The sequence below is a fragment of the Pseudonaja textilis genome, chromosome Z (assembly GCF_049901715.1).
Source record: "Pseudonaja textilis isolate UNSWEBS1 chromosome Z, rPseTex1.2, whole genome shotgun sequence".
Lineage (NCBI taxonomy): Eukaryota > Metazoa > Chordata > Lepidosauria > Squamata > Elapidae > Pseudonaja > Pseudonaja textilis.
Window position 1 is genome coordinate 3,145,455 of NC_142008.1, and position 123,666 is coordinate 3,269,120.

At 43.2% G+C, this 123,666-nt stretch overlaps 1 protein-coding gene across 8 annotated transcripts; it reads right to left on the minus strand.

Annotated features, from left to right (window-relative positions):
* Positions 1-27,962: 27,962 nt before the first annotated feature.
* On the minus strand, positions 27,963-115,921 carry ADCYAP1R1 (ADCYAP receptor type I). 8 transcript variants are annotated; one of them, XM_087917551.1, is made up of 18 exons: positions 115,772-115,921; positions 84,438-84,575; positions 70,361-70,466; positions 62,912-63,019; positions 57,994-58,029; positions 57,516-57,554; positions 56,984-57,108; positions 55,353-55,450; positions 54,047-54,179; positions 49,787-49,940; positions 48,989-49,049; positions 47,513-47,582; positions 45,288-45,379; positions 38,546-38,626; positions 36,411-36,540; positions 35,479-35,520; positions 33,004-33,209; positions 27,963-28,170 (listed from the first exon to the last, which is right to left on the minus strand). In XM_087917551.1, the coding sequence occupies exons 2-18, from the start codon at positions 84,486-84,488 to the stop codon at positions 28,164-28,166; spliced, it is 1,539 nt and encodes a 512-aa protein (XP_087773677.1). In that variant the 5' UTR covers positions 84,489-84,575; positions 115,772-115,921; the 3' UTR covers positions 27,963-28,163. The 8 variants fall into 8 exon arrangements, with proteins under 8 accessions (XP_087773677.1, XP_026576109.2, XP_087773676.1 ...); XM_026720324.2 differs by having other exon boundaries at positions 33,004-33,196; positions 38,546-38,629; XM_087917550.1 differs by having other exon boundaries at positions 38,546-38,629.
* Between the last annotated feature and the right edge of the window lie 7,745 nt (positions 115,922-123,666).

Below are 123,666 nucleotides of genomic sequence, written 5' to 3' on the forward strand. Positions count from 1 at the left end.
TCTCTTTCTTTCTTTCTTTCCTTTCTTCCTTCCTTTTTCCCTCCTTCCTATTTTCTTTCCTTTCTTTTCCTGCTCCCTCTCCTTCCCTCCCTTCCTCTCTTTTTCTTCCTCCTTCCCTCCTCCCTCCCTCCTTTCTTTCTTTCTTTCTTTCTTTCTTTCTTCCTGCTCCCTCTTTCCTTTTGTTTTCTTTCCTCCTCCTCCCCTTCTGCCTCCTCTTCCTCCCCTCCTTCCTTCCTTTCTTTCTTTCTTTCTTTCTTTCTTTCTTTCTTTCTTCCTCCCTCTTTCCTTTGTTTTCTTTTTCCTCCCTCCTTCCTTCTGCTTCTTCCCTCCCTTCCTTCCTTCCTTTCCTTTCTCCTTTCTTTCTTTCTTTCTTTCTTTCTTTTCCTTCCTTCCTTTTTCCCTCCTCCTATCCTTCTCCTTTCTCCCTCCTTTCCCTCCTTCCTTCCTCCCTTCCTCTTTCTTTCTTCCTCCCTTCCCTCCTCCCCTCCCTCCCTCCACTTTCTTTCTCCTCTTTCTTTCTTTCTTTCTTCCTCCCTCTTTCCTTTTATTTCTTTCCTCCTCCTCCTTCTGCCCTCCTTCCTCTCCCTCCTTCCTTCCTTTCTTTCTTTCTTTCTTTCTTTCTTTCTTTCTTTCTTTCTTTCTTTCTTCCTTCTTCCTTCCTTTTCCCTCCCTCCCTCCTATTTTCCTTTCTTTCTTTTCCTTCCTCCTCTCCTTCCTCCCTTCCTCCTATCCTTTCCTTCCTCCTTCCCTCCTCCCTCCTCTCCTTTCTTTCTTTCTTTCTTTCTTTCTTTTCTTTCTCCACTCCACCTCTTTCCTTTGTTTTCTTTCCTCCTCTCCTCCTTCTGCGTCCTCCCTTCCTCCCCTCCTTCCTCCTTCCTTTCTTCCTCCTCTCTTTCCTTTCTTGTTTTCTTTCCTCCTCCCTCCTTTCCTTTCCTTCTTCTCCTTCCTCCCTTCCTTCCTTTCTTGCCCTCAACTCTTCCTCCTTCTTCCTTTCTTTCTTTCTTTCTTTCTTTTCTTTCTTTCTTTCCTTCCTTCCTTCTTTTCCTCCCTCCTAGGTTTTCTTTCCACTTTCTTTTCCTTTCCCTCTCCTTCCCTCCCTTCCTCTCTTTTTCTTCCTCCTTCCTCCTCCTCCCTCCCTCCTTTCTCTTTACTTTCTTTCTTTCTTTCTTCCTCCCTCTTTCCTTTTGTTTTTCTTTCCTCCCTCCCTCCTTCTTTGCCCCTCTTCTTCCCCTCCTTCCTTCCTTCCTTTCTTTCTTTCTTTCTTTCTTTCTTTCTTTCTTTCTTTCTTTCTTTCTTTCACTCTTCTTTTCTTCCTTCCTTTTTTTCCCTCCCTCCCTATTTTCTTTCCTTTCTTTTCCTTTCCCTCTCCTTCCCCTCCCTTCCTCTCTTTTTCTTCCTCCTTCCCTCCTCCCTCCCTCCTTTCTTTCTTTCTTTCTTTCTTTCTTTCTTTCTTCCCTCCCTCCTTCCTTTTGTTTTCACTCCTCCTCTCCTCCTTCTGCCTTCTCCTTCCTCCCCTCCTTCCTTCCTTTCTTTCTTTCCACTTTCCTTTCTTTCTTTCTTTCTTTCTTCCTCCCTCTTTCCTTTTGTTTTTCTTTCCCTCCCTCCTCCCTTCTGCCCCTCCTCCTTCCTCCCTCCTTCCTTCCTTTCTTTCTTTCTTTCTTTCTTCTTCTTCTTTCTTCCTCTCTTTCTTCCTTCCTTTTTTCCCTCCCTCCCTATTTTCTTTCCTTTCTTTCCTTTCCCTCTCCCTTCCCTCCCTTCCTCTCTTTTTCTTCCTCCTTCCCTCTCCTCCCTCCCTTTCTTTCTTTCTTTCTTTCTTTCTTTCTTCCTCTCTTTCTCTTTCCTTCCTCTGTCTTTCTTTTCCTCCTCCCTCCCTTCTGGGCCCCTCCTTCCTCCCTCCTTCCTTCCTTTCTTTCTTTCTTCCTTTCTTTCTTTCTTTCTTTCTTTCTTTCTTTCTTTCTTTCTTTCTTTTCTTCCTTCCTTTTCCCCTCCCTCTCCCTATTTTCTTTCCTTTCTTTCCTTTCCCTCTCCTTCCCCTCCCTTCCTCTCTTTTTTCTTTCCTTCTCCTTCCCTCCTCCCTCCCTCCCTTTCTTTCTTTCTTTCTTTCTTTCTTTCTTTCTTCCTCCCTCTTTCCTTTTGTTTTCTTTCCTCCCTCCTCCTTCTTCTGCCCCTCCTTCCTCCCCTTCCTTCCTTCCTTTCTTCAACTTTCATTTCTTCCTCCTTTCTTTCCTTTCCTGTCCTCACCTCCACCACTCCTCTTATTTCTTTCTTCTCCTCCTGCCTTCCTGCCCCTCCTTCCTCCCTCCTTCCTTCCTTTCTTTCTTTCTTTCTTTCTTTCTTTCTTTCTTTCTTTCTTTCTTCTTCCTTTTTCCCTCCCTCCCTATTTTCTTTCCTTTCTTTTCTTTCCCCTCTCCTTTCCTTCCTCTCTTTCTCTTCCTCCTTCCCTCCTCCTCCCTCCTCTCCCTTTCTTTCTTTCTTTCTTTCTTTCTTTCTTCCTCCCTCTTTCCTTTTGTTTTCTTTCCTCCCTCCTCCCTTCTGCCCCTCCTTCCTCCTCCTCCTTCCTTCCCTTTCTTTCTCTTTCTTTCTTTCTTTCTTTCTTTCTTTCTTTTCTTTCTTTCTTTCTTTCTTTTCTTCCTTCCTTTTCCTCCCTCCCTATTTTCTTTTCCTTTCTTTTCCTTTCCTCTCCTCCTTCCCTCCCTTCCTCTCTTTTTCTTCCTCCTTCCCTCCTCCTCCCTCCTTTCTCCTTTCTTTCTTTCTTTCTTTCTTTCTTCCTCCCTCTTTCCTTTTGTTTTCTTTCCCCTCCTCCCTTCTGCCCCTCCTTCCTCCTCCTTCCTTCCTTTCTTTCTTTCTTTCTTTCTTTCTTTCTTTCTTTCTTCCTCCCTCCCTTTCCTTTGTTTTCTTTCCTCCCTCCTCCCTTCTGCCCCTCCTTCCTCCTCCTCCTTCCTTCCTTTCTTTCTTTCTTTCTTTCTTTCTTTCTTTCTTTTTCTTTCTTTTCTTCCTTCCTTCTTTTTCCCTCTCCTCCCTATTTTCTTTCCTTTCTTTTCCTTTCCCTCTCCTTCCCTCCCTTCCTCTCTTCTTTCTTCTTCCTCCCTTCCCTCCTCCCTCCCTCCCTCCCTTTCCTTCCTTTCTTTCTTTCTTTCTTTCTTCCTCCCTCTTTCCTTTTGTTTTCTTTCCTCCCTCCTCCCTTCTGCCCCTCCTTCCTCCTCCTCCTTCCTTCCTTTCTTTCTTTCTTTCTTTCTTTCTTTCTTTCTTTCTTTCTTTCTTTCTTTCTTTTCCTTTTCTTCCTTCCTTTTCCTCTCCTATTTTCTTTCCTTTCTTTTCCTTTTCCCTCCTCCTTCCCTTCCCTTTCCTCTCTTTTTCTTCCTCCTTCCCTCTCCCTCCCTCCCTTTCTTTTTCATATTTCTTTCCTTTCTTTCTCTTTTCTTCCCTCCCTCTCTTCCTTTTGTTTTCTTTCCTCCCTCTCCCTCCTTCTGCCCCTCCTTCCTCCCCTCCTCCTTACCTTTCTTTCTTTCTTTCTTTCTTTCTTTCTTTCTTCCTCCTCTTTCCTTTTGTTTTTCTTTCCTCCTCCTCCCTTCTGCCCCTCCTTCCTCCCCTCCTTCTTCCTTTCTTTCTTTCTTTCTTTCTTTCTTTCTTTCTTTTCTTTCTTTCTTTTTCTTTCTTTCTTTCTTTTCTTCCTTCCTTTTTTTCCCTCCCTCCCTATTTTCTTTCCTTTCTTTTCCTTTCCCTCTCCTTCCCTCCTTCCTCTCTTTTTTCTTCCTCCTTTCCCTCCTCCCTCCACTCCCTCCCTTTCTTTCTTTCTTTCTTTCTTTCTTTCTTCCTCCCTCTTTCCTTTTGTTTCTTTCCTCCCTCCTCCCTTCTGCCCCTCCCTTCCTCCCCTCCTTCCTTCCTTTCTTTCTTTCTTTCTTTTCTTTCTTTCTTTCTTTCTTTCTTTCTTTCTCTTTCTTTCTTTCTTTCTTTTCTTCCTTCCTTTTTCCCTCCCTCCTATTTTCTTTCCTTTCTTTTCCTTTCCCTCTCCTTCCCTCCCTTCCTCTCTTTTTCTTCCCTCTTCCCTCCTCCCTCCCTCCCTCCCTTTCTTTCTTTCTTTCTTTCTTTCTTTCTTCCTCCCTCTTTCCTTTGTTTTCTTTCCTCCCTCCCTCCCTTCTGCCCCTCCTTCCTTTCCCCTCCTTCCTTCCTTTCTTTCTTTTCTTTCTTTCTTTCTTTCTTTCTTTCTTCCTCCCTCTTTCCTTTTTGTTTTCTTTCCTCCCTCCTCCCTTCTGCCCCTCCTTCCTCCCCTCCTTCCTTCCTTTCTTTCTTTCTTTCTTTCTTTCTTTCTTTCTTTCTTTCTTTTTCTTCCTTCCTTCCTTTTTCCCTCCCTCCCTATTTTCTTTCCTTTCCTTCCTTTCCCTCTCCAACTCCTCCCTTCCTCTCTTTTTCTTCCTCCTTCCCTCCTCCCTCCTCCCTCCCTTCCTCTTTCTTTCTTTCTTTCTTTCTTTCTTCCTCCCTCTTTCCTTTTGTTTTTCTTTCCTCCCTCCTCCCTTCCTGCCCCTCCTTCCTCCCTCCCTTCCTTCCTTCCTTTCTTTCTTTCTTTCTTTCTTTCTTTCTTTCTTTCTTTCTTTCTTTCTTTCTTTCTTTTTCTTTTCTTCCTTCCTTTTTTTCCTCCCTCCCTATTTTCTTTCCTTTCTTTTCCTTTCCTCTCCTTCCCTCCCTTCCTCTCTTTCTTCCTCCTTCCCTCCCTCCCTCCCTTTCTTTCTTTCTTTCTTTCTTTCTTTCTTTCTTCCTCCCTCTTTCCTTTTTGTTTTCTTTTCCCTCCTCCCTTCTGCCCCTCCTTCCCTCCCCTCCTTCCTTCTTTCTTTCTTTCTTTCTTTCTTTCTTTCTTTCTTTCTTTTGTTTTCTTTCCTCCTCCTCCTTCTGCCCTCCTTCCTCTTCCTTCCTCTTCCTTCCTCCCTTCTGCCCCTCTTTCTCCTTCCTTCCTTTCTTTCTTTCTTTCTTTCTTTCTTTCTTTCTTTCTTTCTTTCTTTTCTTCCTTCCTTTTTTTTCCCTCCTTTCCCTCCCTATTTTCTTTCCTTTCTTTTCCTTTCCTCTCCTTCCCTCCCTTCCTCTCTTTTTCTTCCTCCTTCCCTCCTCCCTCCCTCCCTCCCTTTCTTTCTTTCTTTTCTTTCTTTCTTTCTTCTCCTCCTCTTTCCTTTTGTTTTCTTTCCTCCTCCTCCTTCCCTTCCTTCCCCCCTCCTTCCTCCCCTCCTTCCTTTCTTTCTTTCTTTCTTTCTTTTCTTTCTTTCTTTCTTTCTTTCTTTCTTTCTTTCCTTTTTCTTTTTCTTTCTTTTCTTCCTTCCTTTTTTCCCTCCTCCCCTATTTTCTTTCCTTCCTTCTTTCTTTCCCTTCCTTCCTTTCTTTCTTTCTTCCCTTCCTCTCTCTCTTTCTTCCTCCTTCCTCCTTCCTTTCCCTCCCTCCCTTTTCTTTCTTTCTTTCTTTCTTTCTTTCTTCCTCCCTCCTTTCCTTTGTTTTCTTTCCTCCTCCTCCCTTCTGCCCTCCTCCCTCCCTCCTTCCTTCCTTTCTTTGCTTTCTTTCTTTCTTTCTTTCTTTCTTTCTTTCTTCCTCCCTGTCTTTCTTTTCCTCCCTCTTTTCCCTTTCTTCTCCTTCCTCCTCCCTCCTCCCTCCTTCTTTCTTTCCTTCCTTCCCTTTCTTTTCTTTTTCCTTTCTTCTTCTTTCTTTTCTTTCTTTCTTTTCTTTTCTTTCTTCCTTTTCCTTTTTTCCCTCCCTCCCTATTTTTCCTTCTATTTTCTTTTTTCCTTTCCTTTCCCTCCCTCCTTCCTTCCTTCCCTCTTTTTCTTCCTCCTTCCCTCCTCCCTCCCTCTCCCTTTCTTTCTTTCTTTCTTTTCTTTTCTTCCTCCCTCTTTCCTTTGTTTTCTTTCCTCCCTCCTCCCTTCTGCCCCTCCTCTCCTCCTCCTTCCTTCCTTCCTTTCTTTCTTTCTTTCTTTCTTTCTTTCTTTCTTCCTCCCCTCTTTCTTTCTTTTCTTTTTCTCCCCTCCTTCTGCCCTCCCCTCCCTCCCTTCCTTTCCTCTTTCTTTCCTTCCTTCCCTTTCCTTCCTCCTTCCTCTCTTTCTTTTCTTCCTCCTCCCTCCTTTTCCCTCCCTCCCTTCTCTCCCTTTCCTTTCTTTCTTTCTTTCTTTCTTTCTTCCTCCTCCCTCCCTTTTCCTCCTCCTCTTTGCCCTCCTCTCCTCCTTCCTCCTTTCTTTCTCCCTCCCTTTCTTTCTTTCTTTCTTTCTTTCTTTCTTCCTCCCTCTTTCCTTTTCTTTCTTTCTTCCTTCCCTCCTCCCTCCTTCTGCCCCTCCTTCCTTTCCCCTCTTTTCTTCCTTCCTTTCTCCCTTCTTTCTTTCTTTCTTTCTTTCTTTCTTTCTTTCTTTCTTTCTTTCTTCCTTTCCTTTCTCCTTCCTCCTTCCCTCCCTCCTTTTTCTTTCCTTTCTTTTTCCTTTCCTTCTCCTTCCCTCCCTTCCTCCCTCTTTTTCTTCCTCCTTCCCTCCTCCCTCCCTCCTTTCTTTCTTTCTTTCTTTCTTTCTTTCTTTCTTTCTCCCTCTTTCCTTTTGTTTTCTTTCCTCCCTCCTCCCTTCTTTTTCCTTTCCCTCCTTCCTCCTCCTCCTTCCTTCCTTTCTTTCTTTCTTTCTTTTCTTTCTTTCTTTCTTTTCTTTCTTCCTCCCTCTTTCCTTTTGTTTTCTTTTCCTCCCTCCTCCCTTCTGCCCCTCCTTTCCTCCCTCCTTCCTTCCTTTCTTTCTTTCTTTCTTTCTTTCTTTCTTTCTTTTCTTTCTTTCTTTTCTTCCTTCCTTTTTTCCCTCCTCCCCTATTTTCTTTCCTTTCTTTTCCTTTCCCTCTCCTTCCCTCCCTTCCTCTCTTTTTCTTCCTCCTTCCCTCCTCCCTCCCTCCCTCCTTTCTTTCTTTCTTTCTTTCTTTCTTTCTTTCTTCCTCCCTCTTTCCTTTTGTTTTCTTTCCTCCCCCTCCTCCCTTCTGCCCCTCCTTCCTCCCCTCCTTCCTTCCTTTCTTTCTTTTCTTTCTTTCTTTCTTTCTTTCTTTCTTTCTTTCTTCCTCCCATCTTTTCCTTTTGTTTTCTTTCCTCCCTCTCCTCCTCCTTCTGCCCTCCTCCTTCCTCCCCTCCTTCCTTCCTTTTCTTTCTTTCTTTCTTTCTTTCTTTCTTTCTTTCTTTCTTTTTTTCTTCCTTCCTTTTTTCTCCCTCTCCCTATTTTCTTTCCTTTCTTTTTTCCTTTCCTTTCCTCCTTCCCTCCCTTCCTCTCTTTTTCTTCCTCCTTCCCTCCTCCCTCCCTCCCTTTCTTTCTTTCTTTCTTTCTTTCTTTCTTTCTTCCTCTCTACTTTCCTTTTGTTTCTTTCCTCCCTCCTCCCTTCTGCCCCTCCTTCCCTTCCTCCTCCCCTCCTTTCCTTCCTCCTTTCTTTCTTTCTTTCTTTCTTTCTTTCTTTCTTTCTTTCGTTTTCTTTCCTTTCTTTCTTCTTTCCCTCCTTCCTCCCTTCCTTCCTCCTTCCTTTCTTTCTTTCTTTTTTCTTCTTTCTTTCTTTCTTTCTTTTTCTTTTTCCCTCCCTCCCTGACATTTTCTTTCCTTTCTTTTTTCCTTTCCTCTTCCTTCCCTCCCTTCCTCTCTATTTTTTCTTCCTTCCTTCCCTCCCTCCCTCCCTCCCTCCCTCCCTTTCTTTCTTTCTTTCTTTCTTTCTTTCTTTCTTCCTCCCTCTTCCTTTTTCTTTCTTCTCCTCCTCCTCCCTTCTGCCTCCTTCCTCCTCAACCTTCCTCCCTCCTTCCTTTCTTTCTTTCTTTTCTTTCTTTCTTTCTTTCTTCCCTCCCTCTTTCCTTTCTTTCTTTCTTTCTTTCTTTTCTTTCTTTCTGCTTTCCTTCCTTTTTTTCCTCCCTTCCTATTTTCTTTCCTTTCTTTTCCTTTCCCTCTCCCTTCCTCTCCCTTCCTCTCTTTTTCTTTCTTCCTCCTTCCTCCTCCCTCCTTTCCTTTCTTTCTTTCTTTCTTTCTTTCTTTCTTTCTTTTCCTTTTATTTTCCTTTCCTCCCTCCTCCTTCCTGCCCTTTCCTTTCTTTCTTTCTCCTCTCCTTCCTCTTTACTCCTTTTCTTTCCTTCCCCTCCCTCCACCCTTTCTTCCTTTCTTTCTTTCTTTCTTTCTTTCTTTCTTTCTTTCCTTCCTTGTTTTTTTCCTCCCTCCTATTTTCTTTCCTTCTTTTCTTTCCCTTCCTTCCCTCTCCTTCCTCTCCCTTCTTCCTCCTTCCCTCTCCCTTTCTTTCTTTCTTTCTTTCTTTCTTTCTTCCTCCCTCTTTCCTTTTGTTTTCTTTCCTCCCTCCTCCCTTCTGCCCTCTCCTTCCTCCCCTCCTTCCCTTCCTTTCTTTCTTTCTTTCTTTCTTTCTTTTTCTTCCTCCTCCCTCTTCCTTTTGTTTTCTTTCCTCTTTCCTCCTCCCTTTCTCACACGCCTCCTTCCTCCCCCCTCCTTCCTTCCTTTCTTTCTTTCTTTCTTTCTTTCTTTCTTTCTTTCTTTCTTTCTTTCTTTCTTTCTTTCTTCCTTCCTTTTTCCTCCCTCCCTATTTTCTTTCCTTTCTTTTCCTTTCCTCTCCTTCCCTCCCTTCCTCTCTTTTTCTTCCTCCTTCCCTCCTCCCTCCCTCCCTCCCTTTCTTTCTTTCTTTCTTTCTTAACTTTCTTTCCTCCTTCACCCTTTTGTTTTCTTTCCTCCCTCCTCCCTTCTGCCCCTCTTCCTTCCCTCCTTTCACCTTCCTTTTCTTTCTTTCTTTTTCTTTCTTTCTTTTCTTTCTTTCTTCCTTCCACTGTTTTCTTCCTCCCCTCCTTCCTGCCCCTCCTCCCTCCTTCCTTTCTTTCCTTTTCTTTCTTTTTCTTTCTTTTTCTTTTCTTTTCTTTCTTTCTTTCTTTCTTTTTCTTCCTTCCTTTTTCCTCCCTCTATTTTCTTTCCTTTCTTTTCCTTTCCCTCTCCTTCCTCCCTTCCTCTCTTTTTCTTCCTCTCCTCCTCCCTCCTCCCTCCCTCCTTTCTGTTTTCTTTCTTTTCTGTTTCTTTTCTTTCTTTCTTTTTCTTGCTGCTCACCTCTTTTCCTTTTGTTTTCTTTCCTCCTCTCTTCTCCTTCCTTTTCCCTCCCTCCTTCCTCCTTCCCTTCCTTTCTTTCTTTCTTTCTTTCTTTCTTTCTTTCTTTCTTCCTCCCTCTTTCCTTTTGTTTTCTTTCCTCCCTCCTCCCTTCTGCCCCTCCTTCCTCCCTCTCCTTCCTTCCTTTCTTTTCTTTCTTTCTTTTTCTTTCTTTCTTTCTTTCTTTCTTTCTTTTTTCTTCCTTCCTTTTTTTCCTTCTCCTCTCCCTATTTTCTTTCCTTTCTTTTCCTTTCCCTCTCCTTCCCTCCCCCTTCCTCTCTTTTTCTTCCTCCTTCCCTCCTCCCTCCCTCCCTCCCTTTCTTTCTTTCTTTCTTTCTTTCTTTCTTCCTCCCTCTTTCCTTTTAGTTTTCCTCCCTCCTCTCCTTCTGCCCCTCCTTCCTCCCCTCCTTCCCTTCCTTTCTTTCTCTTTCTTTCTTTCTTTCTTTCTTTCTTTCTTTCTTTCTTTCTTTCTTTCTTTTTCTTCCTTCCTTTTTTCCCTCCCTCCCTATTTTCTTTCCTTTCTTTTTCCCTTTCCCTCATTCCTTCCCTCCCTTCCTCTCTTTTTCTTCCTCCTTCCTCTCCTCCTCTTCCTCCCTCCTTTTCTTTCTTTCTTTCTTTCTTTCTTTCTTTCTTTCTTCCTCCCTCTTTCCTTTTGTTTTCTTTTCCTCCCTCCTCCCTTCTGCCCCTCCTTCCTCCCCTCCTTCCTTCCTTTCTTTCTTTCTTTTCTTTCTTTCTTTCTTCCTCCCTCTTTCCTTTTGTTTTCTTTCCTCTCTCCTCCCTTCTGCCCCTCCTTCCTCCCCTCCTTCCTTCCTTTCTTTCTTTCTTTCTTTCTTTCTTTCTTTCTTTCTTTTCTTCCTTCCTTTTTCCCTCCCCTCCCTATTTTCTTTCCTTTCTTTTCCTTTCCCTCTCCTTCCCTCCCTTCCTCTCTTTTTCTTCCTCCTTCCCTCCTCCCTCCCTCCCTCCCTTTCTTTCTTTCTTTCTTTCTTTCTTTCTTCCTCCCCTCTTTCCTTTTGTTTTCTTTCCTCCTCCTCCCTTCTGCCCCTCCTTCCTCCCTCCTTCCTTCCTTTCTTTCTTTCTTTCTTTCTTTCTTTCTTTCTTTCTTTCTTTCTTTCTTTCTTTCTTTTTCTTTTCTTCCTTCCTTTTTTCCCTCCCTCCCTATTTTCTTTCCTTTCTTTTCCTTTCCCTCTCCTTCCCTCCCTTCCTCTCTTTTTCTTCCTCCTTCCCTCCTCCTCCCTCTCCTTTCTTTCTTTCTTTCTTTCTTTCTTTCTTTCTTTCTTCCTCCCTCTTTCCTTTTGTTTTTTTCTTTCCCTCCCTCCTCCCTTCTGCCCCTCCTTCCTCCCCTCCTTCCTTCCTTTCTTTCTTTCTTCTTTCTTTCTTTCTTTCTTTCTTTCTTTCTTTCTTTCTTTCTTTCTTTTCTTCCTTCCTTTTTCCCTCCCTCCCTATTTTTCCTTTCTTTTCCTTTCCCTCTCCTTCCCTCCCTTCCCTCTCTTTCTTCCCTCCTTCCCTCCTCCCTCCCTCCCTCCCTTTCTTTCTTTCTTTCTTTCTTTCTTCCTCCCTCTTTCCTTTTGTTTTCTTTCCTCCCTCCTCCCTTCTGCCCCTCCTTCCTCCCCTCCTTCCTTCCTTTCTTTCTTTCTTTCTTTCTTTCTTTCTTTCTTCCTCCCTCTTTCCTTTTGTTTTCTTTCCTCCCTCCTCCCTTCTGCCCCTCCTTCCTCCCTCCCTTCCTTTCTTTCTTTCTTTCTTTCTTTCTTTCTTTCTTTCTTTCTTTCTTTCTTTCTTTTCTTCCTTCCTTTTTTCCCTCCCTCCCTATTTTCTTTCCTTTCTTTTCCTTTCCCTCTCCTTCCTCCCTTCCTCTCTTTTTCTTCCTCCTTCCTCCTCCCTCCCTCCCTTTCTTTCTTTCTTTCTTTCTTTCTTTCTTTCTTCCTCCCTCTTTCCTTTTGTTTTCTTTCCTCCCTCCTCCCTTCTGCCCCTCCTTCCTCCCCTCCTTCCTTCCTTTCTTTCTTTCTTTCTTTCTTTCTTTCTTTCTTCCTCCCTCTTTCCTTTTGTTTTCTTTCCTCCCTCCTCCCTTCTGCCCCTCCTTCCTCCCCTCCTTCCTTCCTTCCTTTCTTTCTTTCTTTCTTTCTTTCTTTCTTTCTTTTCTTCCTTCCTTTTTTTCCTCCCTCCCTATTTTCTTTCCTTTCTTTTCCTTTCCCTCTCCTTCCCTCCTTCCTCTCTTTTTCTTCCTCCTTCCCTCCTCCCTCCCTCCCTCCCTTTCTTTCTTTCTTTCTTTCTTTCTTTCTTCCTCCCTCTTTTCCTTTTGTTTTCTTTCCTCCCTCCTCCCTTCTGCCCCTCCTTCCTCCCTCCTTCCTTCCTTTCTTTCTTTCTTTCTTTCTTTCTTTCTTTCTTTCTTTCTTTCTTTCTTTCTTTCTTTCTTTCTTTCTTTTCTTCCTTCCTTTTTCCCTCCCTCCCTATTTTCTTTCCTTTCTTTTCCTTTCCCTCTCCTTCCCTCCCTTCCTCTCTTTTTCTTCCTCCTTCCCTCCTCCCTCCCTCCCTTTCTTTCTTTCTTTCTTTCTTTCTTTCTTTCTTCCTCCCTCTTTCCTTTTGTTTTCTTTCCTCCCTCCTCCCTTCTGCCCCTCCTTCCTCCCCTCCTTCCTTCCTTTCTTTCTTTCTTTCTTTCTTTCTTTCTTTCTTTCTTTCTTTCTTTCTTTCTTTCTTTTCTTCCTTCCTTTTTCCCTCCCTCCCTATTTTCTTTCCTTTCTTTTCCTTTCCCTCTCCTTCCCTCCCTTCTCTCTTTTTCTTCCTCCTTCCCTCCTCCCTCCCTCCCTCCCTTTCTTTCTTTCTTTCTTTCTTTCTTTCTTTCTTTCTTTCTTCCTCCCTCTTTCCTTTTGTTTTCTTTCCTCCCTCCTCCCTTCCTCCCCTCCTTCTTCCTTCCTTCCTTCCTTCCTTCCTTCCTTCCTTCCTTCCTTTCTTTCTTTCTTTCTTTCTTTCTTTCTTTCTTTCTTTCTTTCTTTCTTTCTTTCTTTTCTTCCTTCCTTTTTCCCTCCCTCCTATTTTCTTTCCTTTCTTTTCCTTTCCCTCTCCTTCCCTCCCTTCCTCTCTCTTTCTTCCTCCCTCCCTCCCTCCAACCCGCCTCTTCTCCTTTCCTTTCTTTCCCTTCCCTTCCTCCCCTCCCCTCGCAGCAAAGGCATCCAGGAATCTGGTATTCAAACCAGTCCCTCTCTCCGTCTCACGGAGCAGCAGAGCAAACAAACAGCCTGCCCCCAGTGACGGGGCCATCAGTCTCGGTGATTAAAGGCAGCTCTGCCTGATGGGGGAAAACTAAAATGCTGCCACTAATTTTGTTGAGGCTTCACCTGCTTTCGGACAGCCTAAGGAGGGACTCCGGTGTCCAACCACGTGATGGGTTCTGGAGTCCTTCCTCCTCTGCCCCCAGATTAAGCAAATGGAAAACATCAGTACCCAAAACTATCTGGTTCAGACTAAACCATTGATCCCTCCTGCGGGAATTTCCCACGGCTTCCTGTTGCGTTACATTCAGCATAGGCAGTCCTCGGCTTACGACCACAACGGAGCCCAAAACTTCTCTCGCTGAGCGAGAGACAGCTGTTAAGTGAACGTTGCTTCGTTTTATGACCTTTCTTGCCACAGGTGTTAAACGAATCGCCGCAGTTGTTCAGCTAGTCACGTGGTCGTTAAGTGAATCTGGCTTCCCCGGTGACTTTGCTTGTCCGAAGGTCTGCAAAAGGGGATCACGTGACCCCTGCAAGCATCCTAAATACGAGTCAGTTTTGAAGCCTCTGAATTTAGATCATGTGACCACGGGGGACGAAAGTCGTAAGTATGAAAAATGGTCGTGTCTCTTTTTCCAGTGGCTTTGTAATTTTGAACGGTCAGTAAATGCGTGATCGTAAGTCAAGGACTGCCTGTACTTTTATTCTGGAGTAATTATAAAGTGGCAGCAGATTACAGGTAGTCCTCAACATGCAACGATTCATTTAGTGACGGTTTGAAGTTACAAATGCAGAGAAAAAAGTGATTTGTGACCCTTTTTCACAGGAAGAACCATTGCCTTTGGTCACGTGTTTCAAATTTTGGGCGCTTGGCAATGGACTCACACTTACGACCCTCGCAGTGTCCCAGGGTCACGTGATCCCCTTTTGCGACCGACTGACAAGAAAAAGGGAAGCCAGACTCACTTAACAACCGAGTTACTAACAGAACAACCACGGCGATTCGCTTAACAACAGTGGGGCAAGGAAGGTGGCATATTGCGACAAAATACAGGTCTCGCTTAGCAACAGAAGTGTCAGGCTCGACTGTGGTTGTAAGACGAGGACTATCTGCATGTTTTCAAGAAGCAGCGTGTTGTTTTTCAAGGAGAAAAGAAGAATTGTACGGAGGAGTGAAGGATGGAAGGAGGCAGAGAGCTGGCGATCTCTGGAGAACGCGCTGTTTCCCTCTGAGCCTGGCTGTCATTTGCCTAATGAGCTCGTTTTTCCCCTTTTTGTTAGAACTAATTAAAATACAGGTCTTCTGTCATGGAAGCTTCTTATTGGGGGAGGCAGAAATGATCCTTCCTCCCTCCCCTTTCCTTCCTTTTCCTTTCCTCCTCTCTCCCTCTCTCTCCTTCCTTCCTTCCCCTCTTTTATTTTCTTTCCTTTCCTTCTTCCACCTTTCCTTCCTTCCTTCCTTCCTTCCTTCCTTCCTTCCTTCCTTCCTTCCTTCCTCCCTCCCTCCCTCCCTCCCTCCTTCTCTCCCTTCCTCCCTTTCTCCTTCTCTTCCTCCCTCCTTTCTTTCCATCCACTCCTTTCCTTCTCTTTCCTCCTTGCACCTTTCCTTCCTTCCTGCCTTCTTTCCTTTCCGTCCTTCCTCCAATTCTACTTCCCATTCTTCGTACCTTCCCCTTTTCCTTCCCTCCCCCTTCTTGCTTCCTCCTCCCTCCTTCTTTCCCTTCCTTTCTCTCTTTCCTCCCCTCCCTATACTTTCTATTCTTCTTCCCCTTTCATTCCTCTTTCCCTTCCCCTTTTCCTCCCTCCCTTCTCCTTTTCCTCCTTCCCCCCTTCCCCCCTCCTCCCTTTCTCTTCTCTTCCCTCCCTTTCCCTTCTTCCCCTTCCTTCCTTCTCCCTTCCCTCCCTTTCTTTCTCCTTCCTTCACTTCTCCCTCCCTCCCTGCTGCCTTATAACCATTCATTCCCAAGAAAGATACCGAGATGAATGCATGTTCTGCGTTGCAACCTAAGAACACTCGTCATTTCCATGTTCTTTGCCATTTGCCCGCTGGTGTGTGGACATGATAATACACCGAACCTGATGCTGGACAATTCCTCCTTGTAAATAAGTTGCAGGCATTAGCAAGATCATGATAAAAACTCCTTTAAAAAGCGGGGAAAACGCAGTCCGTTTAATTGTTTTAAATTAAAATCGAAATCATGTTGCCCTCCCACCAAAAATAATTGCAAAAGAAAAATGGCCAAGCTCCATAAATTGGGAGTGAAGTAAAAAAAAAAAAAAGGATTCTTTTTCAAACACAACATTAATTCTTTCTTGATTCATGCAAAGGAATACATGCTGGGTAAGGCCCATTTGGTGTCAGTTGGAGGAAGCGGCTACAATCTCATGAAGGTGCGTGGGAATATGACTCGGCCTACCATGTGTTCAATTACGACCTGCCTCTGTCTGTTCTAGCAGGGTAGATGAATCTTACCAATAACCAAGATAATTCAAAAAAAGGGCCTGGCCCTTTTAAAAGAAACCCGAAAGGAGCCATGTTTCTCTGTATGATTGGTGGACTTCAATTCCCAGAATTCCCCAGCCAGCCAACACTTAGATAAGCAGGGTTTAACACCAGACAAAATAACCAAGAAGAAAACATCCCAGTCACAGAACTACCAAGGAGAAAACCAGGTCTCCACCAACACTGGCAATGGCAAGCTAGTAAATATAAACAGAAAGCAAAGTCCCCATTCCTTGGTGCTGATGATGTTACCTAGTAGGGTAATGAAATGTTTGCAAGCAAACAACCAAGCCCAGAGAACACCAAGAACCCTGCAGTCCTCCTCCTCTCTCCCTCCTTCTCCCCGCCTCCTACCTGCTAATCCCTCTTCCTTCTAGCACTGATGATGTTACCTAGTTGGGTCGTAAAATGTCTGCAAAACAATAATAAGGAAACTCAGAATCCTGGAAATTTTAAGAAGAAACCAGATAGCTACTTTTCATGAGTGGTCAAATTGCTTAAGATAGTGTGAAGAATGGTCATAAATCTTTTTTTTTCCAGTGCCGTTGTAAACTTTGAATGGTCATTAAACAAATGGTTGTTCCCTATTTTGGGGAACAATAAGATCGATTAACCCAATCTTGAGATAAGGAAGATTTCAGCTCCCGCTAGCCCAGAAATTCAGCCCTGTGAAAACTGAAACTCACATGAGGCCAAACAGCGTAGTAAACACCGGTACAAATTTATTTCTTTTAATGAAATTTGGGTGACCTGACCGAGAATTAACCAGGTCAAGAAGGGACAGCGCCATGCAGAAAAATAAATAAAAACAACGCAATTATTAGAAAGAAATATGTATTTTTCTTCTGTAATGAATGACTTTGGAACTAAATGAATGAAAACCCTGTTTAAATCGTAACTCTGTGCATAGCAGAAAAACAAACTCACCTACTCTCAAGGTAAAGAAGGCCATTAAAATAATTAATACAGGTAGTCCTTGACTTATGACCACAACCGAGTCTAAAATTTCTGTTGCTTAGCGAAACATTTGTTAAGTTATCTTTGCCCCATTTTACGACCTTTCTTGCCACTGTTGTTAAGTGAATCACTGCAGTTGTTAAGATAGTAACACGGCTGTTAAGTGAGTCTGTTTTTCCCCATGGACTTTGCTTGTCAGAAGGTCGCAAAAAGGAGATCACATGACCCCAGGGACCCTGCAACCGTCATAAATATGAGTCAGTCGCTAAGGGTCTGAATTTTGATCACGTGACCATGGGGATGGCTGCAACGGTCGTATGTGTGGAAAACGGTCCCTCTTTTCAGTGCCACTGTAACATAGAATAGAATAGAATAGAATAGGGAATAGAATAGAATAGAATAGAATAGAATAGAATAGAATAGAATAGAATAGGGAATAGAACAGAATAGAATAGAATACGGAATAGAATAGAATAGAGAATAGAATAGAATAGGGAATAGAATAGAATAGAATAGAATAGAATTCTTTATTGGCCAAGTGTGATTGGACACACAAGGATTGTCTTGGTGCAAATGCTCTCAGTGTACATAGAAAGAAAAGGTACATTTGTCAAGAGTCCAGAATCATTAAGTACAACACTTAATAATAGTCATAGGGTACAATGAGCAATCAAATCATACCAGGAAACAAGTCAATATAAATCATAAGGATACGAGCGACAAAGTTACAGTCATACAGTCATAAGTGAGAGGAGATGGGTGAAAGGAAGGATGGGAAGATTAAAAGTTAATGCAGACTTTGTAAATAGTTGGACAGTGTTGAGGGAATTATTTGTTTAGCAGAGTGATGGCTTTCGGGAAAAAACTGTCCTTGTGTCTAGTTGATCTGGTGTGCAGTGCTCTTCAAACGGTCACTGAATGAATTGTTGTAAGTCACGGATTGCCTGTTCAGCAGGTTCTGACCAGTTCTGGAGAACCAGTAGCAGAAATTTTGACTAGTTCGGAGAACGGGCCAATCCTACCCCTGACTGGATATTTTGCAGTATCCTTCCCTGCCACGCCCACCAAGCCACGCCCACAGGACCGGTAGTAAAAAAAAATTGAGTCCCACCACTGCTGTATGGTACTTGGTTGCAAAAGAAAATTCAATGAATTAAACATATTATCGGAGTTGGAAGAAGAAAAAACATTTTTTTTCTTTCCAAAAATGGCTGAGGGGAACCTGACAGTTTATACACCTATGGAGTTTGAGATATTTTCAGCTCTCCGCACCATAGAATTTTCTTCGTTTAAGACACTGTGATTATATCTTCCAATTTTATCAAAGTGTGATAAAAAAAACAACCTTCATGCTTTCGGTAATCCGCATCCCTGCCGAATAACAGCAACGCCACCCTGAATTCCTAATAACTTTTTATATGATAGAAAAATAAAAGAGAGGTAAATGCAGTCGCTAAAAATACAATCATCACAGCTTGGGGTGGATCTACAGGTAATCCTCGGTTTACAGCAGATCATTTAGCGACCGTTCCTAGTTACAACAGGATTGAATCCAATGACCCACTTTTGCAAGCCAAGTCAATGGGGGAAGCCAGATTCACTTAACAAACGTGTTATTAACTTGACAGCTGTAGTTGATTCACTTAATCCCTGTGGCAATAAAGGTCACAAAATTCACTTAACGGCTGTCTCACTTAGCAACAGAAATGTTGGGGTCAATCGTGGTCGTAAGTCGAGGACTATCTGTACTAGAGATTGTTTTCAAATTATTGTACCTTATGACTATTATTAAGAGTTTGTACCTTATGATTCTTGACGAATGTATCTTTTCTTTTATGGACACTGAGAGCATTTGCACCAAGACAAATTCCTTGTGTGTCCAATCACACTTGGCCAATAAAGAATTCTATTCTATTCTATTCTATTCTATTCTATTCTATTCTATTCTATTCTATTCTATCCCATTTCATTCCATTCCATTTTCTATTCTATTCTATTCTATTCTATTCTATTCTATTCTATTCTATTCTATTCTATTCTATTCCATTTCATTTCATTCCATTCCATTTTCTATTCCATTCCATTCCATTCCATTCCATTCCATTCCATTCCATTCCATTCTATTCTATTCTATTCTATTCTATTCTATTCTATTCTATTCTATTCCAAATACCTTACCAACTATCTTCCCACTCTTTAATAAGATACCAATCTGATTTTCAATTTTTTAAAATAATCTTCCGGCAGTTCCCAATAAGAAAGCTAGAGCCAGGCCTATTTTCAGGGGACTCTGCGTAATCCTTGGCTTACGGCTGTACATTTGGTGACCATTCAAAACTTCTGAAAAAGGTTATTTAAGAGCAGTCCTCTTACTTACAAACATTGCAGTAACCCCGTGATCAGAATTGGGAACGCTTGGCAACCGGCATGTACTTATGATGATTGTGGCGTCATATGATTGTCATTTCTGATTCTTCCCAAAGTCAATGTAGGAACTTGGATTCACTGTGTGAGGTGCCGCAAAATGTCGCAGAATTGCATTTCACGACCATAGCAATGCATGTTCCAGTCTCAGTGGTGATCATAAGTTGAGGACTTAACTGTACTGCCAATTTTTTAAGAAGGGACGACTTTCCCTAATGCTTGGATAGGGGGAAAAGAATGTTTCTAGGGTCCACCTGGATTTTGGGCTGTCCGAGACCATCCACAGACAGAAGATCAACACAGTCTACCTGTCAAAAGAGGAGAAAATGGGTTCAAAAAAGTCTATGGAGATTTTCAGTCATCCAAGCCATGGTTGTCCCAAAGGTACTTTTGGAAGAGGCAACTGGACTCCAGCTGGCTCTGGAAAAAGCACCTTTGGAGTTCAAAAAAAGATAAGACTATCTTGTTGTGGCCTGAGGAGCAAGGGTGGGATTCAAAAATTTTAACAACCGGTTCTGTGGGCGTGGCTTGGTGGTCATGTGACTAGGTGGGCATGGCTTGGTGGTCGTGTTATTGGCTGGGTGTGGCCAACTCAATATCACTCACATCGAGGCACGCATCTCCTCGCCTGGCCTCTCGGGACTGTGGGGATGCTGCAACAGTCGTAAGTATGAGAAAGGGTCATAAGTCACTTTTTTCAGTGCCATTGTAACTTTGAATGGTCCCTCCACACAAGCAAAGTACCAGCAAAGGAGGGGAAAAAACTCCAGAGAAGTTCCTGAGACAGGAAGTCTAGTCCTGCCAAGAATGTAATAAGGGTTAACGGAGAGGCAGTTTCTGTAAGCAACACCAGAATGTTTCCTTCCGGCCTTCCTTACAGGATTATGCCAGTAATGTCTTCTAACAACCGGTTCTCCGAACTGCTTAGAATGTTAACAACCGGTTCTAGCGAATAGGCGTGAACTGGTAGAATCCCATCCCTGAGGAGAGGTGTGGGAGTCAGAGCCAGCATCCAGGCAACCTGAGACTCTGAGGGGTGAGAGGGAATGGAGTTGGCAGAAAGAGAGACACAGAGGCCATCCATCAGCCCTCAGATGGAGAGTCAACAGCCTCAGGTCTGGAGGTGGCTGATGAGGAAGAGGAGGAACAGCTGGGTTGAGTGCCTAATGCACGGATGTGCAGAAGGCAGAAGAGAGGAGAGCAGTGGAAATCTATGAGCTGGTCCTCGGGACAGAAGAGCCACCGCTGGTAGCAAAGCCTCACCTGAGCTCTGGGGATAAAAGGAAGGGGACAGAGATGAATAGGTGTAGCAGGCAACATTTCAACTTTCAATTCACCTGAGCTCTGGGGATAAAAGGAAGGGGGCAGAGATGAATAGTTATAGCAGGCAACATTTCAACTTCGGGCTGGCCAGACTTGTTAGCTTGCACTGAGAGAGAAATTTTTTGCCAGGGTTGCCAGCCCTTCTAATAAAGGAATTGTTGACAGATTACGGTTTGTTGTATTTGGGGAGCGTATCCTATGGTGGGAAAATTCGATCCCTGAGCTGGCCCGCGTCTCGCCATCTATTGGGAGAAGTTGCTGATGTAGCACCTCAGTTTTCCCGACGTGTCTTAGGAACCTGACAGCCCTGCTTAGCTCTCACTCACCCAGTCAAGCATTCTTCCCACGAAACATCATTTGAGAAACTTGGCCGCCTTCCGAGGCCGATTCCGAGGTTGCTTTCTGAAGCTCATGTCACCATGTGTGAAATTTGAAATGTCTCCTGAATGACAATGACCTCATGCATAGAAATCAGCAGTTTGGGTCAGAAGAGATAGTTCAGTGCTTCTTTCAATCAGTCGCCAAGGAAACTGGAAGGGGTCCAAACCTTTTGGATAAATCATTTAGAGCACATCAGTGCTTAATTTAGCCTCTTGATAAACCCCTGCACTTCAAAAGACATGGCAACTGTAGTACTGGAGGGTCAACTTGAATTCACTTCTTTTGGCCACATCTTAAAGATGTTTCATGACCCAACTAGGTAACGTTGTCAGGGCTACCAGGGAGCAGCGTTTCTGAGAGGAGGAGGATGGGGGGGCAGGAGGAAGAGGAAGACGGAGATGGGAAAACCTAACAAATAAATAAATAATTTTAATTGGGGCTGGTTGGCATGTCACTCTCTGGACTACAAGGTCTCATCCAGCATGATTAAATTATGGTTTGTTCTATCCTATAAATCCAGGAAATTGGCTTAATTCAGCAAAGGACGATTCAGTTTTCAAGTTATGCCAATGCAGCAAATCTTCCTGTTAATCTTCCTGGGATTGGCGAAAACCGTCATATTTAAAAGCCAAGGTCGATATTGCCAGGGGGGAAAGAAAGAAGAAATTTTCCTCCCCAATGAGGTCATCTCTTAATTAGGCAAAGTGCCTGAGAAGTGAGGAAAGGATTTATTCTCTTTTTTAGTGATCCAGGGCGCCTCTCGCATTCGAGTCCATTAACTTCTCTGTCATCTACAAGAAAAGTCAGGCAGATCTTAGGGTGTCCTTTCAGCCCCTGTTTCCTTAGAGAATATTCCAGACCAAAAGAGAGCCTCTGTGAGAGTCAAAAAAGTCAAAATGGCAGCCACGCTTGTGCTTTTGAAGCCCCGCCCCTTTCTGCCAGTATGGTAAATGGGCATTAAAAAGGGGAAGAGCTTCAATGATGAGGTGCTAGGGGCCATTTTGACTTTTTGGACCGCCTCCCCAATATGCTGTTGGGCACAAAGGATCTTGGGAAAATGCCCTGCTAATATAGGCAGTCCTTGACTTACAACCATTTGTTTAGTGGCCAAAATTTCAGTGACACTGAAAAAAGTAACTTTTGACCGTTTTTTCATGCTTACGACCACTGTAGCATCTCCCTGGTCCCATTGATCAAAATTCAGACGCTTGGCAACTGAATCAGATTTATGACGGTTGCAGTGTCCTGGAGTCACATGATCTCTTTTTACGACCTTTCTAACAAGCAAAGTTAATGAGAAAAGGAGATTCACTTAACGACCGTGTTAAGTGCATCGATTGACTTAACAACTGTGGAAAGAAAACTTTGTTAAATGGAGCCAACCTGTCTTGCTTAGTGGTGGAAATTTTGGGCTCAGTTATGGTCGTAAGTTGAGGACTACCTATTCACCTCTGCCGTTGTTAAATGGGTAACACGGTTGTTAAGTGAATTTGGCTTCCCCTTTTATTTTGCTTGTCAGAAGGTCACAAAAGGGGATCATGTGACCCCGGACACTGCAACCGTCATAAATGTGAACAAAGTATAATTTTTTGACCGCACGAGATGCTGCAATGGTTGTAAGTATGAAAACGGTCAATTTTTTCACCACCTGTTGCAACTTTGCACAGTTGCTAAATGAACCGTTGTAAATTGAGGACTACATTGCAAAATACGCTGATGAGTGTACAAGAAGTCACAGTTCCACTCGGATTGCATGCTATAAACTGGTTCATTGGTTAAAAATAATAGTCAGTTTTTTTCAGGGCTGTTGTGAACGGTCACTAAACGGACTTACCTCTGCGGTGTTGTGTTCTTAGGATGGGTTCTTTTCGGGGGCTGACCCAAAAATGAAAAGATCATTTTCTTGAAGAACATGGTTGCATCTTAGCTTCTTGTTTTGTCTTTCACAAGGCGGCTTCTACCCCCTGCTGGAAACAAGCTATCATGGCAGTCAAGCTATGTTTAGTGGTGGTGCAGCACCCTCTAGTGGCAAACCTAGATAGACAGAGACCAGGATGTCTTTTGACGTGGCAGGAATTTATGGATGGACAGGTTTATTATAGTGTGAGATTTCTTGCGTCGAAACTCACAAAAGCCTGGAATCTTATCCTGCATATGTGTCAATGTCTACATTCAGGTACAGAAAAAAAAAATATAGCAAGAAGGTTAGAAAGACGTTCATGCGGAAACCCTACATACCATTTCAGACAAATCCTTCTCCAAACTCTTCTTAAAAACTTCCAGTGTTGGAGCGTTCACAACTTCCGGAGACAAACTGTCCCACTAGTTAATTTGCCATTGCTTGGCGGCATGCAAATTCTTGACAGCGACCGTGGATAAACTGTGTACAGGTAAGCCCTCGACTTATAACCATTCATTGAGTGACTGTTCAACGTTTCAACAGCACTGAATAAAGTGACGCAAACATTTTTCACACAACTATTGTTTTTATCCTCGTGGTCACATGATCAGAAATCGTTTGGCAGCTGACTCAATATTTATGACGGTTGACATATCCAGGGGTCACGTGATCCCCTTTTATGACCTTCTGACAAGCAAAGTCAATGGGGAAGCCAGATTCACTTAGCGACCATATGACTAACTTAACTGAAACACAGAAAGGTCGTAAAATGGAGTAAAACTCCTTAACCAATGTCTCGCTTAGCTTAGCAAAGAAAATTTTGGGGCTCAGCTGCGGTCTAAGTTAAGGATTACCTGTATTTACAACGGAAGTCTGTTTGTCACCAAAGGGCTCTGTGTTGCTATCCTGTTTCCCCGAAAATATGACCTACCCTGAAAGTAAATCGTAGCTTGATTTTTACACATGCGCCCAATATAAACCCTACCTCCAAAAATAAGTGCTAATTAAGATTCTGCCCACTCCAGGGTGCAAGGGTAAAAATTAAACTAAGGTGGGGATGGTGGATGGTGGAGCTGCCCTACTATGTATCTTTGGACAGTTGTAGTCAGGCCTCACACATCCCGACACCTGCATTGCCGGCCCATTTCTTCTGCAGCCGGCAAGGCCGGCAAGGCTTTCAGGAAGGCCTCCGGAGCTGATAACAGTTCGATCCGGAGCACTATTATTGGCTGCAGAGGCCTTCAGGAAACCTTGACGGTTGCAGAAGTATTAGTTCCTGACGGTCTCTGAGAGCAAAAAGGGAGCTGGGGTTAGTCGGTGGATGACATCCCCCAAAATAAGACCTGGTGCCTTTTTAATGCGGCAAAAAGAAAAAAAGAGACTGGGTCTTATTTTTGGGGGAAAGACGGTAGGAAGTCATAATTCAGAGTCCAAAATAAGTTGGAACATAAAGATGGACTTTCTTTTTTTGTCTCATTCTGACAATTCCACTTTCTTGCCCAAAGATATGAAATCAGCCACCATTCATTTGAATTTCCACTTTGCTTTTGATCACAGCTTCAAATATTCTGTTCCCTCGGAGGGATTTAAACATTTAATTTATCAAATAAAAGCAGAGAGAGTGTGATGGTTGAAAGTCCGTGATTTTTTTTTCCCCCCAAAGATGTCACATTTAGGAGGGAGGGGTAGGCGAAGAAAGGGAAGAGGAGAGGAAGGTGGGAAGGAAGGGAAGAGGAGAGGAAGGAAGAGGAAAGGGAGGAAGAGTGGAAAGAAAGACAGAAGAAAAAGAAAAGAAAAAAGAAAGAGAGAGGGGAGGAGAGGGGAAGGAAGGGGTAAGTAAGAGGAGAGGGGTTGAAAGAGGAAGGGAAGAAGGAAGGGAGGAAAAGAGAAAGAAAGAAGGAAAGAAAGAGAGGGAGGGAGGGAGGGAGGAGAAGAAAGGAAGGGAAAAGGGAGGAGATGGGGGAGGAAGGAAGAAAAGGAAAGAAGGAAGAAAAGGGAAGGAAGGAAGGAATTGTGCAACAGAGGAAAGAATTCAGATTATCAATGCATTGATGCTGACAGCCTTGCTAAGGATGGCTCAAATTTTTTTTCAAAGATTTCACATTTAGCTTGACACACCAAAGTGGCTGGAAATGTTTAGTGGTAGTCCTCAGCTTAAGACGACAATGGTCTTCAAAATCTCCTTTGCTAAGCAAGACCGCTGTTAAGTGAGCCTTGCTGCATTTAATGACCTTTCCGCCTTTCCATTGTTAAATGAATCCCCGCCATTGTTAAGGGAGGAACACGGATGTTAAATGAATCCGGCTTCCCCATTGACTTTGCTTCTTAGAAGGTCGCCAAAGGGGATCACGTGACCCGGGAGGGATCGTGACCGTCATAAATATGAGTCAGTTGCCAAGACGGTGAATTTTGGATGTGTGATGATGGGGAGGCTGCAGTGGCCGTTAAAAGTGTGGAAAATGGTCCTGTTACTTTTTCACTGCTCTTCGAATGGTCACTAAATGAATGGTCGTAAGCCGAGGACTAACTAACTACTATATATATATATATATATATATATATATATATACTAATTATTTTGTGGATTTTTTTTTTACTGTTTTAATGTATTTTAAATTGTTTTAAAATATGGCTTGCCTGTGGGTGTGTGTGTGTCCCTGGGAAGTGATTGGCCAGGTAGTCCAGAACCATGGCAACCTCTCAGCCAATCTGAAAAGCAGAAGAAATAGAAGCTTCTCTTTGTGTGTGTGTGTGTGTGTGTGTGTGTGTGTGTGTGTGTGTAAAATTTCTAGATCAGGTGACCTGAAACTGGCTTCTGATTGGTTCAGATGACTACATAAAGAGATAGTGTGATTTTTCTCCCTATCCTTCCTTTCTTCCTTCTCCCTCCCTCCCTCCATCTCCCTTCCTTTCCTTCCTTCTTTCCTTCCTTCCTTCCTTCCTTCCTATTGCTTCAGATGACTGTAAAGACTTACTTCCTTCCTCTCCTTTTTTTCCTCTTTCTTTCTTTTCTCTTTCTTTCTGTCTCTGTTTTCTTTCTCTCTTTTTCTTTATGCCTTCTGATTGGTTCAAATATTTGGAGGGTGTGTTACAGAGGTGTCCTTCCCCCCACCTTCTATTCTTTCCTTTCTTCCCTCACTTACTCCCTCCCTCCCTCGTTGCTTTATCCGAATATCTGAATTTTTTTAAAAAAACATCTCTTTCCTCAGTGCAGATGTATTTTAGTTCCCAGAATTCTCAGCAATTGTGCTTGGCTCTAGTCCACACACATCTGGAGGATATCAGTTACGGAAGAGTGCTAAATTTTTGACATGAGGATCATATAAAGTAGAATAACAGAACTGGAAGGGGATCTCGGAGAGATCTTTTAATCCTACCCGCTGCTCAAGCAGGCGACACTATACTGTTCCAGACAAGTGGCTGTCGAAGCTCTTCTTAAAAACCTCCAAGTGCATCCAGGATTTCTGGAGGCAAGTTGTTCCACTGATTGTTCTAAGTGTCAGGAAATTTCTCCTTAGTTCGAGGATGGTTCTCTCCTTTATTAGTTTCCGTCTGTGGCTTCTTGTCCTGCCTTCAGGTGTTTTGGAGAATAATGGAAGCTCCACCCTCTTCTTGGTGGCAGCCCTCAAATATTGGAAGATGCTATCATGTTCACCCTTAGTCCTTCTTTTTGCACTAGGTTAGAAACGCCCAATTCCAGCAACTGTTCTTTTTATAACAGAATAAAAGAGTTGGAAGAGACCTTGGAGGTCTTCTAGTCCAACCCTCTCCCCAAGCAGGGAGGCCTATACCATTTCAGCCACCAGCCCCCTAATCATATTTATTTATTTATTTAATTATCTATCTATCTATCTATCTATCTATCTATCTATCTATCTATCTATCTATCATCTATCTATCATCTATCTCTATCAATCTATTATCTCTATCTATCTATCATCTATCAATCTATTATCTATATCTATCTATCATCTATCAATCTATTATCTATATCTATCTCTATTATCTATCTATTATCTATCTATCCATCTGTCTGTCTGTCTATTTACCTATCGATCTATTATCTATCTATCTATCTATCTATCTATCTATCTATCTATCTATCTATCTATCTATCTATCTATCATCTATCTCTATCAATCTATTATCTATATCTATCTATCATCTATCAATCTATTATCTATATCTATCTCTATTATCTATCTATTATCTATCTATCCATCTGTCTGTCTGTCTATTTACCTATCGATCTATTATCTATCTATCTATCTATCTATCTATCTATCTATCTATCTATCTATCTATTTGATTTGTCAATCACTTACAAGCTAATAGATATAAGTATAAACATGAGTAAGAATACAGGAAATAGGTGCGAATCAATGGGGACAATAGGACAGGGACAGGAGGCACGATGGTGCACTTATGCACACCCCCTTACAGACCTCTTAGGAATGGGGTGAGGTCAATAGCGGTTAGTTTGAGGTTAAAGGAGTGGGGGGTTAGAGGATGTAACAACAGAGTCAGGTAGGGCATTCCAGAAATTGACCACTCTGTTGCTGAAGTACTCTCTGCAATCAAGTTTGGAGCGGTTTATATTGAGTTTGTATCTGTTGTGTGCTCTTGTATTGTTGCGGTTGAAGCTGAAGTAGTCATTGACTGGTAGGACATTGTGGCAGATAATTTTGTGTATTACGCTTAAGTCCAACCGTAGGCGACATAGTTCAAGGTTGTCCGAGCCCAAAATCTCAAGCCTGGTGGTGTAGGGTATTCTGTTGTGAGCAGAGGAATGAGTACTCTTCTCGTTAAATACTACTGGACTCGCTTGATTGTATTGATGTCTGATAGGCAGTGTAGATTCCAGACTGATTAGCTGTATTCAGGTATTGGTCTGGCAAAAGTTTTGTATACTCTAGTTAGCAATTCAGTATTTTCGGAGGAGAAACTTCGTAAGATTAGATTTACAACTCTTTTAACGCCTTTTTGGCAATGCTGTTACAGTGAGCTCTGGCGCTTAGGTCGTTTGATATGAGAATTCCAAGGTCCTTGACAGAGTGAGGGTCGTCAACGAGGTCATAACCACCGGGCTTGTATTTGGTGTCCTGATTTATTTATTTTTAATCAAGGTGTAGGACAGAGCATTTGTTGGTTGAGATTTGGAGTTGCCAACTGTTAGACCATTCAAACACATAATCAAGGTCGCTTTGAAGGATAGTAGCATTGTCAGTGGTGTTGAATCGTTTTACGGCATCCGCAAAGAGGATGCAGTTGCTTATAAGGTGATCGCAAAGGTCATTTATGTAGAATATAAAAGGTGTGGGTGCTAGAACGCTGCCTTGGGGGACACCGCTGTTAACACAGATAGTCCTTGATCTACAACTCGAATCCCCCAATTACGACTGGTCTGAAAAAGGGAACTTATGGCGTGAATCCGAAAATCTGAAATTCACACACACACCCACACACCCCGTGCAGACATGACCGCTCTTTATGGCTGTTTAGAACGTCCTAAGTGAGCGTGTTCGCAACGGGTTTTGCTGAAAAACTGTCAAGAAAATTCAAGATGTGAATTCTTTCTGCTGTAACAACATAACGTGAGATAATAACTCTAACGAACTCTGGGCGACAGGCCAGAAAAAGTATCCCCTTTCCCCTTTCTGAGTTCTTTTGTTTCTGAGCTAGGACGATTTGTGAAAGCTGTGTGCAAAAGTGTAAGAAGAGGGAGAAAAAGCTCTTTTGGCACGCGTGTTTTCCTGATTGAAGTCTTGCTTTGATCATAATAAAACTAATTATCCGTTGCCTCCTGTTCAGAGTTTCACTGGATTTATCAGATTCTGCGCTGCTCCAAAAATCAAAACAAATTCATGTAACAATCATGGCATTTCTTTTACGACTGACGTGTTCGTTTAATTACCGCCACAATTTTTTTTGTTTTGGGTAATTTTTCCGACTGTTGTAATTACATTACAACTTACCATTGTAATGGGCAAGCTTCATTACAGTCATAACTCAAGGACTACCTGAGTTAGGAAAGCCTACAAAGTCAAGAGAAGGTGAAGGCTGTTTTGTACAAGAAGAAGGGAGCATGTTTTTGAATTAAGTGGCTTAGAAATACAATCGACAGGTAGACAATATCTCTGTTTTGAGAATCGTTTAAAAAAAAAATGTCAAGACTGTGTCACAACAAATATTTTATTCTCAATATCTTTGTTATAATTACACTTGCTTTTTTTTTTTTAATAACATAGATCCTCAAACTCCAAAAGATAGTTCACAGTGAAAAAAGAAGAAGAAGAAGAAGAAACAGAGCACGGTTTCAACGCAAAAAGAGATATTTACATCAGCTTAAGAAGCAAATCTTGGCCATTAGGTTTCTACCGCCTGACAAATGATAAAAAGAAGAGATGCTTGACTCATTTATTTAGCAAATACATTCATTTTGTTGTACAATCAAGAGAAAACAAACGTAACAAAATAATTTTGTGCAGGAGAGCAACTGGGAACTTTTCCCACAACCACAAAATGTTGTAAAACTGGGATTCAAAAATATCAGTCCATAGGATCTCGAGTCAGTTACTCCAAAGTAAATCCACTTCCCCGGTGGGCTCACTCTTAAAGCAATTTGGCACAGGTTTGTTAATTACAGGTAGCACTCGACCTGCAACAGTTGATTTAGTGACCGTCCAAAATTACAACGGCACTGAAAAAAGTGACATGATCATTTTTTGCACTGACCGACCATTGAAGCACCACCATGGATCAAAAATTCGGATACTTGGCAACTAATTCATATTTATGATGGTTGCAGCTTCCCAGGGTGATCCACTTTTGCAACCTTCTGACAAGCAAAGCCAATGGGGAAGCCAGATTCACTTAATGACCATGTAACTCACTTAACAACTGAAGCAATTCAGTTGTTTGCAAGAAAAGTTTATAAAATAGGGCAAAAGTCACTTAACAAACATCTTGCTTAACTGAGTCCATAAAATTGTATAAAATTACAAACTTGGGTCATCTTTGCCTGATGGTCCAGCTCTGTTGGGCATTTGAATGACAGAATATCAGGGTTGGAAGTTGGTGGGCTTCTAATGCAATCCCCTGCTCAAGAGTCATAAATTTTGGGCTCAGTGGTAGTCGTAAGACGAGGAGTATGTAATCCCGTGACAATTGTCTACTGCTAGTAAGACTTTGGGAAGATAATGGAATTTACTTGTGAGCCTACACCGTTTACTCTCAAGCAAGAGATGTAGATTTAAATTTGCTCTAAATCAAGATTTCTCTTTTAAGAGATCTCAGGAAGAACTTTTAGGAAACAGATATGCGATATGTGAATCCTTCCATCCATTCACCTTTTATTTTCCAATACAGATATAGTCCTTGACTTACGATCGCAAGCGGAGCCCAATATTTCCAAAGATAAGTAAGACGGGTAATGGGAGAATTTTGCCCCATTTTACAATCTTTCTTTGCCATGATGGTTAAGTGAACCAGTGCAATTGTTAACTTAGTCACGGGGCGGTTAGCCGAATCCATTGGCTTGGCTTATGAGAAGGTCGCAAAGAGGATCACATGATCCCAGGACATGGCAACCGTCATCACATGACCATGCGGGGGGAGATTGTAGTGGTCACAAGCGTGAAACATGGTCCTAAGTCACTTTTTCAGTGCTGTTGTAACATTGAACAATCACTAAACAAATGGTTGTAAGTTGAGGACTGCCTGCATTCATTGGATTTGTCCGTTTTCCCTTAATTTGTAACAAGTGTTTTAAAAGTATGACGTCTGTATTTCTTGCTACAATTTTAGGCAATTTAACTGAGGATCGTACCACAAAATTAGAAAGGACTTGGTTTCAATCTTTCCCAGAAATGGTCCTCCGTTTTTTGCTGTCCCACCACAGAAATTAAAATTAATTATTATAATTTCAGGACCGTGGAGCCCTTGATGACCTCTGAAGGTTTTCTTTAAGACCTTTCGTTCCCCAACTAGGTAAGATCGTTAGCGCTCTTTGTTTAACTACAGAAGTGGCTTGCCCTCTCAGTGTTAGTGATTTTCTCCTTAACAATCCTTTGATTAAAGTATTGTTTTCTGCTTGATCGTTTGTCTAGTGTTAATCTGGCTTTCTCTTTCTGGGGGTCCTTGGTGCTCTCTAAAAGAAAGGAAGGGAGGGTGGAAAAATTAGGGGAAGGGAGGAAGGAGTGGAGGGGAAGGAAAGCAGGAAGGGGAGAAGGGAGGGAAGAGGAGAGGGAGGAAAGATGGAGAGAAAGACAGAACAGAAAGAAAAGAAAAAGAAAGAGGGAGGAGATGGAAAGGAAGGAATAAGGGAGAAGAGAGGAGAGGGGAGAAAGAGGAAGGAAGGAAGGAAGGAAAGAAGGAAAGAAAGAGAGGTAGAGAAAGAGAGAGGGAAGAGAAGAAAGGAAGGGAAAAGGGAGGAGATGAGAGAGGAAGGAAGCAAAAGAAGGAAGGAAGAAAAGGGAAGGAAGGAAGAGAAGGAGAAAGGGATGGATGGAGAAAGGAAGGAAGGAAGGAAGGAAGGAAGGAAGGAAGGAAGGAAGGAAGGAAGGAAGGAAGGAAGGAAGGAAGGAAGGAAGGAAGGAGAGAGATATACAATCGGGGAAGGAATGCAGATTATCAAGGCATTGGTACTGACAGTTTTGCCAAGGATAGCTCAGGACAATTTGGACCCAAACCTGTTCAGCATTCAAATCCTCTTTTACTACGGGTTCTACACCAAATATACAAGTGACTTTGAGTGCAAGCCAAACTAAAAACCTCAAATGTAGCTTATATAAGAAGAGATAAACTGCTTCCAAGATAAACCTTGACGTTTACCCTGGAGAACCAAAGAATTACATGACAATGGTTATATGCCATTTTATCCTGTCCTTCTTTACACAGGTAGTCCTTGACTCACAATAGTTCATTTACTGACTGTTCAAAGTCACAACAGGCCTGAAAAAAAATGACTTACGACCATTTTCCAAAGTTATGACCATTGCAGCATCCCCATGGTCACCTGACCAAAATTCAGACCCTTGGCAACTGTCTTGCATTTATGACGGCTGCAGCATCCCAGGGTCACGCAACCTTCTGACAAACAAAGTCAATGGGGAAGCCAGGTTCACTTAACAACCTGGTTACTAGCTTATCAGCTGCAGTGGCTCACTTAACAACTATGGCAAGAAAGGTCGTAAACTGGGGCAAAACTCACTTAAAATTTTTTTCACTTGGCCACAGAAATGTTGGGCTCCATTGTTGTCATAAGCCAAAGACTACTTGTAGTAGAAAGCACCCCAAAACTGCAGGGTGGAAGGAACAGGTGCAAAAACACTATTCAATGTATAAGAAGCATTTTAAACACCTTCCCTTTTCCCTTTCCCAAACCTTTTATTAAACAGAATTTCTTCAATTTCTCAGCTGCGGTGAGCGTTTTATTCCTTACCATTTTAACAAAATAGGATGTCTCCTCTTTAAGGTATGCACACACACACACACGCAAACACACACATATGGAGTCACACCGATTAAGAGGATCGTGAAACATGGAGGAGAGTCTCACACAGCCCACGAGAACACCACAAAAGTCCTCTGGAGATGTCGTGCATCGCGCAGAGTCTCGTGGGGGAAAAAAATAACAGACCTTGTTGGTAGAGTTTGGCTGAAGCAGCTGCGCCTCAGAAGGGGCTCTGAATCGAAAGTGAGGGTTAGAACAGCCCCTTCTTCCTCCCAAGCCTTAACAAAATTGAGCATTTTCCCTGCCCTCTTTTTTAAAAACTAGTAATAATAATGGCGAATCATAGAAAATACCCCAGCTCTGCAAAATAGGGGGAAGGAAGGGAGGGAGGGACAGAGGGAGGAAGGAAGGATGTGGGGGAGAGAAGGAAAAAGGGAGGGGAGGAAGGAAGAGGAAAAAGAAAGAAAAAAGAAGTGAAAAAAGAAAGGGAGGAAGGAAGGAAGGGGAGGAAGGAAGAGAAGGAGGGAAGGGGAGAGAGAGAAAGAAAGGAAAAGAGAAAAACAAAAGGGAAAGAGAAAAAGAAAAGAAAGAGAGAGAGAGGAAGGAAGGAAGAGAGGAAGGAAGGAAAAAGGAAGCAAAAAAGGAAGGAAGGAGGAAGAAAGGGGAGGAGGCGTTCTTAAGACCCCCCCCCAAATGAATCTCCTCCTCCGATTACATAACCCACCTGCCCTTTTGGGGTGAACCTTGCCTTGATAACACTCCCCCCACCACCACCTTTTAATAGTCAACCCAAATCCTCCCTTCGAAGTTCCTTCCCTCACCCTATTTTCTGTGAGTGGTTAGCCATGAAACGGGTCGCCTGGGAAGTTTGGAATAAAATATATCTCTGGAATTAATCAGCGCTTAATGTGGGGAAGCGCATATATCTATCTCCATATTAGTTCTATCTAAAAAAAAAAAAAAACCATGGAAAGAAAGAAAAAATAATCTGTCTCAAAAAATATAACTCTATGGTACCGAGATGGCGTTTTAGAAGATTCACAGCTTGACAAAACAACAAAACAAAAACGAAAGAAATTCAGATTATTTCCCGAAAGACGGAAAATCTGAGGCCCTCCACTTGTAGGGTTGGGATTTTTCCATTCGAGGAAGGAGGTGGTTAAGGAATGACACGGTCTCTCAACCAATTCTGGTAGAGTTCATCTCTGTGACTGCAACGGCCACCATCATTGGGGGAAAGCAGGGGGGTGTCACCCCTGGCTCAGTGTTTGCATGACGTTCTCGGTCCCCAAAGAGGATACCGATGGTCCAAGATGTTGGGATCAGAAGCATTTGGACATGAGACACGGGCAACCCAACGTCATGAGATGTTAACTCATATGGCCCTCATCTTGGAGACCCCGCAAAATGTATCAGTGGTACTAGGGAAACGAGGAACGAAACAATGGGAGGGTTTCAGTTTTGGGGACAACGGGAATATCGAGGTGCTTTTGGTATGGAGGGCCTCGTTCCCCTAGATGGAACATCTCTGTGGAGCTTCTCTTCCACCCATCAGGGATGACAAGCTTCAGAACCCCAGAAACTTCCCATCAAAGGGAGGGTGGATTTGTTTGTTTGTTTTAGAAAAAGGCAGACGGAAGTAACACCCCGAAAGCCATCATATTTAGGACTAAATATGGTCCTTTCGTGGTGTCCGAAGTAGGGTTCGTCATTCTTTCTCTCTTTGGGAGGGCGTGGTGGGACAAGGTGTGGGGTCTTACAGGCTCATGTGGCCAAATTCTCGGCATTGACGCTGGACATCCGAATCTGAGAGCTGCTCTTGCTCAAGATGGACAGTTGAGTCCCCCCGTTGACACCGCTGCTTGCCAGGGAGGGATGGCGGTGTTTGAAATCCACAGCAAAATAACGGTTGACTTTCCAGCTCCGCCATTTTCTCTTGATTTCGGATTGTACCTTGAGGGAGAAACTTTAAGAGGTCATTTTTTAAAATGTACTCGGACGTCAGGGGGGACAGGCTGCTCATACACACATTCAAAAGACAAGAAGAAAAAGAGGTCGGATTGTTGAGCTGGAGGTTTGCGCAAGGATCTAAGGGTAGAGGGGACAGCTCTGTCAGAGCTCCTCAGGCAGGCCAAATCCCCACCCTCAAACTGGAGTGAACTGGGAAAGTAAGGGTTGATCTGTTGAAGAGAATATTGACAGTTCAGGGTTTAGCTGTTGGATTCTTGGTGGTCCCTGGACTTGGGGGTTCCCTTGGAGACATTTCATGACCCCACTAAGCAATATCATCAGTGCTAGAAGGGACTGGGATTTGGGAGGAGGGAGAGGAGTTGGCCTGTTGTGGTCCCTGATGCTCCCTGAGCTTGGTTGTTTTCTTACAGACATTTCATGACCCAACTAGGTAACATCATCAGTGCTCCTGTAAAAGCTAGAACTCCCCTTCCTTCTATGACTCACCTAACACCGAACCGGGTCATGAATTGTCTGCGAGGAAACCACCCAGTTTGGAGAGCACCAAGGAACCAACAAGGAAGATTTGAAAATCTCCGTGACGCCCATGCAGCGGGATCTACAAGAGTGTGGGTCAACCTTTGGTAGATGGAGGGCACAATTAAAGCACCAGCACCTGCGACGTGGGTGCATCTGGATGGAGAATGGGGGTGCCAGTGGAGGACATTGAATGGCTTGCCCACTGCAGCACCCTTGACTCCATCGAGCTTGCCATCCCAGATCCTTTGCAAACCTGAATTGATCTCCAAACCGTCCCTTCACCTGATCCCCATGGCTCTGAAGTCTCTAGCAAGGATGAGGACCGAGTGGGGTTACAGGTAGTCCTCTACTTACAACATTGGTTTAGTGACCATTTGAACTTACAGTGACCGAGGACGGTTTTTCACACTTACCACCGTTGCAGCATCCCCATGGTCATGTGATCAACATTCAGACGCCAGGCAGTTGACTCGTATTTATAACGTTCGTGGTCATATGATCCCCTTTTACAACCTGATGCTCAAAGTCAATGGGGAAGCCAGGTTGTCCCGGTTGTTAAGTGAATCACTGCAGTGAGTGACATGGTTGTTAAGTGAACCTGGCTTCCCCATTGATTTTTCTTGTCAGAAGGTCACAAGAGGGGGTCACTTGATCCCGGGGACACTGCAACCATCATAAATAGGAGTCAGTTGCCAAGCGCCTGAATTTTGATCACATGATCATGGGGAAATTACAATGGTCGTAAATGTGAAAAAAGGTCATAAGTCACCTTTCTCAATGCCCTTGTAAATTTGAATGTCCACTAAATGAACTGCTGTGATTTGAGGACTAACCGTACTGACATTAGGAGAAATGTTAGCTTGAAATGGATTTTGTCTGTTATAGTTTTTTTAAAAAAAACCCTGGCCCTTTAAGAGGTGGTGGACTTCAACTCCCAGAATTCCCCAGCTACCATGCATCTCATTCCACACCCAGCTGGGGGAGGAGGGTGGGTTCTTGCACAGGGCATGAATTTCCCCCCCCACTCCTTTTTCCCTTGCGACAGGTAGTCCTCGACTTGCGACCACAATCAGGAGCAGAATTTCAAGGCAAAGATTCTGTTCAGCGAGTCACGACCAATTTTATGACCTTTTTTTGCTATGGTTCAGGGGATCTTTGCAGTTGTTAAGTCAATCATGTGGTCGTTAAGCGAATCCTGCTTCCCCATTGACTTTGTTTGTCGGAAGCCAGCTCGGAAAGTCGCAAATGGTGATCACGTGACACTGCAACTGTTGTAAGTACATGCCAGTTGCCAAGCATCCAAAGTTTGATCACAGGATTCTGGGGATGTCCTCAACGCATGACCGTAATTGGGACAAAAGCTCCTGTTGATAAGTAAGGTGGTCGTTAAATGAATCATACCTGAATTTACAACCTTTCTGCCACAGTTGTTAAGCAAATCACTGTACTATTAAGTGAATCATGTGATCACTAAGGGAATCCAGCTTCCCCCATTGGCAGTGCTTGTTGAAGAGTAGCAAACGGTGAGTAAATGGAATTATGAAAGTGTCCGAATTTTGATCTCATGACCGTGGGAAATGCTGCAATGGTCATAACTGTGAGGACTGGCCATAAGCCCCTCTTTTCAGCACCGTTGTCATTTCAAACAGTTGCTAAATGTAAGTCGAGGACTACCTGAAGTTGCAAAGCTAAAATTCCAAAGCACCAACAACATTTTTAAAATATATAATATATATATATCTTACCTCCCCATTCAAAAAGCAGTAGAGCACAGCAACCACGAAACCCTGAAATAGAAACGAAACAAATCGTTTTCGGGGATAGCGAAAACTGACAGCTATTTTCATTGACGTGAACTCTACACTGAACAGAGATGTGCGGCAGGAAATATTCCCAACTGCATTTCCAAGCAACCCTGACCTGTCTTCTGTTCCTGCAGACACCAGGATAAGAGAATAACAGGATAACGGAAGGGGCCTTGAAGGTGTTCTAGTCCAACCCCGTATTCAAACAGGAAGCTCTCCACCAGGGCGGTCAAACTCATGGCCCGTGGGGCGGATGCATCATGCACTGGCCACGCCTACCCATTTTAGCGAAGGTGGGGAAAAGTTGCAATATGTCGTGTGATGACAGGGTGTTGTTGCGAGTTTGACACCCCTTCTCTGGACCGCTTCAGACAAATGGTTGTCCAATTTCTTCAGCCAATGGTTTTTCTCACTTAAAGAAATTATATTGGTTGAGGAAGGGGCCTGGATGGGCTGGGGGGATATAGATTTATAATGTTGACATGCAAAGGGACCAAGTTTTTATTAAAAACTTGGAGGAATACATCAGTGAGCAACCAGGGGACTGTGAAATGTTTTCTAGGATATGGGTATTGAAAACTACCAGTCAGAATGGGAGAATCTACCGAGTAATTGAACATTCACTGCCTCTTGGACCAACGTTTCTTGACCTTGGCAGCTTTAAGAGGTTTGTAATTTGACTCCCAGAATTCCCCAGCCAGCATGTCAACTAGGGGACTCTGGGTATTGAAGTCCACACATCTTTAAGTTGCTGAGGTTGAAAAACACTGGTTTACACAATCATCTGAAACATTAATAACACCCCCATTCTTCCATGGGACGCTTGAAGGGAAAGAGAGAAAGAGAAATCTATTGAGAACTACATCACCCACCTGGAAGGAGCCGAGTCCCAGTTCAAAAACCAAGCGCTCCCTTTTGCTGACGTTCTCTGGATAAAAGGCAAACACTGTGTAGTGAATCCCAAAGAGGGGGATGAGTAGCAAAGTAGACCGGGCCAACCGCCTGTGGAGATAAACCAAACAACAAAAGTTACATGTCCTCATTTAGTCCAGGAGTACTTTTAATCTCCTATATATCACCAAGTGCTGGAAATAATTAGCTTGGTTTTCCCATTTGATCTCAAGCACCCTATAATAACTGTGGGCTCCTTGGTGGGGGTTTTTTTGCAAACATTTCATGACCGAACTAGGTAATGTCATCAGTGCTAAAAACTAGAACCCACATCCTTCCAGCACTGATGAAATAGCCTAGTTGGGTCATGAAACATCTGCAAGAAAACAGCCAAGCTCCAAGAGAACCAAGGACACCACTGTTCAACCCTGAGCTACAAGGATCCCATTCCATTAATATCCCATAATGATAATCAACTTTTGGCTCCATCGCTTGTCTTTGCCTAGGATAACTTTGATTTCACTTATTTTATTTTTATTTGACTTATTCAATTTATACGCTGCCCACCTTGCCATTCAATTGTGCCCAAAATTTCTGTTGTTAAGTGAGATATTTGTTAAGTGACTTTTGCCTCGTTTTTACAACCTTCCTTTTCACGGTTGTTCACTGAATCCCTGCAGCTGTTCAGCTAGCAACACAGTTGTTAAGTGAATCTGGCTTCCTCAATGACTTTGCTTGTCAGAAGGTCTCAAAAGGGGATCACGTGACCTTGGGATACGGCAACCGTCATGAATATGAACCAGTTACTATTTTGTTCACATGACTGTGAGGATTCTGCAATGGTCTTAACTTTGAAAAGGAGTCCTAATCACTTTTTTCACTGCCATTGTAACTCTGAAGAGTCACTAAATTATCTGAAACCTATAGTCCTCATCTTATGACCATACTGGAGCCCAGAATTACAGTCATGCTGGTCATTATACTGTACATGCACCACCAGCCAATTTTTTACGGTCGTTTTTGCAGCTCTTGTTAAGCAAAAACATGTTAAATGAACATGGTGTTCATTAAGTAAATCTGTTGCCCACAATGGGTGGTTTTTTTTTTTTTTTTTGCCAAAAAATGTTTCTTGGCAAAACAAAAAAAATGTAAATTCTGGTCAGGTGTCCATGGGACACTGTAAATGGTCATAAATGCAGAATTGTGCCCAAAACGTGACCACATGACCACAAGGGAGATGGCCACTGGAATTTTGAATCCCTAGCGGAAGGAATCCTGGGAAGTCCATCATAACTATGAATGGTCGCTAAGTGAATGGTCGCAGGTCAAGATTACCTGTATGTCCACATTCGGGAAAAGTAGAAATCAGACCTCACTTATTTTATGAGGAAAAATGAGCTTGGCTGTGTGGAAATGTGTAGATCTATCACTAAAAGATCACAACCAAAGGACCCTGTTGTGATACTGGTATTGGTACAGTGACTTCAGGATACTGCAGGTGTAGGTTGGGGAAAGAGAAAGACACAACTGAACAAAAAGAGCAGTAATCTCTAGTACAGGGAGTCCTCGACTTACGACCACAACGGTGCCCAAAATTTCCATGGCTAAGCTGTTAAAAGTGAAGTTTGCTTCATTTTACTAGCTTTCTTGCCACATTGGTCAAGGGGATCAATGCAGTTCTTATGTGAGTAATCTGGTTGTTAAGTGAATACGGCTTCCCCATTGACTTCGCTTGTCAGAAAGTCACAAAAGGGGATCACGTGACCCCGGGACGCTGCCAAGCACCCGAAGTTTGACCGCATGGGGATGCTGCAACGGTTGCAAGTGTGAAAAACAGCCCTAAATCCCTTTTTTTCAATGCCGTTGTAACTTGGAACGGTTGCTAAATGAATGGTTGTAAGTCGAGGACTATCCGTATTTTAATTCCATGGATTGATACATTTCGATGCAGGACGTTCGTCTCCGACACGGTCAGCGACAAAAAGCACACAACGAAACAAGACAGCATGCAGCGCCCCGATGTTACGTCAGCTGGCGCTCACAAAAACCGCACTCGACGTTTTAAGCGGCATGCGTCAAAAACACAGACATCGTTCACGGGATTCCGCACACTTACAGGGTGATGATGGATAGTTCAGCCATCCTGCAAGAATGCTGGTTAGTCCTCTCGGACTTACAGTAGCATTTCTGAACGCAGCTGCTGAGTGTGGGACGAAGTCAGCCAAAAAAAAAGGAAAAAAAACACAAAACAAAACACAAAATAAACAAAAAAAAACCTTGCTTTTTCCCCCTCCGCCCTCTCCAGGTTCATCAGATCAAGGACAAGAAATCCGTCGGATTTAAATATGGGATACCGAACCGTCACATCCTCCTCAAAAACCGATCGATTAATGAATCAATAAAGCTGATCAGCAGAATAGCCCGGAGGCGAAAGCGATGCAGAAAGTGTGAGGCAAGTAATGTTGTGTGGTGCTACAACACAGGCACAATGTCAAGCAGATGGAACAGACAAGGATGGGAGGTGATAAGAGTATCCAGATCTTAAACAACAGCGGTGCTGGTGGTGATGGGGAAATAGGAAGAAAAGTTATTCATTTATGGGATGCTGAAGTTTCAACTGTAACAGGTAGTCCTCGACTTACAACCGTTCCTTTAGTGACCGTTCAGAATAACAACGGCAGTGGGAAAAAGTGGCTTGTGATAACTTTTCACAGTTGCAACCTTAGCAGCATCGCCACGATCGTGTGATCGAAAATTCAGATGCTTGGCAACTGGTTCATACTTATGACGGTTGCTGTGTCCCGAGGACACCTGATCCTCTTTTGTAACCTTCTGGCAAGCAAAGTCAATGGGGAAGCCGGATTCACTAAACAACCAGGATACTAGCTTTTCGACTTGGGTGATTCGCTTAACAACCGTAGCAATAAATGTCGTAAAATGGGACAAAACTCACATAACAAATTCTCACTTAATAAAATGTCGGGCTCAGTTGTGGTCGTAAGTCAAGAACTACCTGTATTTATGACGGTTGCGGTTTTCCAGGGCCACATGATTGATCCCCCTTTTGCAACCTTCTGACAAGCAATGTCGACATGGAAGCGAGATTCACTTAACAACCATGCAATGATTCATTTTACAAACTGTGGCAAGAAAAGGAAAAAAATGGGGCAAAATTCACTTAGCCAATGCTTCTCTTAGCAACAGACATTTTTGGCTCAGTTGTGGTCATAAGTCGAGGACTACCTTCATTGCTGTTAAACACTGAAAGGAGGTCGTGGACGCAAATATAGGAATATTCCCAAATGTTCACGAAAACTCTGTGCGAGATTTAGGTTCAAGCAGCCCCAATGATGTCGGCCTTGCAATGTAGGCCAGACTGGAAGAACAATTAGATGAGGTAATTGTATTTTACAGCCAGTCCTCGACCTTTGACCATTCTTTTAGCAACCATTCATAGTTACAATGACCCTGACTTAAGACCATAGTTCACACTTACATCAAAATCAAAATTCAAATACTTGGCTTCTGGTTCATATTTAGAGTTATTTTGAAATTCCCCAGCTATGCTGGCTGGAAAATTCTGGGAGTAACTTGAAGCCCAGATGTCTTAAATTTGCCAAATTTAGAGACCCCTGCTTTGGTGGGTAGGATGATGGCACAAAGTGGGCACAAGATAACAAGAAAATAATATTTTATTTTTATTTCTTCTGCTCAGAGAAATTTCAGTGTTTTAGCCTTGTTTTGGAGATGCATTGGGCTTTTCTGAAGGTTAAAACAAGATTGGATGGGTTGTTTGGTTTTTTTTGCCAAAGAATACCCAAAGAATTCTATACTCTATATTCTGTAACTGTACTACAGAAATTTGATGAATTTGGCAACTGTAAAATGGCTCAGGGATATTTATTGCCCCTCCCCGTCTTAAATTTCCAGATGTGGGCCAAAACTGGGGATATCAATTTCAAATCAAAATTAACTTAACATTTAGGTGTGAGCCAGCAATGATCTGCAGCTGCCAAAAAAGCCAATGTAGTCCTAGGTTATATCAACAGAAGGACAGCATAAGATCTTGAGAACCGATAGTACCACTTTTATACTGGTAAGGCCGCACTTGGAATATTGCATCCAGTTTTGCTCACCATGATATAAAAAAGACGTTGAGACTCTGGAAAGGGTAGAGCAACAAAGGGGACTGGAGGCTAAAACATAATAAAGAAGAGTTGCAGGAACTGGGTCTGTCTAGCTCAGGGGTGGGCAAACTACGGCCCGGGGGCCACATCCGGCCCGTTGGTCTTTTTAATCCAGCCCGCCAAAGATTGGTACAGATGTGAATGATTGCATTCATTTGATTTTGACTTGTAATGACAGGCATTTCGACACCAGGTGGCGGCCCGTCTGTCAAATTTTAAAAGTCAACGAGGCCCCGGAGCCAAAAAGTTTGCCCACCCCTGGTCTAGCTTAATGAAAAGAAAGACTAGGGGTGACATTATAGCAATATTTGGGGGGGGCTGCCACAAAAAGAGGGGGCCAAGCTATTCTCCAAAGCACCAGAAGGCAGGACAAGAAGCAATGGGCGGAAACGGAACGAAGAGAGAAGAATGAAGAAGAAACTTCCTGACAATGAAAACAATTAATCAGTGAAACAGTTTGTCTCAGAACTTGTGGGTTCTCCAACACTGGAGGTTTTCAAGAAGAGACTGTACCCCCATTTTTCTGGAATGGTATTGGGCCTCCTGCATGAGCAGGGTGTTGGGTTCAGTGGTGAAACTGGTTCGGCCAATTTCGCCCAACTCAGCGGATTGGCATTGCAGAGCCTCGACTGGTGTTTGGAAAGCTCCACATGTGCGCGTTAGATGCGCATGCATGACGTGTGTGACCACTGAACCGGTAGGGAAACCGGTAGAATCCCACCACTGGTTGGATTAGAAAACCTCCAAGGTATTTTTTGTTATTCTGTTGTTATTCTGTTTTGGGTATTCCATCACTGCAGCTCTTCAAGAAGAGATTGGATGATCATTTGTAGTATTGGAGGGCGTTGGAGTAGAAGACCTCTAAGGTCCCTGACATTTCTGTTAGTCTGCAATTTTGTAAAACGTCTTTCATGGACCAGTTTCTCTAGCGACAAGCTCCTGCATTGCTCCAGATGATACCTTTCTACCTTCTTTGCTGCTATTGTTCATGCTTTTATTGCTGATGACAAACCATTAAATCTGACATTTAGAGGAAATAAGGCTCAGCGCTTGCAACTCGCCCTAATGGAAATCGTCCATCAAAATATCAGGGACAGGAAAAACAAAGGCCAGCCATGCTTATAAAATATTGAATTAGGACTATATACACCGAACGGGAAGAAAAGAGTCATCAAACAAGTACAGGGAATCCTCGATTTACAACAGTTCAGTTAATAACTGTTTGGAGTTACAAACCAGCACTGAAAAAAAGTGACCTAGGCCTCTTTTTCATGCTAACGACTGTTATAGCATCCCCAGGGTCAGGTGATCAAAATTCAGAGGCTTGGCAACTGACTCGTATTTATGACGGTTGCAATGTCATGTTGATTCCCTCTTTGGTGACCTTCTGATAAGCAAAGCCAGTGAGGAAGCCAGGTTCACTTAAAAACCTTGCAACTAATTTAACAACTGCAGGGATTCACTTAACGACTGTGAGGGAAAAATTAACTTACCAAAATTAACTTAGCAATAGAAATTTGGGGTTCAATTGTTAAGTCGAGGACCATCTGTACTGAAGTAACTGAAATGATACATTCTTATATTATGCCATGGTAGCCATTAATTCAGCATTCATAAAATCTCAAAACGCTCTTTTTTAAAGTGGCCTGTTGATCTGAGTTGATACTGTACCGCCTGGTTGGTTTTCACTTCTCTTCTGTTATTCTGAATAGTTCGAGTAATTGAAGGTTCATTTCTGGACCGGTTCTTTGACTTTCTTTTAATTAATTCCCGAGAATGAATTAACTGCAATAGAATAGCAATTGAGGAAATGGTTCAATCATTTAGGATAAAGTGTTTAGCTGATTGGTATGCATTTTATCCCTAGAATCTCTGAAGGAGGCAGCTAGCTGTCTTTACCGAAAAAAAAATCCTTCATCTTAAAAATGTCTCATTTTGGGGGTGGGTGGGGGTGTCCTCAAGGAAATAAATGATTTGCAACAAAAATGGCCAGCCTCAAATTATCATATTTTAATCACATTATATGAAAATCTATTTATCTGGAGAAGGCTCTGACGCTGGGATGGAAGTGAACAGAACATCAGAACAACAGAGTTGGAAGGAGCCTTGGAGGTCTTCTAGTCCAACCCGCTGCTCAGGTAGGAAATCCTATATCATTTCAGACAAATGGTTGCCCAATCTCTTCTTAAAAACTTCTAGTGATGGAACACCAACTTGACGTCCCAAAGGTGCTTCTTCAAGAGGCAACTGAACTTTGTTTTTCCTTGAAGATGTTCCACTTTTTACCCGATAAGCTTCTTCAGTTCCCTTCTCTGTAGACGTCTCTCTTTGATAAACTTCCACCATTACTCCTTATCCTGTCCTCAGCTACCGTGGAGAATAGAAGAAGAGAAGAAGAGGATGACCAGCAGAAAAGTGCATGAGCTTCCATGAGAAGACCTGAAGGACCAGGTTAGACACAGGTGGTCATGGAGAAAATCTATTGTGTGATGATTAAGAGTTGACGTCACCTTGGTGCTTCAACTCAACCAACCAGTGAATCACCGTGAAGATCCATCAGAAGTCCCTGATGTTTTGGAAGGGGGAAAGGAAGGAGAAGAGGTTGACCGGCATCAAATTGGATGGGGGGACCATTAGAAGACTTGAAGGATCAGGTTGGAGACAGGTGGTCATGCAGAAAACCCCAAGAGTCAACATCAATCTGATGCTTCAATTCAACCAACCAATGAATCAATGCAAAGATTCATCTCACTTGAGAAGTCCATGATGGTTAGAAGGGGAGAAGGAAAGAGAAGAAGAGAATGACCAGCAATAAGGTGGATGGACACAGCAGTGACCTCTGCACTCTTTTAAGACCTGAAGAACTGTGTTGTGAAGAGATGCTCCTGGAGAACAGCTACGAGGCTTCTGAGAGCCAATATTGACTTGATGGCTCACAAATCAATCAGATAAGAAACCAACTCTCAAAACTATTCTGAAACCAGATGTGCGAAGTCATTGATGGGGACTTTCCATCGACAGTTGTGGCCACCAGGATGGAAGAAGAAAAAGAAGCAAGGCCTCACTCTGATATTCGATAAACGACTGGAAAGCTCCTTTCAGATGCATCTGAAGATAGAGGAGCAGTCAAAAAAGTCAACATTATGACTTTGAAAATAGATACTTTGGGCTCTTAAATGAATCATGAATATTGTACAATCTCTTGGTCATCAAGCTCTACTTACATGACCTCCCCAACTAGCAAACACTGAAGATATCAAGTACAGGTAGTCCTCGACTTACGACCACAATTGAACCCAAATTTTCTGTGGCTATGGGAGGCAATTCTTGAGTTTTGCTCCTTGTTATTACCTTTCTTGCCACAGTTAAGTAAATTACTGAAGTCGTTAAGTTAGTAATATGGTGGTTAAGTGAATATCACTTCCCCCATTGGCTTTGCTTGTCAGAAGGTCACAAAAGAGGAACCATATGACCCCAGGATCCTGCAACCATCATGTTGCCAGGAGTCTGGATTTTAATCATGGGAACACAGGAATACTTTAGCGGTTGTAAGTGTAAAAAATGGCCGTGTCACTTTTTTCAGTGCCATTGTCACCTCGAACAGTCACTAAATGAATGGTTATAAGTCAAGGACTACAGGACTCACAAAGGCCACTGTCAACCAAAGAAGGAAAGGAAAACTTGGGGCCAGGGGTTTTAATTTTCCCTATTCCAGATGCTGCACTTTCAATAAAAGCTGCTTCCCTCACCCCTCAAATCCTGTCATTTGATGCAAATTAAAAAGGAGGAATTTTCCTTCCCATAAGCAAGACGTGTAACCAACAATGTCAGGCATGATTGATGCTTGAAATTACTGTTTATTTTATTCATGGACTAAACAAAAATCTGGGCCCTTGGTGCTCTTTCAACTTGATTGTTTTCTTGTAAAAAATTCATGACCCAACTAGGTAATATCATCAGTGCTATAAAGAAATGAGATTTGCCCTCTCCTCTCCCTTCTTAGTACTGATGATGTTATCTAGTTGGGTCATGAAACGTCTGCAATAAAATAATAAACCCCACAATTCTCCTCTTTCTCCTCCTCTTTTCTTCAGAAACCCCACTTCCTTCTAGCACAGATATTATTATCCAGTTGGGCACTGAAATGTCTGCAAGAAAACTACCAAACTCAAAGAGCACCAAGGACCACCTCCTCCTCCTCCTCCTCCTCCTCCTCCTCTTCCTCTTCCTCTTCCTCTCCCGCTCCCTCTTCTTCTTCTTCTTCTTCTTCTTCTTCTTCTTCTTCTTCTTCTTCTTCTTCTTCTTCTTCTTCTTCTTCTTCTTCTTCTTCTTCTTCTTCTTCCTCCTCCTCCTCCTCCTCCTCCTCCTCCTCCTCCTCCTCCTCCTCCTCCTCCTCCTCCTCCTCTTCCTCCTCCTCCTCCTCCTCCTCCTCTCTCCTCTCTCCTCTCTCCTCCCAAGCCCCATTCCCTTCTAGCATGGATGATATTCCCTAGTTTGGTTATGTAATGTCAACAAGAATATTACCAAGCTCAGACAGCACCAAAAACCCACCAGTTTAAACCCAAGCTGCAAATATTCTCTTCTAAAGAATACTTGAATCCCTTATTTTTCCTATGGGTATCTCTCACAGATCAAAATTGTGGTGTTTTGAACATTTCTCAGTATACTTACAAGTAGATGCTGGATTCATTGCCCCCAATGTCTGGAGACTGGAGTTTCTGAACCAAGATAATGATGATCCCCACGAAAAGCAAAAAATTGATCTTTGAAGTGGGGGGGGAAAAAAAAAAAGAAGAAACGGGTCAGTCAATGATGAAGTAATTGCTGCCTTCCAATTAAAACAGCAAATTATTCTCTGTCCAGCAAACTCAATTTTTCTGCAATCCACTCTTTGAAAGCTAATGAAATAAAATGTCAGAATATCTGCAACATCCTTAATGCACAACACAATTATTGTTTTCTACATACAGGTAGTCCTTGACTTACAACAGCCGTTTGTTTAGTGACCATTCAAAGTTACAACAGCAGTGAAAAAGGGACTTACAAACAGTCCCCACAGTTACGACTGCTGCAGCATCTCCATGGTCACAAAATCAAGATTCGGGTATCTGGCAACTGACTCCTATTTACGATGGTTGCAGTATCCCGAGGTCATGTGATCCTCTTTTGTGACCTTCTGACAAAGTCAACGGGGAAGCCAGATTCACTTAACAACCGTGTTGCTAATTTAAATGCAGCGATTTACTTAACAACCGTGACAACGAAGGTTATAAAATGGGGTAAATCTTATTTAACAACTTTCTCAGTAAGCAACAAAAATTTGGAGCCCAGTTGTGGTCATAAGTGGAGGACTACCTGTATTCCATGTCAGCATATTCAGTTTACTCCTGCCTAATAGTCAAGAATTAAAAAGAAAATATTGTTTCAAAGACAGTGCCCACTATCTATCTACAATTTTTTGCAAACACCTCTTAAGTTTTGCAATTAGTTGGGGCCCTACTAATCATAGAACTACATCCCCCAAAGTCATATTTAATTGATTATACTTCAATACACAAAAATTAAGCCTGGTATAGTTCTTCCAATCATTTGTGCTGGTTTTTTTTTCTGAGATTAAAAAGGGCCCATCTTGTCTCATGCATGGATGTGTCCAGTCTTATTTTCAGATACATCAAATTTAGAAGATGCATTTTCTAGCAGAATAACCAAATAACAAATCTGGAATGGGCCTTGGAGGTCTAGTCTAACCCACTGCTCAAGTAGGAAACTATGTCAGACAAACGGTTGTCCAATGTCTTCTTAAAAACCTCCAGTATTGGAGCATTCACAACAATACTGGAGGTATGTTTTTCTACTGATTCATTGCTCTCACTGTCAGGAAATTCCTCCTTAGTTCCTTCTCTCCTTGAGTAGTTTCTGTTGGGTATATGGATACTCCAACTGGTTTGGGTTGAATAAATATGTAAACCTAGGATTAAGTGCTATGTAGCTTTAAGCACAAGAAACTGCAATGTCATTGTGGGTGCGGTTGCAGGCAGCCATAAAGGTAGGAGGGGAAACTAATAGCCCCGGCTTCTGGATGCACCTGGTTACTGTTCCTGGTCTGCTGCCTACTGTGTGCTGGAACGTCTATCTGCTTACTTTGGAGGCTACTGTGCCAGATACCATTTCACCTGAACACAAGGACTGTTTGTTTGGTGAGCTGTGGATTCAGCGTTAGTATTTAATGAAAAGGTATCATAAGAAGAAGATATACAAGCAGATAAAGACATTGTATTTACTGTAAATGGATTTGATAACTGTATGGATAAACTGGATACTGATATATGGACTGAATGACTATTCTTAATCTCTGTATGAATTAAATATCTATTTACAACCACAAACAGTGTTTTTGTCTCAAGTGTGTGTATACTCTAGGGCCCAGCCTCATTCTCATTTGGCTTCCTGGCTTGACTGCTGCTGTGCACTCAGCTCAGGGGTTTATCCCCAAACACTAACAGTTTCCATCCATTATTTCTTGTCCGGCTTTTAGGTGCTTTGGAGAATAAACTGACCCGCTCTTCTCTACGAAAGCTCTTTAAATATGGGAAGAATGCTATCATGTCAGCCCTGCTCCTTCTCTTCCTTAAATTAAACATTCCCGGTTCCCACAATCATTCATTGTATGTTTCAGCCTCCAGACCTCTAATCATTTTCATTGTTCTTCTCTGCATACTTTCTAGGGTCTCAACATCTTTTTTGGATTGTGGTGACCAGAACTGGATGCAGTATTCCAAGTGTGATCTTACCAGTGTGGTATAAAGTCACACCGTAGTTTTTAACCTTACTTAAGTGTGGATTCATGCTGAGCTGTGGCCAATGGCTGGACCATCCTCACATCCTAATGGACTTACCATTATGGACGCCACAACTGGACCTTTGATTACCCACCATAAAGCAGTGTTGTCGTTCATGTCCCAACAGCTGATGGGAAAAGAAGAAAGGAAATTAAGAGGACCTAGGAATTAAAATTGCCCGCCCCAAAGAAATATAGATAGTCCTTGACTTACAACCATTCATTTCGTGATTGTTCAAAGTTACAATGGCCCTGAAAAAAAGTGATTTATGAGCAGTCCTTGCACTTATGATGGTTACAGCATCCCCAGGGTCAAGAGATCAAAATTTGCGTGCTTGGCAACTGCGTGTATTTGTGATTGTGATTTGTGTGTATTTGCGATTTGTGATGGAGCCTCGGTAGCGCAGTGGTTAGAGTGTAGTACTCCAAGCTATTCTACTCCCACTGCAATTTGGCAGATCGAATCCCACCAGGCTCCAGGTTGACTCAGCCTTCCCTCCTTCCGAGGTGGGTAAAATGAGGACACAGATTGTTGGGGGCAAGAGGCTGACTCCGAAAACCGTTTTGAGAGGGATATAAAGCACTATAAAGCAGTATATAAGTCTAAGTGCTATTGCTATTGTAATATGACTTAACAACAGCCTTGCTTAGCAATAGAAATTCTGGTGTTAGTTGTGGCTGTAAATTGAGGACTACCTGCATTTCTTAAAGGAAACCTAACCTTTATTCTTTGAAGGATCACCTGATTCTTGGATACAGTATGAACTAAATTCTAATGCTTTTAATATTAATTAAAACTCAGTTAATTCAAAATATAGATTTTATGGATTCCTTTCCTACTCATCTATTTTATGTATCTGCTTCCTGGCTTCACAAGTCACTTTGAAAAAGCAAAGTAATCACTCAGCGATGGTATCCAGAGTACACATTACAGATGGTCCTCAATTTACAACAGGTCGCTTAGCGACTATTCAAAGTTACGTCCTCCCTAAAGCTGCCTATTAGCTGGTTTCAAAGTTACAACACCCAGCCTCAATGGTCACAGGATCACATTTTGGATAGTTAGCAATCAGTCCACATTTATGGCTATTTGCAATCATGTGATCTCCATTTATGGCATATTTTTTTGCAGAAACCGGTGTTAATTTCAATTTCTAGGAAAATTTTTTTGGGTATAATGGATTCACTTAATGATCATGCCTTTCGCTTAATGATCATTCAAAAAATAGTGTGCTGCTTCATGACTGATGAGTGCCTCTACTTACAACCATAATTCCAAATTCAATTATGTTCATAATTCGAGGACTACCTGTATTCTTTCTCTCTTTCTTACACACAAACATACATACACACAGAGACACCATGTTGACTCCACAATGGAGAGATTAACGAAGATATCACAATCATTTGATTAACCAGAGTTGATGGGAATCGTACAACCCTGATGTCCCCAAAGCCTGAAGGACAGTGTGCGAAAACTCTGCCAGGGGTGACCCGCCACAATGCCAAGGAAGGGGTATGCCATGCCACCTACCCAATGTCATCGAAGTGAAGCCGAAGGACCGCCCAGACTGTGACACAAATGGTTGGAGTTCCTGCAGGAGGGAAGAAGAAAGTTTGATGGAGCCTGGGACAATTGGAAATTTCCCAATCAAAAATGGAATTTAGGTCGGCATTCACTGGCCTAATAACAATCATGGTTGTTATTATTATTTACACACAGTTGACCAGATAGATTTGACTGGATTTGCTTCTGTGGAGTAAAGGATCTACCATAGCTATATATAATGTAATGGCTAGCACAGGTAATAGATTTTTAATAACCGCCTTGCTTAGCTATGGAAATTCTGGTCCCAATTGTGGCCATACATTGAGGACTACCTGTACAGTAATGAAGGAATCTGCAATCCTCACTCAGCTCTAGCACTGATAATGTAACCTAGTTGGGTCATGAAATGTTTGCTCAGAACACCCTGAGGACCCCACAATCCTCCTCCTCCTCTTCTCTCCCTTCTAGCACTGATGATGTTACCTAGTTGGGTCATGAAATGTCTGTAAGAAAACCACCAAGCTCAGAAAGCACCAAGGATCCCTTAATCTTCCTCCTCCTCCTCCTCCTCCTCCTCCTCCTCCTCCTCCTCCTCCTCCTCCTCCTCCTCCTCCTCCTCCTCCTGCCCCTCCTCCCCTCCTCTCTGCAAATCTTCTTCCTTCTAGCACCAATGGCGTTCCCTAGTTGATTTATGAAACATCTGCAAGGGAACCACCAAGCTCAGAGAGCACCCAACAGCTGGACCCTGAGCTACATTTATCCTCTCCTCCTAGAAGCACTTACCCCAGCCAATGATAGTGTACCAGTAGAAATATCTCCTCTCTGGAAAGAAGGTTTCCACAAGTAACGTAAAGAGGTACAGCCCCTCAATGAAAAGCCAGAAATAGTTGGACATCACACAGTAGTGGAAGAAGACCATCACTGCCTTGCATTCCACCTGTGGAGGACAACCACCATTTTAGCTTTTCCCTCAGATGAATAACTGCCATCTCCATCCACTAGACCAGAGGTCTCCAAACTCGGGGGCTTTAAGACTTCCTCAGTTTGTGGACTTCAACTCCCAGGATTCCTCAGTCAGCATGACTGGTTGAGGAGTTCTGGGAGTTGAAGTCCACCCGTCTTAAAGTTGCCAAATTTGAAATCTCTGTGCTTGACTATCCCTCCTACCATTCCTGGGCATAAGCTGTGCAAGATACTCATGATGGAACTATCAACCAATCAAATTGCAATTGCTAGGTTGGGAAGTGGCTCTATTAAGGACATTTTCTTGAAGTTCTTTGAGATATCCATCACCATCTTTCTTCAGCCAAGGATTCCTGCACCTGACCAGCTCGTGATCTTCTACACTGGGTTACATCTTTCAAGGTTCCCAATTAGAAGCCATGCTACCCAGGTAGAGTAAGCTGTAGCCCTACCTATCTGGTTGGAGGAGGCAGCTCCACTGCGAGATATAATTGATGTTCTGCAACAATTATAAAATCATAGATTATTCAGAATCTACACTGTTCAGCATAGGGACGTGTATTATAAAACAGAACATAGTATGATAGGGTTGGAAGGGACCTTGTAAGTCTTTTAATCCAGCCACCTGCTCAAGCAGGAGATCTTATACTATTCTGGACAAATGGTTGTCCAACCTCTTCTTCAAAACCTCCAGTGATGGAGCACTTGCAACTTCTGGAGGCAAGCAGTTCCACTGGTTAATAGTTCTCCTTTGCTCCAGGTTGCTTTTCTCCTTGATTAGTTTACATCCATTGCTTTCTTGTTCTGCCTTAAGGTGCTCTGAAGAATAGATGGACACCCTCTTCTTTGTGGCAACCCCTCAAATATTGGAAGATTGTTATCACGTCACATTCTCTTGTTAAAATAGACATAACCAACTTCTGCAATTATTCTTCATATGTTTTAGTCTCCAGGCCCCTAATTATATTTGTTGCTCTTCTTTTCACTCTTTCCGGAGTCTCAATTTTTTTTTTTATATTGTGGCAACCAAAACTTCCAAGTGTGGTCTTACTAAGGCATATAAAGTGGTATTAACACTTTATATTCTTGAAACTGTCCTTCTTTTGATGCAGCCTAGGACTATGTTCGCTTTTTTGGTAGCTGCCATACACCGCTGGCTCATACTTAAAATGGTTGTCCACTAGGACAGGGGTCCACAACCACCGGGCCACGGACCCGGTACCGGTCCGTAGAACATTTCGTACCAGGCTGCCGGTTTGCTGGGCGCCGCCGTCTTGTTTGACGAGAAAGTGCTTCCGGGTGAGCTTTTCCGGTTGGAAAGCGGCGTTTGGGTCCTGAAGGAATCCTCGCGCCTTAGTTTCATTGAAGGGGGGGGGCTTTGAATGAAACTAAGGCGCAAGGATTCTTTCAGCACCCAAGGCAAGGTGAGCTGAGCGACCGTCCCGAAGCCGTCCCGAAGCGAAGCCCATCGACAAAGGTACAAAGGAGGAGTTGAAGGTGGCGGGGAGAAGCGGGGGACGGCTGGCTGGCCGGTCGCTCGGCTCGCCTTGCCTTGGTCGTGCGTGCTGATGCCGGTACCGGGCCGCGGATCATTTTGTGATGCCGGTACCGGGCCGTGGCACAAAAAAGGTTGGGGGCCACTGCACTAGGAGACCTAGATCCCTCTCACAATTGAACAACTGTGATTAAAAGATGTCATCTTTCTGCTTTCCTACAATGGCTGCCATTAATGGTTAGGACAATAGCATATACCATCCATCCATTATGAAGTATATAGTGAAAATGGCAACTGTCCTATTACTTATTTTCTTACTTTCTTATCTATAACTTGTATCTCATGATTTATGTTGATTGCTTTTATTTAATATCCTATTATGATTTATGTTGATTGCTATGACTATCACTGTTGGATTTACAATGATTGTATTTTTTGATTATGCTTATCACCTGTTGCTTATAAGTACACTGAGAGCTTCTGGAGACAAATACCTTGTGTGTATCCAATCACACTTGGCTAATAAAGAATTCTTTCTTTCATGTATTTATCTATCTGTCTGTCTTTCCAATCATATCTATCTATCTATTAGCTTAGCTTAGTTTAGTTTTAGTTTACTTTACTTTATTGCCATTGCACCTTGTAAAAAAAAATCAACACCATCTTCAGTGCACATCATGACCATGAAAATAAACACAAACACACATATCCTTCACACCCCACACATTGATTTGAAAACCCCTGACACCACATCAACACTGCACTATACAGTAGAATTCAATGGAGTTACTGCCCCGGGATAAAAGTTATTTTTCAATCTATTTGTCCTTGTTTTTATTATTCTGTAGCGTCTGCCAGATGGTAATAATTCAAAAAAAGGGTGCCCAGGATGAGATGGATCTTTGAGAATGTTTTGAACTTTCTTAAGGCAGCGGGAGCTATAAAGCTCTTCCAAAGAGGGGAGAGGGCAACCTATGATCCTGGGCAATGACATTAATCCTCTGGAGCGCTGTCCCACCTGCCCCGGTAGAATTGGCAAACCAGACACAGGTGCAGTAAGTTAAGATACTCTCTATGAGGCACCAGTAAAAGGTCACCAGGAATTTTTGTTCATTTCTATTATCTATATCTATCGATCTATTATCTATGTATCTGTATCTATCTATCTATCATCTATCCCTGTTGATCTATTATCTATATCTATCTATATCATCTATCCCTGTTGATCTATTATCTATATCTATCTATCATCTATCACTGTTGATCTATTATCTATATCTATCCATCTCTATTATCTATCATCCATCCATCCATCCATCTCTATCGATCTATTATCTATATCTATCTATCATCTATCGATCTACTATCTATCTATCCATCCATCCATCCATCCATTATCTATCTATTACCTATCTATCTATCTATCTATCTATCTATCTATCTATCTATCTATTATCTATCTATCATCTATCCCTATCAATCTATTATCTATATCTATCTATCATCTATCAATCTATTATCTATATCTATCTCTATTATCTATCTATCTATCTATCCATCCATCTGTCTGCCGTTCTGTCTATCTATCTATCTATCTATTATCTATCTATCTATCTATCATCTATCTATCTATCTATCTATCTATCTATCTATCTACTATCTACCTATTATCTATCTATCTATCATCCATCCATTATCAATCTATTATCTATCTATTATCTATCAGCCTATTATCTATCTATCTATCTATCTATCTATCTATCTATCTATCTATCTATCTATCTATCTATCTACTATCTACCTATTATCTATCTATCTACTATCTACCTATTATCTATCTATCTATCTATCTATCTATCTATCTATCTATCTATCATCCATCCATGCATCCATCCATTATCAATCTATTATCTATCTATTATCTATCAGTCTATTATCTATCTATCTATTATCTATCTATCATCTATCTATCTATCTGTCTGTCTGTCTATCTGCCTGCCTGCCTGCCTGCCTGCCTGCCTGCCTGCCTGCCTGCCTACCTACCTACCTACCTACCTACCTACCTACCTATCTATCTATCTATCTATCTATCTATCTATCTATCTATCTATCTATCTATCTATCTAGTAGCTGCAATAATCAAGTGCACAATGGACCAAAAACGCAGTTGCAGTTGATTGACTGGAGAGTGCTGGCTCCGGCATGAGGCAATCTATGCTATGATTGGCTGCTGTGAGTATAAAGGGGGCGTTTCCCTTCTCCCCGCCATTTTTCTTCTCTGTGTTCTGCATGTTGTTACCTCATGATGTCTCACTATGTACAGTATCTTGTCTGCTGAAAGCATAAATGTTAGATATATCTATTTATATAAAACAAAACAAGACTGTGGCAATGATTCTGACTTTGCTTGGACAGCTGCCACTCAATTCCTTGACACAAAACATAGCTCTGCCACAGGTTTCTGCAGAGAAGAGTCCAAAGTAGTCAACCTGGCCACCACAATCATATTTACTAGATCTTTCCAACAGAATCAGACATAACATTCTCTAAAATACCACCAGACTCGGCCTCTCGGCATGATTTACCGTCGAGATCAAGCAATGGTTGCTGTCTTGCTCGGCATACAGGACCCCGTCTTTAATGAAGACAGAAATGGCACGCAGAATGAATGAAACAAAAAGATTCATATGAATAAAGTTCCGGGTACAATGCAGTTTTCTAAGAAAGGAAAGAAAAACGAAATAGGATTTTAAGAAACGGGGAAGAAAGATCATGTCACGTTTGCAAAGCATTCTCTGTATTGTCTCCCTGTGTCTCTGGAGGGGCCGCAATTGGTCCCCAAATTTCCGTTGCTACAACGAGACACTGGCGAAGTGAGCTTGGCCCCAATTTATGATGTTTCTTGCCACAGTTGTTAAGTGAATCATTACAGTTGTTAAGTTAGTAGCATGGCTATTAAGTAAATCTTGACTTTGCTTGGCCATAGGTCACAACAAGGGATCACCTGGCCCCTGGACATTGCAACCATCATAACTTTGAGTCAATTGCCAAACATCTGGATTTAGGTCACATGACCATGAGGATGCTGTAGTGGTTGTAAGTGTGAAAAATGGTCATGTCATTTTTTTCAGTGCCGTTGTAACTCCGAATGGTCACTAAATGAAGGGTTGTAAGTTGAGGATTGTCTTTACTTCATTGGCCTAAATCCTGTCAGCTAACTGTTTTAAACATTGATCGTCCTTGATCATTTATTTATGACACGTAGTCATAAATATCTTACATGTGAACATATCAAACACACCATCTTCCTACTGTTTTTCCCACAACAACAACATTGTGAAGTTGGTTAGGGTCTGAAAGAGGGACAGGCCTAAAGCGGGACTAGAACTCCCTGTCTCCTGGTGATTGGCCCAAAGTCACCCAGCTGGCTTTCATGCCTAAGGCAGGATTAGAACTTGCCGTCTCCTGATGATACGCCCCAAGTACACCAGCTGGACTTCATACCTAAAGTAGAACTAGAACTCACAGTCTCCTGGTGATTGGCCCAAAGTTACCCAACTGGCTTTCATGCCTAAGGCAAATCTAGAACTCTATTTCCTGGTAATAGGCCCCAAATACCCCAGCTAGTTTTCATACCTAAGGTAGAACTAGAATTCCCTAGCTCCCGGCGAATGGCCCAAAGTCACCAGCTGTTTCATGACTAAGGTGGGAGTAGAACTCACTGCCTCCTGGGCAAAAGTCATCCAGCAGGCTTACACCGCTAAGGCATGACTAGAATTCACCATCTCCTGGTTTCTAGCCTGGTGCCTTAACCACTGGACCAAACTGGCTGTCACGACATGCCTGACCAGGGAACCTCATCCAGTCAAAACAATTTTTGTGACAACTCACCTGAAACGGCACAGAATCACCATGGCGGTAGTGAGCGAAACGAGGGATGTGCTGTAGCCAACTGTATACAAAGCCTTGACAGATAGATAGTAGTAAGCCTGTGAATCAAACAGCAAAGTTAGAGTTAACTTTGAGAAAAGAGTAAAAGTTTAAATGACTTGGTTTTCACTTTCTTTGTCCAAGAGTCCAAATTCATTCCTTTCACTATGCTATACAGATAGTCCTCAACTTATGACCATTCATTCAGCAGCCCAGGAGACCCCCGGAGATAACCTATGCTCTGCATAAGAATGCAATGGGGAGAGCCTGGATTGTATGGCTGCCTGGCTCAATGACAGCAATAACTTAAAGACCATAATTCTGGACTCAGTTTGTGGTCGTAAGTCAAGGACTGCCTGTAGACCTGATCTACAACCCCAAATGGACCAGCTTGTTCTGATGAGAGATTTCAGTCAAAGGATACAGGTAGTCTTCAAATTACGACCGCAATTGAGGCCAACATTGGCAAATGAGACAGTTGCTAGATCAGTTTTGCCTCATTTTACAACCTTTCTTGCCACATTTATGAACTGAATCAGTGTAGTTGTTAAGTTAGTCACAGGGTTGTTAAGTGAATCTGGCTTCCCCACTGACTTTACTTGTCAGAAAACAGGGTTCACATGACCCCAGGACACTGCACATGAGCAACAACCACACCTAGAGTACTGCATCCAGTTTGTTCACCACATCACAAAAAAGATGTTGAGGCTCTAAAAAAAGTACAGAGAAGAGCAACCAGGATGATTAGAGGACTGGAGGCTAAAACATATGAAGAACGGTTACAGGAACTGGGCTTGGATAGTCTAGTGAAGAGAAGGACCAGGGGAGACATGATAGCAGTGAATAATGGTTGGAAGAAATAATGGATGGAAACTGAACAAGGAGAGATTCAACCTGGAAATAAGGAGAAACTTTCTGACAATGAGAACTATCAACTCATGGAACATATCCTTGCCCTCAGAAATAGTGGGAGCGCCATCACTTTGAGACTTTCAAGAAGAGATTGGACTGCCATTTGTCAGAAATGGTGTAGGTCTCCCACTTGGGTGGAGGGGGGTTGGACTAGATGACCTACAAGGTCCCTTCCAATTCTGATCATCTGTTAACAGTTCATTTAGTGACCAATTGAAGTTACAAAGTCACGGAAAAAAGTGACTTATGAATGTCTTTCACACTCATGACCACTGCAGCATCCCTATGGCCACGGGATCAAAATTCGTTTGGCAACTGACCCGTTTTTATGACGGTTGCAGTGTCCTGAGGTTATACGGTCACCTTTTGACCAGCAGATAGTCAGATTCAGTTAACAACTGTATGTCTAATTTAACAGCTCCGGTGATTCATATAACAACTAAAGCAAGAAAGGTTGTAAAATGGAGGTAAACTGACTTAACCCCTGTCTCGCTTAACAAAATAACTTTTGGGCTCAATTGTACTAGTAAATGAAGGATTTCGTGCACTTAGGCATAAATAGATATTAATCTAGCTTTCGGATCCCCTTTCGACACAGAAGGGGCAATTTAAGAATTTGCTGTGATTTACAGCTGGCAATCAGGCCTCCAAAACAGACGTATCTTCATTTACCAGCTTACCTGGCCATTTCCTATCGAGGTGTCATTCTCGTCAAATCCGCAGGCATCATAATAATGTGGGAATGGCTCAGACCAGCCCTCCTGGGTGCAGTTCCTGCTGACCAACTTAAAATCCACCGATCCATCTGTTGGTTGGGGGCGGGGGGATTAAATAGAGCATTTTAGAAAAATTAGTAAAGTAGAGCAAGAAGCTTTAGGGCAGAGATCACCAAGCTTGGTGAATTTAAGACTGGTGGACTTCAACTCCCAGAATCCCCCAGCCAGCTGAGGGATTCTGGGAGTTGAAGTCCTCCAGGTTCAAAGTTGCCAAGTTTGAAGATCCTTGTTTTAGAGAAAGAGACAGAACGATTTCAAGAAAAATCTGCCTTTTTTTTGTTGTTGCTTGGCTTGACTTGGCTTGGCTCTGGTGCACTACATTGCAAAGTTGTTTGCAAAGTCCCCTAAATGGATTCGACATCAGTGGGATCACTTGGTCAGTGCAAGAAGTGCTGGGGTGAATGAATGGATGAAAAAAAAAGTCTCCATTTCTTACCTAGAAGTTGTTCTGGATTCTCAAACAGTTCAAACTCTCCTACACACACAAAAAAGAGAGAAGGTAGAAGTTGAAATCCACTTTAGAACCTATACAGGTAGTCCTTGACTTACAACAACCTTTAGTGACCAAAGTTACAACAACACTGAAAAAAAATATCACTCATGACCCCCTTTCACACTTACAAACCATTGCAGCATAATCATGTGATCAAAACTGGCAACTGACTCACATTTATGATGGTTGCAGTGTCCCAGGGTCACGTGACCTCCTTTTATGACCTTCTAACCATCAAACTCAATGGGGAAGCCAGATTCGCTTAACAACCGTGGCTAGAAAGGTTGCAAAATGGGGGGAAATTCACATAAAAGGTGGCTTGTTTAGCCATGTAAATTTTGGGCTCGGTTGCGGTCGTAAGTTGAGGACTACTTCCGTATATCTCTTTCTCAACCTATCTAAATGGAGAGTAGGTCCTTACCTGGCTGTGCATATGCCATGCTGTTCACATCCCAGCCTGGTGCATAGAAAAAGAAAAAGAGGTTAAAGAACGTAGTTAACAACAAAAATAAATATTCTTTCATTATTACATCACCACTTTTCATTTTCCTCCCTTGTATGAAATTTTTGTACTTACCATACCTTCCTAAATTCCCTCTTTCTATTATATTCTAGACCTTAGTTATGTACAAGCAGGGGTACATGCATTTGGAATGGAACACAATGGAACAGAATAGAATTGGAAGGGATCTTGAAGGTCCACTAGTCCAACCCCCCTGCTTGGGCAGGAAACCCTATCCCATTTCAGACAAACGGTTGCCCAATATCTTCTTAAAACCTTCCAGTGCTGGAAGTTTAATCCATTTAATTAATCAGAATAGAGCTGGAAGGGACCTTGATGAGTTTCTGTCTGTTATAAACATATACAAATAATCCCTGACTTTCAACCATTTGTTTAGCAAATGTTCAAAGTTTACAACAGCACTGAAAAAAAGTGAATTACGGCTGGTCCTCGTACTTATGACCCTTTTAGTTTCCATGAGGTCAACATTGGGATGCTTGGCACCTGGAATGCATTTATGACAGCTGTACCATCCGGAGATCACATGACTGGCATTTGCAACTTTCCCAACTGGGTTCCTAGCAAGCAAAGTTCAATGGGGGAAGCTGGATTCGCTTAACAAGCATGGCGATTCGCTTAGCAATGGGGCAAAAAAGGAAGTAAAACCAGGCACGAATCACTTAACAACTGCCTCGCTTAGCCATGAAACAGAACAGAAGAGAACAATAGAGTTGGAAGAGACCTTAGAAGTCTTCTAGTTCAACTTCCCGCTCAAGAAGGAAATCCTATTGCTTTTCAGACAAATAGTTGCCATAAGACGAGGACTGTCATTTGTGGCATTGTTGTCATAAGGCGAGGACTATCATTTTTTTTCTGGTGGGACAATGTGGACAAATAAATAAATAAGGAAAACCCACAGATAAAAGAAAGAAGCACATCAAACATATATAACACCGAGGGCTGGTTATAACCATCATTTGTTCAATGCCGTTGTAACTTTCAACGGTTGCTGAATGAATGAATGGTTGTATGTCGAGGACTACCTGGATCTGAGCTCATTTGGTCAACTGCAGCACTGGCTATTTATTTTTCATTTCCTCTGTTCTTCCCTTTGCACATGTCAGGTTTATTCATGGTCTAAGTTCCGATTCTGTTCTGTGAAACAGCCAGAGATCTAATTAGAAATATTGCAACCCTCAAATTATGTCCATAATTGAGCCCAAAATCTCTGCGGCTAAATGAGACAGTTATTAAGTGAATTTTGCCCCGTTTTTGCAACCTTCCTTGCTGTAGTTAGGTGAACCTCTGCAGTCGCTAAGCTAGTATCATGGTTGTTAAGCAAACCTTCCTTCCCCGTTGACTTAGCTTGTCAGAAGGTCTCAAGATACCTCCCCCAGAACACTGACCGTCATAAATTTGAGTCAGTTACCATATGTCTCAATTTTGACCACATGGCCATGGGGAGGCTTCAACAGTCTTGTGAAAAATAGTCATAAGTCCACTTTTTTCCAGTGCCGTTGTATTTTTGAACCGTCACTAAATGAACTGTTTTGGAGGCTACTCGTAGCGCTTATCGGCCTTCCTTGTCTCCTACAGAATTTGCTTTCTTGGTAACTTCTCACCCCTGATCTGATCTTATTCACAAGTGTTCAAACAGAACCAGAGAATCACAATGAGGACAATTTGAGAGGCTGCAATTTAAATCCTCTAAAAGGAGATTGAAGGAGCTGCGCATAATTCAGCCCCGAAGAGAGAAGTTGGAAGAGGATTACGAGGCTCTTTTTAGATAGTGAAAAGGATAATACGAGCGCAAAGGTCAAGATCTGTTTGCCCTGGTCCCAGTCCCAGAAATAAGGCAAGCCCCACGCATTGTGGGTCGTCTATACAGAATAGGGGGTGGGATGGAATGGAAAACAGAATAGAACAGAATAGGAGCGTATTCTACAAAATAGGGAGCAGAGTAGAGTAGAGTAGAGTAGAGTGGAGTAGAGTAGAGTGGAGTATAGAAGAGTAGAGTAGAATAGAATAGAATAGAATAGAACAGAATAGAATAGAATAGAATAGAATAGAATAGAACAGAATAGAAACTACGGAATGGAATGGAATAGAATAGAATAGAAATAGAAGATAATAGAAAATAGAATAGAATAGAAAATAGAATAGAGAATAGAATAGAATAGAAATAAAAGACTATAGTATAGAAAACAGAATAGAAAAGAATAGAATGTGGAATAGAATAAGATTAGAATAGAGAATATACTACAAAATAGAGAATACAATAGAGAATAGGATAGGATAGGATAGGATAGGATAGGACAGGACAGGACAGGACAGAACAGAACAGAACAGAATAGAATAGAATAAAAAATGGAATGGAATGGAAGAGAACAGAATATAGAATAGAATAGAATAGAAACTATGGAATGGAATGGAAGAGAAATAGAAGAGAATAGAAACTAGAGTAGAATAGAAACTAGAATAGAATAGAAATAAAAGACAATAGTATAGAAAACAGAATAGAAAAGAATAGAATGTGGAATAGAATAAGATTAGAATAGAGAATATACTACAAAATAGAGAATACAATAGAGAATAGGATAGGATAGGATAGGATAGGATAGGATAGGATAGAACAGAACAGAGTAGAATAGAAAATCTGGAATGGAATGGAAGAGAACAGAATATAGAAGAGAAGAGAAGAGAAGAGAAGAGAAGAGAAGAGAAGAGCATAGAGTAGAATAGAATAGAATAGAATAGAATAGAATAGAATAGAATAGAAACTACGGAATGGAATGGAAGAGAAATAGAAGAGAATAGAAACTAGAGTAGAATAGAAACCAGAATAGAATAGAAATAAAAGACAATAATATAGAAAACAGAATAGAAAAGAATAGAATGTGGAATAGAATAAGATTAGAATAGGAGAATATACTACAAAAAAGAGAATAGAATACAGAATAGGAATGAATAGTGAATATATTACAAAGAGAATAGAATAGACAATATACTACAAAATAGAGAATAGAATAGAGAATATACTACAAAATAGAGAATAGAATAGAGAATAGAACATGATTGGAAAGGACATTGGAGCTCTTCTACTTTAACCCATTTCCACATATGGCTTATGCTCGTTTCAGAGGGATCCATTAAACAGGAAACCAAGAAGATATTTTATCTCTTTAGGCTGAGTTGAAGGGCACCATAAATGAATTTATGGAAATTCTTAGTTGAACAGCCATAAATGGGTTGTAATGCTTCATTTTGCCACTAGATGGCTGCCTAGATCCCTCCCCAACGCTGACCATCTTCTGCAGAAGAAATGTACCCCAATATAGTCCCCCCAAACACTCATATTTCCCAATTCCATTCTTTTTTTTTTTCTTGGAGATGGACTCAGATTGAAATTCAGCTTCTTCTCTAATCCCTGGTTGATTTTTATAGCCAAGGATTTTGGAGAGGCTATAAAATCTTGAAAAGTTTTGCAAAGTTCCTGCAAAAGATATTTCTCCTTGTTTGATGTTGCAAAGGAGTTCTCCCCTCTGCGACACTCCAGAAAGTTTGCAGAGTTCTTATCCAGCATTGGAACGGTTGAAAGCCTAGCTAGTCCTTGGCCTATAACCATTCACTTAGTGACCATTTAAAGTTATAATAGTCCCTGCCGCATCTCCATTTCGTCTTCTTTTTTAATGTCTTTTCTCTCTCTGCAATACATAGGTAGTCCTCAACTTGCAACCACTCATTTAGTGACCGTTCAAAGTTACAATGCAACACTGAAAAGGTTACTTTTGACCGTTTTCTCAAACGTACAACTGTTGCCAGATCCCCATGGTCACGTGATCAAAATTCAGGTTCTTGGCACTTGATTCATACTTATGACAGACGCAATGTCCCTGGGGTCACATGATCCCCTTTTGCGACCTTCTGACAAGAGAAGTCAGTGGGGAAGCCAGAACCACTTAACAACGGTGTTCCTAAATTAACAAGTGGTTCACTTAACAACGGTGGCAAGAAAAGCCATAAAATGGAAAAGTCGATTTTGAAAAGTCAACATTTGGGCACTAGGTAACCAGCATGGATTTACCATGATTGTAGGATTCTGGGGTCGTTTATGGTTCCCTTCTGACCTACACCTGCGTGGTCCTTGACCTGGGATCTCTTGGTGGTCTCCCATCCAAATGCAGGTAGTCCTTGACCTATGAGAACAATTGAGCCCAATATTTTTTGTTGCAAAGCAAAGCAGTCCTTAAGGGAGCTTTGTCCCATTTTGCAAGCTTTCTTGCCACCGTCGTTAAGCGAATACCTGCAGTTGTTCAATTAGCCACATGGTTGTTAAGCGAATCCGGCTTCCCCATTGCTCGTCAGAAGATTGCAAAACAAGATCACCTGACGATTTACCACTCTCATAAATAAGAACTAGTCGCTAACCCTCCGAATTTTTGGAAGCTGCAGCAGTTGCGAAAACCAACTCCTAAGTCACCTTTTTCAATGCAGTTGTAACTTTGAATGGTCACTAAATGAACTGTTGCTAACTCGAGGACTCCCAGTACTGAGCAGCTCCGAATGTGCGTTTTCCTTTTGCGGGATCAATCGGAGTCAAGAGGTTTGCATTATAAATTTTCTGTATTTACTCCCTTTGTTCCTGTTTATGTTCATACTTATACTTGTTACCTTGTACATACTTGACAAACAAATAAATAAAATTAAAAAAATAATAATTTGAGGCTACCTCCTCCTCCTCCTCCTCCTCCTCCTCCTCCTCTGCCTTGGCCTGCTGCAATTCCAAATTTCCTTCTGCAGTTCAGAATAAATGGAGTCCTGGGTTTAAACACCTTACCGTAATCTAAGTTCACCACGGTGAAGAGAGCCGGGCATTTGACAAACACGACTTCACCGATCAAAGCTGGTTTCCAGCAAGTGATATTATCCCACATCCCGGCGCAACCTGCAGAAATAAAAAAGAACCACAACTTAAAAAACAATGCAGAAAACAGATGGCAGAGAAAGAACCAGCACTAATGGGGTCTGCCTTTTGGGGGTTTTCTTTGTGTTTTCTTTTTAATTTATTTATGCCTTTATTATTATGTAATTGCTATTTTTTACTTTCTATATTGTTATAATTTTATTTATTCTTTATTTATTTGCCGTCTTCTTCTTCTTCCTCCTCCTCCTCCCCTTCCTCTTTCTCTTCCTCCCCCTTCCCGCTCCCCCTCCTCTTCTTCTCCTCCTCCTCCTCCTCTCCACAAACCTCACTCCCTCCTACCACTGATGATGTTCCCTAGTTGGGTCATGAAAGATCTGCAAGAAAACCACCAAGCTCAGAGGGTATCAAGGACCCCACGGTCATCTTCTTCCTCCTCCCTCCTCCTCCTCCTCCTTCTTCTCCTCCTCCATCTTCTTCTCCTCCTCCTCCTCCCTCCTCCTCCTCCTCCTCCTGACCTCCTTCTTCTCCTCCTCCATCTTCTTCTCCTCCTCCTCCTCCTCCCTCCTCCTCCTCCTCCTCCTGACCTATCCATTATCGGACATTGCGATCATGTTGCCGATCCTATTTTGATCAACAGCCGCACGAAAAAAGGGCTGTGGAGCTTTGTCCAAACTGGTCCCTTCGATTCTGGGGCCACGATATTCTCCTTCTTCTGCCTGGACCTCCTTTGCCTTCCACCTTTCCCTGGAGGATTCAGCGAAGGAGCCTGTAGTTTTTCCCGCTGCCGCATCCCATGCCCGAAATATTCCAACTTTTGCTTTCTCATGGTTTGGATGGTTTCCCCTGGCACTCCCAGGCTTTTCTCATTTTATTTGCTATTACTTCTATTTTATTACTTATTTATTACATTCATTGTTTTTCATTTATTGTTTCAGTTTTTTTTAAATTTTGTGTTTCATTATTATTTATTTTATTTATTTAATGATGTTTTATTTTGTTTTATACATCCTCGACTTACAACAGCTCATTTAATGACCATTCGAAGTTACAACGGCACTGAAAAAAGTGACTTATGACCGCTTCTTGCACTTACGACCATTGCAGCATTCCCAGGGTCACGTGATTGAAATTTGGATGCTTGTCAACTGACTCATATTTACGATGGTTGCAATGTCCCTGGGGGTCACGTGATCCTCGTCTGCGACTGTCTGACAGGCAAAGCCAATGGGGGAAACCAGATCCACCTAACAACCGTGTTACTAACTTAAAATAATTGCAGTGATTCGCTTAACAACTGTAGCAAGAAAGGTTCTAATATGAGGAAATTTTCACTTAACAACTCTCTTATTTAGCAACAGAAGTTTGGGGTCATAAATCAAGGACCACCTGTACCATGGTCATAACTCAAGGACCTCCTGTAGCAGAGGGAAGAAAGGGATTACACGAAGCTTAAATCTAATGACATTTGAGAACTTCATAAAGAACGTGGCAACTGTATGCATGTAGTTTGTTTGTTGCGGTTTTTCTGGGATGTATTTTTTTTCCTCCAATCTACATTCTGGAATTTTCTGCCTGTTTCAAAAAGATTGATCTCCATTTATTTTTGGAAGAATGCACAGTGTCGCATGTTAAGTTGATTGAATTCCAGCTTTGCTGCTGGCTCACGCTCGTGCTCAGACTGTCACACTAGGAAGTCACACAAAAACCAAACACGACCCTCAAAAATAAACAATTTTTTAGACACAACCCTTAGGATAATGCATCTAAATACCGCAAAGGCACCATGGTTGGGGGAACCCAAGTTGCATTCTCTAAAAATTTGAATGAGAGAGAGAGAGAGAGAGAGAGAGAGAGTTCCATAGCAACTTTGGGAGATGTTTTGATGGCGAAAAGAGGATTATGTAATGCCTGCACTCCTGCATTGCAGCAATCATAAAATGTATGAATGGAGAACATCGCATTGTCTAAGTAGCCTGTTTTCTCCAATGGAGAGTTTTAAAATGAGAAATCAAGTCTCTTGTTCCGTCTTCCCCCAGGTGGGGGGAATTATATTTATGTTTATTGACTGCGTTATTAGATTTTTATCCTGCTATTATAAGTACTGCAATGTACATAATACGGCTTCTATCTTCCCTACTAGAACTACCCTGTGAGGTAGATTGGGCTGAGAGACTAAGTAACCCACCTGTCTTTCATGCCTAGGGTGGAACTAGAACTCACTGTCTCCTGGTGATTGACCCAAAGTTATGCAGCCAGCTTTCATGCCTGAATCTGGACTAGAACTCACCATCTCCTGGTGATTAGCCCAAAGTCATCTACCCAGCTTTCATGCCTAAGGTGAGACTAGAACTCACCATCTCCACTAATTGGCCCAAAGTCACCCAGATGGCTTCTATGCAAAGGCAGAATTAGAATTCCCCGTCTCCTGGTAATTGGATCAAATTCATCCAGTCAGCTTTCATGCCTGAGGCCTGAACTAGAACTCAACATCTCTTTATAATTGACCCAAAGTCACCCAGATGGCTTTCATGCAAAAACGGGACTAGAATTCCCTTTCTCCTGGTGATTGGCTCAAAGTGACCCAACTGGCTTTTATGCCTAAGGCGGGACTAGAAATCCCTTCACCCAGTTTCCTAGCTTGATGTCTTAACCACTGGTTCCAAATTCCATTTTTATCTCTGGAAAAAAACAAGGGCTCCCTTACAGAAGGAATCATAGTGCTAGATCGACTTTTGGCATTAATAATTAATTATAAAATTAATAATTATTAATAGTTAATAATAATCAGGATGTGCAAGGATAAGTCAACCCTTGGGTTGTAGGAACAGTTGGATTCAACCACCCAAAATGGTGGGTTATCCCAGAATATATCAGCTGAGTTAGCAAACGTTATACAACTTGAAGCCTGTCTCCCATGGAAAGGAACTATTTTAGATGTCCTTTACTAACGTGTCAAGAGACAGGTGTCAATCCTGAAGCTGACCAGGCCGGAGCCATTTTGGAGCTGAAGGATGGGGGTGGGGGGCAATTAGGAGATAGCTGGGGTTGTGTAGTCAAAATAAAATACTTTCTCTTGGGAACTAAGGAAATTCTCACACCTGGTGTGAGAGAGAAAGAGAGAGGGAGGGAGAGAAAGAGAGAGAGAGAGAGCACACTTGTCAGAAGGTTGCAAAACAGGGTCACAAAAAGGCATAAAATGGGGCAAAATGAATGTCTCGCTTAGTAACATAAAATTTGAGCTCCATTGAGGTCGTAATTCAAGAACAATCCATAGATTTAGTTTGCCTGGTTGTATCTAGTCTATCAGATGTGGTTGACACTCGTTTTTAAGGAAAATGTGGAAATTCCATTTGTGCGTGTTTTTCTAAACATTTAAGCATGTTTATTATTAGGCATTCTCTTCTGAAGAATACTTAGCAAATGTTGGTGTTTTAGAATTAATTCAAATTCTAAGAATTGTTGAAATATCACTGATATATATATAAACAAATATATATATATATATGGAGTTTGCAGCAAAGCTGGGCTTTGTTTGTTTGTTGCAAGCTTAATGCTGTAAGACTGAATAATTCTATATTTTTTTCAGCTGTTTTGACAATTCTATTAAAGTTCCTAGCACTTTAATAACTATGGGGGAACAATTTGCTGGTTTATTCCCCAATCTCTCAGTTTGAGCGGTTAAATCCTGATATTTTTCCCAGGCCTTTTCAGCTATTCTACTTTTCTGTCAGTTGGCATTGTCGAATCTGTAAATAACCTGCTTTTCTTCAACTACTGGGGATGTCCACTATATTGTATTATGGAGATGAATCTGTCTGACTTCAGAGGTCCCTCAGCATTTTTGCATGGTTATTTTAGAGCACTGTTTTTTCTCGTTTGGAAAAGATGGCAAAATTCTATTTAAAAAAGTTTAAGGTTGAGAAGATGGTGCAATGGGGATGGTTGAGAAGAAAATATAGGGAAGGAGGAAGGAAGGGGAAAGGAGAGAGAGAGAGGGAGGGGAAGGAAGGGGAAGGAGAAGGGAAGGGAGAGAGAGGGGGAGGAAGAAGGAAGGGAGGGGGGAAGTAGAAAGGAAAACGAAGGGGAAGGAGAGGGAGACAGAGAGGAAGAAGGAAGGAAGTGTGAGAAAAGGACAACTATTTTAAAGCCAGCTTAGTCTGTATTTCATTAATAGGGCCTCTGATAGATGATATATTAAAGTATTGCTTGAAATAATTTCCTAAGCATAGCAAAATATTTGCAATCTGCTGAAGTAGTACAAACTTGCAATATATATCTGCAAAGCAATCAGTTTTAAAGTTATTTTGGATCAGGAATATCCGGGACGCTGTCCGAAAAGGGTATAAAAGAGAGAGAGACGAATCTTCAGTCATGGCCACCGTTCCTTGCTGGACCTGAGCCCCGGTGCAGTGGTGAGAGTGCAGTACTGCAGGCTACTTCTGCAGCCTCCTGGCTACCTGCAATTTGGCAGACTGAATCTCACCAGGGTCAAGGTTGGCTCAGCCTCCCGTCCTTCCAAGGTAGGTCAAATGAGGACCCAGATTGTTGGAGGCAAGACAGAGGCTGACTTTGGAAACTACTTAGAGAGGGCTGTAAGGCACTATAAAGGCGGTATATAAGTCTAAGTACTATTGCTATTTTCCTTCCTTCCTTCCTTCCTTCCTTCCTTCCTTCCTTCCTTCCTTCCTTCCTTCCCTCCCTCCCTCCCATCCATCCCAACTCAAGGTTGACTCAGCCTTCGCTCCTTCCGAGGTGGGTAAAATGAGGACCCAGATTGCTGTGGGCAAGAGGCTGACTCTGTAAACCGCTTAGAGAGGGCTGGGAAGCACTGTGAAGCGGCCTATAAGTCTAAGTGCTATTGTAATTATCCTTGGACCTCATTGCAATGGGTTATTGATGTAAGTAATGCTGTATTGTGTTACTTTGATGGCTCTTCATGGTCTAAACTGCTCGTGAAATAAACCTTTGATTCTTGAAGTAAGAATTTGATTAGTTGTATTACTGTCTCCAAGCTTTATTGGTCTCGTTTTATGACAGAAGGAAGGGGAAGGAGGGAAGGAAGGAGGGAGAGGAAAGAAGGAGGGGAGGGAAGAAGGAAGGGAAAGGAAAGGACAGAGGGAGATAAAGGACAGAGGAAGAGGGATTGTCCTACCCATCCTGCCCTAATCACCCAAAACGCAGCTGGGGCCAGATGGAAGAACGATGTAGCCAGTTACTCTTACAGTTTATATTTCCACACAACAGTTCCAACACACGTTGTGTGTGTGTCCCTATCTCAGTGTAAGCCTCTTCCATAGCTCTTCTTTGCTATTTCCCAGCAATTGTCAAAAGCCTTTACTTATTTGTTGCATGAAAAAAGTGTTTTTTTAAAAAAATACAGAAAAGAGATCCTTCTATATTTTTCCAATCCTGACACCAAGGGGGCATGAGAGAAAATGCTCCTCTCAACCCCACAGCCTGAACCCACAACTCCCGAAGGACATTCTTCTACTGCCTTTTTCCCCCATTTCTTTCCCCAACCCACAACGTTGACGATGAGCAAAAACGCAGCGGTGGAGAAGCCTCCTGATGCCAATTGAGCCAAACGAGCGTTGCAGCCATTAAAACATGGAAGCGAACGAGCGAAGCAGCCAGGGTTTGTTCATGTGTGGAAATTAGGAGTCGTTTTTGCCAAGATGGGGAGGAGAGACAATTTCACAGATGTGTGTTCTGGAAAACACTGCCTGCTCTGTGGCGAGGGGGTCTAAGGCAGCTGTGCCTTGCTCGGGGAGGGGGGACAATGACGGGCAATTGGCACGTTGCTCCAATGTTTCACTGAGGGTTTGCCAGGCCCAAGGGCGAGATCTTGTTTCGAGAGAATTTTTCTAAGTCAGGGTTGGACTGGGTGAGAGCCTGGGTGCCCCCCTGAGCTTGGTGGTTTTCCTGTAGACGTTTCATGACCCAACTAGGGAACATCATCAGTGCTAGGAGGGAATGGCGATCGGGAGGAGGAGGAGTGAGGGGGGGAGGAAGAGGAAAAAGAAGAGAAGAGGGCAAGGAAGAGGGGAAAGAAGCAGAGGAGAAGATGAAGAGGAGGAGTGGGAGAAGGAGAAGAAGGAGGAAGAGGAAGAAGAGGAGGAGAAAGAGGAGGAGGAGGAAGAGGAAAGGACGAAAGAGGAGGAAGAGGAAGAAAAGAGGAAGATGAAGATTTGGGGTCCTGGGTGCCCCTGAGCTTGGTGGTTTTCCTGTAGACGTTTCATGACCTAACTAGGGAACATCATCAGTGCTAGGAAGGAATGGCGATTGGGAGGAGGAGGAGGAGGAGTGGGAAGAGGAGAAAGAGGAGGAGGAGGAGGAAGAGGATGAGGAGAAAGAGGAGGAAGAGGAAGAAAAGAGGAAGATGAAGATTGTGGGGTCCTGGGTGCTCCCTGAGCTTGGTGGTTTTCCTGTAGACGTTTCATGACCTAACTAGGGAACATCATCAGTGCTAGGAAGGAATGGCGATTGGGAGGAGGAGGAGGAGTGGGAAGAGGAGAAAGAGGAGGAGGAGGAGGAGGAGGAGGAGGGAGGAGGAGGAGGAGGAGGAGGAGGAGGAGGAGGAGGAGGAGGACTTGTGGGGTCCTTGTGCTCTTTGACCTTGGTTGATTTCTTGGAGACATTTTATGACAGCAACCAGGCAACATCATCAATGCCCAAAGGAAACGCAATTTGTGCTAATTTTATATACAGGTGGTCCACAACTTATGACCACAATTGGGCTGAAAATTTCCCTTGCTAAGCTGGATACCACGTGACTCACCTAACAATTGCAGCGCTTGAGCAGTGGGTTGGACTAGAAGACCTCAAAGTCCTTTCCAACTCTGGTTACTCCGTGTTGCTTAACAGTCCGATTCAACTCTCATAACAGCTACCAAGATCCGATCGGTAAAACTGGCTTTAATTCTGGAGTCAAAACTCTAGGAGCAGCTTATAAAGGATTGTTAGCTTCGATGCTAACAGTTCATTTAGTGACCGTTTGGAGTTACAGCGGCACTGAAAAAAGTGACTTATGACCATTTTTCACACTTATGACTGTTGCAGCGTCCCCGTGGTCACTTGATCAAAATTTGGACGCTTGGCCACCGGTTCATATTTATGATGGTTGCAATGTCCCAAGTTCAAGTGATCATCATTGCAGCAAAGCCAGATTCACTTAACAACTGCAGTTATTTGCTTAATAACTATGGCAAGGAAGGTCATAAAATTGGGCAAAACTCACTTAACACATGTCTCAACTTAACAAGAGAAATTTGGGGCTCGGCTATGGTCTCCTCATAATATTTTCCTTACTGATTTTGAGATCTGAGAGGATTTTACTGATTTGTGGCGGGTTACGGCACATACCTGGGGATGATCCATTGAAGGTCATACTGCTGGTCAGTTTCTGGATGTTTTCTAAACATGCTTCTTGTTCCTTCTTGATGAAACAATCAGAATGCATGGATGCAGCCTGCGGGAAAGCAGAAAAAAGGCCCACAGTGAGAACCCCAGACTGCAGGCCAGAGGGGAAAAATGGAAGGTCAGTGGCTGATTAGCTACCTACTTACCTGTCTATTATCATCTCTTTCTGTTTATCTATCTACCATGTTTCTCTCTCTCAGACTATGTCTTTTTCTCTCTCTGTCTTATCAATCTTATCAATCTTATCTATCTATCTATCTATCCATCCTCTGTCTGTCTGCCTGCCTACCTACCTACCTACTATCCATCTATCTACCTACTTACCTACCTATCATCCATCCATCCTCTGCCTGTATGCCTGCCTGCCTGCCTACCTACCTACCTATAATCTACCTCTATCTATCTATCTATCTATCTATCTATCTATCTATCTATCTATCTATCTATCTATCTATCTGCCTATCTCATCCCTTCATCCCTCTATCCTCTGTCTCTCTATCTATCTAGCTACCTACCTACCTACCTATCATCCATCCATCCTCTGCCTGCCTGCCTGCCTACCTAGCTACCTATCTATCTATCTATCTATCTATCTATCTATCTATCTATCTATCTATCTACCTATGTCATCCCTCCATCCCACCATCCTCTGTCTGTCTGTCTGTCTGCCTATCTGCCTGTCTATCTATCTATCTATCTATCTATCTATCTATCTATCTATCTATCTATCTATCTACTTACCTACCTATCATCCATCCATCCATTCTCTGCCTACCTGCCTGCCTACCTAACTATCTGTCTATCTATCATCCGTCATCTATCTATCTATCTGCCTATCTGTCATCCCTCCATCCTCTGTCTACCTACCTACCTACTTACCTACCTATCATCCATCCATCCTCTGCCTGCCTCCCTACCTACCTATCATCTATCTATCTATCTATCTATCTATCTATCTATCTATCTATCTACCTACTTACCTACCTATCATCCATCCATCCCCTGCCTGCCTGCTTGCCTACCTACCTATTATCTATCTGTCTATCTATCTATCTATCTATCTATCTATCTATCTGCTTATCTGTCATCCCTCCATCCTCTGTCTGTCTACCTACCTACTTACCTACCTACCTACCTATCATCTATCCATCCTCTGCCTGCCTGCCAGCCTACCTACCTATCATCTATCTATCTATCCATCCATCCAGCCATCATCCATCATCTATCTATCTATCTATCTATCTATCTATCTATCTATCTATCTACTTACCTACCTATCATCCATCCATACATCCTGCCTGCCTACCTACCTACCTACCTACCTATTATCTGTCTATCTATCTATCTATCTATCTATCTATCTATCTATCTATCTATCTGCTTATCTGTCATCCCTCCATCCTCTGTCTGTCTATCTATCTACCTACCCTACCTACCTACTTTCCTACCTATCATCCATCCATCCTCTGCCTGCCTGTCAGCCTATCTATCTATCTATCTATCCATCCATCATCCATCCATCCTCTCTCTCTCTCTCTATCTATCTATCTATCTATCTATCTATCTATCTATCTATCTATCTAATCTATCTACCATTCATTCATCCTCTATCTATCTGTCATCCCTCCATCCTTCCTTCCTGTCTGTCTGTCTTTCTGTCTGTCTGTCTATCTATCTATCTATCTATCTATCTATCTATCTATCTATCTATCTATCTATCTATCTATCTATCATCATCCATCCATCCTCTATCTATCTGTCATCCCTCCATCCCCCCATCCTCTGTCTGTCTATCTATCTATCTATCTATCTATCTATCTATCTATCTATCTATCTATCTATCATCCATCCATTCATCCATTCTGTCTGTCTCCCTTCTCCCTTCTTCCCTCTTTGTCTCTCTCTTTCACTCCTTCCATCTCCCTCCCTCCCTGTCCTTCCTTCCTTCCTTCCTTCCTTCCTTCCTTCCTTCCTTCCTTCCTTCCTTCCTTCCTTCCTAACACGTACATTTGGGGAGTCGGGGAGAGGAATCTGTCACAACTTCAAATGGCCAGTAAGCGAACGATCATAATCGGAGGACTCGCTCTAGCAACCGTCATCAGCTGATGATCTCTAAAGAACCTGGCTCCTGTATCGCTTCTGCGTGGCATCTCTGAATCCTGCACACATCTGCAGGGAAACCACTGAGGAAATACGGAGATATTGCAAGCCCCATTTTAAGCCTTCCTCGGTTGCTGTCCCTGCTGAGTGGAGCACCACAGTTTCTACTTTCCAACACAACCGTTTTGTGGCATTGTAATGACTTTACAAGAGGTTCAGGTCTGACGCCAGATGCCTTCGTGAACTGAGGATCCGTGTCCATTTCCTCTCGGGGGAAATGAGAGACATTTGGTACAAAGTAATAGCTACTGCAGGACGAGGAACTCAAAGAAAACAACAAATCAAAGCAACGTTTGGAATTGAAGGCAGGGAGTTCTCAGCTTATAACAGTTCATTCAGTGACTGTTCAAAATTGCAACGCCACTGAAGCAAGTGACTTATGGCCATTTTTTCACGCTTACAACAATTGTAGCATCCCCATGGTCACAGGGCCAAAATTCAGACAGTTGGCAACTGATTCCTATTTATGACGGTTGCGGGTGTCTCCAGGGCCACGTGAACTCCTTTCCGATGGGGAAGCCAGATTCGCTTAACAACGGTGTTATTAACTTAACAATTGAATGGATTCGCTTAACAACCGTGTCGCAAAAGGTTGTAAAAGGAAAGCAAAACTCTGGACAAACGGTTGTTCAATCTCACCTTAAAAAGGCTCTCGAGATAGAACACCTGTCGCACAATTTCTGGAGATGAGGCATGCCGCTGATTAGTTGTGCTAAAAAGAGGACATAGGAACACACACACACATATAAACAAAAGGAAAACAAAGGCACGATGGGTGTGAAAATTATAACTGTTGGCTCCCCAATCGAGATGAGAAACAAAACCCTAATCAACCAGTCTTCCATCCTCGAAAATAACGCCATCTGTTGCTATTGTTCCGAAAGCAGGTGGCACCTATTACTTTACTCCAAACCTTCTGATCAAATTCATTTTAGGAGCAGCTCCAGGTTTTAGGAGTTGCAGAGAACTGAGGAAATAGCTATTTCCCAGGTAGATGGTCTGAGTGCTCCAGAGGAATTCCATCGAGAGCCTTGAACTTAAGAGCCTGTAAGCATCCCCTTCTAGGGACAACGGGTGGCATAAACGTTTAATAAAATAAATTGAGAGAGGTCGCTGATAGAGAAAGAAAGAAAGAAAGGAAGGAAGGAAGGAAGGAAGGAAGGAAGGAAGGAAGGAAGGAAGGAAGGAAGGAAGGAAGGAAGAAAGAAAGAAAGAAAGGAAGAAAGGAAGAAAGGAAGGATGGGAGAGAGAGATGATATAAATAGATTTTAGATAGATTGACATAGATAGATAGATAGATAGATAGATAGGTAGATAGATAGATAGATAGATAGATAGATAGATAGATAGATAGATAGATAGATGAATGGATGGACAGGCAGCTGGCTGGCAGAAGGGAAGGAGGGGTAGGTGCATGGGTAGGTAGGTAGGTAGGTAGGTAGTTACATCAAGAACTGTCTGTAGCACACAAAGACACACACAGACACACACATACTCATATACAAACAGATATAGATATGTTTTACTGTTATTTTGTATTGTTTAGAGAGAAAAATGACAATAAAGGGTGTCTTAATCTTATTTTTTTTTAGTAGTTTCCTCCCTGTTATTTTCTCTCAAGAGGTTAAGGGTGAGTTTGCGCTTAAAAATCTTTTTTTTTTAAAAAAAGAGGTGTGGTATATTTTAAGATTTTTTTGAGTAAAATAAAAATAGATTTTAAAAAGGAAACTGCAATTCTTTGCATTGCTCTTTCCAGTTATCAAAATAACATCTACTTTAGGGTGGGAAACCAAAACTATTCTCACTGGACCTAAATTGATTTAATTTTATTTCCTCAAGAGATGGACATTTGCAGAGATGGACAGGGCCTGCCTGGAAGCTCGCAAATGAAATTCAAAATGGAAAAACGATTTAGAAATTTATTTAATAGTCACTGCCAAAATCCACCCAAGGAGAAAGCTTTAATTGATTGGGTAATTAAATTAAAACCCTCCTTTCCTTGGCTTTAAAAAGTCTTCGGTTTAAGCTCTGGCACGATGTCAGGGTTCCTCCTCGGAGGTCGTTTAAAAGTAAGAATATTTCAGAGCAAAATTAGTCATTGCAGTGGACGGACTTACAACTGGGTTTGGACAAAATTGGACATGCTTTAAAGACAGCGGTGATTTTTTTCATAGCTCTTTGAAACAAGAACAAGGGGGAAAAAAATTAGATGCCAGAATGATATGGCAAAGCTGAAATCCTTCGATCCGGATATAGGTAGTCCTTGACTTAGTTCATTTAGTGACTTTCTATGTTACAACGGCACTGAAAAAAAGGGACTTATGACTGTTTTTCACACTTACAACATTTCCATTTCCATCTTACGTTCACGACTGCTGCAGCATCCCCATAGTTACATGATCAAAATTCGGACTCTTAGCAACTGACTCATATTTATGACGGTCTCAGTGTCCCTGGGGGATGATTCCCTTTTGTGACCTTCTGACAAGTAAAGTCACTGGGGAAGCCAGAAATTCACTTAACAGCCGTGTTACTTGCTTAACAACAGTGGTGAGTATTTAGTGACTGTGGCCACAATGGTCGTAGAATGGGGCAAAAACTCATTTAACGACTCTCTAACTTAGCAGCATAAATACTGGGCTCAATTATGCTCACACAGTAAGGACTACCTTTAATTATTGGAAGTCTCTTGTCGAAAACGAAGTCGGTCACGTATTTTACCTTCTCAATTGTTTCTCTGTAATCCTTTCACAAAGAAATGGAAATAAATCAAAATGATCCTGAGAAGATTTACAGGTAGTCCTCGACTTACGACCACAATTGAGCCCAATTTTTGTTGTTGTTGCTTATTGAGACATTTGTTGAGTTCTGACCCCTTTTACCGCCTTTCCTGCCGCAGCTGTGACGTGAATCACCGCGGTTATTAAGTGAGTAACATGGTTGTTAAATGAATCGGGCTTCCCCCTTGACTTTACTTTGGGAAAGGGGATCAGACTGCAACAGTTATAAGTACACGCCAGTTGCCAAGTATCTGAATTTTGATCATGTGATCAAGGGGATGTAATGGTGAAAATCTGGTCATTAAGTCTCTTTTTTTGGTGTCGTAACTTCAAGAGTCCCTAAAGGAAATTATAAATTAACAATATCTTCATCATACAAAGAAAACCTGTATAAAATGTTTTACCGATGGTACTCGGCTCCAACGAGATTGGCTAAAATATATCCTAATACAAATCCAAAATGTTGGAAATGCCAACAAGTTGATGGTACCTTCTATCATATGTGAGGGTTATGCCCCGAGACTAAGACATATTGGACTAAAATTAAAAATTGGCTACAGGGAACCACAGGCTACCAAATCAAATCTAACCCAGAACTTTTCCTACTAGGAATTATTAAAGATCAATATCCAAAAATAAAATAAAATATATAATTTTACATATCTTAACAGTGGCCAGGATAGCTTCGGCACAAATGTGGAAAACCTCCAACATCCTAGTGAGGAATTAGTCCAACGAAAAGTAGTGGAATGTGCTGAAATGGACAGGCTCACATTAAAAATGAAAGAGGAAGAGAAGACTCCGAATATTATTCAATCTGGCACAAACGGTATGAACGGATAGCGAACAGGTATAAGAAATAAGATGTGAAGACTAACTGTAAGAGACCTTAAGAAAACGATTTGTAAGTATGTAAAATATATAAGAATATATGGTAGAATCAATTATTGACAAAGATAATAGTTATTGATAGCTGTATATTAAATGTATTAAGACTTATAAGTTAACAATATTTGTAGATGAAAATATGACTTTGAGTTGTATTGGTGGAAAACACAATAAAAATCTATTTTTTTAAAAAAAGTCCCTAAAGGAATGGTCGTAAGTACCATGGAAAAACGGATCTATTTGCAACAGAGGTGTAAAAGGGGCATAATTTTAATCCTTCCAGGTAGGAATGGGAAGAAACAAAATTATTCGGAAAAGATTTATTTTGCCGTCTGTAGGAAAGTAGGAAAAGACGAGTGCCAGCCCAATGAATTTCACTTCGTAAAAAAGACAAGGTTTTGGGATGAAATGTACTTTCAGACTTGCAAGATTGATACCGACCTCAATGCTTCTAACGATGTACAATCTGAAGTTCTGCTTAAACCTGGACTTTTTTTTACTCTCAAAAGACCCACCGGTTTTGAGCAACCTGCCACATTTTTGCACAAGTTCTATAAACCAGCATCCTTTGGAGGGTTTTTTTTGTTTTTTGCAAGCCTCAAATTCTCAACAGGCAAATTCCGACCTCTTTATTTAAGCTTGGCAGTTGCTGTCATGATACTGGATAATCTATGTTGGGTTGCGTTAAGCAGACTCTCTCCTTGCCGGCATGTTATAAAGAAGCACAGCCGCACTGAAGGATGGTCGGAGAATCTTTCAGAATAACAGATGGGACCTTGGAGGTCTTCTAGTCCAACCCCCTTTGCTCAACCAGGAGATCCCATTGACCCTATCCCAATTCCAAGCAGTTCCACCGATTAATTGTCCTCACTGTTAGTAAATTTCTCCTTAGTTCCATAAAGTAAATCAGCAATCAGTCTTCTGAAGGATTTCTTGACCGTAAGCTGAATTAATAGTTGCAGACGGATAGTTTCAGGGCGGGGTCATTGGCACTATCTGAGCTTGAAAGGTTTTCTTGCAGACATTTCATAACCATACTAGTTAATGAATGCAGTGTTCCCGGGGTCACGTGGTCCCCTTTTGCGTCCTTCTGACAAGCAAAGTCGACAGGGAATCCGGATTCACTTAACAACCCTGTGACTAACTTAACAATGGCGGCGATCCACTTCACAACCGAGGCAAGGAAGGGCGTAAAAGAAGGCAAAATTCACTTTCGCTTAACAACAGAAATGTTGGGTTCGACTGTGGCCGTAAGCCGAGGACCACCTGCATTCTGTATTCTAATAAGGTTCTCTAAAAGAAGGGAAATATTAAAATGATTCTGATTCCCCCATTAAACACATCACGGGGAGCGAACTGTTGGAAAAGTGTAGAACTAAGGGGAAATTTTCTGACAATTAGAACAATTTATCTGTGGAACTGCTTGCCACCAGATGTTGCGATTGCTCCAACACTGGAAGTTTTTAAGAAGAGTTGGACAACAATTTGTCTGAAATGATATAAGGTTTCCTGCCTGAGCTGGAGGTTGGTCTATAGGACCTTCAAGGTCCCTTCCAATTCTACTTCTTAAAAAATTCCAACTCTTGTAAACATATATTAATTTTTCAGGCAGAAGCAGGGGCCCCCATACCCCAGGTAAAAAATGGGGTACAGTTTTGATGACAAGCGGCATCCTGGCTTTTTGGATACATAATCCTGGATTTATGACTATAAGGGATGCCTTGTGATTATAAGTCACAACAGTTGTAATGGCATTTTTGTTTGCAGCAGCAGTTCAACTCATTTAACAACTGCCTTGGTTAACAACGGGAATTTTGTTCTCAGTTGTGGTCGCAAGTCAAGGACTACCTGCTGTTGAAAGTAAATTCCTCTGCATAAGCATGATTAGCGGCAATGCATCTGCTTAACGGGATGTTCATGTGTGGACTTTATCTTTTAAGGCCTGATAAAACTCCCTATTTTATCCGACTTTAATTAACCCCCCTTGCTTTGCGAGGGTGGGTGGGCATGAAATCCATTGGCAACCAGGTTCTCTTCTTAATTAGCAAGGTTGCAAAGAAACTTCAGGCCAGAAGGACGGAGAAGGATTCGGAAATGTGGGCGTTCGGAGAGCAAATTCCAAATATAGCTGGCAAATGGGAATCTGGCAGCAGATGCTTCTCCGCCCCATTTAACTGGTCAAAGGTTAGGAAATGGAGCAGATATAAAGGAGAGGAGTGGGGTAGCAATCTTGCCTGTCCCTCCCTTTCTTTCTCTCTCTCTCTCCCCCCTAAATAATTCTATTCGTGTTTTTGCTAGATAAGGATTCAGTTAGCCTAGCTGCTGAACAGGCAGCATGACGGCTTCATCACTGGAGGCTTTTAAGAAGAGACTGGACAGCCATTTGCCCGAAACGGCATTGGGGTTTCCTGCTTGAGCTGGTGGTTAGATTGGAAGACCCTTCCAAGTCAGAATATTCATGAACTGGCAGAGGCATGGTAACCATGTCAGCCAATGAATAGGCAGAGCAACTAAGTCAGCCAATGAGGACTGTTTGGAAACTGAAATTGGAAGGAGCTTGGGCGTGGCTCTGTATTAAGCTCTGAGAAGCTGGTAAGCTGGTCTGAAACGATGAATCAAAACTGAAACAGTTCTCTGCTGTTCTTTCCTCTGCTTGTGTTTTGCCTGTAACTGCTACCATGTTGGAAGAATCTGCTGTTGGTATTGTACATTTACTTTATGTGTCATTACGTGCATAAAGAAGTTAATGAATCCTAACGAATCAGTTAATCTGTGTGGGCTTTCTGGATTTGATTTTCTGCAACTAATTAATGTTATTCTAGTATTCTGTTATTCTGCTACGAGCTTTATACCCGTGCTTCGCTACAAAACTATGTGATCCGGCTTAGTTTTGGGGGAGGAAAATAAGGGGGGAAAATTGTGCCTCTGACTGCTAGCATCCATCGGTAGCATCCTGCTAGTGTGTGAGAGAGTTGAGGGCTATTTGGAAACTGAAACATGGAAACTGAAACAGTATTTGCTGTGTGAGCAAGAAGGAGACAACAAGGAGCCTGGGCGTGGCTTAGCTCAACTGTTCTGTACTAAAGCTGCTTGGTGCTTTGAAACTGAAACTGAAACTAAAACTGAAACTCCTCTGCTTGTGTTTTGCAGTTGGAAGAGATTTCTTTTCAGGTGGGGAGGGGGAGTAGAACTCCTTAGCATCAGAGCATGTCAATAATCATAATATAGGAAATACGAATGCTCTAAGGGTCATTTTGAAAAATCTTAGTGAGCCCCTAGAAGCCAAGAGGAACATATGTGCCAAATTTCAAGTTTGTAGGTTTTACGGTTCTGGAGATTTTGTGATGATGCATGAGGGGTATTTCGCTTTTATATATAAAAATTCTGCTATTCTGTTGTGGGTGCTCCATCACTGGAGTCTTGTAAGAGGAGATCGGACAGGTATCTATCCAGAATGGTATAGGGTCTCCTGCTTCAACAGGGAGGGGGTTGGACTAGATGACCTACAGGGTCCCTTCCAACTCTGTTTTTCTGTGCTTCTGTTGTTCCTCTCAGCTAAGAGCTGAATTTGAAATGGCATAAGGACTCTTCTCCACTGTGAAAGTTGGACCTTAAAAAACAAAAAAATCAAGACAGGAAGAGAATCGGCTCGTTTGAGCTGAGGTGCTGGAAAGGCCTGCATATTCCTTGGGTAGCAAAAAAACCTTGGCTAACCAGCAAGCACTGAGCATATTAAAACCAGACATGTCACCGGAAGGCAAAAATCACAAAACTGCATCTCACTGATTTTGACTATGACATGAGAGATAAATTTCTGGAGAAAGCAATTATGTTGGGAAAAGTCAGTGGAAAAAGGAAAACAGGCTGCCAAAAAAACCCCACGGTAGCTGGACATCGTCAAAGCTGACACCAATCAGAGCATAACAAAATAACAGAGCGGGAAGGGACCTTGAAGGTCATCTAGTCCAACCCCCTGATCAACCAGGAGAACCTGCACCATTCCAGACAAGGGGCTGTCTAGTCCCTCCTTAAAAGCCTTTCGAAGCTACAACAGCACTAAAAAAAAGGGGACCTATGGCCATTTTTCACACTTACGACCATTGCAGCATTCTCCACGTTCCCGTGACCAACGTTCAGGGTCTTGGCAACTGATTCATATTTATGACTGATGCAGTGTCCTCGAGTCATGTGACTTTCTGACGAGCAAAGTCAATGGAGAAGCCAGATTCACTTAACAACGGTGGCAGGACAGGTTGTTAAATGGGGCAAAATTCATTTAACAACTGTCTTGTTTAGCAACATAAATTTTGGGCTCAGTTGTGGTGGTAAGTCATAGGTCCAGCGTCTAATGCAGAGGTCTCCAAACTTGGCAACTTTAAGACTTGTGGGCTTCAACTCCCAGAATTCTCTTCCACCCTGGCTGTGGCATTCTGGGAGCTGAATCCCAGCCTCTCTCAACGTTTGGGAAATTCTGCTCAAATGGTAAAACCTCCCTTCACTGTAAGAAGATGATAAATGCACACTTAAGATAACGCACTAGAAGATGTGCCTAAAAATGCATGTGTTTGGGGTGGAGGTTACAAAATAACAGAATCACAGAATTGAAAGGGACCTTGGAGGTCTTCTAGTCAACCCCTTGCTTAAGCAGATACTACACCATTTCAGACAAGCCATTGTCCGATCTCTGCTTAAAAGCCTCCAGTGTTGGAGCACCCACAGCTTCTGAAGGCAAGTTGTTCCAGTGATTAATTGTTCTCCCTGTCAGAAAATTTCTCCTTAATTCCAGGTTGCTTCTCTCCTTGATTAGTTTCCACCCATTGATTCTGTCCTGCCTTCAGGTGCTTTGGAGAATAGCTTGACCCCCTCCTCTCTGTGGCAGCCCCTCAAATATTGGAAGGCTGCTTTCAGGTCACCCTAAGCTCTTCTCTTTGTTAGATCAGACATACCCAATTCCTGCAACCATTCTTCTTCGTATGTTTTAGCCTCCAGATTTTCTTTGCAGCTTAGTTGAAAGCTTTTACTGAGAAACATTAAAACGGGCTTGCAGCAAATCTGAAATTGACCGGTTTGCTCATTCTTACTGCCGGAGGTGGAAACTTAGTGATTTGCACCCAGATGCTAAACTACTACCCTGTTTCAAGCGAGCATAAAGCTTCTTCCAAGCCTATATTTACCCGCCTGGTCCTTGCCACTCTCTTATTACCGCCCAAAATTCTGCTTGCACCTTCTTTGAAGACGTAATTATCTCCCTAATGGCTGTCAAGGAGCAACCGTTCATTACCTACCACTGTCAATTTCAACAAGGGACAAAGATCTTAGCAATTTGAGATGCCCCACGGATACAAGGTGAGAGGTGAGGTCTTTTTTTTTTTTTTAAAAAAAAAGATCAGGTAGTCCTTGACTTAATGCTGTTTGTTTAGTGACCATTAGAAGCTACACAACCGCACTGAAAAAACTGACTTGTGGCCATTTTTCACACTTAATGACCGTTGCAGCATCTCCAGTCAGAATTTGGATGTTTGTCAAGTGGTTCCTATTTATGACGGTTGCAACGTCCCTGGTGTGTGTGTGTGTGTGTGTGTGTGTGTGTAACGTGATCCTCTTTTGCAACCTTCTGAGAAAAGTCGTTGGGGAAGCCAGCTTCACTTAACAACGCCGTTGCTAGCTAAACAACTGCTGTGATTCACATAAAATGGGGCAAAACTCACTCGCACAGAAATTTTGGGCTCCACGACGGCCGTAAGTTGAGGACTAAGGGTATGGAATTAGCAATGAGGACGAGATTTGGAACATCATGTAAAATCAAGTGCCTATTAACTGAACTGGCCCTGAAATGAGATCCATTCATTTGAGGAAGTCACTTTGTGAATCTGATCATTCAATTATCGCCCTGGGCACGGGACTAAAATATCTCTGAGAGCCAGTTTGGTCTAGTTGTGAAGATGCTGGCTTAGGAACGAGGAGAAAGTGAGTTCTAATCCTGCCTTGGGTGTGAAAGCCAGCTGGGTGACTTTGGGCCAATGACTAGGAAACAGTAAGTTCTAGTTCTACCTTAGACATTAAAGCCAGTTGTGTGACTTTGCATCCATTTTTCTCTCTCTCTCTCAGCCCATCCCACCTCACAGGGTTGTTATTATGAGGAAAATAGGAAGAAGAAGAAGAAGAAGAAGGTGTATTATTACCTTCATCCCTTTGCTTTATTTATAACAAGTAATAGAGGCAGAATTAAAAACCAAACAAATAAGCGCTTGGGGTGGTTGAGAAAGCGCTCTTCTTAAATCTTAACTTCCTGTTTGTCTGAGTGGGGCTTCCTTGCAGGCAGATGGCTTGGAAGATTCGGGGCAAAAGGTGGGGGCTTCCTCTGTGTGTGTGTGTGTGTGTGTGAGAGAGAGAGAGAGAGAGAGCCCAGCCACCGAATCTGTTTCAAATCACCGAATTCTGTTAAATGTCAACAGCGTCCGGGTTATTTTAAACGGAGGACAACAGAGCCCTTGGAAAGCTCCCCAGATTTTTTTTTTGCAGGAGACGAAGCAAAGACGGTGGAAACCTCCCCAGTGGGCCAAGAAAACACTGGGGAAATTGAGCAGGCAGAAAATTGCTCCTTTGGATGGCAACGGAGGCTGTGAGTAACCGGCCCATTTCACAATATTTCCCCCTCTTCTTCTCTTTCTCTCTCTTTCCCTCCCTCCTTTTCTCTTTCTCTCTCTCTCCCTTCCTTCCCCCACTCTCTGTCCAGCAATTCTTTATTTCTCTCATTGTTATCTATCTACTGTCTCTCCACATCCATCCTCATTTGTTTGTCTGTCTGTCCATCCATCTATCCCAGAGGTGGGTTTTCAGCAGGTTGTGACCAGTTCTGGAGAACCGGTAGCGGAAATTTTGAGTAGTTTGGAGAACCTCTGAATGGAGATTTTACAGTATCTTTCCCCTGCCACGCCCACCAAGCCACGCCCACAGAACCGGTAGTAAAAAATTTTTGAATCCCACCACTGGTCCATCCATTCCTCCGTCCACAGTTCCACACATTTACCTACCTACTTATTGTTCTCTCTGTTTCCCTGTCTATCTATCTATCTCTGTTCCCTATTATTCTTCCTCTGTTCCAACTATCTATCATCCTTTCTTCCTTCTTTCTTCCTTCCTCTTTTTCCCTTTTTCCTTTTATTTCTCACTTTCTTTTCCTTCATTCAATCTTTCTTTATGTCCTCCTTCTTTCCCTTCCTTCCTTCTTTCCTTCCTTCCTTCCTTCCTTTTATCCATCCATCCATCTATCCATCCATCCATCCATCCATCCATCTCTCTCTCTTTCTCTCTCTGTGTCTGTCTGTCTATCTATCTATCTATCTATCTATCTATCTATCTATCTATCTATCTATCTATCTATCTATCTATCTATCTATCTGTCTGTCTACCTACCTTATCTATCTATCTATCTATCTATCTATCTATCTATCTATCTATCTATCTATCTATCTATCTATCTAATCTGTCTGTCTGTCTACCTACCTACCTACCTACCTAATCTATCTATCTATCTATCTATCTATCTATCTATCTATCTATCTATCATCTGTCTATCTATCTATCTATCTATCTATCTATCTATCTATCTATCTATCTATCATCTATCTATCTAATCTACCTACCTATCCATCCATCCATCCATCCATCCATAATCATAAAGTTGAAGGGACCAAGTCCAATCCCCGCTTAAGGAGATCCTCTACCATTCTGGAGAAATCATTGTGCAATGTGTTCTTAAAAGCCTCCAGTGTTGGGGCATTCACAGCTTCCGGTGGCAAGCTGTTCCACTGGTTAACTGTTCTCACATAGGAAATTTCTCTTTAAAATTCCAGGTTGCTTCTCTCCTTGATTGGATTTCATCCGTTGCTTCTTCTCCTGACTTCAGGGGCTCTGGAGAATAAGTTGATTCCCCCCTTCTTCTTTGGGGCAGCCCCTCAAATATTGGAAGGCTGCTATCATGTGTCTCTTCTTCTGCTATCATGTCCCTCAACTTCTTCTCTTCATTAAACTAGACAAACCTGGTCCCCTTGTCGTATGCTTTATCCCCCTTGTCATCTGTCTGCTTACCCGTCGTGTGATCATAAACCGTGCGCTCTAATCTATTCGTACAGAATCGCACCTCTGCAAACATTGAGCGGAACAAATGTAACGTCGTTAAAATGGCTTACCACGGGAAGCAGCATCACGGCGAGGGCCCATCCCTTCCAACAGGAGGCCATCCTGGCTGTCAGTCAACTCGAAGGCTCAGTGGGTTTAAAGGCGGAACAACAAAACCTTTGGAAATTTCTGCCACAAGATCTTCAAATCTGAGGAAAGAAAAAAAAAAGCAGAAAATACGTAAAAAGCAAGATCTGGAACTGCGAAATCAAATGGGAAAATCAAAAGAACGATGATCAAAAATTCCGCTTGTGTAAGAAGTGTAATTTTATCTACAAAAAAAATAATAAAAAAATCTCCCAACTCAACACAGAACTTTAGGATACTATGAGCACTTCTGCACTGGTAGTGTTTTCACATACTGACAAACAGAGGGAGGGAGAAGGGGAGACTAGAACCCAAAACTGGCCAGCATACAGGTAGTCCTCGGTTTACAACCACAATTGTGCCAAAAATTTCCGTTGCTAAATGAGACGTTTGTTAAGTGAGTTTTACCCCATTTTCTTGCCACCGTTGTTCAGTGAGCCACTGTCATCATTATGCTAGCCACTTGGAAGATCCCAAAAGGGGATCGTGTGATCTCAGGACATTGCAATGACATTGCGTCATAAATATGAGTCAGTTGCCAAACACCTGAATCTTGTTCACGTGACTGTGGGGATGCCGCAATGATCGTTAAGTGTGAAAAACAGTCTTAAGGTGCTTTTCCCGGTGCTACCGTAGCTTTGAATGGCCACTAAACAAATTACTACTGGTAATTCTCACATTGAGACTTGAAGGACTCAAAAAGAAGGCCTCTACAAATGGCCGCCATCTTGATTTTTTTGACTCCAGTCGCCTCAGGCTTATGTTTCTCAGCATTAAGGGACTGGAAGAGAAGTGGAGTCAGACTTTGTATTGCATTGGGGAGACATAATATGTGGAAAAAACCTTTGGTTATGGGTGAAAAGACTGGTCAGATAAGAGAGGACCCATCCCTCAGCTCGTATAATGGGTAGAGAAAGAGAAGGTAACCTCTCTAGTTTCTCAACCTGTAAAGGAAACAGGGGAGATTTGTACTTTCAGACTCACAAGATTCTGTCAGTGTAGCTTTACAAGAAACTATTAGCCCACAAGGCCAACATCCATATTGCGAGTCGGAGCATACAAAGCTCCTCTCCTCTCTTTTACAGGCCAAGAAACCAGGGAGGCCCCAATTGTTGTTACAAGAAGACATGGAAGGATGCTATCCTGAGAAGGTGACGAGGAGGAGGAGGAAAAGGAGAACAGGGAAAAGGGAAGAGAAAGAGAAGGAGGAGGAAGAGGAAGAGAAGGAGGGGAGGAGGAGGAAGTGGAGGAAGAGAAGGAAGAGAAGGAAAAAGAGGAGGAGGAGGAGGACTCTAGGGTCCTTGGGGCTTTCTGAAGTTGGTTGTTTACTTGAAGACATTTCACGACCCAACTAGGAAACATTATCAGTGCTAGAAGAGGAGGAGGACTTATGGGGTCTTTGGTGCTCTTGAAGCTTGGTTGTTTCTTGCAGGCATTTCATGACCAAATTAGGTAACATTCTCAATGCTAGAAGGGAGTTGGGTTCATGGAGAGGAGGAGAAGGAGAAGAAGAAAGGGAAGAGGAGGGAAGGAGAAAGAGAGGAGGGGGGAAAGATGAGGAAGAGGAGAAAGTGTGGTGAAGGATAAAAGGAGAAGCACAGCATCACTGAGAAGCTTCATTTCCTGAACATTGTATGTGGGTGACTTATTCAAAGCCATGGAAGTTACTCATTTCCTCTCGTAACAGAAGAAAGGAGAGAATGAGGTTACACTTCCATTATGGCTAAACCCTTTCTCTACAACCGAGCAAAAAGTGTTCTCTGCCAAATTTTAAGAAGCCGTGGAAGTAGTCCACCATGACATTTCCTGACCCACTGACAGTTTCTTTCTGGCTTCCCTTCCCTGTTGCTCCAGTGCCCTGCCTTCCTTCCCAAAAAAATGAACAATCGAGGCTGACAGACTTTAGCCTCCTTCAGAAAAGCCTCCAAGACAAGGGAAGGCAACTCGTAATACTGCCAAAAGCCCTGTAGCACCACCAGGACATCTGTGCTACAGGGAGGTCAACGTGAGAGAACGCCTTAAGAGAAGGGGAAACCGCAGATTCCGGCCAGATGTTGCTCAGCGTCAAGAAAACATTGGAAAACTAAAGTTATTTCATCAAGAATACAATTGTCATGACAATTCCATGCACCATGTCTCCCCAAGACCAGGAGAGATCACACTGGAGAGACTGTGCCTTGCCCTCTTGACAAACCCAGGATGGAGTAAGCCAAGAATAATAGGCTCGTGTTATGCATCCTGACTGAAGTCAGCCCCAGTTATACAGCTTAACCAAGACATATATAGCTTAGGGGAGACACGATGGCCATCTTTCAATCCTGGAAGGCTTAGGAAGAGGGGATAGTTTAGCCCCGAGGATAATACCAGGAGCAACGGATGGGATGCTCCGCTCTGCCTTTCTTAAGCCAGGCCACCGAAACAGTCTTACAAGGCGGCCTGGCTTAAGATAGGAGACCGGGGGTGGGGGGAGGAGAGGAAGAGGGAGGGAGAGACGGTGAAGGAGGGAGGGAGAGTGGGAGGAATAGGAAGAGAGAGGGAGGGAAAGGGAGAGGGGGAGAAGAGAGAGAAGAGAGAGATAAAGGAGAAGGAGAGAAGGAGGAAGGGAAAGAGATGGGGAAATAGAGAGTGGCCAAGGGAGAAAGGGATATCTATCTATCTATCTATCTATCTATCTATCTATCTATCTATCTATCTATCTATCTATCTATCTATCTATCTCTGTCTGTCTGTCTATCTGTATCTATCTGTATCTATCTGTATCTGTCTATCTGTATCTATCTATCTATCTATCTATCTATCTATCTATCTATCTATCTATCTATCTATCTATCTGTTTCTCTCTGTGTATCTATCTATGTATCTATCTATCTATGTATCTATGTATCTATCTATCTATCTATCATCTATCTATCTATCTATCTATCTATCTATCTATCTATCTATCTATCATCTATCTATCTGTCTATGTATCTATCTATCTGTCTACCCTACCTACCTACTTACCTACCTATCATCCATCCATCTTCTGCCTGCCTGCCAGCCTACCTACCTATTATCTACCTATCTATCTATCTATCTATCTATCTATCTATCTATCTATCCATCCATCCATCCATCATCCATCCTCTCTCTCTCTCTCTCTCTCCATCCTCTGTCTGTCTATATCATCTCTCTGTGTATCTATCAGTCTGTCTCAGTCTCTTTGTCTGTTGCTAATCGACAACTACTTGCAATTATATGATTTGGATTAACATAATGCTAATTAGATCAATAAGTATCACTAGGTATTTTACGGTTTCATTTATTTATGCAACATTATTTATTCCCTGTGGCTGCCTCCGTCTTAAGGATTGTCCTCCTAAAATTAAATTGGCCTCAATTTTGACAGTTTTCCAGAAGTCTTTAAGAGGGGGAATGTGTTCCCAGACATGAGAGTCAGAGTTCGTGATGCAATTTCTATTTATCTAGATTGATTCAGCTCCTCAGCTGTTGATTATACTTTTATGTTATGTTTCTGTATTGTTTTTTTTAACTCCCAGGAAAACAAACCAATGAATTACTGAACCTACCAATCCAAAGTTCTCACTCAAAGCACAAACAACCAGACTCCAATTATCTCACTTTGGACACATGGTGTGAAGGCCCAAATCTCTGGAGAAGATCTCCAAGCTGGAAGGAAAGAGAAGAGGACAATCAAGTGGGTGGACTCCAATAGAGAAGTGGTGGGAGGACCACCGGAAGACTTGAAGAACCAGTTTTGGGATCAGATTCTCTTGGAGGAGATCAATCCATGTGTTTACTACAGGTCAACATTGACTTGAAGGCATCTAACGAATCCATCCATCTAACTCCCAGCTTTCTTGCAAAGTCCATTATGGTGGAAAATATGGAAGTGGGAGAGAAGGAGAAGATGAACAGAAGGTGGATGGACTCAGTTATAGTGGAGAAGAATATGCATACTATTGGAAGATTCGAAAGACCAGGCTAAAGAGAGATCAATAACGGGGAAATCTATCGACCTGGTCATTGAGTGTTGCCATAACAACCTTGTAAGGTAAATTGGGCTGAGAGAGAGAGTCACCCAGCTGGCTTTCATGACTAACGTGGGACTATAACTCACGGTGTCCTGGTGATTGGCTTAAAGTCTCCCAACTGGCTGTTATGCTTATGGTGGGACTAGAACTCACTGTCTCCTAGTGATTGGCTCAAAGTCACCCAGCTGGCTTTCGTTCCTAAGGTGGGACTAGAACTCCCAGTATCCTGGTGATTGGCTCAAAATCACCCAGCTGGCTTTCATGCTTAAGGTGGGACTAGAACTCCCCGTCTCCTGGTGATTGGCCCAAAGTCACCCAATGGCTTTCATGCCTAAGGCGGGACTAGAACTGCAGGTCTCCTGGTGATTGGCTCAAAATCACCCAGCTGGCTTTCATGCCTAAGGTGGGACTAGAACTCCCCGTCTCCTGGTGATTGGCTCAAAATCGCCCAACTGCCTTTCGTACCTAAGATGAGACTAGAACTCTGAAAACATGTCATTTTGGGGAAAACTGCACTCGTCGTGAAGTTCATTGAACAACGGCTGCAGAAAAATGGTGGTAAATCCAGTTAGTCACATGACCGACTCACAACAACGATGGGCAAGGCTCAATATGGTCACAGTTCGAGAACTGCCTGCCTTTGATCAGAGAAACTAAAAGGTTGGGGTTGAATCCATTCTCAGCCGTACGAGGGAGAGAATAGAGTAAAAAACTGTCTGGGAAGCCGAACCTCAGTCAAATTTCAAGTCATCATATAATTATTATAATGACAGAGTCCTCCTCAAAGAGGCAGAGATAACCCAATTCATTACTGAATGGAAACCGACAAGATAAACTTTCAAAGCACTTAGCACTTCTTCGATGTCGTGAAATGTGGAACTAATAAATTATCTCTCTCAAGAGAGAGATGGGAGAGAGTTGAAAATCCGTTGAGTTCCAGGCAAAAAGTTGTTGAATTTTTGGGGGGAGGCGTGACCAAGATTTTCACGGGCTGCTAACGGCTTGCTCAGAAACGATACAGGGCCGTTTGTCGAGTCACTGAAGTTACAATGGCACTGAAAAAAGGGACTTACGACCCATTTTTCATCCGTACGGCTGTTGCAAAATCCCCGTGGTCACCCGATCCAAATTCAGATGCTTGGCAACTGACTCATATTTATGACGGTTGCAGTGTCCCAGGGTCACGGGATCCCCTTTTGCGACCATCTGACCAGCAAACTTAACACTACAGTGTTTTACTTAACAACTGAGACCAAAAAGGTCATATAATGGGGCAAAACTCAGTTAAGAAATGTCTCGCTTAGCAACATAAATTTTGGGCTCAGTGATGGACGTAGGTTGTGGTTTACTTGTACCTGAAATTCCATCGCTTACCTAGGAAGTACAAGGAAAACTCGATTTTTCCTTGGAAAGATGTGATTCTTGTCTTAACACCGTTTGTTCAGTGACTGTTCAAAGGTATAACTGGTGAGATAGACAGCAAATCAGTAACAGCACTGTAAAAAGGGATTTGCAACTGGTCCTCGCGCTTATGACCATCGCAACACCTCCCACAATCGCGTGATCAAAATTATGGTGCTTAGCATTCAGCCTCTATTAACGACGGATATGTCATCCTGGGGTCGGCTGACCTCCATTTGCAACCTTCCAAGCTGGCTTCTGGGCAAGCAAAGGGGAGGGGGAGCAAGATTCATTTAAGGACCACACAATTCACTTAACAACTGCAGCAATTCTTGTAACCACTGTGGCAACTCATTTAACAACTGCCTTGCTTTGCAAGGGAAATTGGGGTCCCAGTTTTGATCATGAGAGAAGGATGACTTGAATCATACGAAAACACTTGGGTATATTTTTTAAAAATGCAACACAAGCTGTCTTCGACACACAACCACAATGAAGCCCCAAATTTCCATTGCTAAGCGAGTTTTGCCCCATTTTACAGCCTTTCTTGCTATGGTTGTTAAGTGAATCACTGAAGTTGTCAACTTAATAACACAGTTGTTCAGTGAATCACTGTAGTTGTCATCTTAATAACAAGGTTGTTAAGTGAATCTGGCTTCCCCCCTCGACTTTGCTAGTCAGAAGGTCTCAAAAGGGGATTGTGTGATCCCGGGACACTGCGACCGTCATAAATATGAATCTGTTGCCAAGCACCTGAGTTTTGATCAGGTGACCCTGGGGAATGGCTGCAATGGTCGTAAGAATAAAAGAACAGTCACTGTTTTGAGTCTCATCGTAACTTTGAAGTCACTAAATGAATGGAGGAAAGCCAGATTCAATTAACAACTGTGTAATTCACTCAACACTCATGCCAAGAAAGATTGTAAAGTGGGGCACAACTCACTTAACAACCTTCTCGCCTTTGGGCTCGATTGTGTGATTCAAGCAACTTTGGGTCAAGTTGGGTCATGAAATGTCTACAAGAAAACCACCAAACTCAGAGAGTATCAAAGAATATCAAAGACCCCACAGTCTTTCTCCTCCTCCTCCTTCTCCTCCTCCTTCCCCCTCCTCTTCCTCTTTCTTCTTCCTCTTCTTCCTCCTTCTCCTCTTTCTCCTCCTCCCCTGGGACCCCACAGTAGTAATAGCACTAGTTGTTGTTGTTGTTGTTGTTGTTCTTCTTCTTCTTCTTCTTCTTCTTCTTCTTCTTCTTCTTCTTCTTCTTCTTCTTCTTCTTCTTCTTCTTCTTCTTCTTCTTCTTCTTCTTCCTCTTCTTCTTCTTCTTCTTCTTCTCCTCCTCCTCCTCCTCCTCCTCCCTCCTCCTCCTCCTCCTCCTCCTCCTCCTCCTCCTCCTCCTCCTCTTCTTCTTCTTCTTCTTCTTCTTCTTCTTCTTCTTCTTCTTCTTCTTCTTCTTCTTCTTCTTCTTCTTCTTTTCTTCGTCTTCGTCTTCTTCTTCTTCTTCTTCTCATTCTGCTTCTTCTCCTTCTCCTCTCCTTCTCTTTCTTCTTCCTCTTCTTTTCTCCTCCTCCTCCTCCTCCTCCTCTTTTTCCTCTTCCTTTTCCTCTTCTCCGCAAACCCTTCTAGCACTGATAATATTCCCTAGTTGGGTCATGAAACGTCTTCAGGAGAACAACCAAGCTCAGAGACCACCAAGGACCCCGCAGTTGTAACCCTGAGCTACAAATATTTCCTCTTATTAGCATCAACATTATATTCCAGCAGCAGTATTGCACACCTACTGGCAACTGCACAACACTAAACATAATTGGATATAGCAAATATCTACTGTACGAGTGATCATTTGTATTTCCAGTAACGTTATCTTCCCCAGTGCAAATAAATAGTTTTGCGGGGCATGTATGCATTGGTGTAGGTGTATCTGTGTATATGTGAGTGGGTGGCCATCTTTATTTATTTTTAATAGCCAGCAATAATCTGGTTGGTTTTTGTTGTTGTTTTTCCATTTTTCCTGAGCTTAATAATTCCCTTGTCTTATTGCTTGTCCTCACAAGCAATTTTGTCTGGGTGCTGTTTTCCTTCCCCCTCCCAGTCTTGGTTATTTTTAACTTACGCTTATTTCCTCATTTTTGAGGGGGTTACGAACGTCGTGCCTTTCTGGGATGCTGTACGAAATTAGACAATGAAAGAATTTTTCAAACAACAACTTTAATCCTATTTAAAGAATCCGTTGTTGTTTGGCGCGGCCTCCTTCTTACGCAATACCAAACCGAACATGCTAATTTGGGTGAAGTTCAACAGTGTAAATGAAGCCGTGCAAATTTGGAAATAATTATTATAATTCAAAGAGAAAGACATCTTCACAAAGTGGAGAGGGCTGGGAGCTGATGACAGGGTATCTTTTAAATCTTTTTTTGGGGGATGCGCCATGTGGCTAAACGACTTCCAGGTTTCAGATTTGTCCCTTATTTTATGCCTTTTATTTGTGCGTTTGTTTGGATCTGCCTCACTCCAGAAAAACTGGGAGGATAACAGTGGATCGAAACCAAAATAGGAAGCACGTAAGAGGATGCGAGAAGGTACAGGTATTCCTTGACTTACAACGGTTCATTTGAGGTTACAACTGTACTGAAAAAAAAGCAACTTAGGACCGTGGTTCACACTTACAACTGTTGCAATGTCTCTGTGGTCACAGGATCAAAATTCAGTTGCTTGGGCAACTGATTCATATTTATGACGGTTGCAATGTCTCACCTTACATGATCTCCCTTTGGCGACTTTCTGGCAATGGGGAAGCCAGATTGACTTAACAACCGTGTTGCTCATTTAACACTTGGAGTGAATCGCTTAACAATGGTGGCGGGGAAGGTCGTAAAATGGAGCAAACCTCACTTACCAGCAGGTCTCACTTACCAACAGAAATGTGGGGCTCGATTGGGGTCTTAAGTTGAGGACTTCCTGTAATCAACACATCTATAATGTACTGGCCGCTGCAAACAAACCCCCAGATAAGAATGAAAAACCAGACCGTCTCCTCACCTTCGCATTGGAGAACACAACCAGAGTTTTAAAGCTTTCGGGAGAGTTAAAAGGGTTGAGGGCCCTTTAAATTGGGTGGGTGGGGGGTATTTTATTCTAAAAAGTGGTGCTGCAACAAAAGAGACCCCTGTCTTGGTCGCCCCAAGGGAGCCTTTAATTGTGGGGCCCTCAGTGCTCTCACTGAGTGTGGTGGTTTTCTTGCAGATGTTTTATAACTAGGTTACATAAGAAGGAGGAGGAGGAGGAGGAAGAGGAGGAAGAAGAGGAGGAGGATGTGGAGGAAGAGAAGGAGGAGGACTGTGAGGTCCTTGGGGCTTTTTGAGATTGGGGTTTTTCTTGCAAACATTTCATTACCTAATTAGGTAACAGCATTAGTGATTTGTACTGATGATGTTACCTAGTTGGGTCATAAAATGTCTGCAAGAAAACTATCAAGGCCAGAGGGCATCAAGAAACCCACAGTCTTTCTCCTCCTCCTCCTCTTCCTCCTCCATGTCTTTTCTCTCCCCCCGCAACAAACCCCACTCCTTTCCATCACTGATTATGTTACCTAGTTGGGTCATAAAATGTCTGCAAGAAAACTATCAAGGCCAGAGAGCATCAAGAAGCCCACAGTCTTTCTCCTCCTCCTTCTCCCCCGTCCCTTTTCTCTTCCTCCTCCTCCTCCATGTCTTTTCTCTCTCCCCCCCGCAAACCCCACTCCTTTCCATCACTGATTATGTTGCCTAGTTGGGTCATGAAATGTTCGCAAGGAAGCAGCCAAGTTCAGAGAGCACCCTTGCTGGGAAAGACAGAAGGGAAGGAAAGATAACCAATAGATGGACCGGATTATAGTAGCCATGGATATATCATTAGAAAACCAGAAGGCCAGGTTAGATTGTCAGATTGACATGGGGAGGTCTTATCTTGTGGTCACCAAGAGTCATCACCAAGCTGATGGGCCATAATCATGTTTTAGGCTCCTGGAGAAGACCATGAGGCCGGAACATGGAAGGACAGAGAAGAAGACGACAACCTGTAGCACCATGGATGGACTGACTTATATAGTGATGCTGGAGGCACTGTTGGGAGGTCTAAAAGAGAACGTTGGGGATTGTCCATCATGGAGAACTTCTACCAATGGGTGGAGAATAATCAAGGAGAAAACCAACCTAGAACTAAGGAGAAATTTCTTGACAGTGGGGACAATTAACCAGTGGAACTACTTCCCTCCAGAAATTGTGGGTGTTCCATCACTGGAGGCTTTCAAGAAGAGACTGGATAACAATTCGTCTAAAATGTTATAGGGTTTTCTGTTTCAGTAAGACCTCCAAGGTCCCTTCCATCTCAAATTATTCTTTACATAGTCACTAGTTGTCAGAAATGACTCAATGACTCACCCAATCAATCCTTATTACATCTTGCAACCCAAGGTAGCATGTGGAAATGTTCTATGTTGATCTATTTTTCTTTCTTCTTGGAGGAGGGAGGTGCTAATCGATAAGTGCAGCGTAGGATTATTTGATTCAAATGTTGTTTATCCAGCAGAGGCCTCGTTTACCATCTTGATATTTCTTTGATAACTATCTCATTTTCACACTGATGCCTCTTTCTTAGCCTGTAATGAACCGTGTTTGATTTTGTATTCTGGTCGTTGTGCCTTGTTCTTCGGGTTTATTGCCCAGTGTGAGCAGTGCAGACAGCGGGAGGGAGATATATAAATATTTTTAATTGGAGATACAATGCTAGGCCGTGACGGAGAAATTGTTTGGCGACTGCTTTCCCTGTGTCCTTCTAAATTTCTCAGACAATTGTCCTTGAAGTTAACCTCCAAAATAATGGCCAAGGATATCTGTGAGCTCTGGAAATGGATGCATGCTTTCTTCGCCACAAAACCTTTTGACGGGTCACCAAGGGGAGGAAGGACACTGAATGGTTCAAGAGGACTTTCTGCTGACGTCCAACGATACCTCTGGCATTCATCCAATCCTATTATTCCTTGGAGAGGTCTATAATGCTGCGATTGGTGGAAGGGACGAGAAGGAGAGGACAACTACGTGAAGGATAGAGAAGAGGAAAACTGGAGAGAAGAAAGGAGGAGGAGAAGAGGTGGAGAAGGAGGAAGAGGAGAAGAAGAGGAAGAAGGAGGAGAGGAGAAGAGGAGGAGGAGGAGAGGTGGAGGAGGAGGAAGAGGAGGAAGAAAAGGAGGCGGGGAGGAGGAGAAGAAAGGAGGAGGAGGTGGCGGATGAGGAGAAGAAGAAGTGGAGGAGGAGGAGGAGGAAGAGGAGGGCAGGGAGGAGGAGAAGAAGAAGAGGGAGGAGAGGATAAGAGAAGGAGGAGGAGGAAGAGGAGGGCAGGGAGGGAGGAGAAGAAGAAGAGGGAGGAGAGGATAAGAGAAGGAGGAGGAGGAGAGGAGGGCAGGGAGGAGGAGAAGAGGAGGAGGAGAAGGAGAAGAAGAGGAAGAGGAGGAGAAGAGAAGGAGGAGAGGTGGAGGAGGGGGAAGAGGAGGAGGAGGAAAAGGAGGGTGGGGAGGAGGAGAAGAAGAGGGGGTGGCGGATGAGGAGAAGAAGAGGAAGTGGAAGAGAAGGAGGAGGAAGAAGAGGGCGGGAGGAGGAGAAGGAGAAGAGGAGGAGAAGAGGAGGAGGAGGAGGAGGGAAGAAGAGGGCGGGGAGGAGGAGAAGGAGAAGAGGAGGAGAAGAGGAGGAGAAGAGGAGGAAGAGGAGGAAAGAGAGGGCAGTTAGGAACAAGGCAAATGGACTGTTACAGCAGTGATGGGTGCCCTGTTGGAAGCCCTGAAGGTTGGGGCAGATCCTCCTAAAGAAGAACCTACCTGTCCAACCCCAAGAGTTGACATCTATACAATGGAGTTTCAGCCATCAGCCAACTCACATTTGATCTGGCCAGAATGTGGCTTGTGACGATCCATTTTTGGGAAAGCTAAGAAGACAACCTCCCTGTCTGGACTAATTCGATCTCGCTCGTCCATCCCAGCCGTAGAGGAGACCCTGGACCATTTTGGAGACCATCTTGAAAAAGTGGATTCGAGAGCTCTCAGGAAAAAACACGAACGGCAGATTCGCCCTTGGAGGCTGCAACGGGATTCTCCTCCTTGGAAGCGGGTTGGAAGGCGGTGTTACTAAACCCCTTAATTTTTATTTATTTATTTGTTTTTTAAAAAAGAGGGGGGGAGAGAATCCGAGCGTCGCATCCGTTTCCTGATCCAGCCCATCTTGCAAGGTGGCCTCAGCCTGGGGATTTTGAAGCATCTCCGTAGAGGATAAGTTATCTCCCTTCTCCTCCTTTACGCGCGGTTAATTGAAGGGTTTTAAAAGCGGTTTCTCCCACCCACACTGTAACCTCATTCTCCCCTTTCTTCTTTTACGAGAGGAAATGAGTAACTTCCACGGCTTTGAATAAGTTACCCACATATAATGTTCAGGAAATGAAGCTTCTCAATGATGCTGTGCTTCTCCTTTTATCCTTCACCACACTTTCTCCTTCCATCCTCTTCCCTTTCTTCTTCTTCCTCCTCTTCTACTTTCTTCCCCTTTTATTTTTCTTCTTCCTCTTCTTCCTCCTCTTCTCCCTCTCCTCCTTTTCCTCTTCTCCTTCTCTCTACCTTCCTTCTTTCATTCTTCTTCTTCACCTTCTCCTCCTCTTCTTTCACTTTCTCTCCTCCCTGCCTCCTCCTCCTCCTTTTCTTTTCCCTTCTTCTCTTCCTCTTCTACCCACACTCTCCTCCTCCCGCAGAGAAGCAGAACTTTGTGCTACGCACACACAACTCTGTGTGTGTGTCTGTGTGGATCGCACAATGTCGGACTGGCATCTCCAGCAACTGATGGTGAATTATTCCAGTTGCCCACTGCTTTCTCCTCACAATTGCACCATCTCTGTGTTAACAACCGTGGAGGAAAGCCAAGGTGCCAATCAGCTTTTTAGTATCTCGATCTTTTCCTGAGACTGCAGAACAAGGAGTTTTACACTGAACTCCCCCGAGTTCAGGCACACAATTTAGAAATGTTCCTAAGGAAGTCCGTCCCGGGAAGAGAGGTAGCCGCCTTACGATGCCAATTGAGGCCAATGTCACTGTTGCCGAGTGAGCTGAGTTTTGCGCCGTTTTGTGGCCCTTTCTTGCCACAGACGTGAAGTGAATCACTGCAGCGGTTACAAGGTTGTTAAGTGAGTCTGGCTTCCCCGTTGACTTCACTCGTCCAAAGGTCGCAAAAGGTAATCACATGACACACACAAAACCCCAGGACACTCAAGAGGAAGAGAAGAAGAGGGAAGAGGAGGAAAGGAGAGGAGGAGGAAGAGGAGGGAGGAGGAGGAGGAGGAAAGGAGAGGAGGAAAGGAGAGGAGGAAAGGAGAGGAGGGAGGAGGAGGAGGAAGAAAGGAGAGGAGGAAAGGAGAGGAGGAAAGGAGAGGAGGAAAGGAGAGGGAGGGAGGAGGAAGAGGAAGAAAGGAGAGGAGGAAAGGAGAGGAGGAAAGGAGAGGAGGGAGTAGGAGGAGGAAGAAAGGAGAGGAGGAAAGGAGAGGAGGAGGAAGAGGAGGGAGGAGGAGGAGGAAGAAAGGAGAGGAGGAGGAAAGAAGTGGAGGAGGAGGAAGAGGAGGGAGGAGGAGGAGGAAGAAAGGAGAGGAGGAGGAAAGAAGTGGAGGAGGAGGAGGAGGAAGAAAGGAGAGGAGGAAAGGAGAGGAGGAGGAAAGAGGAGGAGGATGATTGTGGAGTCCATGGTGCTTTCTGAGCTTGGTAACTTTCTTTCCGACCTTTCACGACCCAACTAGGTAACCTCATCAGTGCTAGAAGGGAGTGGGGTTTTCTCTCATTTAATATACTAGCAGCTCCCTTTGTCCAAGCTGCGACTGCCTCGGTGCTTCCTTGACCGGGAGTCCCTGGATCCTAGCGTCCTTTTCCTTTGTGTGCCCTAGAACCGCCCTTTGATGGACATCTTGCGCCCAACAAGGCTGCCGCAACAATGAGACTCCTGCTGCCCAGCTGTGCATCTCTTCAAAGAGTCGCTTCGCTTTGAGGAAGGACCTTCAAAGAGCTTCAAAGAGCTTCAAAGATCGGGCTCCCTTCCTCCTCAGGAAAAACGCCCAGGGCCCCCACCCCACCCCCACGCCTGCTTTCTCCACCAGTGTTTCTGGGCATATGCAGAAGGCCCAGCCAACCCCCGAAACCACCAGCTGAACCCTCGTAACAAAGGAAAAAGTACCATAAAAATATTTGGGGAAAAAAACCAAAATAGCTACCAGTTGTCCTCAATTATGACCACAATGGTGCCCAAAATTTATGTTGCGAATAGGTGAAGTGAGTTTTGCTCCATTTTTGCGGCCTCCCTTGCCACAACAGTGAAGGGGAATCCCTGCCGTCGTTAAATTAGTCACACGGTTGTTAAATGAAGCCGGCTTTCCCCATTTCAATTTTGCTTGTCGGGAGGTGGCAAAAGGGGATGTATCCCGTGACCCCCGGGAACACTGTGACCGTCATAACTACGAGTCCGTTGCCAAATGTCTGAATTCGGATCGCCTGACCATGGGGATGTTGGAAGGGTCATAAGTATGAAATACGGTCCTAAGTCTCTCTTTTTTTGTGTGCGCTGTTGTAACTTCCAACAGTCACTAAATGAACTGTTGTAAGTCAAGGTCTACCTGTACGTGATAACTTCTCTCTTGATAGACTCCATGAGAGCTGATAAGAGAGATGGTTCAGTGTACAGGCAGTCCTTGAGTTACAACCATTCCTTGAGTGACCATTCCAAGTTACAACGGCACTGAAAAAAGTGGACTGAAAGCGGTCACGTGATGAAAGTTTAAACACTAGGCAAGCTGGTTCGTACTTATGAGCGGTTGCAGTGATCTCCTTTGCGACCTTCTGACCAGCAAAGTCAATGGGAAGCCAGACTCGCTTCACAACCGGGCTCCTGACTTAACCGCTGGTGATGATTCCCTTAACAACAGTGGCTAGAAACGTCTTTAAACGGGGCGAAACCCGTGGAACAAAAGCCCCGCTTAACAACTGACGTTTTGGGCTCTGCCGTGGTCGTGAAGTCGAGGACCACCTGGAAATAAAACCCACAACTCCACAAAAACCACGGAGTTCCCCCTTTTTTGGGGGGTGGGTGGGGAGTTTGAACACAAAAGTGGGCCCAAAGAGGGCTCATCCCATCCGTTCCCAGCCTGGGGTTCTCTGTTTTTAAATCCACTCGTAATATCAGCTGTTTCCCACGGGTGTTTTTCGCTTGAGAGTCGAGATTGTGTTTGTCTCGAGATTTGGGTTTTTTTGTGTGTGTGTGTGTGTGCTAGATGCAGCCCCTGAATAGAGGCAATCAGAGCACAATGGTTGTGTGTGTGTGTGTGTGTGTGTGGACACGTGATGTTGGCGGCTTCGGAGGCAATTAAGCGAGACCTTCGCGGATGGGTGTGCAACACCGATACCCCTTCATGTAAAAAGGCTGTAACTCTTAAAGATGTTTATTTGCTGTTTTCCTTTGCTGAAAAGCATCCAAGCTAAGCAAACCGATGCTGTTTGAAATGCCAGAATCCTGATGATGATTAATCAGCTTGGGGTTGTTGTTGTTGCTTTTTTGTTGTTGTTGTTTTTGGAGGTGTTGGTTTTTTTTTTTTTTTTTTTCAACCTTTATCAAATCAAAAGCCTCTGCAAAGAACTCAGTATTTTTACTAGCCCTGCACCGGGGGGCCCACAAGGCTTTTCTCAATTCTCTTTACTCAATTCTGTAAGTGTCTGTCGTGGACAACGGAGAAAAGAGCTTCGAGACAGTTTCCCAAGGCTTAACATTCCTTCTCTCTTTCTCTTTCTCTCTCTCCCTTGCCCTTGTTTCATTTATGCAGCAATTCTACAAGAGAGGCCAAGGAGAGAGCGGTAATAAAACGTCTACTGCCCAATTTAATAGCCGAGTGGGGATTTGAACCTGGAGCCCGGTGCTGTTGCTGCCAAACGAACAAAGCAAAACATTTTCTTAAGTAGCCACTAGAAAGAATCAGGGGGGAAAAAATAAAAACATTCGTTGTTCAAAAGGCAGAGTCGTAAACATACAAAGAGGCAAATTGAAACCAGTCTCCCTAATGTGACAATATGCCTACCATGCCAGGATATATAAATTTGTCATAAAACGCAGAGTTCAGCCGAGATCGGCAACAAAGAACGGTTCTTCCATATGCTGAAAGTATAACAGGAAACATAAAACAGGATGCGCGGCCAATGTGCTGGTGCGTTTTGATGATTTATCTGGGCTAGCTTTTGGGATGCGTCCTTGCTTCGAGGAAGGAAAGAAGGAAGGAAAATAGAAGGAAAGGATAAGGCAGGAGGGATGAGAGAAAGAGAGGAAGGAAAAAGGCAGGAGTGGATAAAAGGAAGGAAGGAAGCAGAAGGAAAGAAAAGAAATAGAGGAAGGAAGGAAGGAAGGAAGGAAGGAAGGAAGGAAGGAAGGAAGGAAGGAAGGAAGGAAGGAAGGAAGGAAAATAGAGGGAAAAGGATAAGGTGGGAGGGATGAGAGAAAAAGGAAGGAAAAAGGGCAGGAGTGGATAAAAGGAAGGAAGGAAGCAGAAGGAAAGAAAAGAAATAGAGGAAGGAAGGAAGGAAGGAAAATAGAGGGAAAAGGATAAGGTGGGAGGGATGAGAGAAAAAGGAAGGAAAAAGGGCAGGAGTGGATAAAAGGAAGGAAGGAAGCAGAAGGAAAGAAAAGAAATAGAGGAAGGAAGGAAGGAAGGAAAATAGAGGGGAAAGGATAAGGCGGGAGGGATGAGAGAAAGAGGAAGGAAAAAGGGCAGGAGTGGATAAAAGGAAGGAAGGAAGCAGAAGGAAAGAAAAAGAAATAGAGGAAGGAAGGAAGGAAGGAAGGAAGGAAGGAAGGAAGGAAGGAAGGAAGGAAGGAAGGAAGGAAGGAAGGAAGGAAAATAGAGGGAAAAGGATAAGGCGGGAGGGATGAGAGAAAAAGAGGAAGGAAAAAGGGCAGGAGTGGATAAAAGGAAGGAAGGAAGCAGAAGGAAAGAAAAAGAAATAGAGGAAGGAAGGAAGGAAGGAAAATAGAGGGAAAAGGATAAGGTGGGAGGGATGAGAGAAAAAGGAAGGAAAAAGGGCAGGAGTGGATAAAAGGAAGGAAGGAAGGAAGCAGAAGGAAAGAAAAGAAATAGACCAAGGAAGGAAGGAAGGAAGGAAGGAAGGAAGGAAGGAAGGAAGGAAGGAAGGAAGGAAGAGAAATAGAGGGAGGGAGAGAGGGAGAGAAAGGAAGTAAAAAAGGGCAGGGGTGGATAAAAGGAAGGAAGGAAAGAAGCAGAAGGAAAGAAAATAGAAAGGAAGGAAGGAAGGAAGGAAGGAAGGAAGAGAAATAGAGGGAGGGAGGAGAGAGAACGAGGAAGGAAAAAAGGACAGAAGTGGAGGAAAGAAAGGAAGGAAGGAAGCAGAAGGAAAGAAAAGAAATAGAGGAAGGAAGGAAGGAAGAAAGGAAGGAAGGAAGGAAGAGAAATAGAGGGAGGGAGGAGAGCGAAAGAGGAAGGAAAAAGGACAGGAGGAAAGAAAGGAAGGAAGCAGAAGGAAAGAAAAGAAATAGAGGAAGGAAGGAAGGAAGGAAGGAAGGAAGGAAGGAAGGAAGGAAGGAAGAGAAATAGAGGGAGGGAGGAGAGAGAAAGAGGAAGAAAAAAAGGACAGAAGTGGAGGAAAGAAAGGAAGGAAGGAAGCAGAACAGAAAGAAAAGAAATAGAGGAAGGAAGGAAGGAAGGAAGGAAGGAAGGAAGGAAGGAAGGAAGGAAGGAAGGGAAATAGAAGGAGGGAGGAGAAGCGAAAGAGGAAGGAAAAAAGGACAGAAGTGGAGGAAAGAAAGGAAGGAAGCAGAAGGAAAGAAAAGAAATAGAGGAAGGAAGGAAGGAAGAAAGGAAGGAAGAGAAATAGAGAGGGAGGAGGAGAGAAAGAGGAAGAAAAAAGGACAGAAGTGGAGGAAAGAAAGGAAGGAAGGAAGCAGAGCAGAAAGAAAAGAAATAGAGGAAGGAAGGAAGGAAGGAAGGAAGGAAGGAAGGAAGGAAGGAAGGAAGGAAGGAAGGGAAATAGAAGGAGGAGGAGGAGAGCGAAAGAGGAAGGAAAAAAGGACAGAAGTGGAGGAAAGAAAGGAAGGAAGCAGAAGGAAAGAAAAGAAATAGAGGAAGGAAGGAAGGAAGGAAGGAAGAGAAATAGAGGGAGGGAGGAGAGAGAAAGAGGAAGAAAAAAGGACAGAAGTGGAGGAAAAGAAAGGAAGGAAGGAAGCAGAAGAAAGAAAGAAATAGAGGAAGGAAGGAAGGAAGGAAGGAAGGAAGGAAGGAAGGAAGGAAGGAAGGAAGGAAGGAAGGGAAATAGAAGGAGGGAGGAGAAGCGAAAGAGGAAGGAAAAAGGACAGAAGTGGAGGAAAGAAAGGAAGGAAGCAGAAGGAAAGAAAAGAAATAGAGGAAGGAAGGAAGGAAGGAAGGAAGGAAGAGAAATAGAGGGAGGAGGGAGAGAGAAAGAGGAAGAAAAAAGGACAGAAGTGGAGGAAAGAAAGGAAGGAAGGAAGCAGAACGAAAGAAAAGAAATAGAGGAAGGAAGGAAGGAAGGAAGGAAGGAAGGAAGGAAGGAAGGAAATAGAAGGAGGGAGGGAGCGAAAGAGGAAGGAAAAAGGACAGAAGTGGAGGAAAGAAAGGAAGGAAGCAGAAGGAAAGAAAAGAAATAGAGGAAGGAAGGAAGGAAGAAAGGAAGGAAGAGAAATAGAGGGAGGGAGGAGAGAGAAAGAGGAAGAAAAAGGACAGAAGTGGAGGAAAGAAAGGAAGGAAGGAAGCAGAACGAAAGAAAAGAAATAGAGGAAGGAAGGAAGGAAGGAAGGAAGGAAGGAAGGAAGGAAGGAAGGAAGGAAGGAAGGGGAAATAGAAGGAGGGAGGAGAAGCGAAAGAGGAAGGAAAAAAGGACAGAAGTGGAGGAAAGAAAGGAAGGAAGCAGAAGGAAAGAAAAGAAATAGAGGAAGGAAGGAAGGAAGAAAGGAAGGAAGAGAAATAGAGGAGGGAGGAGAGAAAGAGGAAGAAAAAGGACAGAAGTGGAGGAAAGAAAGGAAGGAAGGAAGCAGAACGAAAGAAAAGAAATAGGAAGGAAGGAAGGAAGGAAGGAAGGAAGGAAGGAAGGAAGGAAGGAAGGAAGGAAATAGAAGGAGGGAGGAGAGAGCGAAAGAGGAAGGAAAAAAGGACAGAAGTGGAGGAAAGAAAGGAAGGAAGCAGAAGGAAAGAAAAGAAATAGAGGAAGGAAGGAAGGAAGAAAGGAAGGAAGAGAAATAGAGGGAGGGAGGAGAGAGAAAGAGGAAGAAAAAAAGGACAGAAGTGGAGGAAAGAAAGGAAGGAAGGAAGCAGAACGAAAGAAAAGAAATAGAGGAAGGAAGGAAGGAAGGAAGGAAGGAAGGAAGGAAGGAAGGAAGGAAGGAAGGAAGGAAGGAAGGAAGGAAATAGAAGGAGGAGGAGAGCGAAAGAGGAAGGAAAAAAAGGACAGAAGTGGAGGAAAGAAAGGAAGGAAGCAGAAGGAAAGAAAAGAAATAGAGGAAGGAAGGAAGGAAGAAAGGAAGGAAGAGAAATAGAGGGAGGGAGGAGAGAGAAAGAGGAAGAAAAAAGGACAGAAGTGGAGGAAAGAAAGGAAGGAAGCAGAAGGAAAGAAAAGAAATAGAGGAAGGAAGGAAGGAAGGAAGGAAGGAAGAGAAATAGAGGGAGGGAGGAGAGAGAAAGAGGAAGAAAAAGGACAGAAGTGGAGGAAAGAAAGGAAGGAAGGAAGCAGAAGAAAAGAAAAGAAATAAGAGGAAGGAAGGAAGGAAGGAAGGAAGGAAGGAAGGAAGGAAGGAAGGAAATAGAAGGAGGGAGGAGAAAGCGAAAGAGGAAGGAAAAAAGGACAGAAGTGGAGGAAAGAAAGGAAGGAAGCAGAAGGAAAGAAAAGAAATAGAGGAAGGAAGGAAGGAAGGAAGAAAGGAAGGAAGAGAAATAGAGGAGGGAGGAGGAGAGAAAGAGGAAGAAAAAAGGACAGAAGTGGAGGAAAGAAAGGAAGGAAGGAAGCAGAACGAAAGAAAAGAAATAGAGGAAGGAAGGAAGGAAGGAAGGAAGGAAGGAAGGAAGGAAGGAAGGAAGGAAGGGGAAATAGAAGGAGGGAGGAGAGCGAAAGAGGAAGGAAAAAAGGACAGAAGTGGAGGAAAGAAAGGAAGGAAGCAGAAGGAAAGAAAAGAAATAGAAGGAAGGAAGGAAGGAAGGAAGGAAGGAGAAGAGAAATAGAGGGAGGGAGGAGAGAGAAAGAGGAAGAAAAAAAGGACAGAAGTGGAGGAAAGAAAGGAAGGAAGGAAGCAGAACGAAAGAAAAGAAATAGAGGAAGGAAGGAAGGAAGGAAGGAAGGAAGGAAGGAAGGAAGGAAGGAAGGAAGGAAGGGAAATAGAAGGAGGGAGGAGAGCGAAAGAGGAAGGAAAAAAGGACAGAAGTGGAGGAAAGAAAGGAAGGAAGCAGAAGGAAAGAAAAGAAATAGAGGAAGGAAGGAAGGAAGGAAGGAAGGAAAGAGAAATAGAGGAGGGAGGAGAGAGAAAGAGGAAGAAAAAAAGGACAGAAGTGGAGGAAAGAAAGGAAGGAAGGAAGCAGAACGAAAGAAAAGAAATAGAGGAAGGAAGGAAGGAAGGAAGGAAGGAAGGAAGGAAGGAAGGGGAAATAGAAGGAGGGAGGAGAAGCGAAAGAGGAAGGAAAAAGGACAGAAGTGGAGGAAAGAAAGGAAGGAAGCAGAAGGAAAGAAAAAATAGAGGAAGGAAGGAAGGAAGAAAGGAAGGAAGAGAAATAGAGGAGGGAGGAGAGAGAAAGAAGAAGAAAAAAAGGACAGAAGTGGAGGAAAGAAAGGAAGGAAGGAAGCAGAACGAAAGAAAAGAAATAGAGGAAGGAAGGAAGGAAGGAAGGAAGGAAGGAAGGAAGGAAGGAAGGAAGGAAGGGAAATAGAAGGAGGGAGGAGAGCGAAAGAGGAAGGAAAAAGGACAGAAGTGGAGGAAAGAAAGGAAGGAAGCAGAAGGAAAGAAAAGAAATAGAGGAAGGAAGGAAGGAAGGAAGGAAGGAAGAGAAATAGAGGGAGGGAGGAGAGAGAAAGAGGAAGAAAAAAAGGACAGAAGTGGAGGAAAGAAAGGAAGGAAGGAAGCAGAACGAAAGAAAAGAAATAGAGGAAGGAAGGAAGGAAGGAAGGAAGGAAGGAAGGAAGGGAAATAGAAGGAGGGAGGAGAGCGAAAGAGGAAGAAAAAAAGGACAGAAGTGGAGGAAAGAAAGGAAGGAAGCAGAAGGAAAGAAAAGAAATAGAGGAAGGAAGGAAGGAAGGAAGGAAGGAAGAGAAATAGAGGAGGAGGAGAGAGAAAGAGGAAGAAAAAAAGGACAGAAGTGGAGGAAAGAAAGGAAGGAAGGAAAAGAAATAGGAGGAAGGAGGGAGGAAGGAAAAAAGAAAAAAAGGCAGAAAGGAGGAGAAAGGAAAAACAGGGGGGAAGGAGAGGAAAAAAGGAAAGAAGCACAAGGAAGGAAAATAAATAGAGGATGGATGGAAGGAAGAAAGGGTAGGAGGGAGGAGGAAAAGAAATAGAAGAAGAAAGGAAGGAGCAGGAAGGAAGGGAGAAAAAGAGGAAGGGAGAAAGGACAAGAAGACAGGAAGGAAGGAAGGAAGGAAGGAAGGAAGGAAAAGAAATAGACGGAGGAAGGAGGGGAAGGAGTCTATTTTGCCCATAGCTTTATTTCCACAGCCAAGATATTTTATTGTTTCTACTCAGCGCTTTCGCCTCATCCTATGATGGATGGTCTGTAAAAACCTCCCTTGGAAATCCGACATGTTTACTAACTTCTCCCTCCCTTCGGAAGCCGGCCAGAGACGCCTCCCCGGTGACTGAAGTCGCTAAAGGCAAAAATGTTTTGGGGTTCCTTCAGGCCTTACTTGGCGTACGCCCGGTTAGCAATCCATGCTCCCTACCATGCAGGCAGTCCTCAACTTACAACCCGTTCATTTAGTGACCGACCAAAGTTACAACGGCACTGAAAAAGGGACGGCCCGTTTTCACATTTAATGACCATTGCACATCCCGTGAGAGTCACGTGATCAAAATTCAGGTGCTTGGCAACTGGCATGTACTTATGAAGGTTGCAGTGTCCTGGGTCACGTGGTCCCCTTTGCGACCTTCCAACAAGCAAAGTCCATGGGGAAGCCGGATTCACTTAACAACCGGGTGACTAACTTAAGAACTGCAATGGTTCACTTGACGACAGAGGCAAGAAAGGCTGTAAAATGGGGCAAAACTCACATAACAGCTGTCTCGCTTTAGCCACAGAAGCTTTGGGCTCAGTGCGTGGTCGTAAGTCGAGGACTGCCTGAAACAAAAAGTCTTCTGTCATTTCCGTTAGGGAAAACGCCTCCAGAACCACTGCGCTGAAAAGTGTGTTGATCTCATTTCACACTTTAGAAAAGGCAGGTTGCCACAATTCCCGGATAACCCCTTGGCTAGAAGAGGCACTCTGGACATGCTCAGGAGCTCGTGTTCGCAATTCAGCCATTGAGGGTGGATCAGAAATAAGCAGAAATACACGTCTGTGGAGATTCTCAGCCATCCAGATCACGTGCTTTGCAGAAGGTGCTTTTTTTTCTTTCAAGAGGCCACTGGACTTCCTTGTTTTTCCTTGAAAACGTTTCTCTTCTCCTCCAAGCAGCTTCTTCAGTTCTGGCTGGATGGTGGGGAACGGAAGGGTTCATATACTCCTTGCAAGACAGCTGTTCATTTCCATCCTTTTAGCAGAAATGCAGCTTAGCTGACGGCATTCTCACTCACGCCAGTAATACTATTACCAAATTGCAGATGATACCACAGCGGCGGGACTCATCTCCAGGGGCGTGGATGAGTCTGCCAACCAAGATGAGGTGGACCGGTTGCTTTCGTGGTGTGGAGACAATAACTTGATCCTCAACACCAATAAGACCAAGGAGCTTATAGTGGACTATAGAAAGAACAGATCAGACATCCAGCCCTTGCTTATCAGTGGAGACCGAGTGGAGCAAGTGGCCAGTTTTAAGTTTCTGGGTGTTACCCTAAAAGAGGACCTGACCTGGGGGGCTCACGATTGCAGCCCTGGTCAAAAGGGCCCAGTAGAGATTATACTACCTGAGACTTCTCAGGAAACAACCACTGAATGGAAAACTGCTGGTGACCTTCTACCGCTGCATCATAGAGAGCATTTTAACTTACTGCACCTGTGTCTGGTTTGCCAATTGCACCGTGGCAGATGGGACAGCCACTCCAGAGGGTTAACGTCGTTGCTCAGAGGATCCTGGGTTGCCTTCTCCCCTCTTTGGAAGAGCTTTATGGCTCCCGCTGCCTTAAGGAAGTTCAAAACTTTCTCAAAGATCCATCTCATCCTGGGAACCCCTTTTTTTGAACTATTACCACCTGGCAGACGGTACAGAACAATAAAAACAAGGACAAACAGGCTGAAAAACAGCTTCCATCCCAGGGCAGTAGCTCTGTTGAATTCTGCTGTATAGCGCAGTGTGTAGCCAGGGTTTTCAATTCAATGTGTGGAGTGTGAAGGATGTGTTTATTTTCATGGTCATGATGTGCACTGAAGATGGTGTTTGATTTCGTTGTATGAGGTGCAATGGCAAAAAGTAAATTAACTAACAAACCATTTCAGAGACTAGCAGAAAGAAAACGTTGCAATTAAAAAAAAAAATTTTTTTTTCCAATGGATGGTCAGCCTAGCAAAGTTTCTTATGTCAGAGAAAACACTAATTATTTATGCTTAAGCATGGTCGTTCCTTCATAGAGCGGCTAGGAACCTCAGAGATCATCAAGACCAACCCTTCCACATTGCAGGACTCCCTCCTCAATTCTTGATACTTGACTAACCAACCTTTATTGGAAAAACACCAGTCAAGGTCATTAAACCCCATTCAGGCTGCAATTATTCCCCCAAATGACAGCTCTCTTAATGCTTGACCTGTTTGACTGCAGACACTTATTTAATTTCACCAACTCATGCAGCCTCTGTGCCTCCAGCTTAAATATATCTTTTTAAAAAAAAAATCTGTTATTTTTAAAAATGCGGTCTCCTTGTTCTTTCTTTCCGACGGGATTTTGTTCTGTTTTTCCACAGATAGCGGCAGTTGCAAACAGCTAGACAGGAAGTCCTTGACTTACAACCATAAAGGGGATCGCGTAACCCCGGGGCATTGCCACCGTCATAAACACGAGTCAGTTGCCAAGTGTTTGAATTTTGACCATGTGACCACGGAAACACTGCAATGGTCGTAAGTGGGGGGAATGATCCTAAGTTGCTTTTTTCAGTGCCCTCTGCAACTTCAAACGGTCATTAGTAAGACCACACCTAGAGTCCTGCATCCAGTTTTGGTCACCACACTATAAAAAAGATGTTGAGACTCTAGAAAAAGTGCAGAGAAGGATGATGAGGGAACTGGAGACTAAAACATATGAAGAACGGTTGCAGGAACTGGGCCTGGCTAGTCTAGTGAAGAGAAGGACCAGGGGAGACAGGATAGGATCTTGCAATATTTGAGGGGCTGCCCCAGAGAGGAGGAAGGGGTCAAGCTATTCTCCAAGGCACCCGAAGGCCAGACAAAGAATAATGGATGGAAACTGAACAAGGAGAGATTTAACCTGGAAATAAGGAGAAACTTTCTGACAGTGAGAACAATCAACCAATGGAACAGCCTGACCTCGGAAATTATGGGAGCTTCATCACTTGAGACTTTCAAGAAGAGATTGGACTGCCATTTGTCAGAAATGGTGTAGGGTCTCCCACATGGACGGGGGGGTGGGTTGGACTAGATGACCTACAAGGTTCCTTCCAACTCTGATTCTCTGAATCTGAAATGAATGGTTGTTACTGGGATTAAATCAGATGTAATTCTCTTCATTTTGATAAACAATGGGAAATGATGTCAACAGATTTGTCATGTGTCCTTAGCAAATCCTGCACAAAACAGGCCTGGTGGGGGGAACAGCTGTAGAGACAGTGTCTCTTAGCAGATCTTTCTATTTGGCTGCTGTTCGGCTGTGGATAATGGAAAACAGAACTAAAGGCAGCTGGACAACTGCTGGGAAAGGAAGATACGTCCATGTTCCCACTTGCAAAACCGCATTCCTGTACAGTCATCCCATCCGTTGCACAACCAAGTTAAACACACGATGTTCGTTTTTTTGTTTATCTTTTGTTTTATTTTACGGCAAGCCCTCAACTTAGGACCACCACGGAGCCCAAAAACCTCTGTTGCTTAAGTGAGATGCTGGTTAAGCAAGTTTTACCCGCATTTTGCGATTTTTCTAGCCCACCGTTAAGTGAATCCCCCCCGGGTGTTAAATTAGTAAGTCAGTTGTTAAGTGAATCTGGCTTCACTTGGCCAGAAGATTGCAAACACACACACACACACATACACACACATACCTCTGGACTCTGCAACCATCATAAAAGTGAGTCAATGGCCAAGCGACTGAATTGTGACCAGGTGACTGGGGATACTGCAATGGTCGTAAGAGTGAAAAAGGGGCCATAAGTCGCTTTCTCAGTGTGCCCTTGTGACTTTGAATAGTCTCTCAATGAAAGCTTGAGGATTGCCTGTGGTCCGTTCTGTTCCGTCCTGTACTGTATTCCATTCTGTGCTGTATTCTGCGTTTCCCTATTTTAATTCTATTCACAAAAATAGGATAGCCACTTTTGTGTGAAAACGCACACAGCGTGGAGGGGGGATCCCAAAATGCAAATCAGGCTTCTAAATGTTGATACAGCATTTAACAGTAATTACGAATCATTAGAATAAGTGTGAGCTAGCGGTTGAAACTAGAGCAGAACAGCGAAGGGAACACACACACGCACACACACACACACACAAACAGAGATGCACTGATTGTGCAAAAGCGCACTGTTGGTTCCTGCTGTTCTGTAGGATTTCAGCCACCATATATCTTGGTTTGTTTGGGAAGGCTACTTAATCAAGAGATCCTAGCTTGCCCTGGATAGCAAAAACCTTCTGCGTTAAAAAAAAATATGGGTTGAGTTGCATCTTATAGTTGCAGCAACTATATCACCGTTATGTAAGTTGTGTTGCATCCCAATATACTTGTAGGTGCAATTTCAAGGTGCTGGTGATTTACTGATTGGATTTTTATTTTATCAGATTTATCCGACCTTTATTGTTTTAGAAATAACTCTAGGCAGCGAAAACATACCTAATATTTGTACCTCCTCCTATTTTCCCCACAACAACAACCTTGTGAGGTGGGTTGGGCTGAGAGATAAGGACTGGCCCGAAGTCACCCAGATGGCTTCCATGCCTAAGGCAAGATTAGAAAACGCCTGGTGATTGGCCCAAAATCACTTAGCCAATTTTGGTGCTTAAGGCTGGACTAGAACTCACAGTCTCCTGGTGATTAGACCCAAATTCACCCGGCTGTCTCACATGCCTGAAATGGGATTAGAACTCGCCATCTCCTAGTGATTGGCCCAAAGCCACCCAGCTGACTTTCATCCCTAAGATGAAATTAGAACTCGCTGTCACCCAGCCAGCTTTCATCCCTAAGGCGGGACTAGAACTCACCCTCTCCTGGTGATTGGCCCAAATTCATGCAGCCTCTTTTTCTGCCTAAGGCGGGACTAGAACTCGCCATCTCCTAGCGATTGGCTCAAAGCCACCCAGCTGACTTTCATGCCTAAGGCGGGACTAGAACTCTCCTCATCCTTTTTTAGAGATGCCTACTCAAAGGTTTAGCCTGCTTTACGGTTTTTGGAAAAGGAGGGAAGGAAGGACCCCAAATCAATTCGGATCGAAATTGCCATCTGAAATTGCAAAAAGAAAACCTGGTTTTTCTCTGCCAGATGCGAGGAAAGGAATGAGAAGGAAAAAAAGATATATATTTTTTAAGGCAATGGTGGGGCAGAGAATGAAGTGATAACAGAAGAACAGAGTTGGAAGAGACCTCGGAGGTCTTCTAGTCCAACTCTCTGCTCAAGGCCGGAGACCTTATACAGGTAGTCCTCGACTTACAACAGTCCATTGCTTGATTGTTCGGAAAAAAGTGACCCTTTTTCACACAGACCATTGCGGCATCCCCACAATCTCGGCAACTGACTCATATTTATGGCGGTTGCAGTGTCCAGGTCCCCGTTTGCGACCTTCTGGCAAGCAAAGTCAACGGGAAAGCCGGATTCACTTAACGACCCTAGTGTGGCTGACTTAATGTCGGTGGCAAGGAAGGTCATCCAATGGGAGCCAAACTCACTTTTTAAAAAAGCCTGCCTCACTTAGCAACTGAAATGTTGGGCTTCAGCATGGTTGTAAGTCGAGGATTAACTGTATTCAAGAGCTTTTGTAGGTCCCCGTGCAGTGGTAGCATTCAAATAACTTAACAACCGGTTCTCTGCCCTAATGATTTCTTCCAACAACAGGTTCACCAAACGGCTCAGGAAGTTAACAACCGGTTCTCGCAAACCGGTGTGAACCGGTGGCTGTATCCCCCTCACTGTCCCGCGGACAGAGCAAATCAGGCAATGTTTTAATTTCAACATTCAATCTTTCATAAATAAATTATTTTATTACTCTTGGGTCTCCAAGCACAGGTTTTTAAAGGAAGAAAGCATACGCAATGAGTAATTAAACGGGAAAAAAAATATAAGCGTGCATTCTCTTTAAAAGGAGAAAATCACGTTTTATTATGGAAGCTGGTTTGTTCCCTGTACTTGTAACACACAAATGTCCAGTTCAAGAGATAGATGAAAGTCCCCCTTTGTAGAGAAGAAGGAAATGTGGTCTGGAGGGCAAAATACTAGCAAGGAAATATGGGTTCTACTCCAGTTTTAGCCTACCTCGCAGGGGTGTTATCCTGGGGGAGAAAACAGGAGAAGCAATTGCACTGCAGGTATTTCTCGTTTTACAACCGTTTAGTGACCGTTACAAGTTGCAAAGGCCCCGAGAAAAGGGACATACGGCCATTTTTTACTTTGCACGAAGCGGCAGCCCCACGATTGAAATTCGGGCCCTTGGCAACTGACTCACATTTACGACGGTTGCAGCATCCTGGGGTTACGTGATCCCCCTTGTGACCGTCTGACCAGCAAAGTCAACGGGAAGCCAGATTTACTCAACATCCCCGTGACTAACTTAACAACAGCAGTGATTCATTCACCGGCTAACCAAAAGGGTCATGAAACTCATGTAACCGTTAGCAAAGGAAATTCAGGGTTCAACTGCAGTCATAAATTGAGGACTATCTGCATGTGCCACATTGAAGGAAAAGTAGAATCGAAAAGAAAAAAAGAAATCCATTTTAAATCCCTCTGTCCTTATGATCCAAGTCAAAATTCAGTTTCCCTCTTTTTGGTAAACCACATGTCAGCAAACACCTAAACTTTTTCCTTCGTTTTTATTTTTAAAAATTGTTGCACAGGTAATCCTCAACTGGTCAGTTCATTTAGTGACTGTTTGAAGTTACAGTTGGTTTAGTGACTGTTTGAAGTTACAGTGGCCCTGAAAAAAGTGACTTATGACCATTTTTTCATACTTATGACTGTTGCAGCATCCCCATGGGCACCTAATAAAAATTCAAGCAGTCGGTGACTGACTCATATTTATGACGGTCGCAGTGTCCCAGGGTCGCGTGATCCCCTTTTGCAACCTTCTGACAAGCAAAGTTGATGGGGAAACCAGATTCACTTAACATCCGTGTGACTAACAGCTACAGTGATTCACTTAACAACAGTGGCAAGGACAGTCATAAAATGGGGAAAAATTAGCATCTGTCTCGCTCAGCAGCTGAAATTTTGGACTCAGATGCAGTTATAAGTCAAGGACTACCAATACATGCATCTACAAGTAGTCCTTGAAATACGACTGGTCGCTTAATGATGGATCTTCCCAATTTATGACGAATGCAGCGTCCCGGGGTGTGTGTGCTGTGCTTTTGCAAGCTTTCGACAAGCAAAGCCAATGGGGGAGGCCAGATTCAACGACAACGTTACTGACGGAGCAACTACAGTGATTCACTTAACGACAATGGCAGGAAAGATCATAAAATGGAGCAAAACTCACTTAGCAATGGAAAATTTGGGCTCCATTGTGATTGTAAGTCAGGGCTACCTGTATTACAGTCACCCTCGCCTGGTCCAGAGGTGAGAAAACTCCTGCATTTAAGCATCTGGGCACGGGTGCAAATCAAAGCATCTTTAATTTCTCTGCAAAATCTCAAATCCTTCTTTGCATTGTGTATTTTTAGCAGCAGCAGAAAAGAAACTTCTATTTTCTCTGCCAAACACCCTGAATAAGTCCAGCTGCTCACAGTAAACAGAAGAAAGGGGAAAAAAAATACTCCTTCTTTGACTGAATCAGTTAAGAGCGAGAGATAAAAGTGTAAAATGGCCTCCTGACGTTCAGGAAAATCACTTTATTGCAGGACTTATCGGTTCTGCTTCATCCCGGCGTCCCTTGTATGTTTAATTTTAAATTTTATTTCTTGGCATTTCAAGGGCTTCAACTCTCTGTGGATAAGTGTTTCATTGCCTCTCTATCAGGATCGGTAGAATTAGTTAGCCATATACCAGCAGTCCTCGACTTACAACCACAATTGAGTCCGAAACTTCTGTTGCTAAGCGAGACAATTGTTAAGAGTTTTGACCTGTTTTACCACCTTTGTTGCCACGGATGTTAAGCGAATCACTGCAGTCGTTAAGTCAGTAACATGGTTGTTAAGTGAATTGGGCTTCCCCTCGTTGACTTTGTTGGTCAAAAGGTCTCAAAAGGGGATCGCATAACCCGGGACACTGCAACCGTCATAAATATGAGTCGGTTGACAAGCGTCTGAATTTTGATTACGAAACCATGGGAATGGTGCAACGGTTGCAAGGGTGAAATCCTTTCACACAAGTCACTTTTCATAAGTCACTTTTTCCAGTGCCGTTGTAACTTCGAATGATCACTAAATGGACTGTCGTAAGTCGAGGACTACCTGTGTTTGTTATCCTATGGGTGCGTTTCATCGTTTTCTTTCGTCATTGTTCATTTCATTGTTCATTTATTTTGCTTCTGTTTTGTACACCCACTTTTCATTCCTTCCTCCCAATTGTTGTAAGCCTCATGGTGATCGTTTTGCTTTTAAATATATTCAGTATCCCTTTGTTATAGGTTCTTCTCTGGAGTTTGCACTTTTAACTTTTTATATGCTGTATCTCTTTTTAGCTTTTAATATTACTGACTCTTTGCATTCCACCCTTACTATGGCGGTCCATCACCTTAATTAAAATTCGATTTTATTTGTGTGGCTTGTCACCTTGAGCTCGCCTTCATTGCAAGCAACCAACATGTGCATGCAAAAAAGACATTAAACTAGGTTAATCCATGATGATGGTTCCATCTGTATCACATCTCATGTCCAAACATTATAAACCTTTATTACGTTTTAATGCATAATTCACACAACCTGGCAAGGCTTATTAATCGAGGTAGGTAAATGCCTTGTAAAATAATCTTTGCTAACACCCTAAGCGGACTCAACATGGTTTGTTTTTGGCCAGCAATGACAAGACACTGGTTTATATCTCGGTGCCTCCTGCAAACTGAGAAAGCAGGTTAATTCAGCAACCTGGGAGAACGGCTGTTGTGTGAAGGTGGCCAATGAGACACAGAAGGTGACCTGATTCCAGTCTCAATCCAGCAGAGAATCCCTTCTATTCATTTGACCCACTCTGGACCGCATCTCCTTGGACCCTCCTTTCACACAACCACTCACATACACACCCCGAGTTGTGAGTCTGTCAGTCTCGGCTGAATGGCTTGGTGGATCGGGGTATCTGCGGAGAATTTGCGTGTGAAGAGGGGGCTCGGCTGTGGAGAGGTGGGCACGGGGGACTATTATCCAGCCATGTTGAGCCGAAAGCAGACGTGAGATACATACCAATACATGAAGGGTCAAAACCAGTGGGACTCCCCCCCCCTCTCCCTCTCTCCCTCCCTCTTTCCATCCATTTCTCCCCCAGAGCATTCACCCCAATGCATGCATGATGAAATGATAGATGGATGGATGGATGGGTGGGTGGATGGAGGGATAGATAGAAGGAGAGAGGGGGGAGAGAGAGAGAAGACTAGAGGAGAGATGGATGGAGATAATGGATTGATATAAGAGAGAGAGGTAGAGGATGGATGGATAGACAGAGAGATAGATAGGACGGATGAGAGGTAGAGGATAGGTGGATGGATGGATGGATGAGAGACAGAGAGAATTATATAGATGGATGAGAGGGGGAAAGAGAGAACGATGAAGATAGATGAGAGAGAGGGAAGAGAGAGAGAATGGATAGATAGAGCAGGAGAGAATGGACAAGAGAGAAAAAGGCAGACGGATATACAGAAGGGAGGGAGAAGGGGAGAAAGGGAGAGAAGGATGGAGAGAAGGAAAAGAGAGGGAGAGAGAAAGAAAGAGACCTCAGACGTTTTCCCTCGCGCGCTGCGGGAAGGTGAACCTTGCGCTTCTCCCGCGGGCGGGCAATCCCCGCGCAAGAATTCCACGCCAACGGAGAAACCCCCGAGCGGCTTCCCGCCGAAGTCCCGCTGCACCAGTGGGCGACTAGTGACCCCGTCCCCTTCTCTGCCCCCTCTCCTTTCCTCCCCTCTCCTTTCTCTTTTTCAGCGACCCCCTTTTGTTCGCCATCCAAATCGTGGCACACCCCGTTTTCTTCGGATCGCCCCACCCGGCCACCCGGCACCCAAGGCTCCCCTGCACCTAGCGTGGGGTGGGGTGCATTTATAAATGGGGAGGGGCGCCCCCCCTTACCATTGCAGTCCCGAAGATGCTCCCGGCCCCTCCACGCGCGATCTGGCTGCCGGCTGCAACCTTCAGGAAGGTGAAATCGGCGGGGTGCAAGTCGATCTGGGAAGGCGGGGATGCTGGTGGTTGTCCCTTTTTCGAAAAGGGGATTAAAAAAACAAACAAAAGCCCCCCGAAAAAAAAAATCTTCTTTTTTAAAAACCCCAAAAGGGATGAAAGGCGCGGTGGCAGGGGGGAGGAAGGGGGCGCGGACACCACGGGGTTTGGGTGCAGAAGTCCACGAGAGGAGAAAGCTATTTTCTTTTCGCTTGACAAAATAATAAATAATAGAAAGGAAGGGGGAAGGAATCCAGGGGTCGCAGCCGCTCCTCAATGCTGCCTAGCGCCTTGAAAGGTGGGCTAGGGAGCTGTCCCACGCCCCTAGGCAATTTTCTCCCGGCGGGGAAAGCATCCCAGAGGGACGTGTTGAGAGAAAGGGAGCTCCGAGGTTTTTTTTTTAAAAAAAGATCTTTTTTTTTAAAAAGGAAAATGTATATATAAGAATGGGGAGGATGCTACTGCCAGGCAGGGTTTGCTTCGTCCTTTTGGAAAAAGCTCCAATCCGGATACAGAGGAGGACAGGAGAAAAGATCCGCATCCGAGACGGCTTCGTGAGAACCTGGCCAAGCCACCGGAGCGAGTGTGATCCCAATCCGCCGCATCCTGCAGAAAAATTCCCCGGGTTTTCCCTTCTCCCTCCCTCCTCCTGAGGGGCGGGGGACGAGAGAGAGAGAGAGAGAGGGAGAGAGAGAAAGAAAGAGAGAGGGGCACTGGGTGGAGTCTGCAGCCAATCACTTGCCGGGGCCGGCGCGCCAGAGCCAATGGGGAGAGGGGAGAGGCGTGGCCTCCTCCCGAGTGCTTCTTTCAACCGAATCTTCGGGGGCTATTCGGGGGCGGAGCCTGCTCAGGCAGGGGGGACGGGACTTTGAGGACTAGCCTGATGAGGAGTGAGATGGAGAAGGGAGGCAGAAAAGCCAGGTGCAAATAAAAAAGGAGAACAATCCCTAAAACAACCAGGGCGCCTTGTTTTGCAGGAGTACTTGACCCTGAGTTCAAGTTCTGCCTTAGCCATGAAAAGGAAATGGATGCCTTTGGGTCTTTGACTCTTTTTCAGCCCAGCCCACCTCACAGGGTTGTTGTTGTGGGCAAAAATAGGAGGAGAAAGATGTGTTGGATATATGCTCGGGTAAATACAATAAATAATCCTGGTTTTCCATCTTTGGCATCCAGAGTCTCCCTGTGGGTTTTCATAAGCAAAGGGGTGCAGGACAGTGAATTGTTGCAGATAGACTTCCCCTAGAGCTGGAGGCTTTAAGACTGTGTTTCTCAAGCTTGAAGATGTGTATGGACTTCAACTCACAGAATTCCCCAACCGGCTCTTCCACGTTCCCAAAGTTGAGACTTTGAGACCGATGGCAACTCTCTTTTTCATAGACTGCCCCTGGCGCTGGAGGTTCTAGTCTTGCTCTCTTCTTAATTACAAAAGGCTGTTGATAATTTGGTTGCTATTTAGCCTTTGGTGTTAGCTTCTACCGAGTATAAAAAATATAAATGGCTGGATATAACTTGTGAGTAATGGTAAAAAAAAAAGGATAGCACAAAAGATTTTAACCAACTGACACACTGTATGTATATAATTGAAAGATGGCTTTATGTTTTTATGTTTTCTTCGTATGTTTGTTGTAAAAAATAAAAACTTTGTAAAAAGAAAAGAAAAATTAAATAAAAATATATATAAATGGCTGGGGAATTCTGGGAGTTGAAGTCCTCACCTCTTAAAATTGGCACTTTTGAACAACCCTGCTCTTAAAAAGAAACCAACACTGCAGTATTTAGTTGCATGCAAATACAGACAGACATGCAAAACACACTGTTATTTGAAGATCTGTTTTCATAAAAATGCCTAATCATCGAAAGGAGAAAAGCAATCTAAAATTAGCATTTTGTGACTTGGGAATGGATGCTTTGGCTGATACTGGATTTATTTATGCATGCTATTATATGAGGCCTCTATGTCCGTAGACGCAGGTCTTTTTTTTTTTAAGTTCAAATTCATAGCGTTTTATGACAAAAAAATGAGACATCTTTGCCAAGAATGAAAAGATCTGTCTTGAGGGGGATGAACATTTATTTTATTTATTTATTTGCTCCATTTAAATTTTAACAAAGTTAAGTTTTGTTAAATGCATTTAATTATTAATTTAAATTTATTCGTTAAATTAAAATTGTTATTTGTTAAAATTAAATTTTGAATATAAGAATATTGGACATATAAAATGGTGCAGGAAGACCTCAAATTATAACTATTCGTTTAGTGACCATTTGAAGTTGCAATAGCACTCAAAAAAGTGAGTTATGACTGTGTTTTGTTTTTTACACTTTGCAACATGCTCATGGTTGCGTGATCCACAATCTGGAGACTTGGCAATAGCACTAGCACTTAGACTTATACACCGCTTTACGTGCTTTCCAGCCCTCTCTAAGCGTTTTACAGAGTCAGCCTCTTGCCCCCAACAATCTGGGTCCGCATTTCACCCACCTCGAAAGGATGGAAGGCTGCGTCAACCTTGAGCTTGGTGAGAATTGAACTCCTGACAATGGTTCATATTTATGATGGTTGTGGTATCCCGGAGTAATCTTTTTCAACCTTCTGACAAGCACAGGGTAAGCCAGATTCACTTAACAACCATGTGACTAATTTAAACATTGCAATGATTGACTTAACAACGGTGGTAACTGTAAGAAGTAATCACACACGGGAATGAAGTATTTTGGGGGATATTAAAAGAGGCAGAGTGTTATATTTCTCCAAAGGAGAAATGGAAAAACATGCTCTTAAAGGCAGAAAGCAGCCCCAGTCTTCCTGCTCTAGGAAACAGCCTCCAGCAGATGCCTGAACTCTTTAGAGGTGGAGATTTTGTGCCCATTAAGAAATCCAGGTCAACCTGTTCACAAACAAAACGCCTTCAGCTCCAACTGATGGGATTAATAATTTACACCCCCATCCCAAATTCTAAGAACAGGATGTGACCTTTAGGACCTAATAGGATTGACCTACCACATTAGAATAGCAAAATCAGCAAGGCTCACTACATTGCACAGCTCCCCTGGAACATCTCAGAACCCTATAAAAATCTCTATACCCAATTGGTCAGCTGCCCCAGAACTACATGCTGTGCTTGGTTCTGCTCACCCATTTTTATTTCCAGCGTCTTTCTCCCAGCTTGGAACCAGACCGGATTTTTCTTCCAACAGAAGAAAGGTTGTAAAACTCACTTTACAAATTTCTTGTTTTGCAAGGGAAATTTTGGCTCAGTTGTGGGCATAAGTCAAGGACTATCCTGGAGCAATTGCTTGTTATCTCAGCAAGCAAATTTATCTTCAGTGAAAGGGGAAAAAAAAAACCAGCTTGCAAACCTCTGGGACGACACACATCCATCACATACAATGAAAATCTTGTTATCAATTTATGAGCTATTAAAGAGCCACAATCCAACCTAAAGCAAACATTAAATTGCATTGCAGGCTGTGATCATTTGCATCGCTCAAGAAGAAAACTTACGATCGCTAAGGTTGTCTTCAGATCCTGCCATACGGGTGGTCCTCGGCTTGCAACGGTTCATTTAGTGACCATTCGAAGTGACGACGGCGCAGAACAAAGTGACCGTTTTTTCCACACTTAATGATCCTTGGCGCATTCCCAGGAGCACGCGGTCAAAAATCAGATGCTTGGCAGTGGGCTCACATTTATGACAATTGCAGTGTCTCCTGGGATCATGTGATCCCTTTTAGTGACCTTCTGACGAGCAAAAAATCAACGGGGGAAGCCAGATTCGCTTAACAACCTTATGACAAATTTAACAACTGCAGTGATTCACTTAGCAAATATGTCATGAAAGGTCTTAAAACGGGGCAAAAATCACTTAAACATCTCATGTAGCAGTAGAAATATTGGGCTCAATTGTGGTCATAAGTCGAGGACTACCTGTACTACAGTGTGAGAGTCTGTTTTGGAAACTAGCATCTTTAATAAAGGTGCCAGTGCCATAAAGATCCTGGCCCTTAGATGCCCTGCCGGATTGTTGGCAAAAGTTTATATTGAGCAGCCGCAAAGCCAGATGTTCGAACTACATTTTGGCATTTTTGTCCACCTCTGGAGCCCTTCCCAAGGACCTGGGATAGCCAGAACTGAGATGTTGACAGGGCTGAAAATCTCGTCACAGGTTGGAAGCAGATTTCAAGAAAGCTGCTTTTTGCAATTGAGTGATGGGGATTTTGTCAATGCCAATGAGGGTCAAGTGATAACAGAACAGAACAGAACAGAACATAACATAACATAACATAACATAACATAACATAACATAACATAAATAACAGCACAGCACAGCACAGCACAGCACAACACAACACAAAACAACAACACAACAACAACACAGCACAGCATAACACAACACAATATTTTGTTGCCAAAATTGCTTTACTGTTTATAGTGCAATATTTTGTGGGTTTTTAATATTTCTAAGCTGGCCAGAGTTGCCTCTAGATGAGATGGTCAGTATGGAAGAAAGAAAGAAAAAAGAAAGAAGGAAGGAAGGAAGGTGAAAAAAGAAAGGAAGGAAGGAAGAGAAAGGAAGGAATGAAGGAAAAGAAAGGAAGGAAAGAAAGGAAAGAAAGAAAGAAAGAAAGAAAGAAAGAAAGAAAGAAAGAAAGAAAGAAAGAAAGAAAGAAAGAAAGAAAAGGAAAATCACAGCAAAAATACAGAGGTTGACGACTTTAAGTTTTCCACCCAAGGCCAAATTATTATCTACAAGGAGTCCTGGACTTATGCCCATGACTGAGCCCAACTGTTTTGTTGAAAGCAAGAAAGTTGTTAAGTGAGTTTTGCCCCATTTTATGACTTTTCTTGCCACATTTGTCAAGTGACTCGCTGCAGTTCTTAAGTTGGTCACCCGTTGAGTCCAGCTTCCCCATTGACTTTCAGAAGGTCGCAAAAGGGGATCACATGACCCCAGGGACACTTCCACCGTCACAAGTACATGCCAGTTGCCAAGCATTTCAATTTTGAACACCCCTCCCCCCTCCTCAAGGCACATTGGTTGCAGAGGTGATATTCAGCAGGTTCTCACCGGTTCTGGAGAACCGGTAGCGGAATTTTTGAGTAGTTTGGAGAACAGGCCAATACCGCCTCTGACTGGCCCCGCCCCATCTATTCTCCGCCTCCCATCGAGTCCCAGCTGATCGGCTGGGTCTTCTTTGGTTGCCCTGCACAGGAGAACGGAGCGGAAAGCAGGTTAGTGGGGTGGGGAGGGAAGGGGATTTTGCAGTAACCTTCCCCTACCACGCCCACCAAGCCACGCCCACCAAGTCACGCCCACAGAACCGGTAGTAAAAAAATTTGAATACCGCCACTGCTTGATTGGCCGAAAAGGTCACATGATAGAGAGACGTCCATCGAGAGTTGAGATGGACTCTAGTGGGAGTTTTTTCTTCTCCGTTTCACGGAGATCTAAATATCTCAGCCTGATTTGAAACCAGGGTGTTGTTGTTTTTAATTCCTGTCCCTTTCCAATGTTTGCAACACGCTATTCTAGCGTGTTGCAGGAGCTCTGTCTGCAAGGCATCGAAAACGCAGGAGGTGGCAAAGGCAGGGAGGCTGCCTAACCATCTGTCTGAGCGTGGATTTCTGCAAAATTCTGCCTTTTACACCCTTGTTGTTATGCAGGCAACTCTTTCTTCTATTCCCGAAGTAGTCCTTGACTTTACAGCAGTTCGTTTGGTGACCCTGTGAAGTTACAACGGCCCTGGGGGAAAAATAGACTGATGATCATTTTTCACAATTACAACCATTGCAACATCCCCGTGGTCATGTGATCAAAATCCAGGCACAACTTGCACAGCTGGCTCCTATTTGCGACGGTCTCGGGGTCACGTGATCCCTTTTTGCAATTTTCTGACACGCAAAGTCAAGCGGGGAAGCTGGATTCATCTAGCCAACGTGTTACTAACTTAACAACTGCAGTGATTCGTTTAACGACTGTGGCAAGAAAGGTAGGAAAATGGGGTCAGATGTCTCACTTAGCAACAGAAGTGTTTAAGGCTGGGTTGCCAGTCAGTCCCGGGAATGAAAGAGAAATCTGATTCTTTTTTTTTCCGGTTGTCGGCTTGCAATACTGCCTAGCATTTGTAAAAATATTACTGAGTGGTGACTTTTCCACCGGAAGGAAGGAAGGAAGGAAGGAAGGAAGGAAGGAAGGAAGGAAGGAAGGAAGGAAGGAAGGAAGGAAAAGACAAAGGAACGGAGGAGAAAGAGGAAAGAAGGTAAAGGGAAGGAAGGAAAAGGAAAGGAAATTCTGTAAGGAAGGGAGGAATTGAAGGAAGGAAGGAGAAAGAGAAGGGAGAGAGGAAATAAAAGGAAGGAGGGAGGAAGAAGGAATAGAGAAGGAATTTTCTTCTCAAATCTGTGAGAAAAAAAAAAGCAAAATAATAGTAACAATAAACGATGGCAAAAGAGAGCAAAGATAATACACATAATTCCTTGACTTATGACAATTCATTCAGTGACCGCCTGAAGTCACAACAGTTGTTAAGTGAACCACGGCAGTTATTAAGTTAGTAACATGATTGTTGAACGAATGCAGCTCCTCCGTTGACCTAGCTGGTCAGAAGGTTACAGATAATATAAATAAATAAATATGAACCAGTTGACAAGCGTCTGAATTTTGATCATGTGACCAAGGGGGTGTTGCAATGGTTGTAAAGTGTGAAAAAGATCATCAGACATTTTTTGGGGGGTGCAGCTGTAATTTCAAATGGTCCCTAAATGCAATGTTGTAAATTGAGAATTAGCTGTATAGAATAGATGGTACCTAAGCCAATAGCTGTAACTATGAAAAAGATCTCTTGAGCCAGCCATATTCTTCAGCTGCCAAAAAAGCCAACACAGTCCTAATTGGATTTACAAAGGGATAGAATCCAGAAGTAGGTATTCAGTCGGTTCTGACCAGTTCTGGAGAACCGATGGTGGAAATTTTGAGTAGTTCGGAGAACCGACAAATCTCACCTCTGACTGGCCCGCCCCCATCTAGTCTCCACCTCCCACTGAGTCCCAGCTGATTGGCTGGGTCTTCTTTGGTTGCCCTGCACAGGAGAACAGAGCTGGAAAGCAGGTTAGTGGGGTGGGGATTTTGCAGTAACCTTCCCCTGCCGCGCCCACCAAGCCACACCCACCCAGCCACGCCACGCTCACAGAACTGGTAGTAAAATTGTTTTGAATCCCATCACGGGTAGCACCAAGTTCACATAAAGTGTTAATGCCACTTTTGTAATGCCTTGATAAGGCCGCTCTCGGAATCCTGCATCCAGTTTTGGTCAGCAAATTACAAAAAAAGATGCTGAGAATTTGGAAAATGTGCAGAGAAGAGCAACTCAAATGATTAAGCGCCTGGGGACTAAAACACATGAATAACGGCTGTGGGATTTGAGTGGGTCTGGTTTAACGAAAAGAAGCATTGTGTGTGTGTGTGTGTGTGTGTGTGTGTGTGTGACATGATAGGCAGTCTTCCAGTATTTGAGGGCTTGTCACAAAGAAGAGAGGGGCTCATTTTATTCTCCGAAATACCTGGAGGGAAGATAAGAAGCAACCAAGAAGAAACTTCCTGAAAGAGAAAACAAATTATCATAACCGTGGAACAACTTGCCTCCAGAAGTTGTGCGTGCTCTAACACTGGGAGGTTTTAAGAAGACACAGGACAGCCGCTTGTTGTCTGAAATAGTATAGGTTTGGAAAGGGGGCTGGATTAGAACACCTTTAAGGTCCCTTCCAACTCTTGTTATTCTATAATTTTGTAAAATTGCACAAAATT

Coding starts and splice junctions, on each gene's coding strand:
- ADCYAP1R1 (XM_087917550.1), bottom strand. CDS start 84,488: ATGGCCTCCTGTTGGAAGGGATGGGCCCTCGCCGTGATGCTGCTTCCC. Junction 58,030..62,911: donor CGTGGTGAACTTAGATTACG/GTAAGGTGTTTA, acceptor TCTATGCACCAG/GCTGGGATGTGAACAGCATG. Junction 49,050..49,786: donor GTACACTATCATTGGCTGGG/GTAAGTGCTTCT, acceptor TCCCTCCTGCAG/GAACTCCAACCATTTGTGTC.